Source organism: Ornithorhynchus anatinus, chromosome 1 (assembly GCF_004115215.2).
Source record: "Ornithorhynchus anatinus isolate Pmale09 chromosome 1, mOrnAna1.pri.v4, whole genome shotgun sequence".
Lineage (NCBI taxonomy): Eukaryota > Metazoa > Chordata > Mammalia > Monotremata > Ornithorhynchidae > Ornithorhynchus > Ornithorhynchus anatinus.
This window is the reverse complement of record NC_041728.1, coordinates 22,194,480-22,338,658: the sequence shown is the minus strand read 5'-3', so window position 1 is coordinate 22,338,658 and position 144,179 is coordinate 22,194,480. Positions and strand designations below refer to the sequence as shown.

General features: G+C 47.4%; 1 protein-coding gene and 1 non-coding gene across 5 annotated transcripts; both read left to right on the top strand.

Moving 5' to 3' along the window:
- The first annotated feature begins 8,054 nt into the window (after positions 1–8,054).
- Positions 8,055–8,192, top strand: LOC114816695. The gene has a single exon (XR_003764505.1). It is a non-coding gene; the product is annotated as a small nucleolar RNA SNORA7 (small nucleolar RNA).
- A 66,346-nt stretch (positions 8,193–74,538) lies between these two features.
- On the top strand, positions 74,539–137,366 carry ZNF366 (zinc finger protein 366). Of its 4 annotated transcripts, none has more exons than XM_029076115.2 (6): positions 74,539–74,737; positions 121,233–121,317; positions 122,686–124,004; positions 126,510–126,701; positions 134,715–134,889; positions 136,685–137,366. In XM_029076115.2, exons 1-6 carry the CDS (start codon positions 74,681–74,683, stop codon positions 137,218–137,220), a joined length of 2,364 nt encoding a protein of 787 aa, XP_028931948.1. In that variant the 5' UTR covers positions 74,539–74,680; the 3' UTR covers positions 137,221–137,366. The 4 variants fall into 4 exon arrangements, with proteins under 4 accessions (XP_028931948.1, XP_028931980.1, XP_028931971.1 ...); XM_029076138.2 differs by lacking the exon at positions 74,539–74,737 and adding an exon at positions 102,674–102,746; XM_029076122.2 differs by lacking the exon at positions 74,539–74,737 and adding an exon at positions 119,120–119,434.
- Positions 137,367–144,179: the final 6,813 nt, after the last annotated feature.

Genomic DNA, 144,179 nt, shown 5'->3' with positions numbered 1-144,179 from the left:
TGGAAGGTGAGACTTACACCCAGAGGAAGGTATCCGGGGAGTGAGTCCCAGAAGATCCTAAGCATGGGTGATCTCTGTTCAGCATGGCCTAGTGAATAGGACATGGAACTGGGAGTCAGTAGGACCTGGGTTCTAATCCCAGCTCTGGCATGTCTGGGCAAATCGCTTCACTTCTCTGGGCCCAAGTTACCTCATCTGTAAAATGAGGGTTAAGAATATGAGCCCTATGTGGGACAGGGATTGTGTCCAACCTGATTAGTTTGTATCTACCCCTGCGCTTACTACAGTGCCTGGCACATAATAAGTGCTCACCGAATACCATAAAAAAATACGGGAGAGTGATCTTCTCCCTCATGTAAACAATTAACCCCATTAAAGATCAATCAGTGATGGCAGTATCCCAAAGTTCCTGAGGATGCAAATTATTTTCATGGTATGGAGATCCCTTTGCTATTTTTACTATATTAGTTTCCTCTGTCTCTTGTCCCCTCGATGGTGGACCTGGAGGGCCAGGATTCCAAAATCTTCTTGCATTGGGATACCTCCATCAATTCTTGCCCCCAGGTTCTCAGCTCCTTGCTGTTGTGACTCTCCCACACACAAACATAGGCACCCTTCATTCCACCTGTCCAATCCCCTTTCTCCTTCTGGTCCTGAGTATGCATGGGCCATAGACAGCCCCAAGGGGTCCTCAATCAGTAGCTACAGCATTACTGCAAGTACAGGATTCTTCTTGGAGACTTGGGAACACTGAAGAAGTCCATGATATTATCCCTGTCCCCGAGATGCTTACAATCTAATAGGACATGATGGTAAATGTTTTGGGGGTATACTGAGCACCTAATTTGTGCAGGACACTGTACTAAGCACTTGGGAAAGTCCAATACAAAAGAGTTGGTTGACAAGTTGCCTGCCCGCAATGAGCAAAGAAAGGGAAAAGAATGGAAAATGAGAAAGAAAGATGGGAAAGATATGCTGACCCCAGAGGGAGGTTCCTTTCTATTATTACTATCACTGTATTTGTTAAGTGCTTACTATGTGTCAAACACTGGTCTAAGGAAAGTTTGGACACAGTTCCTGTCCTACAAAGGGCTCACAGTCTAAGTAGGAGGAAGTAGGATTGAATCCCCACTTTACAGGTGAAGAAACTGGGGCTCAGAGAAGTTAAAACACTTGCCCAAAGTCACAAAGTAGACATGTAATCGAGTTGGGAACCCAGGTCTTCTGTCTCTCGGGTCCATGCTCTTTTCACTAGGCTACTTTATATCGTAAGAGTTCAGGTCAGGAGAGTGATTGGGTAGGTGTGGAGGAAAAGGAGGGGTCCACCAGACTGTAAACTCTCTATGGGCAGGGAACATATCGGCTAATTCTGTTGTACTGTACTCTCCCAAGTGCTTAGGACAGTGCTCTGCAGGTAATAAGCACTCAATTTATACCATCGATTGATTAGGCAGGGAAATGTTTACTTGTCAATGGAGGCAGGGCAGTGCTCCTTAAATCCAATCTCCTTCCCCTCCAGCAGGGGGAGTCCTGTCCGTGGAACATACTAGGAGCGGACTTGTTAAGCCTGGGCTGGCCACAACGCCGGGGCAATTGTCTGGGGCAATTGGCGGACTCCTTTCCCTTCCTTTCCAACAACTCTGTGAGAGTGGGTTGAGGGGCAGTTGGGGGGAGTGTGTCCAGGGAGCGGTGTAAAAGTCCTCTAGCAGCCTGCAGCATCCTTACTATAAGTCCCAAAGTGCTTTCGGAACCAAAGCGAACAAGTATCGGGTAAGCTATGGGCTGTAGTAGGCTTGGCAGTCCAGTGTAAGCCCATCTCTAGACTGTAAACTCATTGTGGGCAGGGATTGTGTTTGTTTATTGTTATGTTGTACTTCCCCAAGCGCTTAGTACCATGCTTTGCACACAGTAAGCGTTCAATAAATATGATTGAATGAATAAATGAAAGTGTTTTCTGCGAGCAAGAGCAATTGCAGATTGGGGCCCAGCTGGCTGGCCCATTTAGCCACGATGAATCCAATCCTCAGACGGTTACTACATTTTTCAAAATTTCCCGGAACAGCCTCAAAAACCCAGGACTGCCCCGGCTATCTGGTGACCTGAGGGCAGCTGGGTAGGATTCCTTCCAGTTGGAGAATTGCTTGCTTGAAAGGAAGCTTCTCTCCACCTAATTTGAGAGCCACCTGAAAACAGAAACCTTTCGTAGGGAAGGAAAGTTATTCATGTTGCACCACTGATACTCCGGTTTAGGTCCTGGCAGAGGCCCAGAGGGGCTGGGCCCATAATCCCCAGCACTATACTTAGCCTCGCTGGGAGGCCAAGCCAGGGTCCCAAGGGGACCCTGGGGCTTAGGGGGTTCCAGGCTGTGGCACATCCCAAAGAGAAAGATTTCTTTCCTCAGGTCTGACCTTTTCTCAAGGGAGGAACTGTGGCCAAAAAAACCAAAAATTCCTCAAGAAAAGGCTCCACTTCTAAAACCACTTCCCGCTCCTTGAAAGGTTCCAGCTGAAGTGTCCAGACTTTCCTGCTTTAAAGAGCACTTGGCCAAGAGCCCCAGCCCAACCTCTTTGTCAGTCAATCAATAGCTTTGTTGGAATGCTTACTGGGTGCGGACACTATACTAAGCCCTTAGGAGAGTACAGAGGGGTCAGAAGTCTTGGCTCCTGCCCTCAAGGAGCTTACAATCTAGCAGGAGAGATTGACATGGAAATAAATGACCTAAAATAACACCTTTTGACTGAACAGAGTTAGTAGGCTGGATCCCTGCCTATTAGGAGCTTACATTCTATGGAGAAGCTTACAGTGATTTCAGGCACTGAGAAAACTGGGAGTTATTAGAGCTACTCATACTTCCAAACCTAAAAAAACCATAGATGTTTAGATTTACTACGAGTGATGGATGGAGTCATCCATCCCCTTGACTGGTTTGGAGCTGTCAGATGCTACATTTGGTTGTTTTAGAATCATGTACTGTGATTTCCCAAGCTTCCCAGGGACCCAGGGAGGGCAGGGGGATTGGCGGATCGATGGTGTCCCTGTGCAGCGGTAAAGACGAATTGAGCTGCGCTCTATAACGTTGTTATCCTCCTCTAGCGGGGCTCAACTTCAGGCAAGGAACCAAATGGAAATTCCACCAATTCTGCCCCTCCATCCTAGCCCAGACACCGTTCTAAGCCTTAAGGCTAAGGTGGCTCCGGGCTCTGATTCTGCCTTTGTAAACTGGGGAGAGGCCTAATTGAGGACGACTGGACGGGGGAATGCTAAGGCCACCAAGGGTAGCTCAGGAGAGGCTGCTGGGTGGGGGTGGGCATCCCTCCTCTAGGGGACCATTCCTGCTCTTGAAGGCGGCCTTATCTCCCAACCACTCCACCCTAGGTACAGCCAACTTGTGGTCTGGCTCAGCCTCAACCCACAGGGTAAGATCACAGCCCTTCACTCTCCCCAGCACTCCACTGCCAGAGAGTCTGGCCCATTTTGGTAAAACGCTCCTTTTCCCAGAATGCCCAGGACTGGGGCCATTTGGATAAGTGGGCATACTGGAACACCGTTTTATTTTTTTTAAATATTATGTGTCAGGCACTGTACTAAGCACTGGGGTAGCTACCAGCTAATCAGGTTGGACACAGTTTCTGTCCCTCATGGGGCTCACAGCCTTAATCCTCATGAATGAATGAATGAATTTTACAGATGAGGTCTCTGGAGCACAGAGAAGTGAAATGAATTGTCCATGGTCACAGAGCAGACAAGGGGTGGAAACTGGGTTAAAACCTAGGTCCTTCTGACTCCCAGGCCCATGCTCTATCCACCAGGCCACACTGCTTCTCATTAAAGATACATTTAAAACATCACTGTTAAGTACAAATTCACGTACCAAATTATTGGACTGGGAAATATTTGAGACAGGCTTCTGTCCCTGTCACCCTTGTTTCATTTGAGGAGGAGGCGGTCTCACTGCATGTTGACCTTGTGCTCACTCAGTAGAATGCAGCAGTCCCTCTAGCCATACCCACTCAATGCGAATACCATGCTATCACTGACACCTTATAGAACCGAGGATTTCTAGGCTATTTCCTGTAGGTTTAAAACCTCCTAAGCACAGAAATACAGTTCAACAAGCCCGGATCTCCTGGACAGGCTCAGGAGGGCTGGAACTTCCCCCACCCAGTTTCTTCCTGGCCTGCCAAGGCGGCCCAACTTCCACATAGCTGAAGGAGAGCCGGCAGGCTGCCATTGGTGCTGCTGCTGTTAGAAAGATGTGGGCCTGGGGGCAAGTGAGAGACCCCACTCCATGGCTGGCCCCCTGGCCCCCCTCCTCATTTCCCCACACTTCCCCACTTCCTCTTGCCCTGAACACATCACAGTGACTTGGTAGGAACACAGATAGCCAGTAAAATGGAAAAAGGAATAATCAGTGAGCTAGAATAGAAGAGGAAACCAGCAGAGACTCTCCCAAGCAGGGACCCCAGAGATCACTCCACCGACCGACGCTGTGAATATCAGGATCGTGGACTCACCAGTCACCAGTGACCAGTCATCGCCGTCACTGAAAGGGCTCCCAGCATTCGACCCGGGCACCTCCGGACAGCCGACAAGGATCCACCGGACATTGCTCCTGCTAGCCATTCAACCTATGAACACAACCAAGACATCGGCATCGTCAGATGACCTAGCCAGAAACACTACAGCCACTTTTACGACATCTCTGAAGGGACCTGGAAAAACTTGGACAAAATCCCGCTCAAATCTGAGGAGTCACCCAGGAATAATAATGTTGGTGTTTGTTAAGCGCTTACTATGTGCAGAGCACTGTTCTAAGCGCTGGAGTAGACACAGGGGAATCAGGTTGTCCCACGTGGGGCTCACAGTCTTAATCCCCATTTTACAGATGAGGCACAGAGAAGTTAAGTGACTTGCCCACAGTCACACAGCTGACAAGTGGCATAGCCGGCATTCGAACCCATGACCACTGACTCCAAAGCCCGTGCTCTTTCCACTGAGCCATGCTGCTTCTCATGAAGGATGTGTCCCTCCCCTGCCCCTCCCTTCTCCCACCCCGTCTCCCTCATACACACAGGTCCCATGCATTTGATAGCTGGCATAACTTAGGACTTGGTCTTAATTTATGGTAGAAACTATTGCCTCCCTCAGTAAAAATGAAATTCTAGAGCAAAACTAAGAACCTGGGTGAACTTGCATCAGAATGTAAACTCCTTGAGGGCACGGAACACGGCTTATGCTTCTGTGGCCCTCTCTCAAGTGACCAGTGCAGTACAGTGCAGCCAGTGGGCACTCAATCATTCCTATGTGACTGCCATGTATCATGTACGAGAAGAAGCAAGGCCTAGTGGATAGAGCATGGACCTGGGAGTCAGAAGGCCCTGGCTTCTAATCCTGGATCCACCATATGTCTGTTTTGTAACCTTGGGCAAGTCACTTAATTTTCTGGACCTCAGTTACCTCATCTGTAAAATGGGGATTAAGAGTGTTAGCTCCATGTGGGGTAGAGACTATGTCCAACCCGATTAACTTGCATCTACCCCAGCACTTAGAACAGTTCTTGGCATATAGTTAGACATTCCCTGGTCATCAGACTGATAGCTCCCGGTGAGCAAAGAACGTGACTATTAACGCTGTCGGACTGTACTCTCCCCAGCCCTACGTACAGTACTCTGCACGTGTACCATTCACTGATTGACTGATTGATCAATTAGGTTCCGCCTGAACAGTATTCCACTCTCTTCCTGACAGATCCTTCAGCCTGGCCTGATCAACTTCAGAATCCATATTGCTGCCCTGAGTTCCTGCTAGGAATTGTTCAATTTTCCTAAAGCTATGGGAAATTTCCCACAGAAGTGGGTTGAGAATAAGATAGAGGCCCATTCAAGGACTTCTGGTGCCTACCTGCAGCTCTGAGTTCCATCACCAGGGCCATTACGCAGTGACAGGATCAATTTATCTCCATTACTCTCTCTGGAGGGACAGGGATTGCCAGCCAGCTCACTCTGGCTGTCTCTCTTTATTACTGTATTGTACTTTCCAAGAGCTTAGAATAGTGCTCTGCGCAAAGTAAGCACTCAATAAATACAACTGAATGAATGAATGAATCGAAAGAGCACAGGCCTGGGAGTCAGGCGATCTGGGTTCTAGTTCCTACTCTACCACTTGTCTGTTGTGTGACCTTGGGCAAGGCACTTAATTACCCTGTGACACAGTTTCCTTACCTGTTAAATGGGGACAAAAATACCTGTTCTTCCTTCCTCATTGCCTGTGAACCCTATTTGGGGCAGTGACTGTGCCCAATCAGATTATTTTGTACCTAGCCCAGGGCTTAACATATAGTAAGTTTTGATACATACTATCATAATTATTATTATGGATTAAAGATGAAATGGGGTGAAGGTTCATAAAGCTCAGTGACACTTGCCCCCAGTGATATTCGGGCCCTTCCGTGGAAGAGGAGCAGGAAGCTGAGATGAAGCAGGATCCAGAAAAGACCTGTAACTCTTTCCTACTGCGTCCTCAGAGACACTTGGTGATTCGGACCAAGGAGGAACCCCCTGAAAAGTGGAACTTTGAGGGGCGGGAGGGATGCTGCCAGATTTGACTCTGCTGAGCCAATTTTCCTGAAATAATGGCAGGGGCACTCTGCTGGTGTTGAAAAGGACAGGGGCCAAGATGACCCAAGGTCACACAGCAGGCAAGTGGCACAGCCAGGATTAGAACCCAGATCCTCCGACTCCCAGGCTTGTGCTCTTTCCATTAGACCACGCTGCAGGCCCTCAATAAGTACTGTGGATCAACTACTGATGTGTTTGGAATCTTTCAAAGAAAAAAAAACTTTAGAGAAGCACTTACACACAAAATATTTTAAGGGAGGGAGACCCAGCCATTATTTAAATCTGAGTTTCTGGGGGAGGGCACATCTCTTGTAATAGGTCAGGATTGCTCTCTTCCCCCGGACTATGGATTCAGTATCATTTTATCGGATATTAGAAGAGGAGGAAGCTGGTCATTAAACACTTCCTGGGTATGGTCCTGGCCATGCCACCGCCACTGAAACATATTTCTGGGCCTTCTGCGCTTGTTTCCCATTGATACTGCTAAATGCATATGGTGTCATAAAGAGAGGGAAAGGGATAAAGGGCATTTAGAGGAACCTGAAACTGTACGGTGGGGGGATGAGAGGATTACAAGCAGACAGTGAGGCACCGAGGCAGGGCTGACTAAATTCTTCTAGAGCAATGGAGATGGAGTGTTACCAGAGGCAAGGAAGGGCAAATTCTGCAAGTATTTCTGAAATAAGAAATCATTTCTAAGCTACTTCCCAATTCAAATCATCCAGAGACTGGCAATTCTGAAATATGGCAGAGACCACCATAGCCCGTCCCTCCAGTCATCTTTGGGGGATTGGACAGCGGGCCCCCTAATGAACCGCTTCCTTCTAGATACTGGACTCGTGCTTTGGATTCTAAGTCTGACAGCAGCGGCGGCGGTAGGATTAGTGAGAATTCTTGGCCAGCTGCCCAGACCCAAAAACATAGGAAGGAAGAGCTGAGTCACAAAATAGAACAAAATCCCCCACGCCCTAAACCAATTTCGCCCCCTAGGGTTAGGGCAGCCCAGAGAGGTAGCTGAGTTATTGGACATGCGGTCAAAGATCGGATTTTCCATCTCTCGTTGGAGGAGGAAATCAGCTCAGTTGACACTGAAGTGATCCACACACTGTCTGCTCACTGACAGAAAAGAGGCTGGCTAGAGTGATATGCAATCCCATTCTGCCTAATAATCACACTCTGCCCAGGGGCCTAGGAGTCCCAAGACAGTTATTATGAAGGTGGAGAGAGAGCTCTCGGGACTGATGCGGAAAGATTAGGAGGCTCTAAGCAGAGCTGGGGTGACACTCCCAACTGCCAGTAGGGTCTCCATTTGATTCTTTAAGGGCTTCCAGATCAAGATGGGCCCACCAAAATTAACCTGTGCGGAGCTCGCTCCTTAAGGAGCAAGTAGACCCATGGAAGACAGGGTTCATTATTCCTCTGTTTTAGAATAGGCCTTCCCTCTCAGGGTCGCACCTGGAGAGTTTCCACTACTCTACAGTCTCAACTTACGGGAGGGAGAGTCAAGCGGAGGTATACCCATTCCATTCCTAGCTTGGGCAGTGGCTAGCGAGTGGAAGGTAATCTGCTACAGGTCAAAACTCACCTGTGGTGGGCAGCAGCAGCATGGGAGAGAGTCTAGGACCGGGACTCAAGTTTACTCCGTGGAAGGAAGCACTGGCAAAGTACTTCTGCATTTTTACCAAGAAAACTCTACGGATACTCTACCAGAATGATTGCAGATGGAGGTGGGACATTCTGGGAAAGATAATAATAATAATAATGTTGGTATTTGTTAAGTGCTTACTATGTGCAGAGCACTGTTCTAAGCACTGGGGTAGATACAGGGTAATCAGTTGTCCCACATGAGGCTCACAGTCTTTATCCCCATTTTACAGATGAGGTCACTGAGACACAGAGAGGTTAAGTGATTTGCCCACAGTCACACAGCTGACAAGTGGCAGAGTTGGGATTCAAACCCATGACCTCTGACTCCCAAGCCCGAGCTCTTTCCACTGAACCACGCTGCTTCTCTTATGTGTCCATGGCATCGCTCTGGATCGGAGACGACTCGGCGGCATAAGACAAGACAATAGGGTAGGCCAGCAGGTAGCGATGAGTGGAAAAGCGGTAATTTTCCCAACTTCCCTGGAGCAGGCTGGGCTTTTGGCGAGTGGAGAAAAGGAGCCAAGGATCTTCCTGCCAAGCTCCAGCCTCTGCCCTGCCTTTAGCCCTGTACATGGGTAATGAGGTTCCAAGCACCTGGATACAACTCCTGCCCAATTTAGCTTGGCAGTGAGGAAGCACAGACAGTGTAACGCCTCCCCTGCTGGGCTGCACATAGAGCAGGCAGCACCAATTCCTGGAAATGTCTGAACCACTCCAAAGAAACATTCGTTTTTTTAAGATTATGTGGCCTAGGGATCCGAAACCATCCCCAAAATTCACAGAAGTTCATCCACCTGAAGTTATGGATGCAAATTTCTATCTTGGACAGTCAGCAGAGCATGAGGTTAAATAATATGATGGGAGATGGTCCATCCAAATCACGGTCTTTTCTAGAGTAGAGAAGAGTAGATGGTTCTAAAATATGATGGGAGAAAGTCAATACAAATCACAATCATTTCTAGGGTAGTTTAAGATTGTTAAGTTTAAGGAGCACAACTTTGCTCCTAAAAGGAAAGATCAGAGGTGAAAATGAAGTCCCTTTGGGCTTTTAAACAACGGTATAAGTTTGATATAGCTGGATGCTTGATGTAGGATAAGTCATCTATTCACACATCACCTTAGTCCCAACCCTTAAGCACTTATGTCCACATTTTTATACTCGGTTGCCTCTCTTATTTGTAATTTATTTTAATGTCTGACTCCCCATTAGACTGTAAGCTTCTTGAAGACAGTGATCACATCTACTAACTGACCTGTACTCTCCAAAGCACTTAGTATAGTTCTCTACATAAATTAAGTACTCGATAAAGACCATTGATTGATTGATTGATGAGTCATCAGTGAAGTCTAGACTTTCCAAAGCACATTCCACATTCAAATAACAGCAAGAACCTCCGTAGTAACAGTGATGGACGTAAGCTTTAGGGGCAGTGAGAGATGGAGCGTCAGTATACTGTAGCCCTGGACCATGATCCATGGCCATATCTGCAAGACACCACCCTGACCCCTGGGCGACGGATGGACAGTAACATTGTTCCTGGTGACTGGGAAGTTGGAGGGTAGGGGTGTTCCTTGGGGAGAGTCCCACTGAGAGTTATCTTGGCCAGGTGGACATTCAGGAAGCAAAAGGATCCCCAATTTGAAATGCTCAGAAGCCACAACTGGGTCCAGTTTTTACAGCCTAATGGAAATAGCCTTGGGCTGTGAGTCTGGCGAGCTGGGCTTTAGTTCCGGCTGTGCTACTGTGGGCAAGTCACTAAACCTCTCTGGGCTTCATTTTCCACATCTGTAAAATGTGAATGACACTAACTCTCTTTCTTTCCTTCTTAAGCTGTGAGGACCATGTAGTATGGGGGACTGTCTGATTTGATGATTCCGTATCTACTCCAGCACCCACCAGAGTGCTTGGCATACATAAGTGCTTAATGAATACCACAATAATGTCAGAATGGCCAGGTAGAGCTGAGTGCCGTGACTGTTCAAGGGTGACCATTGGGGCTGTAGAAGGGAATAAGATTAGCAATAGCCTGGGGGTTCAGGGAGAAAAGCGGGGGCTTTGACCTGCTCCCTGGAAGCCAGGGTGACCCATAACCTGGGTGGAAATGTACACTTGGTCCTGGTGCAGTGTGGCCAGAACACTGCTGACCCTGGTGGAGTGTTACCCCAGGAATGTCGACAGTGGTGTAGAGTGCTCAGAGGACTATTGACCCTGGTGTACTATGCTCAGAGCACTGTTGGCTCTGGTGCAGTGATACCCAGGAATGTTGACCTGAAGTGCAGTGTTTCCAGAGCACTGTTGACCCTGGTGGAGTATAACCCGAGGAATGCTGATGCTGGTGCAGTGTGCCCAGAGAGCACTGTTGATCTTGGTGCCGTTCAAACCGTGGATGAGGTGGATGAGACGAGGCGGATGAGATGTGTCTACCAACCCTGTTATATTGTACTCTCCAAGCACTTAGTATAGTGCCTGCACATGGTGAGTGCCCAATAAATAGTAATAATAATGTTGGTATTTGTTAAGCACTTACTATGTGCAGAGCACTGTTCTAAGCGTTGGGGTAGATACAGAGTAATCAGGTTGTGCCACGTAAGGCTCACAGTCTTCATCCCCCATTTTACAGATGAGGTAACTGAGGCACAGAGAAGTGAAGTGACCTGCCCAAAGTCACACAGCTGATGAGTAGCAGAGCCGGGATTCGAACCCACGACCTCTGACTCCCAAGCCCGGGCTCTTTCCACTGAGCCATGCTGCACTGATTGACTGATTGGGACCTGCCAAATCATGACAAGTGGGTTACACGTGGAGCAAATGTTCACAGAACAGCACAGTTCCCTCTCCTAGGAACCCTGGGAAGTCCACTAGGTTAGAAAGAGTCCCATAATGCAAAGTTGGCATAGTTTAGTGGAAAGCTCACAGGCTTGGGAGTCAAAGGTCATGGTTTCTAATCCTGCCTCTGCTACTTGTCAGCTATGTGACTGTGGGCAAGTCACTTAACTTCTCCTTGCCTCGGTTATCTCATCTGTAAAACGGGGATTAAGACTGTGAGCCTCACGTAGGACAACCTGATTACCTGTATCTACCCCAGAGTTTAGAAGAGTGCTTGGCACATAGTAAGCATTTAACAAATACCATCATTATTAAGTCAGGAAAGGAGGAAGAAAATGGAGGAGGCTTCTCAGTCTGAAGTTCCTTGAGCACCCATCTCCACTGCCACCCTCTGTCCCCTCACTCCAGGCTGCTGCCCCTGGCCACCACCCCTATGCTTCCAAACCGAATGGACTCACTGGGTCTGCCTGCCTTTGCAGGAAAACGCCCGTTTTAGCAATCAATCAATGGTAGATACTAAGCACCTACTTTGTGCAGAGCACTGTACTTGGAATACACAACAGCAGCAAAGGATCTGCCCAGAGATCTTACAATCCTAGCCTGGGAAAGTTTTTAATAATAATGATGGTATTTGTTGAGTGCTTACTATGTGCCAATCACTGTATTAAGCACTAGGGTTCATAAAAAATTATCAGGTCAGACACAGCCCCTGTCCCATATGGAGGTCCTAGTCTAAATAGAAGGGAATAGGATTGTATCCCCATTTTTCAGATTGAAGAAACTGAAGCCCAAAGAAGAGAGGTGATTTACCTAAGGTCACCCAGCAGACAAGTGGTGGAGTGGGGATTAAAAATCAGGTCCTCTGACTCCCCAGTCTATGCTCTTTCCATTATACCATGCTGTTTCTCATAAGCTTTCAAAGTAGTTGAATCATCAGCTGGCTCAGTGCTAAGGCGGGAAGAACTCCAGCTCATGTCCCACTGGGGATAGCACATATCTTTCCCCTCATAATCAAAATAATAATGATAATCGTGGTACTTTTTAAACATTCATTATTTGCCAGGCACCATACTAAGCAGTAAGGTGGATACAAGCAAATTGGGTTGGACACAATCCCTGTCCCACATAGGGCTCACAGTCTTAATCCCCATTTGACAGATGGAGTAACTGAGGCCCAGAAAAGTGAAGCGACTTGCCCAAGGTCACACAAGAGACAAGTGGCAGAGGTGGAATTAGAACCCAGGTCATTCTGATAGGCCTCCGCTCTATAAATAATAATAATGGTATTTAATAATAATGGTATTTGTTAAGCTCTTACTATGTGCCAAGCACTGTTCTAAGCACTGGGGTAGATACAAGGAAATCAGGTTGTCCCATTTGGGGCTCACATTCTTAATCCCCATTTTACAGATGAGGGAACTGAAGCACAGAGAAGTGATATAACTTGCCCAAGGTCACACAGCAGACAAGTGGCGAAACTGGGATTAGAACCCACGTCCTCTGACTCCCAAGCCCATGCTCTTTCCACTAAGCCATGCTTCTTCTCTTGATCACTGGTGTCCGACCCCTCCTCATCCCCTAAGATCACAACTATGTTTTCACCAGTCCGTTGTACAAGAGATTCTCAGTGTGACATGCAGAGGGATACAACCTCATCAAAAGCCAGAGGGCAGTCGACTCACTGAGCGGATCTTCGATCTCTGAACATCATCAAGTGACAAGTGGTTTCTTTCACCAGAATCTGCTGGGGAGCCGTTAGACTTGAGTACAGCAGACAGGGGCTTTACCTTCAAGGCCCCACTAAGGTCACATCTCCCCCAAGAGATCTTCCTTGATAATAATGTTGGTATTTGTTTAGCGCTTACTATGTGCAGAACACTGTTCTAAGCACTGGGTAGATACAGGGTAATCAGGTTGTCCCAAGTGAGGCTCACAGTCTTAATCCCCATTTTATAGATGAGGTAACTGAGGCACAGAGAAGTTAAGTGACTTGCCCAGAGTCACACAGCTGACAAGTGGCAGAGTTGGACACCAGCTCCTCCTCAGAGAGGCAGCCCTCACCTTTCTGTGTAGTCTAGCCACTTGGATCAGGGAACTTTGGGCACCGATATTTGCCCCACCCTCAATTCCACAGCACTTCCAGTGCTTAGAACAACAGTGCTTGGCACATAGTAAGTGCTTAACAAATACCATCATTATTATTATTATGCAACTATCTGTTAATTATTTATCTATACTGATGTGTGTGTCCCCCTCTAGATTGTGAGCTCTCTGTGGGTTGGGAATGGATCTACCAAATCTGCTATATATTACTCTCCCAAGTGCTTAGTATAGTGCTTTGTGCCCAGGAAGTATCCAATAAATACAATTGATGATGATGATGATGATGATGGGCTCTCTAGCAGTTTCCATTCTAGAACTGAGGACACCCACATTCACAGAATAAAAAGTTCAAAATGAATACAACTTGAAGAGACAAGAACTGCATAGAAGAGGAATTAAATACATGGGGAATGTTTCCTTAGGATGGTACTATGGCTATCAGAACCCAAGAGTAGAGTTTCCTGAGGGCGGGGATCAAGTCTATCTCCCAAGTGCTTATGAAAGTGCTCCGCACACAGTAAAAAATGCCATTGATTGGTTGGTTGATTCTAGGTGAATAGGAGTATAGCCATTTGGTCAGGGAAGGCTTTTTGGAAGAGATAGAATTTCAGGAGGTGTTAGAAGGTTGACACACTTGACAGGAAGGGGATTCCAGATGAGTGGTTACCCACTGAACAGACAATCATAGGCAGGGCTTCCCCTTGACTCTATTTATTGCCATTGTTCTCGTCTGTCCGTCTCCCCCGATTAGACTGTAAGCCCGTCAAACGGCAGGGACTGTCTCTATCTGTTGCCGACTTGTTCATCCCAAGCGCTTAGTACAGTGCTCTGCACATAGTAAGCGCTCAATAAATACTATTGAATGACTAGGGTTGGGCCTACATTTTTCTGCTTCTGGGACACAATTTTCTCTCTGGAAGCCTCCTCTCTAACTCCCTCGCTTTTCCTTATGTTGTTGTCCATCATGGCGGGGCGGGGGGGGGGGGGGGGCAGTGGGTGAGATGACAATGGCAGCAGGAACCTGGGCACGGCCTTCTCCCCCACCAGTGGGCAACCTTCCTGTCTCATATGGTCACCTCCCCTCCTGGTTGTGATGTTGGGATGCCAAGGCTACCCACTCACCCTGTGGTTAATTCCCCACTTGCCACGCCTCTGCTCAGCTGTGTACAGGCTGAACCATATTCCCCCTGGCAGAAAAGTGCAATCTTCTGTTTGGAATTCTTATGTGGAGAACCATTTGTACTTTGAGCTAGAGAGGAAGCTTGGAAAGCAGGATTTTCCGAGACTCAGAACCGGGATCAAAGTGGGTGCAGTCGGCTGGGTTCAGTAAAGTGACTGAACTTTAGTACAGTACTAGCAATTTAAAAAACATTTGTTTGCATTAGCCCAGAAGAAGCAGTGCTTCCAATGGCGATTCCTGTGTGGATATCATTTGCTAAAGGTGACTCGTTATTGCCGTGACAGAATTACGAAAGCGAGTTGAGCAGGATTTTCAAAATGTCACCCAATCACATTCAGCCAGTTTCCTGAAAGTACTTCAAAAAGTGTTCTGAGTTTAATTACCACATCGGGACAAAATCTTGCAGAGTGGAACCTATCTCTTCTGCATTAAAATTGCTTCTGCCAGGTGAAATGAAACATCAAATGAGGAGGAGCAGAGATGAACCATTTTGGAAAAGCAGAAGCGGCGACCATTGTGAAGCCTAATTCAAAGCAGACCCACTTAATACCACATCATAGAACTTTGGGCATTGGGGCTCTTGAACACTCCGAGTGGTCGCTGGTCAGCAACTTCCCACCGCTCTCTGAAGGCGCCTCTCTGAAATCATTCCCAGGAGGCTCATCCCACAAGATCTCCTGCTGAACTTAGTTTAAAATTCGAAGTATATTCTTCTTTTCAGGATTAGCCCATCCCCGAGTCTCAGTTCCAAATCTTGAAAGAGAACTCCAAGTTCAATGGAGGACAATTCCAGAGAATGAATCTGAGACTTTAATTTTCAACTGCATCTCCCAGAATGCAAAATGCACAGCCAACACTTCAGCTTCCCTCACATCTCCTCCATGTGGATTTCAAGGTGAGCCCTGGACAGACATTTAGGACTTGGTAGGCCTTACAGTAAATCCAACTTATGTCAGTGTCCCCATGTCCAAGAAGCCATCAGGGAATGGGGCTGTCCTGTTGCTGGTCCAACCAATCAGTTGATTAATCAATGTTATTTATTGAACATTTACTGTGTGCAGAGCACTGTACTAAGCGCATGGGAAAGTACAATATAACCAAATTGGTAGACCCATTCCCTGCCCACCCAGTGGAAAGAGCACTGTTCTGGGAATCAGGAGGCCAGAGTTCTAGTCCTGGGTCTGCCCGTGGCTGGCTCACATGAGCAGTGACCATCCAGGTATTTGGCAATGGACTGCTTCTTGCCCTCCAACTGAGCTGGCATATTCTGTGCCCCAGAGTGAGCCCAGCAGGCAGGGGGATGAGAGAGAGCTCAAGTAGCACTTGTGCTCTAATTGATTCCTCCATGCACAGCCTTGGTTCTGGGGCTCTGAAGTGAGAAGCTCTTGATGGGAGAGCCCAGTCTCATCATCATCATCATCATCACCACCACGTCTCAGGGATAGAGTCTAAGTGCCTGTACAACTGCACTGTGGTTTGAACAACAGATAATTATAATAATAATAATAACGGCATTTGTTAAGCACTTACTAAGTGCAAAGCACTGTTCTAAACATTGGGGTAGATGCAAGGCAATCAGGGTATCCCACATAGGGCTCACAGACTTCATCCCCATTTTACAGATGAGGGAACTGAGGCCCAGAGAAGTTAAGTGACTTGCCCAAAGTCACACAGCAGACAAGTGGCGGAGTTGGGATTAGTACCCATGACCTCTGACTCCCAAGCCTGGGCTCTTTCCACTAAGCCACGCTGCTTCTCCTGGTCAGGTGCAGCCATTACCCTGATACATGCACCAACATTGTTTTGGAGAAAATGGGGCTTTTAAAAAGGATCTCTCGCATAGGCAAATTCTTCGACCCAGTCAAAATTGGTCCATTTGAAAATCTGACCCAGAAATTGTAAGATGACTAAATGGCTAAAGAGGAATGAATGACCTGAAGCCCCAAATGGGTTTTTCAAGGCACATTCAGATGAAGGCTGGGAAGGAGCAGCCTGAAAATAAATACCACTGATTGACTGGTTGAAATTCTGCCTCTGCTGACTTTTCCTCTTCTTTCTTGTCTCATCTTATTTGGGCTGGGATCTTTGCCCATTCTCCACCATACCAATGCAGTTACCGAGTTACTTTCTCTTCTAATAGATGGTTCATGGAAATGATCCGGGAGGTGGTTTCTTACTCTTAGGGGTAACCCTCTCAAATGTTTCTGTGCATTGTTTCAGTATAAATCTGTGGCTGTTAGAGTTGAGAAAAACAAAAACGGTGAGGAGGCTCGGTAGGAGGCTACAGAACGCTTTCCTCCACACTCAGCAGCCTGTCCTATCTCACCATTCTTTCAGCCTTTTGAAAAGTCATTCACAACTGAAGTAACCAGACAAAATGGCGGATACATGCCGGGCATTCAATTGAACACGTCCTGGATGCCATTCCCCTGATCCAAATGGGATTTGTTCTTATTTCTGCATCTTTCCAAATTCAATAAAGAAACATCTTACAAGAAGATGATAGCAACAGATGCACAAATAAAAGACTGTGACTTAAAATGGGATTCTGAATAATGTAATAGAAATGGGATCCGGAGATCCGGGGGCAGAGATGACAAGATTGAGCCAAGCAATTCAGGCTGCTGCTCTTTCCCGCTTGTTCTCCCGATTTCCAATTTGGCAGGACTTCCGGATTTGACAGACCACCAGATAGAGGGCTATCTCCTCCCCTCTCTTCGCCCTCCCCAGCCTCCCCAGCCCTTGAAGCTTTCATATTCTTTCATAATGCAACTCTGTGGTATTCAGGAAGAGATCTGACCATTTTGGCCAGAAAGGATGAGAGAAGCTTTAAAGTCCCTGAGGTTTGAAAGAGCCACTTTTAGAAATGTAATAATGGATTTAATTTTTTCGAGTGGATATGTTCGAGGAAAATTACTCAGGGAGCAGAGCTTATTAGAGGCCACAGGCAAATGTGGGAGAACCTTGACGTCACCCTCCCAGTGCGAATCTCAGAGAAAAACAAGCCTGTCCCTGGACAATTTCTCTCTTGCGCTGAGTTTGTTTCCTCCTTAGTCAGTGTGCAGTAGAAACAGTTTCTTTAAGCAACATTTGTTCGCCTCATGTGTCATGAAACTGGAGGCTGAGCAAATTCCACCCTCAGATTAATTGGCAGTGTGGACTACTGGAAAGAGCCCAGGACTGGGAGTCAGGAGAACTGGGTGACCTTGGGGCATCATTTTACCTCTCTGGGCTTCATTTTCCTCATCTGTAAAATGGAGAGTAAAAGAGAGTCCAGTATCTTCAAGTGTGAGTCCCGTGTGATCCTGGGCCAGGCCGATCCCATTCTCTCATTTCTACTCCTGCTCTGAGCACACAGTCTTACCTGGAAGAGCTGAGGAAGGAGGCCGCCTTACTGGCACTGCCCTTTTGAGTCAGGCCAATCGCCTCACCCACTTTGATCTGGGCCAGCCTATGCCAAACCCTCATTCCCAGTGTTGGTGACTGATCTCAGGGATGTAAGCTCCTTGTGGGCAGGGATTGTGTCTACCAATTCTGTTGTACTGAACTCTCCCAAGTACTTAGTACAGTACTCTGTGCACCATAAGCGGCCCAATAAATACCACTGCTGCTGCTGCTGCTGTTGATGATGATGATGTCCAGTCTCCGACTGGGAGGTCCTGTCTGGGCCCTGCCACCCCTCTTGTCTCAGAAGCCCCAGGTTCGCTCACCACGCCATTCTTGGGGAACGTCAGAAACGGCCACTAGTCATCGCTGGGCACGTCTTATTGGAGATTGGTTTCCCGAGCTCCATGGCATCCAGGCTGCTCTGTGGGGGCCGATCTGACTGGCTCAGCACCCAGGATTTCCATCAACCCAAATGACCAGTGGTGCCCCAGAACATCAAGTGACTGGGTACATCTTTCTGAGGAGAGCAGCAGCCCCGAGCCGTGCCTGGGGGTGGCCGTTCCCTGAAGCTGCTTTGTGGAGATGCCTGAATACAATGCTTCATCCTTGCCACATCTTGACCTTTCATTATCCATTTGCCCCTCCTCATTTGTAAGTTCAATTTGGGCAAGGAATGTGTCTGTTTATTGTTATATTATACTCTCCAAAATGCTAAGTACAGTGTTTTGCACGCAGTAAGTGCTCAAGAATGAATGAATGAATGAATGAATGAATGAATGAATGATTTCCCCATTGTCCTTCTTCCCTGGAAGGGGACCCTGCACCCTCTCTGAATGGAGCTGCTCTGGGTCCATTTCTCCTGCCCCGCTTTGGGGCAGGGTCTTGTGCCAGATGGTGGTCTCTTCTACTTGCTCCAATTTCCCTATGCTGTTCTCCCAGGTTAGGCAGCTGCCAAGCTGACCCCTTTTCGCCCTGTGATGATTTATTCTGTATCAAGTCTTGGTGCTGCTGGCTCATATGCATTCATATTAGCCTCTGAACAGTAAACTGCCTACCCAGAAACCTCCCTTTGCTTGGTGTCTTCCCTTCAATATAATTAATAATAAATCAGATATTTTAGGCAGCTTCTTATCCAAGTTTCCCTTCTGAAATGGCTGCATCACACACACACACACACACATATGCCCCACACTCCTATATGCAAACTCCCTCAACCCAACCCACCCCCACACACACCCACACGTGTACCTGTGAGCCTGCTTTCAGCTTCCAAAGCCTTCCTTTCTTATTCCCCCTCAGGGCCATGACCCTGATTTTCACATCCAATGGCCTGATTAATTATCATCATCAATACAATTCACTCACTATGCCCTTGGGCCCCCAGAATTCAAATGGATTCTCTCTCGATGACAGTAGTGGCATTTATCGGGCACCCACTGAACGCACTGCTTTGTATTAAGTGGTTGGGGTACCGGACTCCTTCCTTTCAGCCCCTCCTGGTCCCCAGTTCTCAGCATCCCTGGGGAGAACCCGGCAGGTCCCATCATCTCAGCAGGAGTGGGCCTTGTGATGGAGAGGCAGGAATATGGGGAGACAGAGAGCCGGACATGGCTCCGCAGACTCGGAAGTGACCGAATGCCCTTTGGTTCATGAGTTATGTGGGTGGCCCTCAGTGAAGTCGCAAGAGACACTGGGAGGAAATCCACCAAATCTGAAGTGAGGCCTCAGCGGGGTCCTATGACCCTCCCTCAGCTCTGTCCTCCAGGGCTCCTAAATACTGAGTTCTGAATGGCTTTCTAGCCAAAGCGCCGGTGGAAATATGTGACCTTGCAGAGTGGGATCTACAGCAGCAGGCATGGAATGAAGCCTGTGTGAGTGCACGGCCTCCCTGCCATCACAGACTTTTCTAGTTTCCCGTCCTGCCCACCTGCCTAGCCTGAGTGTCCACTTCCTATAATTCTACAGCCCGAGCCGATGACCTCAAAGCCCCCCAGGGGTCAGCAGACAGGAGCAGGGTCCGGGGGCTTCAGCCTCCAATTCATACACATGAGCCCTAGAACTACCGGGGAGCCTGTACCCTTATGTTGGGGGTGGTCACTTGTTCTTCCAGGGCCAACCCAAATAAAGACCCCCTTTGGAGGGAGTTGATGCATCCACTCACACTTCCCCGGCAGAAGGACTCATTGGAGACCCACTCTACCTGGCTAACGGGCTTGCCCTCCTGCTGCCTCTCCTCTTTATGCTGTGCCCTGCTGTTGTTTGGAACCTGGGACAGCCCTCAGCCGAGGCAGAGAAAAATTCATCACCTAACCCAGCTCCACCTGACGCTATCTGGAACACTGTAGGTTTGTGTGGCCTAACAGAATAACATCATATAGGGAGTCCATTCAAACCCCCAAACCTGGAGCATTTCTCCAGGACGGGGAAGGCGGAGAGGACCTTCTCACTTCCAAGCCACTGAGAATCCCTCCCAGGACCATGGTCGCCCATGCAGGTGTTTCTGACAGGGGAACACTTTCAAATAATTAGCATCACTAACTCTGAGCACTTGAGAGGCAGCATGGCCAAGTGGAAAGAGCACAGGTCTGGCAACCAGAGGGCCTGGGTTCTAATCCTAGTTCTGTCAATTGCTGTGTGACCTTGGACAAGATATTTAACTTTTTCATTCCTCAGTTTCCTCAATGTAAAATGGGGATTAAATCCTACTCCCTTTTACTTGAGATTGAGAGCCCCATGTGGGACAGGGACCGTGTCCAAAATTGTTAACTTGTATCTACCCCAGTTCACCGAACAGTGTTTGGCACACAGTAAACACATAATAATAATAATAATAATAATGAGCCTGAAGAATATAACTTCCTTGAGGACAGGGGACATGTCACTGCTCTAAGTTTGCACTTCCTTAACTGTTCAGTATCCAGTAGGTGTTCAAACTCCTCCTCATCCTCCTCTTCCTCCTTCTCCTTCTACTGTAGCTGTCAACCCCTCCTTTGATACCCTGAGGCGGCGGCTTCCCTTATGGACCCTCTGAAACCAGCCCTGGTTTTGAACCAGAGAGAAGAAGAAATGGGAGGAGCAGGGAAAAATCAAGAAATGGGAGCCGAATTTAAGCATTACCTGAGAATAAGTGGCACTGGCTAAGAGCTGTGGGCAAATCATTTGCAGATTTTGTAGCTTGGTTTTGCCCACTATTTCACCCACCTGGATATGGCCCTCGAGAAATTCCTGGGGGAGGCAGCTCCCAGCCTCATCTCCAGGTGAGCAGCTGTGTTCTGACAGAGTGGCTCATTCCTGGGGTTTTTGTGACCAACCATCAGCAGGCAGGATGACTGGTGCTGGGTATCTGGGGCTGCCAAGGTGCCCAGTGCCCACGGGTTCCCAGCAGCCGGGCTCTGCCAGGCACCAGCAGAGGCCTCAGGTGTTTGTCAGTCTCTGGCATGGTTTAACCCCCCTCCCTGGAGAGAGGCAGCTTGAACAACAAATCATTAGTTGGCTAATCGCTTGTTTCCCACTGCCTGCAGTGGTGGAGGTGGCATTCATTCAGATGTCCCTTTAACAAGTGAGCTTTTTTTTGTAGGAGGACAAAGGGAATGGAGTTTCCAAAACTCTAGTGTTCGGGGTTGGGGGAAGACACAGAAGGGGCTCAGTCAATGTCAACAGTCAACAGTAGGAGAGCAACAATGAGAGAAGGGAAAGCTAAAGCCCCTTATCATGGTGTTTCCCCTGCCTAGAACTCCCTCCCTATTTTAATCCACCAGTCCACACCTCTCCCCATCTTCAAAGACCTCCTGAAATCCTACCTCCTTAAAAAAAGCCTTCCCAAATTAATTGCCATCAGTCAATCAATCAATCCTACTTACTGAGTGCTTACTGTCTGCAGAGCATCATCAATGATATTTACTGAGCCCTTACTATGTGAACAGCACTGTAGTGTTTGGGAGAGTACACCACAACAGTAGATATGATCCCTTCCTGCAAGGAGCTTACAGTCTAGAGGGCAATGCAGATATTACTAGAAATAAATAATTTATGATATGTAATTGATAGATATCAGGTGAATGTAATTTAACAAAGGTAGTAGACACATTTCCTGCTCACAAGGAGCTTAAGGTCTAGAGGGTGATGCAGACATTAATAGAAATAAATAATTTATAATATGTAACTGATAGATATCGGGTGAATATAATATAGCAAAGGTGGTAAACACATTCCCTTCCCAAAGGGAGCTTACAGTCTAGAGGGAAACAATCACTGACAATCCAACAGTCACTCGTTACACTTAAATGCACTTATATTAATCCTCAGGACTTTTATTACACACACACACACACACACACACACAGAGGAATGTGCAATTACTTGGATATTAATTTCCCCTGCCTCTTGTTTATTTTAGTGTCTTCTTCTCCCTCTAGACTGTAGACTCCTCGAGGGCAGGAATTGGTTCTATTAACTCTACTGTACTCTCCCAAGCACTTACTACCGCACTCTGCCCAGAGTAGCACTCAAAAAATATTACTGCTGGATGAACTCAACCATTTATTTATCTATTTTGTCTTTATTCGACTCCCTGAACTCACTAGTGGTAAATCATTTCTGTCTGTGAGATCCTTCTATTAGACTATAAAATCCCTAAGCACAGGAACTGTGTCTTTTGCTTCTAGTAGGCTCTCCCAGGTGCTTAGAAATGTTTCCACCCAATTTTGCAAATAGCGAGAGATGGTCCAAGTGGTTCAATGCCAGACCATGGCTCTTCCCATCTTCAAAGGCCATCCAAAATTCCACCTCCTGTGGGAGGCCTTCCCTAGTTCATTTGTCTCCTCTGCAGTCAATTACTCCACCCTTGGCCTAAGCCCTTTGGTACAACCTGCACCTCAAGGCACTCACAACTACCCTCATGGCACTTCTGTTTATAAAGATTTACATGGGGTTCTATTTATGTAGTTACTTAACCACCCAAGGCATCTTTCCATTCTCTTTTACATGATTTCTGCATTATTTTGGTTCTGCCTCCTCTACTAGATTAATAGCTCTTTGAGGGCAGAGATAAGGCCTTCTAACTCTATTATATTCTCTTTTATTCTTCACACAGCTGGTGCACAGTTAATATGACTGATTGATGGATGGATGGATGGATGGATGGATGGATGGATGGATGGATGGATGGGATGGGGAGCCATAATTAGTGAGGGTTCTGGAAGATTTTCTGGACATCAGCAAGCCTGCATCCTTCCCAGTACTTTGAAGGGGCTTCTATGGTCCAGGGAAGAGGTAGGCCTCAGACCAGCTGCTGGGAATCACATTATAGGCTGAAGCTTCCCCACATAGAGCTGAAAAATCAACTTGGAGGGCTGTGGGGGCAAGAAATGAGCACTTAACAAATACCATTAAAAAAAAAGATGAGATTGCATCATGATCCTAGCCATTAAAACCAAGCTCATTCAGTGTGACTTCCAGGAGCTATAGACAATAACACCTTTCCATTCCATTCCCACGGATGGTACCCTGAACATTGCTTTGGTAACCTGGGAAGCTAAAACAGCTGGTGAGAGTCACTACAGGCTACATGAAAAAGGTAGTTTATTGGGTGCCAAAGAGACCAAAAGACTTCCAGAGTCTGTTAGTGATGTTTTAGCAAAGATGTGAGATCACTGCTTTGGTGGGGTGCTGGAGTGGAAGACCAGGAGGAAAGGGAGGGAGGGAGAGAGATATTTAAGTATGTGATCATTTATCAGATTAATCAGTTTAGCAGATTGGAAGAATAGTGCACTATGAATAATAATTTGTACTTAGATCGTGCTTCCCATGCAAAGACCTTGAGGAAGATTTCATGCATTAAGCTTAAGCTCTTGCTGGTTCCCTAATCATGTTGTTGGCTATCATTTTCAGGGCACACAATCAGTAGATTTTTCTGTTTTGAAATTGGAACAGAAACCCTTGGCTTGGACGGTCACTGATGAGTTCCCCAGTCACCCTCCATTTCCTTTTCAGCAAGTGTGAATGGCCTGGACCATGAGATGGGTTAGAAGAAAAATGCCATAAAGTAGAATGTGGTGTCGATTCTTTCTCTGTGGGGCTGCAGAGCTGTCAGGAGAGGTCCATCCCAAGATGGGAGAATTGCACTTTCTGGGAATCTATCACTTCCCTCAGGACTATTCCCTACAGCAGATATGTCTATATCCATAATTTATTTTAATGTCTGTCTCCCCCTCGAGATTGTAAATTCGTAGAGAACCGGGAATAAATTGACCAACTCTGTTATACTGTACTAACCTAAGTGCTTAGCAATAACTAAGCGCTTATTCTGTGCCAAGTACTAGTAATCAGGTCCCACATGGGGCTCACATTCTAAGTAATAATAATAATAATGGTATTTGTTAAGCTCTTACTATGTGCCAAGCACTGTTCTAAACACTGGGGTAGATACAAGGTAATCAGGTTGTCCCATGTGGGGCTCACAGTCTTAATCCCCATTTTACAGATGAGGTAACTGAAGCCTAGAGAAGTTAAGTCACTTGCCCCAAGACACATAGCTGATTAGTGACAAAGCCGGGATTAAAACCCATGACCTCTGACTCCCAAGCCCGTTCTCTTTCCACTATTAAATCCCTATTTTGTAGATGAGGGAACTGATGGCCAAAGGAAGCTAAGTAACTTGTCGAAGTTCTCTCAGCAGGTAAGTGCAGAACTGGGATTAGAACCCAGTTCTTCTGACTTCCAGGTCTGTGCTCTTTCCACTGGACCATGTTAATTCCCTTAGTACAGTGCTCTGCCTGCAGTAAGTACTCAATAAATATGATTAATTTGATTGACTACCTGAGAAATGGGCAAGTGTTAATATCAGGAGTGACCCATCCCCAGCAGGGACTTCTGCAAGACTGTCACGTCCTTGAGGACAGGGAGCACGTCTGTTAACTGTATCGTACTCTCCCAAGTGCTTAGTACAGTGCTGGGCACATAAAGGAAGCACTCAATAAATCCTCCTGCTGCTGATGATGGTGATGTTGGATGGGCCTCCAGAGCCAACTGTAATTTTCAGCCCACAGTGGCTCATGGCTCACTCACAGCCTTGTAGCACTTAAATATCAAGGCTTAGTCTTATGTACAAACAGGGCTAGAGCCAGTTTTTAGCTGATCTGGGAATCCTGCTCAGGTGCCCTGAGAGGGGATTTCTGCAGAGCCTGGCATGGTTCCAAAAACTGACAACAAAACTCCCTATTTTTCCCTCCTTCATTAGCAGGCCTCCAGGACCAAAGCCAATGAGTTTTCAGTCAGCACGACGGGGCCTGGTTTAAGAGTCGATTGCCCTCGACCACCTGTTCGGCCATGGGCTTGCAACGTCAATGGACTAATCAGTTGCTTCTCATGGATTGAGTTTCTGGAGCTAGAAATGAGATTTGTAAAAGCTAACACTCCATTCCGGGAGAGGCGCAGAGCTTCCCCCATGCAATCAGACATGGCCTCGGAGCAGGTAACTGATGAGCCAATTGAAGGCCTAATTGGCAATGGGGACTCCCTCAAGAGAGCAGTTCTAAAATAGTAAATTCACATTCTGAGAATGAAATTTGCATATTTGGAGTTTGGACTGCCCTTCACTGCTCTTTTCAAGAATTGGCTCCTAGAAGAAACTCTCCCTCACCTTCCCCTTCTTACCTCACCTCCCTTCTCTCCTTCTCCAGCCCACTCCGCTCCTCTGGTGCTAACCTTCTTATTGTGCCTTGTTCTCATCTGTTCCGCCATCAACCCCTGGCCCACGTCCTGCCTCTGGCCTGGAATGCCTTCCCTCCTCAAATCCTCCAAACAATCACACTTCCCCCCTTCAAAGCCCTATTGAAGGCTCACCTCCTCCAAGAGGCCTTCCCAGACTAAGCTCCCCTTTTTCTCAGCTCCCCCTCCCTTCCGCGTTGCCCCGACTTGCTCCCTTTGCTCTACCTCCCTCTCCCCACCCCATAGCACTTGTGGATATATGTATATATAATTCTATTTATTTATAGTTCCCTTCCTGGGCTTAAGTTGTCTCCTCTGTCAAAAGGGGGATTCAATACCTGTTCTCCCTCTGACTTAGATTGTGAGCCCCATGTGGGACAGAGACTGTGTCTGACCTGATTAATACAGTGCTTGGTACATAGTAAGTGTTTAAATACCATTACTATCATTATTATTATTTATTCATTCAATCGTATTTATTGAGTGCTTACTGTGTGCAGAGCACTGTACTAAGCTCTCGGAAAGTACAATTCAACAACAGAGACAATCCCTACCCAACAATGGGCTCACAGTCTAGACCCAGGCCTTTTCCACATAGGGACTTAAAATCTAAGAGGGAGGGAGGAAGGACAGGTATCTTATTTCCATTTTCCAGGTGATGAAACCAAGGCCCAAGTGACTTGACCCAGGTCACACATCAGGACAGCGGCCGACCTGGCGCTAGAACCCAGATTTCCTGACTCCTGATCCCACGTTCCTCCCAAACCAAAACTTTGGCTCTGCCCAGGCCCACTAGAGGAAAGGCCTTTGGGTTCCTGGCAGGTTCACAGCATGAAGCCTCACAGGGAGGAGGTTTTCTGGTGGTGGCTCTACACTGATAATGATTATAGTGGTGTTTGTTAAGAGTTTACTATGTGCTAAGCGCTGTACTGAGAGCTGTGGAAGATCCAAGCTAAACAGGGTAGACACAGTCTCCATCCCATACAGGGCTCCTGTCTAAATGAGAGGGAGACAAGGATGACGAAAGCTGTCAGAATGTTGACAAGAAAGAGGCTGATCTGTCTGCTGATCCAGCCCGTCTCTTGGGCTGTTCTTCTTGGGGTTTCCCTTTTTCATGTGATGGTTCTCACAATCCAAGTGCAGCACCGCTCAGATTTATGGCAAGCCCTGTGAAGTCTTTCTCCTACACTGAGAAATATTCTCAGCCAAGGAGAATATAACCACCTCTACCTGGAAACTATTTTTGAGTCCCTCTCTAGATTAAGCTCTCTCAGGCAGGACCGTGCCTACTTATTCTATTTTGCTCTCCCAAGCGCTTAGTACAGGTCTGCAATGGTTGGTGCTCAATAAATATAAATCAATGATCAACTGGGGGGAAATACTGAGGAATTTCATACAGTGATCGATCAGCTGACTGATGAAGCAGGCTAGAAAAGAAGAGTTCAAGATAGAGAAAAAGAGAAACAAAATTGAAACCTAATGGAATGGCGTAGTATGTTCATAAATTGCATTTCTTAGAGACCCTGAATCACCTCTGATTTAATTTTAGAGGCCCATGGCCCCTAGATTCTACTCCTGCAAGGGCTACTCAGTGGATACTCGCATAGCTAATGGAAACCAGGTTGGGGCTCTGAGAAGTACCAGCCCTAACTGAAAAGAAATTTCGAGCTTAGAGAGTTCTCCAGACAATCCACTGCAGTCAGGCAAAGCTAAATGCAATGCTGAAACCCAGTACTGAAATCCATTAGCCTATTTCGTTTCTGCCTTTGGAATCTGTCCAAATTGCCACTTCTACTGGCTCTCTGATGTTCACTGATTATGGAACTAATAATAATACTGATAATTGAAAATAACATAAGTACATTTGGCATTTGCTGTCAAAAGTCATCGTGAAATTGAAAAAAAAATCAAACCCATAATATAAGCCTTGTAAAGAAAACTGCCTTTGATGAACACTTTTACAATCAGAATAAACTAGATTCATGATAAAAAGTTCACAGGGGTTATAAAATGCATTACATTAATAAAATGAACTGAAGAAAAACACTCTACACTTTCCAGCTGAAATAAATTTCATAAGGACAGTCATTTTATTAATTACTCAATTCTGCCAGGCTCTTGCTGAAGTTAATTTTTTATCCCTGAACAAATACATGACAAGAACATGGTACTAACACTAATCTGTTATCATCAGTCAACTTCACCCGGAACTGCAAAAATGACTGTGTTCTGATGGAGTGGATTTTTCGGCAATATAATGATAACACTGCCCAGACTGTAATTTGAGGATTAGGGCTTTCGGCACTGAATGAACATTGTCCAGAGGCAGCGAACAGACACGGTAACTGCTTTCTGGCTTTGATTATAAGGCTATGTCATTTCTGGCTTTCTGTAAAATTTGCACTGTGGATGGAATTCTGGTTTTTCCATCTAGATGGAGCAGTCAGGTGAGAGAAAGCTAAAGTCTTCCATTTGCACATTGTTTTGTGCGTAGAGGATGAATCATTTACTTCCTGCTCTATCAAAAAACTGCTGGCTCCTTTGAAATCTAGAGAGTAAAGCCTTGGCACAAAATGAATATTGTAGAGATCACTAAAGTAAGCCCTAACCCACCAGACTGTAAGCTCTTTGAGGGCAGGGATCATAACTATCAACTCTATTGTACTTTCCCAAGTGGTTAGTCCAGTGCTTTGCACTCAGTAGGCTGTCTTCTCCTGTAGGCAGGGGATCTGTCTACTAACCCTATCATCCTCTCCTAAGTGCCCAGTACATTGCTCTGTACCAGGTAGGCACTCAAAAAATACTACTGATTGATTGCCGGGAGACACATGAGCTTTCTCCGGCCCTGACTCTGACTGCAGATAGAGGACTACCATGCCCCGTGGATTTCCCGACCTGGGGAACTGAGTTTGAATATGAGAGATGTGACAAGAACTTGTCACGGTACGTAGAGAAGCAGCATGGCTTAGTGGAAATACAGCACGGCCCTGGGAGTCAGAAGGTCCTAAGTTTCTGGTTCCACTACTTGTCTGCTGTGTGACCCTGGGCAAGTCACTTCAATTCCCTGTGCCTCAGTTACCTCATCTGGAAAATGGGGTTTGAGACTGTGAGCCCCACGTCCAATTCAATTTGCTTGTCATAATGATGGTATTTGTTAAACGCTTACTATGTGCCAAGCACTGTTCTAAGTGCTGGGGTAGATACAAGTTAATCAGGTTGCCCCATATGGGGCTCAGTCTTAATCCCCATTTTACAGATGAGGCCCAGAGAAGTTAAGTGACTTGCCCAAAGTCACACAGCTGATAAATGGCAAATCGGGGATTAGAACCCACAACCTCTGACTCCCAAGCCCGTGCTCTTTCCACTAAGCCACGCTGCTTTTTGTATCCACCCCAGTGCTTAGTTTAGTTCCTGGCACTCAGTAAGTGCTTAACAAATACGAGAATTGTCATTATTATTAATATGCACATGAGGGCAGGGAACAGGAGAGGCTCGAGACTCTCTGGATACAATGCTCAAGGCTGTTTTCTAATTTGTGGGCAAATCCTTTCATGCCTGCTGCTTGGTTCTCTTTCAGAGCTGGCCTGATTTTTGCCAAGCCATGCTACTGTGATAAGAGAAACAGCTGCCAAAAAGTTGCAGGGAGTCCTTCAGTGAGTCAACATCCTTCTAACAACAACTGAAAGCACCAACTTTTCCCTTCTCTTCCCTGATTCTAAATGGTTTCCAAGAAGCCCACTGGGATGGCTGCATGGATTTAAGTGAAAATTGAAGATCCGTAAAGGTGCAGCAGCCGATCACACTATTATGAAAAACAAGCATGAACGTTGCTTACAATAGAGTTTGTGACAGCTTTTGGAGGCTACAAGAGTAATACCAAACGATGGGGACATCTTGTTAAGTTGAGAAGCGGCGAGGTCTGGGAGTCAGAAGGACCTGGCTTCTAATCCCTACCTGACCACTTATCTGTGGTATGACCCTGGACAAGTCACTTGACTTGACTTCTCTGCACCTCAATTACCTCATCTGTAAATGGGGATTAAGGCTGGGAGACTCATCTGGGACATGGACTGTGTCCAACCAGTTTAGCTTGTATCTGCCCCAGCACTTAGTACAATGGGATTAAGACTGTGAGCCCCATGGGGACAACCTGATCACCTCGTATCATCCCCAGTGCTTAGAACAGTGCTTTGCACATAGTAAGCACTGAACAAATGCCATCATTACTATTATTACAATGTCTGGCACAGAGTTAACGCTTAACAAGTGCTACAAACACACAAATGACTGACCAAAGTAACTCTTAAATTTGTTGCTGGCAGGGAACAGTCTACCAACCCTGCTATATTGTACTCTCCCAAGCACTTAGTACAGTGCTCTAGATTCAGTAAATACCACTGATTAATTAATTGATTAGTGGGTGGGGTCCTCTGTGTCACAGACCTGGGTTCCTCCGTCCTCCCAGTTCTCGGGCAAAGGGGCAGGGAGTAAATGGAAGAGCGAACCAACTGCGCTAGGGAGTGAGGTTTTCCAGCTCTTCCTCAGAAGTCCTTTCTAATCAGCTGCTAATTATTTTAATGGACTCTCCATGAAGGGTGAAGTTCTCTTGGTGGTGGGGGAGGGAAGGCTTTCTATCTTGTGCACCCCCCAGCTAGCAATGGGATCCTTGCCAATAGAAGGTAAATTCACTCCTCCTAGTTCTGGGCTCAGCCTGCCCCTGAGGAAAGGAAAGAGTTCTCCTCCCTTACCTAGCCCCACACAGGGCAGCTAAGGAAGCGGCATGGTCTACTGAAAAGAGCATGGGTCTGGGACAACCTGATCACCCTGTATCCTTCCCAACACTTAGAACAGTGCTTTGCACATAGTAAGTGCTTAACGAATGCCATTATTATTATTATTATTATTAATCCTGTCTCTGCCACACATCTGCTGTGCGATGTTGGGCAAGTCACTTCACCTCTCTCTGGGCCTCAGTCCTTTCATCTGTAAAATGGGGGTCGAGACTGTGAGCCCCATGTCGGATAGGGACGGTGACCACACGATTACCTTGTATCTACCTCAGTGCTTCGAAGAGTGCTTGGCACAAAGTACCTAACTAATATCACAATGATTATCATTTATTCTTTTTATCTGTCCAGTTTTATACCAGGTAGTTTGGTTTCCAGCCGGCCTGCCCCTATCTGGGATCAATATTAGAAGTGGGGGCTTCTGTGTCCGGATTTTAGGTTATAAGCTAGAGTTCTAATGGACCTGAGAGGGGGGTGCATGGTGGCTCTGGAACAAGGTGGGGGTGATACTTTGGGGTTGGTCAATTGGGGGCTTCCACTAAATAGTCCCTGTGACATCATCACATTACGCTGGTGTAAACCAGACTAGGCTGTAAGCTCGCTGGCTAGACTGTGAGCTCGTCTTGGGCAGGGAATGTGTTTGATGTCATATTGTACTCTCCCAAGCGCTTAGTACAGTGCTTTGCACACAGTAAGCACTCAATAAATATTATTATTGCTGTTAGTAATAATAATAATAGAACCTCATATCTGGTGAGCACCCCAGCTGGGCAGCCCCCAAACACATTTTTAGATTGTGAGCTCCCTGAGGGACAGGGATCGAATCCAATTCCCACCTCTGGACTCTCAACCAGTGCTCAGAGTGCTTAGCAACCAGTAAGTGCTTAACACATACTTTTCCTACTTCATCCACTTCAGCCAGAAAGGAAAATGTGTAGTTAACTCGGTCGACAAAAGACCAGGAGTTCAACAGCACTTCACCGTAACTCCTAAATCGATATTTCTGGAGACGAGAAGTCACCTGTTTGAAAAGCCATTTTCCCTGGGAAGCAGTTCATCTGGAATCATACATCAGGGATGAATGACTGCCTTCCTCCCAACCACAAGAAAACTGGAGCTGGAAATCATCCCGTTGTTTCTTCCAAGGAGCAACTCGGAGAACCGGAAGCTCCTTGTGGTCAGGGAACGTGTCTATCAACTGTCATATTATACTCTCCCGAGCGCTTAGTACCGTGCTTCGCGCACAATAAGCACTGAATGTCATTGATTGATTTCACCGTAAGCCGTCGAGATGGGTCCACCCGGTCAGTTTGTACTGGTTAAGACTCTTTTCTGAATTAGAAAGGGGCTCTTCGGGATTAAATATATTTTCCAGTCATTTAGCCTACTCGGTCTCACAATACAAAATTAATGTTGCTGCTTGCTTGGCTGCTCACTGACAGAACTATATGCCAAACAAAATGTTGGTACCGTTGCTTACTTTTTCATCTTGTGATTGACCACAGAATGGCTCACTAAGGTAATGAATAGCCACGGTCTATGACTTTTGCAAAACAGGAAAATGACCAAGAAGGGTAGATTGGATCTGAGAGGATTGGGATTGTCACTGCAATTTATGATTCACAGGTAATATACCGATCATTTGCATACTAATTGCTAGGGGAGCAGCCAAATGACTTTAATTCAGCAATTAGTCTACAGTCTAAGCAGAAAGTCAGCAAATCCCTTCGAGTGCCAGGGAGAGATTTAGTGCTTTAGTGGAGAAAATGGGGTTTTGACGCAGAAATCTTTCAGAGCAGCTGGTGCCCCCTTCTGGCCCGCATTCAACATGGCTGGCTTGTGCGGTAGGATCATCCACATCAGCTGTTGAGAGAACAACCCTCCCTACTAATAATAGCAATCATAATAGTAATGATGATTATGGTATTGGTTAAGCACTTAATACGTGCCAGCCACTGTACTCAGTGCTGGGGAAGATACAAGCAAATCGGGTCGGACCCAGTCCCTGTCCCTCGTGGGGCTTACAGTCTTAATCCCCATTTTACAGATGAGGTAACGGAAGCCCAGAGAAGTGAAGCGACTTGCCCAAGGTCACCTAGCAGACAAGTGGCAGAGCTAGGATTAGAACCAACGACCTCTGACTCCCAGGTCCGTGCTCTATCCACCTGGCCATGCTGCTTCTCTGGGAAACCAACCCGTAGCGGGTTCAGCAGAGCGGTGTTGCCTAGTAGAAAGAGCACGGGCTTGGGAGGACCCGGGTTCTACTTAGAACAGTGCTTGGCACAAAGTAAGCGCTGAACAAATACCATCAGTATTATTATTATTATTACTCCCGGATCTGTCACGTGCCTACCATGTGACTTGGGGCAAGTCATTTAACTCTCTGGGCCTCAGTTTCCTCAACTGTAAAATGGGGATCCAATACCTGTTCTCCCTCCTATTTAGATTTTGAGTCTCATATGAGACAGGAACTATGACTGATCTGATTGTTTTGTGCCTACCCCCAGTGCTTAATACAATGCTTGGCCCATAGCAAGCACTTAATAAATACCACAATTATTAATTGCCCTGGATGGAGACTAGAAAAAACTACTTAGGGCACCAACCACACACTTAGTATTCATAATCTCATGTAGCCCTTTTGTGCCTACTCTTAAATGCTCACTCACTCACCTAGACATTCACTCTCCTTCTTCCTCTTACCTGTAAATGATTTTAGTGTTTCTCAGTCACTCACTCAGTGGTATTTATTGACTGCTCACTGTGTGCAGAGCACTACACTCAGGGAGAATACAACAGTTACAACAGAATACAACATGTTACCTGCCCACGAGGAGCTTCCAGTCTAGACCCAGATGAGTTAAATGAAGGTCTGAGGAGAGGTGCAAGGGATAGCCCATAACTAGTCACCTGCACAGTCTCTGGGAAGGGCCTCTTCTTGCAGAGACATTGAAAAAATATATATTTCCCTGTCCTAGAGATCTATTCCCAATTCATTTGTCTTCTGCCTGATTTCCTCCGTTCCTTAGCAAATAAAGTATGCACTCCTGGCCCGGTTTTCTCCCTTACCTCTCCTAGCTTTCCCATGAATCCAAACGATGGCTCAGGATCTGGTGGGGCTCTGCTTAGCTGGAATCTGGGGGCGAGGGGGCTATTTGCGCCTGAATGTTTGGTCACGCAAATTTCCATCTCACTAGCTCCTGGAGCCCCAGTCTCTTCCAAGGGGGAGCTGGGATGGAGAAGACTCAAGACAGAATTCAGGCAGACTCCTCTGAGGAGTTCAGCAAACCCTCTTCCTCACCTCAGGGAGTTCATTCCCTGCCTCGACCCTTGAGGGTACACATATAATCAATTGTACCAATAATTATTTATTCCAATTACACTCTGTAAAAGTTTTTATGTCTGTCTCCCCCAGTAGAGTTCGTGTTTCCCTTATTCTCAAGATTCTTCAGTAGTTACCTATCCACCTCCGCATCATGCAGAAACTCCTAACCACTGGCTTTAAAGCAGTCAATCACCTTGCTCCCTTGGCACGCTCACTTTGCTCCTCTAACACCAACCTACTAACTGTACCTCAGTTTTGTCTATCTTGACGCTGATCCCTTGCCCTTATCGTGCTTCTGATCTGGAACTCCCTCCCATTTCATATCCAACAAAACACTATTCTCCCCACCTTCAAAGTCTTACTGGAGTCACATCTCCTCCAAGAGGGCTTCCCCAACTAAGTCCTCATTTTCCTTACTCCCTCTCCCTTCTGCATCACCCTTACACTAGGATTTGTACTCTTTATTTGCCCCACTCTCAGCCCCTCAGCATTTGTATCCATATCTGTAATGTATGTTAGCGTCTGTTTCCCACTCTAGACACAGAGAACCTTGTGGGCAGGGAACATGTCTACCAGTCTGTTATATTGTACTTTCTCAACTGCTTAGTACAGTGCTCTGCACACAGTAAGTGCCTAATGAATATGATTGAATGATTGATTGATGGGTTGAGGAGGGAAAGGAGGAGGTTACTCTGAGCAGAGGTTGTGGGTTGAGGAGGGGAAGGAGGAGGTTACTTTGAGCAGAGATGGCCTGAGTAAAAGCCGTATCAGGTGGAGGGATAGAAACAAGAGGAATCTTAACCAGATGGAGTGCAGGGAAGAGGACAAGCAGGAGAAGAGGGAAAGGAATTGAAGGCTGGGAGACATGTGGCCTTGGGAAACAAGGATGAGGCTCTTGGCCCTAAGAACGGATGAAGCCATTCCAAAGAACCAGATGTTTTCCCTCCAGGTCTGTTAGGGGAAATGGAAATCGCCAAGAAAAAGTAGCCCCAGGCTCTGCAAAGTTTACTTCCTTCCCCGAGTAGATGGTCACCCTTTTCCCTTCCCAAGTTTTCACTGTGCTCCCAGTAGGCAACCCCAACAGGAGCAGGTGGGCAGGCAGGTGGGCAGGAGGGAGATGAGGTTAAGTGCCCCATGACCTTTCAGTGCTTTGGAATCAGTCAAGAGGCTGAGGAATCCATTCCAAGGACCCCCTCAGGGATGGCAGTGTTTATTAGAGAAGCAGCGTGGCGCAGTGGAAAGAGCACGGGCTTTGGAGTCAGGGCTCATGAGTTCGAATCCCAGCTCTGCCACTTGTCAGCTGTGTGACTGTGGGCAAGTCACTTAACTTCTCTGTGGCTCAGTTCCCTCATCTGTAAAATGGGGATTAAGACTGTGAGCCCCACGTGGGACAACCTGATTCCCCTGTGTCTACCCCAGCGCTTAGAACAGTGCTCTGCACATAGTAAGCGCTTAACAAATACCAACATTATTATTATTATTATTCAGCCAAATATGAACAATGGGCAGATTCCAACGGAGGAGAGCGGAATTCGGTATTCCTCCCTCTTTCCTCTTTTACACCCTCTCTTCTCAGTCCCTTTTCCTCAGCCTCCTTTCCTGACTTCCCCTCCCTTCCTCCCTCTTTCCTTTTCTTTCTCTTTCTCCTTTCCTCTCTCCCTGCCACACTGCCTGTTATTTTAATGAAGGGAACTCGGGGCATTGAAGCTGGCACTAGATGTGTTTACACTGGAGTTTGAGGAAAGCGGATACAGCAGGAGCCTGAAACAGGCAAGTAAAATCCTTTAAGCCCGGGGGTCCAAACCCCAGAGGGTCACGGGCACCTGATCCTCCTCAAGGGTTTGGAACATAAGGCAGCAGAGAATGTTGGGGCGGCAGTGCTCCTGAATGAGCTAAAAGAAGGACTAGTTGAGCTGGCAGTGGAAAGGCCCAGGGAGATCATGGAAGGTTTTAGGGCTGGTTGCCATGTCTGCAGAATGGCAATTGCCCTGAGGACACCTGGCACCGCAATATCTTTCCTCCTGTGGCTGGGAGAGGGAGAAAGTCTCCTTTCCTCCCACCCAAAGAAATAACACTCCCTACACTCCCCTGTCAGTTGGGGGTTCGGGCGGCCTCTCCTGGGTATCGCTCCACGGTGGAGAAGGGACTCTGACGGGAAAGCGATCTCCTTTCAGCGCTCTGGGCGTGACACTAATGGAATGCACGGGAATTCTGCGGGCGCCGCCCTAGAAGGGCCCGCAGTGGAGCCAAGTTCAGTCTTGGAAGCGGGCGTTCTGCAGGAGAAGATGAGTCATCCCCACCGTGACGGGCAGCGGGCCACCTGGAGCCCACCGGCAGGCCCGCGCCCCGCACAGTATATCATGCAGGAGACAGTCTGACCACCGAAGGTGTTTATTCATTCCTCGGAGGATTGATAGATTGATTTCTCCACCTTTTAGCCCTGATACAGCGAAAGAGCTCGGCTTCATTTCCAGTTCGGACAGGACTGGATGTGTGGTCCGTAGCCGGGGGACGATAGGGAGCTGGAGAGCAGTGTTCAGTGTATAGGAATCTTCCTGGTCCCATTGGAGATGGGTTCTCATTTATTATCACCAAGGTGACCAGTCCAGTTGGGGAGGAGGCAGAGGAACAGTAGAGCAGGTGCAACCCCAAGATCAGTATCTGACCTGCTTTTAGAGGACTCCAGGGTAGGTGACGCAGCAGGGACCTGTTCCAGTCAACCCATCAATCAATCGATAGTATTTATTGAGTGCCTACTCTGTGCCCAGCATTGCACAGTACTTGGAAGAGTACAACAGAATTAAGAGCTGTTTCAGTGTTATTAAACAACCCCCATCATTAGGGTGTTCTTTATCTCTTATCTCCCTTCCGCTACAACTTGTGCTCACAGCCTCATCCTGACTCCTCCCCAGTCCTCCACAGACACACCCTTCGGGTCCTTGAGGGGAGTTATGAGACTGGCCTTCTATCTTCTCTTACAGGGAAAAAGCCCTGCTCTTTTCACCTTTTCATCAGAGACCAATTTTCTAGTGACAGAGGGCATGGAGCTGGGATGAGTGAAGGGTTCCTGGGGGCCAAAAGGGCCTGGGAATGGGATTAGTGAGGGGTTTGGGGGGGCCAAAGGGTCTGGGGCTTGGATAGTGAGGGGTTTCTGAAGGTCAAGATGAGTGAGGGGTGTGGGCTCTGCTCCTGCTCACACATCTCCCTCGCTCACCAGTCGGGCTGGAGCTAAGCATTATTCCTGTTTCTCAGGTCGTCTTGACTGAATGACGAGAGGCTAAGAGATTCTAGCCTCTGAGGTCAGAGGTCAGAGACTTGGGGGACTCTGAAAACTCCTCACCTTCCTGTCAGGCAGCACATCAACTACCTGCTCACTATAGACAGGGGTGGGTCCCTGGATATCAGTAGCAGCTCAATCATAACATTTATATTTCTCCCCTCGGTTTTTCACAACTGTTTAGTGTTGAGCACATTGCAAAAGCCCAGTAGCTCATTAGAGGCAGGGAATGTGTCTACCTACTCTTTTATAATGCAGCCTTCCCAGTGCTTAGTACAATGCTCTGCACACAGTAAGTGCTCAATTAATATGATTGACTGCTTAATTAATTAAATCAATATATTAGTCCCTTACTGTCAGAGAGCCCAGTGTGCTTTAGGGAGCTTGGCTAATGGGTCTTCCCAGCATTCCTGAAAGATGGGGCCGGGGCCCCATTCCTCTTGCTCCTGGGATTTGTCAATAATTCAGGTTGGCATATTTCTCCATTAGACTGTAAATTCCACAAGGGCAGGAACTGTGTCCAACCTGCTTTTCTATTTTCTACCACAATGTTTAGTACTATGCTTGGCATATAGTAAGTTCTTATTATAATAATTATTATTATTGTTATTATAGACCTGTCTTTTGCTTGTAGTATCTCCTCAGCCTTTTTCTAGGAAGGAACTGTTGGGCTCAGGGTGACAAAATCTGAATTGCGTTTTGACACGGACCCATAAATGAGTGGAATTGGACGAGTCAAAACAAAACCAGAGAAGTAAACCTTGAAATAGAACCATGCAAGCCTTCACAATGCAGACTGAAGAGACGCCACGATGCCGGTGTTTGTGAAGGAGGGGAAGACTGGAAGAAATATGACAAACAGGTGAGAAAATCTTCTGGGCGGAGAGAGTTTTTGAACCTAGCCTGGGCTAGACTGTGCTAGGCCGGCTTTGGCTGAGACCGTACGGAAGGTGCTGAGGGAGGAACGGGGATCTCAGCCCCCTGAGGCCCCATCTCGGCAGGCACTCGGGCGGGAGGGATGGGGCTCTGCTGCTGCCTCTGCTTAGGCAGGGCTTGGTGACCTCCACTGGGACAGAGCGACTGTCCCGACATGGCTAGGGGCCCTGCACCTGGGTGGGAAAATCCCTTGGGGCCACAGTGAGCTGAGTTAGGCAGAGCAGCTCAAGGCACTTCTTTGGCTTCCACCATGGTGTTGTAGTGGATTAGCAGTGTGGACCAGTGAGTCAGTTAGCCATTGTATTTATGAAGTGCTTTCTAGGTGCCAAGCCCTGAGGTGGATGTGAGATACTCAGATCAGGCAGAGTCCCTGTCCCAGCCAAGGCTCCCAACCCAAGAGGGAAGGAGAGCAGGTATCTCATTCCCATTTTACTGAAGCCAAGAGAGGTTAAAATTATGTACATATCTGTAATTTATTTATATAAATGACCTTCTGTTTCCCCCTCTAGATTGTAAGCTCTTTGTGGGTAGGGAATGTATCTACCATCTCTGCTTTATTGTACTCTTCCAAGCACTTAGTATAGGGCTCTGCACACAGTATGCAGTGTGGCCTAGTGGGAAGAGCACAGGCATGTGTGTCAGAAGACCTGAATTCTAAACCCTGCTCTGCCACTTACCTGCTATGTGATTTTGGGCAAGTCACTTAACTTCTCTGTGCCCCACTCAGTTCCCTCATATTTAGACTGTGAGCCCATTGTTGGACAGGGATTGTCTCTATCTGTTGCTGAATTGTACATTCCAAGTGCTTAATACAGTGCTCTGCACATAGTAAGTGCTCAATAAATAAGATTGAATGAATGAATACACAAAATGGGGATTCATTACCTTTTCTCTTTCCTGTTTGGACTGTGAGCTCCATATAAGACCTGACCATCTGGAATCATTTAGTACAGTGCTTGGTATATGGTAATCGCTAAACAAATATTAATGATCATGATGATGACTGTGGTATTTGTTAAGCACTTACAAAGTGCCAGGGACTGTACTAAGCACTGGGGTGAATACAAGCAAATCAGGTTGGAAACAGTCCCTGTCCCATGAGGGGTTCACAGTCTTAATCCCCATTTTACAGATGAGATAACTGAGGCTCAGAGAAGTTAAGTGACTTGCCCACGGTCACACAGCAAGCAAGTGACAGAGTTGTGATTAGAACCCAGGTCCTTCTGACTCCCAGACCCATCCTCTATCCACTAGGCTATACTGCTTATATTATTATTATTATGCATTCAAAACATTTTATTGATTGATTATTAGACCACACAGTCTCCCAGGGCTGGGTCAGTCAGGACATCAGGGACCTGGGGTGTAGTCCGAGCTCACACTGGTCTGCTGATTGCCACAACAATGCGAGAGTTTGCACAGTTACTATGGAACATTTCCATCTCAGCCTCATTATATGCTGTCTTATCCACATGAATGACACTCACTGATATGCACTAGGGAAACGCGCTCCCACTCTGGACTCTTGGGTTTAATTTGCATTTTTGCCCCCAAAATAATAATTAAAAATGGCAATTCTGGATGGCCTCCGGCAAAAATAAGAAAGCATTATAACTTGCCATTTGAGCATAAACTGAAAAGATTGGATACCTTCATCCTGGAAAGGCTCCATGTATGTCAGGGACTGTGCCTGATCAATCAATCAGTGGTACTGATTGAGAGCTTACTGTATACAGAACACTCTGATAAGCATTTGGGCGATTATAACACAGTTGGAAGGCATGATTCCTGCCCACGAGGATCTTAAAATCAAGTGGGACACTGGAAGTATAATAGCAGTAAATGTATTGGGTACCCACTTGGTCCTTACGAAATATATCCCTGACCATGAAGATATTGTTAAAAAAGGCAACCATCACCCTGTTTCTCCAAGTACTCCCTTGCCACTGTTGGCAACACATTAACTGGGCTAAATGGACCAATGTTCTGATCCAGTAATAACACTGGTTTTGGTCTGTTGACACATCTTCACTTAGGTGGTTGGAAAATCAATTCATAGAATCATTTTTTTTCCTTTTCTAAATGGAGCAAAGTGATTTTGGGTTACAGCGAAAGGCTAGAGAAACGATAATATCAGAGATTTTGTTCATCTGAGAAAAGGCTTTGGCTAGCAGCATGATGCAGTCAGGGAGCATATGTGCAAAATGCTTTACAAGTAGCTTCATTAATCCTTAAATTCTCATCTCACTAGTGTAAGCATCTCCGTTGGAGGTTAGGGTTAGCCCCCTCTGCCAACTCAAGTAGTGGGCCTAATCCCACTATGGGTGAACCTGACAGCCCCAGGCAGCAGAGCTAATGGTATTTATTAAGCACTTACTGTGTGCAAAGAATTGAACTAAGTGCTGGGAAAGAATTCACAGGCAGTGAGGACAGTAGGAAGAGGGCAGCTGTCACATCGAAAGCTACTATTCACTTAAACCAATTGGAAAGGAAGGCTGGGTCACCTGGAGGGACTACCTTGGCCAACTCACTTAACTTGAGGGAAGCAGCATGGCCCAGTGGATAAAGCACAGGCCTGGGAGTCAGAGGACTTGGGTTCTAATCCCAGCTCTTCCACTTGTTTGCTATGGACCTTGGGCAAGTCACTTAACTTCTCTGTGGCTCAGTTACCTCATTTGTAAAATGGAAGCTAAGTCTATGAGCCTTATGTGGGACAGGGACCGTGTCTTACCCATTTTGCTTGTATCTTTCCCCAGCGCTTAATAGAATGCCCGACACATTGTAAGCGCTTAACAAATATCACAATTATTATTATTATTATCTCTGGGCTCAGTTTCCTCAACTGTAAAGAAAATAAAAGCAATGGGACTCATTACCCCTTCTCCCTCCTATTTAGATTGTGAGCCCCGGGGGAGACAGGGACTACCTGATTAACTTGTATCTACTTCAGCACTTAGAACAGTGCTTGACACATAGTAAGTGCTTAACAAATAGCCCTAAAAATAAATAAACTTCAATATTCCTTACTTTCCTCATTTGTAAATTGGGGATTAAATACCTGTTCTCCCTTCTACTTAAACTGTGAATCTCATGAGGAAGAGGGCCCCAATTAACTTCCACCTACCCCAGGGCTTGTCACGCAGTAAATGCTTAAAGAATGCTGTTATTATTAGCAGGGAATGTGCCTGTTTACTGTTGTACTGTACTGTCCCAAGCGCATAGTGAGAAGCAGCGTGGCGTGGCGTAGTGAATAGAGAATGGGCCCGGGAGTCAGTCATGGGTTCTGATCCCAGCTCCTCTACTTCTCTGCTGCGTGATCTTGGGCAAGTCATTTCACTTCTCTGGGCCTCGTCTGGAAAATGGGGACCCCATGTGGGACGGGGACCATGTCCAATCCGATCTGCTTGCATCCACCCCAGCGCTAAGTACAGTGCCTGGCACATAGTTAAGCACTTAAAATAAATCATTATTATTATTATTACAGTGCTTTGCACACTGTAAGTGCTCAATCAATACGACTGAATGAATGAAAGGATGGATGAATGAATGAATGGATGGATGGATGAATGAATGATTAGTGTGACTCGCCTTTTAGTGACCCCTACTGGCCAAATCAGGAGTAGCACCCATGAACTCCGTAAACACATTCTGCTCCTACAGCACCCCAAACTGTCACCCTGAGAGGTGGCTCCTGGCAAGAGAGATGAAGGAGATGGGGAGGCCGAGAAGCCCCCGTCCCCCACCCCAGACCCACGTCATTCCATTAACAGATCCCACCATTCCTCGAGCCAAAGGCTCTCCTTCATCAGCCTCCCCTGCTCCAGCACAGGAGGCTGATTAAGGCCTTTATCACACAGCTACCGTGTACTGAACTAAGGTGCCGGAGAAAAGGTTAAATAAAATCATTTGGTCACAGACGGGCAGACCCCAGGGAGTCTGAAAAATGAGAAACAAAATCCGTGAGTCTGGGTGCCGGCCTGGCACGACTGTAGTCTTCTTCCAGGCACGGGAGATGAGACGCGAAGGAAAGCGGGAAAAGCTTCAAGACCTGTTCAGGGTGGGGGATGGAGGGGATGGGGAGGGGAGGGAGAGGAGCCCAGAGAACATAACGGTCTGGACCGTGTGCTCCGGGGGAGGACAGGGAGCGCTTGGCTCTTGCGGCCCCATCGCCAGGAAGAAGAGAAAAATAACACAATGAGGGGTGTTTTTCCCTCCCTAGATCTGAGCGACAGAAGTGAGACAATCTGCTGCTTGCTCAGAAAGGGCATGAGGAAGGCGGGGCGAGGGGAGGGGGTTGGGAGGGGAGAACATCTGCTCCAAGAAACTGCTCGGAATAGGAGAGGAAAGAGAAAACGCCCAGACAGCCAGAGATGGCGGCCCAGGAGGGCCAAGGGGTGCGGGCCGGGACGACAAAGGCCACCTTTAAACTGCTCATTCTCCAAGTGGCTTCTTCTCCCTGTTTTCAAATATGCCCATGTTTCCCCTGTTCTAAAAAAACCCCTCCCTTGACCCCGTAGCTCCCTCCAGCTATCGCCCTACCTCTCTCCTATCATTCTTCTCCAAACTCCTTAAGAGATATCTACACCCACTGCTCCTCCAACTCTCTCCTCGACCTGCCTCCAATCTGGCTTCCACTCTTTCACTGCACAGAAACAGCCCTCTCCAAGGTCACCAATTATCCCCTTCTTATCCAATCCAATGGCCTCTACTCCATCCTAATCCTCCTCGACTCTTCAGCTGCCTCTACCATTGTTAACCACCCCTTTCTCCTGAAAACATTATCTAACCTTGGCTTCATTGATACTATCCTCTTTTGGTTCTCCTATCTCTCTGACCGCTACTTCTCAGTGTCTTTCATGGGTTCCCCCTCTGCTTCCCATGCCCTAACTGTGGGGGTTCCTCAAGGCTCCGTTCTGGGTCATTTTCTATTCCCTATCTACACCCACTCTCTTGGAGAAGTCATTCTCTCCCACGACTTCAACTACCATCACTATGCAGAAGATTCCCAAATCTACCACTTCAGCCCTTATCTTTCTCCTTCTCTGTAGGCTTATATTTCCTCCTGCCTTCAGGACATCTCTACTTGGAGGTCCCACCGACGCCTCCAATTTAACTTGTCCAAAATGGAACTCATCATATTCCCACCAAAACCCTGGCCTCCCCTGGACTTTCCCATCACTGTAGACAGCACTGCCACACTCTCTTTCTCACGAGCTAGTAACTTTAGGATTATCCTCAACTCATCTCTTTCATTTAACCCACGTATTCAGTAGATCTCCAAATCCTGCCAGTTCAACTTTCATGACAACGCTAAAACCCATCTTTTCCTCTCCATCCAAACTGCTCCCATGTTAATCTAAGCACTTATCCCACCCTGACTTAATTACTGTATCAGCCTCCTTGCTGACCGACCTCCTTGCCTCCACTTTCTCCCCACCTCAGTCCATATTTCAGTCTGCTGCACAGATCATTTTTCTACAGAATCATTCAGTCCGTGATTCTCCACTCCTCAAGAACCTCCAGTGTTTTTTTATGTTTTGTTTTTTAAAAAAATGGTATTTGTTAAGTGCTTACTGTGTACCAGACACTGAACTCATCACTAATCAGATTGGACATAGTCCCTGTCCCACATGGGGCTCCCGGTCTTAATTCCCATTCTACAGATGAGAGAACTGAGGCGCAGAGAAGTTAAGTGATTTGTCCAAGGTCACACAGCAGACGGGTGGCAGAGCTGGGATTAGAATCCAGGTCCTCTGACGCCCAGGCCCGTTCTCTAACCACCAGGCTGCGCTGTTGCCCATGCACAGCTGCATCAAGCAGAAACTCCTTAACATTGGCTTTAAAGCACTCACTCACCTTGCCCCCTTCTACCTTACCCCCGTGATTTCCTACTATGCCTCAGCCCACACACTTTGCTCCTCTAATCCCAACCTAGTCACCGTACCTCGATCTCGTCTATTTTGCCACCAACCCTTTGCCCACATCCTGCCTCTAGCCTGGAACTCCCTTAATGTTGGTATTTGTTAAGCGCTTACTATGTGCCGAGCACTGTTCTAAGCGCTGGGATAGACACAGGGGAATCAGGTTGTCCCACTGTTCTAAGCGCTGGGATAGACACAGGGGAATCTGGTTGTCCCACGTGGGGCTCACAGTCTTAATCCCCATTTTACAGATGAGGGAACTGAGGCACCGAGAAGTTAAGTGACTTGCCCAAAGTCACCCAGCTGACATTTCCTCTTCTTCCATTCCCTGCTGCCTCACCCTTCCACCCTTTATCCACCCTTCCCTCAGCCCCATTGCACTTAATTACACATCTGTAATTTATCTATATTAATGTCTGTTTCCCCCCATAGACTGTAAGCTTGTTGTGGGCAGGGAAAGTGCCTACCAAGTCTGTTATATTATAATCTCCCAAGCAGTTAGTATATGCTCTGCACACAATAAGTGCTCAATAAATATAACTGATTGATTAACTGTAGTACTTGTTCAGTGCTTACTATGTGGCAAGCATTGCTCTAAGTGCTGGGGTAAATACAAGTTAGGTCAGACATGGTCTCTGTCCCACAGGCGCTCACACTCTTAATCCCCATTTTACAGATGAGGTAACTGAGGCGCAGAGAAGTGAAGTGATTTGCCCAAGGTCACACAGCAGACACGTGGCAGAGCTGGTATTAGAACCCAGGTCCTTCTGACTCCCAGGCCCGTGCTCTACCCTCTAAGTCATGCTTCTTTTTCACCTGCCTAGTCTCTGGCCCATTCTGATGTCATTACTAGAGATTGCTGCCCACAGTGGACAGTGGTGAAGGAAGCTGCCCAGTTATTTGGATCCCCGTATTTCCCTTGAATTGCTCTAACGATAATTCAGGGGTTAGATTTTTTTCCATTGGTCCCTGTGAAAGCGTGGGATCGGGTTATCCAGAAGACCACCTTCCACCCCACATTACCCTGAGTACCATTGGAAGCTAGTGGTCTCCAATCTGATTACTCAGAAAAAATATTGGTCTTCGTGAACAATCATGCATCCAGACCTCAGTGAAGCCCAGAAACCAAGGGCTTTAATATTTTAATTATGGTTCTTTGTCTTTACTGGGTGCCACGTCCTGTGCTAAGCATTGGGGCATATACAGAATATTCCCATTGGACAGAGTTTCCTTCCATAAATACCTCTATTACTACTGCCCAGGGCTCTAGACTGTAAGTTCATTGTGTTCAGGAAATATTTCTATTATATTGTATTCTCCCAAGTGCTTAGTTCAGTGATCTGCACATAGTAAGTACTGACTGACTGACTCACAATCAAAGAAGCAGGGGTAACAGATGTCTTAATCCCATTGCACAGATGGGGAAATAGAGGCCCAGGGAGGGTAAGTGACTTGCCCAAAGTCCCTCAGCAGACTAGTGGTATCCCTGGGACTAGAACCTGGGTTTTATGATCCCCAGTCCCACACGCTTTCCACTAAGCCACGTGGCCTCCCTGGCCTCAAGGTAAAGAGCACTTAAAGCAAGCTTTGTCACTGCCCACAGGAAAAATAACCATTTCAGTTCTTGGACACACTGGGCCTGACGCCCACTGTTTGTAGGTTACAGAGTCCCCCGGCCCCCAAGCAGAATCCAGGCTGCTGGGAATTGGCCTTTTAAGAAGGCTCTCGTCCAGGGAAGGGGACAAGGGGAGCATTTGAGTCCAACTTCTAGATCTCCTGAATCCATCTGTTATTAGGGGCCAGTCTGGCACGGGAGTCATCTTTTTTTGTTGTTGCTTTGGGTTTTTTTGCTTGTTTTTTCTTTTTTTATGGTATTTTCTAAGTGCTTACTATGTGCCAGGCACTGTTATAAGCACTGGGGTAGATACAAATCAATCAGATTAGACACAGTCCATGTCCCACATGGGTTTCACAGTGTCTTAATCCCCAGTTTACAGATGAGGTAACTGAGGCCCAGAGAAGGGAAGGGACTTCCCCAAGGTCACAGAGAAGACAAGTGGCAGAGATGGGATTAGGACCCAGGTCCTTCTGATTCCTAGGCCTGTGCTCTGTCCATTAGACCACACTTTCAATATTGAACTTACTTAGATTTCTAAGATCTCTGATTAACATTTCACAGCAAAGGCTATATTAAGTAAATGAGGTCCCAGATAAATCTGAAATGATTGTGGGAAAGCCATCTACTAAATTAAGATACTGTCAGCTCCTGGGGCAAGATGAGAGGCAATGCTAATTAAGAAAAATAATCACCTTTGCTGCTGAGAGAGCAGGTAGGTGAAGCCATTCCTTGGATATAGGTTTGGAAAAGCAAAGCTTTCTGAGTTGGATTGCGGGAGGGGAAATTGTCAGTGCTCCATCCCGTTGTCTGAGGCACACAATGGTTTCTGTGAGACAGGGGCATGGATCAGGTGACCCCTTGAGATCCCTTCCTTCCTTAGTTGGGATACTACAGCTCTAAGGACACTCTAACAATCCCGTTGGGTTTAATGGGATCTGAAGTCGCTAGGGGATTTTCTATACTGATCTCTCTCAAAGGCAGGCCAGGAAGTTGTTTTTTTATTATTTTTTATTTTTATGGTAGTTGTTAAACACTTACTATATGCCAGCTACTGTACTAATGGCTGGAGTAATTACAAGATAACCAGATTGGACAAGTGGGGCTCACAGTCTTAATCTCCATTTTACAGATGAAGTAACTGAGGCTCAGAGAAGTTGAGTGACTTTCCCGAGGTTACCCAGCAGACAAGTGGCGGAGCTGGGATTGGAACCCAGGAGTTGACTACTATTTCAAGCCAATGCTGTCGGCACTGAGGGTGTATCCATGAGTGTGAGAGTCACTGACTGAGTAGCTCTTATTATTACTATATATAATAGTAATGATTATGGTATTTGTTAAGCATTTACTATGTGCCAAACACTATTCTAAGCACTGGGGTAGATACAAGGTAATCAGGTTGGATCCAGTCCCTGTCCCACATGGGCCTCACAGTCTTAATCCCCATATTACAGATGAAGGAACTGAGACCCCGAGGAGTGAAGTGACTTGTCCAAGGTCCCACGGCAGACGAGTGGCGGAGCTGGGAATTAGAACCCAGGTCCTTCTAACTCCCCGGCCTGTGCTCTTTCCACTAGGCCACACATTTTGTTCAAGAAAATGGCACATACTGACCCTAGACAAGAACCGTCTTTGGAACTGCTGAGGACACTGAACAGTCATTCATGAGTGAAGATCTCTTCGATCTTCATTTTAAAAGCAGAGCTAATTCTCAGTGACCTGCTCTCATGGGGGTAACTGGGATGAGGTCAGACCCAAAAAACTTAGTGGGGCTGGGGAATTCTGGTGGATGTCAATATTTGGGAAAAGCTAAGGCCTTCCCCCCAATACGGAAATGACAACTTAGGCATTCTTTGCCTCGTACCCCACAAGGCGAAGAATAAAATGCTGGAAGATTGAGAGGACAGTGAGGCTTACCCGCATCAGCTCCGATGACGCAGCCGACCATCCGACACGAGGGATAAGGCTTGTCCCCGACACCCCATAACTGAGCCGTGGTCATAGAGGGGATGAGCAGAGCTGGGGCTTCCTCTTCCGGATCCCAGCTTGGTTCCGACTCCTGAGGAAAGCGGGCAGAGCCATGAGAACCGAGGGAAACGCTGCAGGTCCGGTCAGCCGCCCCAGCCCTGCCGCGTGGAGTGCTGTGGGTCCCAAACCATCGCCTGGCCTACGTTTCCTCGGGCGATTGCCACCCAAGTTGCACACTAGGGGTCACATGGTGATAATCACTCACAGCCCCAGGACACATCTGTCTGCCTGACCTTGGGAAACCCCGAGGACTAACAACACAACAAATCGCACCTCAAACAGGACCTGTGGTGACCCTTTTTCAGATGTAAGAAATTTCGCTGTGGATTTCTGGGAGTCATTCCGGGTGAACTCTGGGAATTAATGTTATTTTCTTTCACTTTCAAAAAGGCTGAATTCTCACCCCTTAAGGGCAGCTTAGACACTTCTTTCTTTCTGGAGTCCTTCAACAGGCCTTCACCCCTCCAACTAAGTGGGGCTTTCCCTCACTATGGCAAGATTCCTGGACTTTAATGGCTTGGAACATCAGGACCTCAGCTTCGGTTCCCAATTCAGTCCCCTCCCTATGATATTATGTTCATCTGCACACTCCAAAAACTAGTCGTGATCAGAGTCTTTTGCCTTTGTTTCACTCTGCATAGAAGGAATTGCTGGAAACGGATCTGTCACCCAAAGTTATTCATTTTTTCTTCCAAAGGCAACAGTCATAGTTCTTCCGACCCAGAAGTCCTCACAGCAGCATGAATCACAGATTCCAAGATTGGGAAAGTCCTTGAGAGGTCATCTTGCAAAATTTTCCAGTCATTAGACTGTAAGGAAAATCCTCCGCAGCTGCAAAATACGCTTGGGGTCCCCCCGTTCTGACCAGAACGGGACAAGTGCACGGCCCTCCCCTCTACCTCTATCTCCATCTATCATTCATTAATTCAGTCCTATTTATTGAGCGCTTACTAATGATGATGATGATGATGTTGGTATTTGTTAAGCGCTTACTATGTGCCGAGCACTGTTCTAAGCGCTGGGGTAGATACAGGGGAATCAGGATGTCCCACGTGAGGCTCACAGTTAATCCCCTTTTACAGATGAGGTAACTGAGGCACAGAGAAGTGAAGTGACTTGCCCACAGTCACACAGCTGACAAGTGGCAGAGCTGAGATTCGAACTCATGACCCTCTGACTCCCAAGCCCATGCTCTTTGCACTGAGCCACGCTGCTTCTCTATGTGCAAAGCACTATCACTTGGGAGTCACTGGGCTGAGCAGATGCGAGTTTATGTCCAGAGCAAATACTTTCAGAATTCTCTCACAGACACACATACCCCTGAAAACAAAACAAAAAGGAAACAGGGAAGAGAACCAGAGCAGTGTGGTGTAGTGGATAGGGCACAGGCCTGGAAATCAGAGGACTTGGGTTCTAATCCCTGCTCCCTTACTTGTCTGCTGTGTGACCTTGGGCAAGTCACCTCACTTCTCTGTGCCTCAGTTACCTCATTTGTAAAATGGGGATTAAGACTGTGAATCCAGTGAGGGACAGGGACTGTGTATAACCTGATTAGCTTGTCTCTTCCTCAGTGCTTAGTAAAATGCCTGGCACATAGTAAGCGATTAACAAATACCTTAAAAAAATCCGCATTTCTCATTTAGTCCTGTTGCCTGAGTTAAATTGAGTGTTAATGTATGGAGCCTTTCTGGTTTATCTAGACCATCGCTGACCTCTCTCCACCACCCACACCCCTCACCCCGACCTTCTGTCAGACTACATAGTGCTGACATGGCAAATACAGGACATTCAATCTTGTTTATAATTGTGGTATTTAAATGCTTACTATGTGCCAAGTACTCTATTAATCATTGGGGTAGATACAAGATAATCGATTAAACTGTAAGCCCATCAATGAGCAGGGATTGTCTCTATCTGTTGCCGAATTGTACATTCCAAGTGCTTAGTACAGTGCTCTGCACATAGTAAGCGCTCAATAAATACTATAGAATGAATGAATGAAGATAATCAGGTCCTACATGAGGCTCACAGTCTAAATAGGAGGGAGAACAGACATTGAATCCCCATTTTGCAGAGGAGAGAACTGAGGCACAGGGAAGTTAAGTGACTTGCCCAAGATCCCAGAGCAGAAAAGTGGCAGAAATACCATTAGAACCCATGTTCTCTGAGTCCTAGACCTTCGCTCTTTCCACTAGGCCATGCTATTCTCCTAAGGGATTTGCAGTGTTAGTCACAGAGTTTGTGATCTATAAAATGCTATTGATTGAGAAGATCCCAGAGATTTGGAAATAATAATAACGTTGGTATTAGAGAACTTCAGAGATTCCAAACCTTTCTTTGTGTTCCCTTCTGAGATCTAACATTCTCTGAGATAGCTTAAATCCATCCCGCTGCACCGTCCATGTGTTTCTTCTGGTCCCTCCATTAGTGGAAATGGAGAAACACTGGCCCACAGTCTCCGAGGGCTAACCCTTCATACGCAGAAGCAGCATGGCCTAGTGGATACAGCTTGGCCCAGGGAGTGGGAAGGTTCTGGATTCTAAACCTGACTCTGCCACATACCTGCTGTGAGCTTGGGCAAGTCATTTAACCTTTCTAGGCTTCACTTACCTCCTCTGTAAAATGGAGATATGATACCTGTTCTCCTTCCATTTTAGACTGTGTTCCCCATGTCGGGTAGAAACTGTGTCCAATCTGATGATATTATACCTACCCCAATGTTTAGTAGAATGTTTTGCACATAGTGTTTAACAAATACCACTATTATTATCATTATCATTATTGTTATTACTATTATATTTGAAGGTCACCATCAAGTCAATGAGAAGCAGGGTAGCCTAGTGGATAAAGCATAGACCTGGGAGTCAGAAGGACCTGAGTTCTAATCCAGACTCTGCCACTTGTCTGCTATGTGATCTTGGGCAAGTCACTTCACTTCTCTGTGCCTCAGTTCCCTGATCTGTAAAATGGGGATTGAGACTGTGAGCCACACATGGGACAGGGACTGTGTCCAACCCAATTTGCTTGTATCCACCTCAGAGCTTAGTACAGTGCCTGACACATAGTAAATGCTTAGCAAATACCATAATAATAATAATTATTATTATTAATAATAAAGTTGGTGGACACGATCCCTGCCCACATGGAGCTTACAATTTACTGGGGGAGACAGGCAGGAAAGTAAATTAAAGACAGGGGTAATAGACTGTGGAAAGAGCACAGGCTCGAGAGTCAGAGGTCATGGGTTCTAATCCCAGCTCCACCACTTGTCAGCTGTGTGACTTTGGGCAACTTCTCTGTGCCTCAGTTACCTCATCTGTAAAATAGGAATTAAGACTGTGAGCCCCCGTGGGACAACCTGATCACCTTGCATCCCCCCAGTGTTTAGAATAGTGCTTTGCACATAGTAAGCACTTAACAAATGCCATCATTATTATTATTACATAAGAGCTGTGGGACTCAGGTGAGTATCAAAGTGCTTAAGCAATACCCAGTCCAGTGCAAAACCTCACTGGGTCTCCACCAGTGAGAGACGTACTGCTTCCCTCAAAATAACCCTTCCGTGCTACACGCTTTGGGGGGAGGGGAGATCTGAACACGGACAGGCAGACTCCTCCCTCATCTCCCTGTCGTTTTTGAGCTGCTAAGCAATCCCCAAACCACAGATATTGCCAAGATGCCATTTGAAGAAACGTTGCCAAGGAGTTATTTAGCTTGGAAAAGTGGCTGCTGCATATTTCATAGGCTTTTATCTTCGCTGTGAAGTCAGTCGATAACTCATTCCAACCGAACTGCAACAGTCCTGCTGACATTACCTAGATTTCAAATGCCTTAGTAGAAGCCAGTAGAATGTTGGGTCTATATTAACTGACCTCTCAGATAATCATCAAGATTGATGTAAAGAGGATTTAGATTATTTTCTTCCAATTTTATCTTATTGAGATAAGTGGAATTAAATACTCTGGAACCCTTTGAATAGCCCTCATGGATGACTGGGCCTTGAAAACGTGTTTTGATTTTTTTTAATGATATTTGTTAAGTGTTTACTATGTGCCAGGCACTTTAGTAAGCACTGTGGTAGATACAAGATAATCAGGTTGGCCACAGTCCATGTCCTACAACTGGACTCACAATCTTAATCCTCATTTTACAGATAACGTAACTGAAACACAGAGAAGTTAAGTGACTTGCCCAAGGTCACGCAGCAGACAAGTGGCAGAAGTAAGGCTTAGAAGGCAGATCTTTCTGACTCCCAGGCCCGTGCTCTATCCACTAGGTAACTCTAGGAATACTCTCTCCTGGCATTCCCCATCTGGGTCTGTGCCTTCTCAGAGCTTAGTTCTATTCTTCCCTTTGAGGCTGGGAAGGAGCCAGTAAAGGATTCTTCTTGGGGCAGAGAGAGGTACGGTAGCATATATGTCCACATTTTTTATATCTGTTACTTCTTCCTATTTGCAATTTACTGAGTGACTGTCTCTCCCGCTAGATTGCTAGTCCTTTGAGGGCAGGAATCCAGTTTACTAATTCTATTGTATTCTCCCATGCACTTCAGTTCACTGCTATGCACACAGTGAGTGCTCATTAAAGATTATTGATAGCCTCCATCCTTCCTTCTTCAATCAACCAATCAAATTTATGGTTTGCAGAACACTATAAGCGTTTGGGAGAGTAGAATATAACAGAGTTGATAGGCTGGTTCCCTGCCCACAACGCATTTACAGAGGGGGAGACAGAAATTCAAATCCACCATATCATAGCTCTCCATTGCCCCAAAACTCTTCTGAACATCTCCTCCAGGAGGACTTCTCTGATTATTTCCCACTCTCCCAGGTCATGTCATCCCAACCGCATTACTAACACCCTTAGCACTTAAGGAAGCATTTCTTTATTTATTTATTTGTTTTCCACACTTCTGTTTACTACCAGTTACATCTTATGGTTTTCTTCCTGCTCCCCCTACTAGTAAATAATTTGTCTGTCTGCCTGTCTCTCCCATTAGATTTTAAATTCCTCATGGGCAAGGACTCTGCCATCCATTTATATTGTTTTGCATACTTAGCACAATGGGCCCCATACAGCAGGTGTTCAATGAATATGCGGATGGATTGATTGCTAGAAAAGCATCTGCCCAGGGCTTGCTAACATTCAGGGTTGGTTTTTCAGTCTGTAAATTCGTTGTGGGCAGGGAATGTTTCTGTTATATTTTTGTGTTGTACTCCCAAGTGCTTAGTACAGCGCCCTGCACACAGTAAGTGTTCAATAAATATGATTGATTGAATGGTATTTGTTAAGCGCTTACTGTGTGGCAGACACCGGACTAAGTGCTGAGATAGATACAAGCTAATCAACTCAGACATAGTCCATATCCCACATGGGGCTCACACTCTTAATCCCCATTTTTACAGTTGAGGTAGCTGAGGCAAAGAGAGGTTAAGTGACTTGCCCAAGATTGTACAGCAAGCGATTGACAGAGCCAGGATTAAAACCCTGATCCTCTGACTCCCAGGCCCGGGCTCTTTTCACTAGGCCATACTGCTTGCCTTTTCTTCATCTTTACCAGACTCCCTCTGGCTCCCTCGCTTTTGGTTGTCCCCTTCCAGTTGAGCATTTAGAGCAGATGGCTCAGTGGAAAGAGCACGGGCTTAGGAGTCAGAGGTCATGGGTTCTAATCTAGGCTCCGACACCTGTCAGCTGTGTGACTTTGGGCATGTCACAACTTTTGGGTGCCTCAGTTACCTCATCTGTAGAATGGGGATTAAGACTGTGAGCCTCACGTGGGACAACCTGCTTACCCTGTATCTACCCCAGCACTTAGAACAGTGCTCAACACATAGTAAGTGCTTAACAAATACCAACATTATTATTATTATGTCCACCCACCGTCATCTCTACTGCTCTCATGACCTATCTGGCCAAGCTGTACTGAAGGGAGCCCAGTTTTGACACTACTGGTTTGACTTTGTTTCAGGACTCTCTTGTTTGGGATCCTGTCCTGTCACTTGATGCTGAGAACAACCCATAAGAGACATTGATGATACTGCTCAAGGAGGCTTGTGGGCATGGAGACTGGATTTCTACATCTAGTGTTCTCTCCCCAGGATTTAGTGCAATTGATTCACTGATTGACTGATTATTGGCATTTGTGGTGAGTCAAGGCTGCCTTGCAGCCATAGAATGGCTCAGAAAGCTCCGGAAATGGTCCATTTGGCCTTAAAAACCTGATACCAGTTTGCTGTCACCCCTCTACCTGGCGATCTTCCATAGTCTCTCCCTGCTCAGGGGCGAAGATGGGGAATGACAGGCTCTAATCAGGTTCTTCTCACTTTCTGATGCACAGGCCTTTCGGTATTCATGGATTTTTCCAGCTGCTTATGCTCACAGACATGATTTAATGAAAATCTTACACCTTCTGAAACTCTATCCAAGTAAATGTTTCATTTGAATCTCTGGGATCCAGAATTCAGCTGAGTGACGACAGGTCTTACCTGAGTAACTGTCCCTAGGATCAATCAATCAATCAATCAATCAATTGTGTTTATTGAGCATCTACTGTGGGCAGAACACTGTACATGCTTAGTGCTTAGGAGAGTTCATTAGAGTTGAAAAACACAATCTCTGCCCTCCAGGAGCATATAATTTTTCTTACTTTTGGCCAATAGCTCATTTTTAGAGTGAAAATGTCCTGACTGGTAAATAGGGCATTATCAGTTTCAGAGGACCCAGCAATGGTGTAAATATCTATGTTTCTGTTTCCAAGATTCTATGCCCAGGTTGAAAAGGAAGTTTTTGCTCCCGCTGGCTTTAATTCCTCTGACAGAACTGTCCTCCATGCTGTCTCCCTTCTCCGAATCTCAGGAGAGACTGAGCTGAAAGACTAAATGTCAGGTGGTCAGTTGCAGGAAACCAACGGTAGCGTTCTGCTCTGAGAAAGCCCAGTCTACCAGCTGCCTGTTCTGAGGTGCCCTGCAGGAAAATCCCATGGGGTTGGTTCAGCGGTGGTGCATTCAGCACCAAGAGAAGCAGTGTGGCCTAATGGAAAGAGCATGGACACTGCACAGTTTATCCATGGTTTGCTTTGAAATATTATCCCTAGAATTAAAATCTGCACTTGTCAAAATATGCAAAGTGCTTTCTGGGGAGCAGTAACCTAAAGGAAATAGCATTTTTTTCCCACACACCTGCTAATTTGAAAGCTTGAGTACTCCACCGCAGTTCTCACATGAACGAAAATTCTCCCTAATACCAGGAACCTAATCTGAAAGTCAGAAACCAGGTGCTGAAAGTATCCATAATTAATGCAGCTTCTCCAGGTTGAAGCAAAGATGATAATGCTGCCGCCATGATCCCTCTTTCAGGCTGTAGCTTTTCTGAAAAGCTCTGATCCCCCTTAGTCTCTTCTATTTCAGTATCGGCTTTTGTGTGGCCTGAACCAATCATCCCGCCTATACTCTCCCGAAATGCGGGAGATGAAATATTCCTCTAGGGCAACTGTACACAGAGGAATCATCTATTTTAGGGAGAGATCAAGCCTTGGGTTTGCATTCCATCAGCACACAAATCTTCACTTTGAAAGATAATTGAATGAACTAAAGACTTAAGCAGGAATGAATGCAGAGGGCCCCTGTAGCCTTCAGGGAGGATGGCTCAGAGTTGGCCTAAACGATTGTTTAATAATAATAATAATAATGTTGGTATTTGTTAAGCGCTTACTATGTGCCGAGCACTGTTCTAAGTGCTGGGGTAGACATAGGGGAATCAGGTTGTCCCACGTGGGGCTCACAGTCTTAATCCCCATTTTACAGATGAGGGAACTGAGGCACAGAGAAGTTAAGTGACTTGCCCACAGTCACACAGCTGACAAGTGGCAGAGCTGGGATTCGAACTCATGAGCCCTGACTCCAAAGCCCGTGCTCTTTCCACTGAGCCACGCTGCCCAGGGACCATTTATTCTCCGGGACCATTTATTCTCCGTGGAGCTAGGAATGGTGTCGGGAAAGGCAAGGTGTCAGCAGGCCAGCTGTGGGGGACTTACTGCCTCTTAGGAATTTTCTGACTGGAAAAAAGGCTGGCAGAGGGTTGGGCGAAAATGAAGAGCAAAAAGGGGGCCCACCAGAAGGAGAAGCCCTCCCTGGGATGCTGAGAGGCGTGTCAAACCAAAACGCTCTTCAAATTTGCCATGCTTCCCCCTCGCCTCTCAAACTGGAGGCCGAAAACCTAGAATCGGCTTAAAGCCCCGGAGGAGAGGAGCAGCATGCAAATCAAGGCGTGCAAGTTGCACTCCTCAAACCCTCTCTTGTCTCTTCACCCTCTAATTCTGGCTCCTGTATACCCAGACTGCTCCTGAGGAATCCCCCACATCGGGCCCCGCTCGGGGCTCCCAAGACCCTTCATCAACCGTGAGGGGACATCTCCCTTCAGCACGGCAGCATGTGTCTGCTGTGTGACCTTGGGCAAGTCACTTCATTTCTCTGTGCCTCAGTTACCACATCTGTCAAATGGGGATTAACACTGTGAGCCCCATGTGGAACAGGGACTATATCCAACCTGATTTGTTTGTATCTCAGTGCTTAGTACGGGCCTGGTACATAGTAAGTGTTTAACAAATACCACAGTTACCCTTTAGCAGTAGTAGGAGGTATTTATTGAGTGCCGACTGAGTGCAACGCACTGCCCTAACTGCTTAGGAAGTACCAAAGAAGACTTGGAAGCAAATACTTTGATGAAACATTTTCCCACTTTCTCCACTTCTCTGCCCCATGACTAGGACAGCCCTATTAGATCCTGTCATATGAAGCCTTCTGCCAATCTGCTTCACTGCTCTCTTACCCCTCCTAGACAGTCTCAGGACTTTCTCCATACCAATCAATCCTTCAGTAGACACTCAATAAAACCTAGTCACAGTGATAATGATAACGGTGGTATCTGCTAAGCACTTACTCTTTGCCAAGCACTGTGCTAAGCACTGGACTGACTGGTCGAGCTGGGACCTGGTGCCTTCATACTCAACCCTTGGGCCCCACCCACTGCACTCCACTGCTTCTGCCAGGAGCCTTCCACAGTCAATCAGTGGTATTTATTGAGTGCCTCCTGGGTGTAGAACACTGTACCAATCACTTGGGAGAGTATAAAAAAAACTGAGTCGATAGGTATGTTCCCCACCCAAAAGGACCTTTCAGTCTAGAGGTTCTGCAGCCTCCTGGGGCCTCTTACTAGCCAGGGGGCACATTCCTTCAGGGCCAGGGCCAGGTTTGGGGCAGGATGTGTAATAAATCAATCAATCAATCAATGGTATTTACTGAGTGCTTACTACGTGCTGTACTAAGCACTTGAAAGGGTACAACAAAGCAGCCCATTTTTCTATGGAGAGACACAGGCCAGACTCTTGCCACCCCCACAGATACTGGGGCTTGTGGCCATCTCCCTTTCACTTCCCAGGGGAGTGAGTGGTGGCTCTGGCTGGGTTGGCAGCAGAAGGGCCACCTTTCGCCGGCATTGTTAGTTTGACCCTCTTCCCTCCTCTGGGTTCCTCAGATAGCAGCACATCATCAATCCCTCCTCCTCCGACTTCCTCCAACATCTCCGCAGGGCTTGCTCAAAAGAGACGTGCCATTTGGGATGAACAAAACACGGAATTCTCCCCCTCAGCTAGGAGGGTCTTGGAGCCAGCAATTCTGGTCCAAAGCAGCATGCTTTGACTCCCCTTACAAAGCCCGATTGTTAGTGTGTGCATTGTAGCAAGATTAAAGTAGCATACTGGCCATTTCCAGGATGATTTACTTGGTGGATATGAATGGGGCCTTTTGTGTGAATCCCCAAGATCTCAATAAGCAAAGGGCAGTCCCCTGGTATTCTGGACCAAGTGTGACCAGTCACTGAGGGGAGAACTTTTAGACAGGATGAGGGAAAGACTCCGGTTTCCCTCAATCATGGGGACTTGGAAGCCACTCTGGTTCTCCCTCTGTTCCCATGCACCAGGCACCTGGGATGGGATAGAGAAGAAGGAACCATGTAGAGTCATTTGGAAGTGGGAGTCATTCTCTGCCATTGGCTGAACTGGGCAGAGAGACCTCCAATGCTCTGGCTCCAGGGCTGTGGGCACAAATACCCAACATCGGCAGGCAGAGGTCGAAGGGGGCACCTGACTGCCTGGGATTTTGTTATTGCTCAGTGCTATTGGAGAAGCAGCGTGGCTCAGTGGAAAGAGCACGGGCTTTGGAGTCAGGGCTCATGAGTTAGAATCCCAGCTCTGCCACTTGTCGGCTGTGTGACTGTGGGCAAGTCACTTAACTTCTCTGTGCCTCAGTTCCCTCATCTGTAAAATGGGGATTAAGACTGTGAGCCCCACGTGGGACAACCTGATTCCCCTATGTCTACCCCAGCGCTTAGAACAGTGCTCGGCACATAGTAAGCGCTTAACAAATACCAACATAAGTGTACAACAATCAGAACTCCTACTGAGAAAAATGTTATAAGCCTTTGATTTTGCCCTTTATTCTTTTAGTCTCTTTCCATCAACCCCTTTGAGGGACAGGGGAGAGAGAGAAAACGGATGGACAGACCCTCAAAAAAACAGACTGGTGCTCTACTCAGATTATGTGCCTAAAAGGGGGGAAAAGATGCTTTTGTGCAAGTCCGTTCTTGATGGGTAGGTGGGATGTTTCTGCTGACAACCAACCTGCTGACCACTTCTCCACTGCTACTTCCTAATGTTTGATTCATCCCAAGAAACCATATTGCTAGCTTGGGCAATCCAAAGCCATCTTTATTTGCCCAGAGTGGGACATTCCTTTTCCATCCATTCATCTATCCATCCATCTATCCACCCGTTCACCATCCAACCATCCATCCATCTATCCATCCATCCATCTATCCATCCATCCATCTATCCATCCATCCATCCATCTATCCATCCATCTGCCATTCATCCACCATCCACCCACAGTATTTATTGACTACTCTCTGCAAAGCCCTGTATTAAGCACTGAGGAGAGTACAGTTGAGTAAACAACATGGCCCCTCACCCTCAAGGAGCTTACAATTTAAAGGGAGAGACTGACAGAAACTTATCATTCACAATTTAATATACATTGAGAATACTGATAAGTGCTAAGGTTAGGTGAATAAACAGGTATTAAGGGCAGCTTTTGGGTGGATGCAACCTAGGGAAGTGAACCGTAATCAGGAATGGCCCCCTGAAGGAGGTGGGGTTTCAGGAAGGCTTTGAATATGGGGAGACTTGTGGACTGGCAGATTTGAAGGAGGAAGGAGATCTAGGCAGTGGGAGATCCAGGCTGGTGGAAAGGCATGGGAAAGGAGTCTGAAGCAGGAAAGTGAAGAATGATTACTGTCATTTTCAACACATATGTAGGCCTGACAGTTTGGAGTCCCTGAAAAATCCTTTTTCCTGTCTCACAGATGTGCAGCTCTGAGATCCAGCTACAAGGCCTCAATTCTTTCATCCATTTTCTCCACAATCTCTTTTATTAGAGCATCTACCGCCTCAGAACCTAACAACAGATTTATTCCCTTTGAGTCCGAGTCTGTTCCCAAAGGAGCAGGCAGCACTTTTAGGAAGCAGATACATTCACAAACTTTGAAATTGAAGTGCAAACTTGGGGTGCTGAATGTGCCCATGAGCTCTGACCCCTAGGCTCATTGTATGTAGCCAATCCAGCTTTGGTGGACCCCAGCCAGAAAGCTCCATAATGACCCAACTTGCTGATAGGCCTTCCCCATTAGAATGGAAATTCCTTGTGGGCAGGGAACTGTTTTGTGCTTCTGCTGTACTTTCTGAGGGTTCAGTACAGTGCACTGCATTCAGTAGAGGCCTGATTACTCTTCCTCCTCCTTTTCTTCCAGGTTATATCTGCCAGTCTCCTCTTATAGACTGTAAGCTCTTTGAAGGCAGAAACCCATGTCTGCATACAGTAGGAACTAGAGAAATATATATATATATATATGTTTCTCTATAATATAATATAGGTATACAGATAGATGATAGATGGATAGATAGATAAATGGATAGATCAATATATATGTATATAGATAGATGATAGATAGAAGGATAGAGAGATAAATGGATGATAGATAAATGGATAGATCAGTAGATAGATCGATCCATTGATTGACCAGTATATAGATAACTCCTTGCGAGCAGGGAATATGTCCATCAATTCCGTTATACTGTACTCTCTCCAGCACTTAGTCTAAAGTACTGCACATCGCACACAGTAAGCACTCAATAATTATGATTGACTGATTGATATATAAGCAGAAACTTAGGCCAAAGTCACAGACTCAGGGCAAGAGAGACTCAGCAGACATGTTGGTAAAGTAGCTGAGGACCCAACCTCAGGGACACTGAGGCCACATTGATCCCTCCAAGTTGCTGTCTCGTGCTGAAAATATTATCTGTTGGCTGACCCCATGACAAAATAATAACAACTGTGGTAGTAATTAAGTGCTGACTACATGCCAAACACTGTTCTAAACACTGGGGTAGATACAAGATAATTCTGTCCCACAAGGGGCTCACAGTCTAATAGGGAGGGAGAGCAGGTATTGAATCCCCATTTTCCAGATGAGGGAACTACGACACTGAGAAGTTGCATGAATTGCCCAAAGTAACCCAGCAAGCAAATAGCAAAAATCAGTTCTCTAGTAGAGTTGGGGATAAAGTCACTATCCAGGGGCTGCAGATCTCAAATGGTCGATTTGCATTTGCATCAGAAAAATCATTGGGCCTGGGATGGGGTGAATGAAGTGGGTGGGTGGGTTTTCCCCTTTCCAAAATCAGGCACTGGGATGGGGTGAATGAAGCAGTAGTAACTGGCCAAGCTCCAGTCCTTTGACATACTCTTCCCTCAAATTAAAGGGTTCAGATTTCTGTGACACACACAGGAAGGACCCCATATCCCGGTCTCCCTGGCTGTCTCTGATGCTGCCCCTTTAAGAGGCTCCATTCTTGGCTCCCTCCCTCCTTTCCTCTCTCCCTCTTCAGGGAGGGCAGAGCACTGGGCAACTTGGCTGGGTTCCATGGGTCAGGCCCAGGACTCCTCTCAACAGCTTCCAGGGCGTCTCAGCTGGCCTCACTGAGTCTCTCTGCATGGGAATTTCCCCCAAAATTCTTATGAGTCACGAGTGGGTGGGTTTTTCCCCTTTCCATATTTAAAGGAGGTCTCTTTCCCTAATGGGGTCTGGTTGGAGTTTCAGAGTCACTGAAACTCCCTGGAGAGCATTCAAAAAGGTGGGTTGCTCCCTTCCCTTTCTCCTCCTTCCTTCTGATCCTTCTTTCCCCTCCCTTCCCTTCCCCTTCCCTTCTCAGGGTCTTCCCTCTCCCATCCCCACCGCACCTCAACCCACGACTGGGGGTTATCTTACACCTCGTTATTTTGGGGGGTTTTATCTTACGTCTCTTTATTTTCCTGGCTAGGATTCTTTTCTCCCTCCTGGAGGCCTTTCATTTGCACTCTCTGCTGGAGTTCTGTAAGAGCATTGGATTCTCCTGCTGGCTTAGAGTTGCGGAAACAAAGACCCAGAGAGAAGTCTGCTTTGCAGGCCTCTGCCAGGAGTAAGAATCTGCACAGGAAACTGCTCTATCAATGTGTTCAACTCGTTTTTCCTGAGGTGGACAGGCCTCACAGTAAAGCTAGCTTTGGAAATACTCCAGCTGCTCAGTGACTTCTTAGCTCTTCCGGCGGGGCCAACACCCTGGGTCCAGGACCGCCCGGTTTGGTCCAACCGTGGATCACATAGGCCCCTCCAAGTCGCTTGGTGAAGCTACATCCCCCCAGCTCCTCCAGGGTCACATGAGAGCTTCAGCTACAAACCCTCCTCACCCCTGCCTGCTCCTTCCGGGCTCCCATCTGAACATGGGGCAGGGAGTGGGCCTTAATCTGGTTATTTAGCCAGCAGAGTCTGAAAGGGACAACCTACATAGTCTGGACTGTCTCCTCCTTCTCCTCTTCTACTTACCCATCTGTGCCCTCCTCCTGATCCCCATGTTGCCAGGCCAAGAGAACCTACGCATCTTCCAAAGCAGAGGTGCCAAGTTACCACTACGGGTGTGGGGTGGGAAAGCAGACAGGTGTTTTTGGCTTTTCTTTTGCAGGGGGATGTTGGAGTCTGAGAGGGTATGGGCTTTGAATAATTCATAGGGAGGAGAAGCACCATTTTGAGTCTTTCCAGCCCTGACTGCAACACTCAGATTTTGTCAGAGCCCCTGGAGTGAGACGGATTGGGAATCTGGCTGAGATAGCTGAATGAACCCCTGACATTTTAGAAGTGTTCCCTATACAGTCAGATTTGCATGAAAAGCAAACCAATGGAAAATGGCAGGCAGAATGAGGAAGCAATCAATCAATAAATCAATCAATTACTTGGTGGGGAGCATTGTATTACGTACTTGGTAGAAGGGAAAGCAGTGTGGCCTAGTAGAGAGGGCATGGGCCTGGGAGTCATAAGGACCTGAGTTCTAATGCTGGCTTCACTTCACTTCTCTGTGCCTCAGTTCCCTTATCTGTAAATTGGGGACTAAGACCGTGTGCCCTATGTGAGACAGGGACTGTCTCTAATCTGATTATCTCATATCTATCCCAGAGTTTAGAGTATCACTAAAATCCATCCTTTCCTCTCCATCCAAACTGCTACCACATTAATACAGTCACTTATCCTATCCCGCCTAGATTACTGCATCAGCCTCCTTGCTGACCTTCCAAACTCCTGTCTCTCCCCACTCCAATCCATACTTCACTCCCCTGCTCAGATCATCTATCTACAAAAACATTCAGGACGTCACCCACCCCTCCTCAGAAATCTCCAGTGGTCACCCATCTACCTTCATATCAAACAAAAACTCCTCCCCATTGGCTTTAAGGCACACCATCACCTTGTCCCCTTCTACCTCATCTCGCTTCTCCCCTTCTACAACCCAGCCCTCGGAACATCACTCCTCTAGGGCTAACCTTCTCATTGTGCCTCATTCTCGCCTGTCTTGCTGCCGACCCTACCCCACATCCTGCCTCTGGTCTGGCATGCCCTCCCTCCTCAAATCTGACAGACAATTATTCTCTCCTCACTTCAAAGCCTTATTGAAGGCACATCTCCTCCAAGAGGGCTTCCTAGACTAAGTCCCACTTTTCCTCATCTCCCACTCCCTTCTAGGTGGCCCTGACTTGCTCCCTTTGCTCTCCCTCTCCCCCAGCCCCACAGCACTTATGTATATATCTGTAATTTTATTTATTTGTATTGATGTCTGCCTCCCCAGCTCTAGACTGTTAGCTCATTGTGAGCAGGAACTGACATTACTATTGTTGTTTTGTACTTTCCCAAGTGCTTAGTACAGCGCTCTGCACACAATAAGTGCTTAATAAATAATACTGAATAAATGAATGAATGAATGAGTGAACGGTGCCTGGTACATAATAGGCACTTAAATACCAATTATTATTATTATCATCACAATACAGTTGGCAGGCACGATCTCTGATCTCAAGGAAGAATGTTGCATTTCTCTAGGACCCTCCCACTTGATTTTCACTGGGCCCACCCTGATTTCTTCTTGGCTTGGGATTCATTTCTGCGGTTGGCTCAGCAAATAGGTATGCTATGTCCTCTGCAAAATACAGTTGGTAAAGACAGGCAATTCGCCATTCCATAAAGCCCATGAAAGCTAGCGATGGCTACATTTACATATCTACGAGCCACATACAATCTGCCGTACCACTGAGTCCCTTTGGTTAAAGTTTGATATTCCTATGCTTTAATGTACTCATTAGCACCTGACAATCTGTGACTATCTTAAACCATCATGGTTTCGCACTTTAAATTTAGAGAGCGGTGAGGACGTAGTAGTTGCTGTCACAGACAAAGGAGATAATGATGACATTTCTACTGTTGTCTTTAAAACTGGATTTACCATCCCAATCTTCTAGGACATCTGGGATTATTTGAAAATGGAAAATGAAAATTGATTCAGGATTGTTTTTCTTTTTCTTAGTTGCCTGGTGTTGCTTTTTTAACCCTTACTTATTGATCAAGCAGTGGAATTTGTTGAATGCCTGGGTGCAAAACACTTCTAAGTGCTTAGGAGACTACAATAGTAGCAAGACACATTTTTGTGCCTGTGCTCAGGGAGCTTATGATTTAATCATTCAATCAAACGAATTCACTGAGCACTTAACTGTGTGCAGAGCAGTATACTAAGCACTTGGATGAGTATAATATAACAGAGTTGGTAGCCATAGTCTAGAGGGCAAGAGAGACATTAAAATAAATTAAGGATACGTTCATATGGGCTGTGGGGCTGAGGGTGGGGTGAATAAAGGATACATAACCAAGTGCAAAGGTGATGCAGAAGAGAGTGGGAGGGGAGGGCAAGACACAACTTTTCGGCGACTCCTTTACCTCGTCTGAAAAATGGGATTTCCTCCACCCTTCTAGTTATACTGTGAGCTCCATGTGGGATGTGATGACTTCATATCTACCTCAGTGCTTAGCACAGTGCTTGGCACATAGTAGGTGCTTAACAAATACCATTAAAAAAAGAGTGGGAGAAGAGGAAATGAGGGCTTATTTGGGAAAAGCCTCTTGGAGGAGATGTGCTTTTAAATAAGCACATTAATTAAATAATGGAGGAAGGGAGAGTGATCATCTCTTGGATATGGAAGGGGAAGACTGAAATGGAAGCATTAGAGGTCTCGAGGTGTGAGGAAACCTCATGAGTGTGAACAGAGCCTACCTCAGGGGCTAATTTGCTAGGCACTGTATTAAGCGGTGGGGTAGATATAAGGTAATTAGATTGGACACAGTCCATATCCCACATGGGGATAGCAGTCAATCACTATTTTACAGATGAAGGAACTGAGGCACAGAGCAGTTACATGACTTGCCCAAGGCCAGAGTGTAGACAAGTGGCAGAATTGGGATTAGAACCCAGGTCCTTCTGACTTCCAGGCCCATGCTCTATCCATTAGGCCATGCTGCTTAATACCACTTCACACCACCTCTCACCACTTCTCATCCAGAAGTCCCAAGATGCTTCGTGCATGGTACTCCAGGCCCCTGGGAGCCAGGCTGCCTAACTTAAGAGTCTGAGCCCAGAGCTTCCATTGAGGAAGCCAACCTGGAGACCAGGACCAGTCAAGGCTCAGCTTGGAGTCTGCTAGGCCCACCCGGAGCCAGCCCAAACCTGAGCCATCTGAGCAGCCCCATATCCAAACTCCGGATGACGCACCCAGGGGCTATGCCAGACCAAAAAGGAAGCTAAGGGCCAATCCCGTCCCCAAGACTTTGCCTCTAGGTTCAGGAAGCTGTTCACCCCTCTCATCTATGGCAATGTATCCAAAATACATTCTCTGTTGCCATGGAGCCTTTTTGAAATTAATGTAAGGACTTAACACTGGGGAAGCAGCATGGCTTAATGGAAAGAGCATGGGCCTGGGAGTCAGAGGCTCTGCCTCTTACCTGCTGTGTGACCTTGGGAAAGTAATTTCACTTCTCTGGGCCTCCTCATCTGTAAAATGGAGATTAAATACCTGTTCTCCCTCTTATTTAGACTGTGAGCCCTATGTGGGACAGGGACTATGTCAGACATGATTATCTACTTTCTACCCCACTGCTTGGTGCAGTGCTTGGCACATAGATAGTGCTTAACAAATATCACCATTATTGGACCAGTTGAAGAATTAACTTCAAAGCCCTTCTGAAATCGCATCTCCTCCAGGAGGCCTTCCCTGATTAGTTTCTGATCTCCCCACCTTATATCATCACTATGGACACTTCAGCACCTCTGTGCCACTTAACTACTTGGGTATTCACATCCTCTCTCCCTCTGTAGCACTGTTGTACATATATTTGCTCTCTATTCCTTCCTCCTACTTCTAATTTGTTTTATGTTCCATGTTCCAATCCCGGCTCTGCCACTTGACTGCTCTGGGACCTCGGGCAAATCACTTAACTTCTCTGTGCCTCAGTTACCTCATCAGTAAAATGGGGACTGTGATGTCAGCCCCATGAGGGACAGGGACTGTGTCCCCCCTGATTAGCTTATATCTGCCTCGGTGCTTAGTTCGATGGCTGCCACATAGTTCTTAACAAATACCATTAACAAAATTCTGTGTCCCCCACTAGACTGTAGGCTCCTTGAGGGCAGGGTTCATAACTACTAATTCTACTAATTAACTACTACAAGCATTGTGTTCAGGGCTCTGCCTACAGAAGGCCCTCCGAAAATACCTTTGATTTGATCTGACTTCAGGTTAATCAGGCCTATATTAGCCTGAAGAGAAACCCAACTTGCATCTTACCCCAGAGAAGGGTAGATCAATTCCACTCTGACTCCGACCGGGTCATTCCTCTAGGACCACCAAAATGCCTATTTATAGGAGTGGGGAGAAGAAGGAAGGGGCTCTATAACAAGCACTCTAGAAATACCACTGATTGATTGATTGATTGAATGATTGATTGATAGGGACCTAGTGGAAAGATCATGGGCTAGGAGTCAGTCTCAGCTCTCCCACTGGCCTGCTGTATGATAGGGAAGCAGCGTGGCTCAGTGGAAAGAGCATGGGTTTGGGAATCAGCAGTCATGGGTTCGAATCCCGGCTCTGCCACTTGTCAGCTGTGTGACCGTGGGCAAGTCACTTAACATCTCTGGGCCTCAGTGACCTCATTTGGAAAATGGGGATTAAGACTGTGAGCCTCATGTGGGACAACCTGATTACCTTGTATCTACCCCAGGGCTTAGAATAGTGCTCTGCATATAGTGCTTAACAAATACCTACATTATTATTATTATTATTATTATTACCTTGGGCAAGTCATCTCACCTCTGTGGGTCTGATACAGAGGGGTGAGTCCATCTAGAAATAAGGGAGAAGATGCCTGCTCTCCCCTCCTCTTAGCTGGTGAGCACCTTGTGGGACAGAGTCTATGCTTGATCAATCTGGTATCTACCTCAGAGTTTAGGACAGAGCTTGGCACTTAAGCATTTAATAAATACTATCGTTATCGTTTTTCGTAGAATTTGCAAGCTCCTCAAACAGCTCTGGGGGCTTCGAGAGATTCACAGCTCACCTAAGGGACACTCAGGCAACCACAACTTTGCCGGGTCCTGCCTTTAGGAGGTAAGGATAAAGTAGGAGTGAATCCAATTTTCTGGCCCCTCCCTTGATCCCGAGCAAGGCAGCTGCTTGGCATGAGCTTGACAGGAAGGGATTGGGAATGGGGGTTGGGGGGAAATGGTCCTTAAGGTGCTTAAAACCCTCAAAGTCCCACCTACCCCAGATCTTGCCTCCATGAGAAAGGAAGCTTGGTCTAGTGTAAAGAGCACAGACCTGGAAGCCAAGAGGAATTGGGTTCTAATCCTGGCTCCACCGATTGTCTGCTGCATGACCTTGGGCAAGTCACTTCATTTATCCATGTCTCAGTTACCTCATCTGTAAAATGGGAATTTAGACTGTGAGCCCCAAGTGTCACATGGATTGTGTACAAGCTTGAATCTACCAAAGTATTCAATACAGTACCTGGCACATAGTAAGTGCTTAATGAAAGCACTTTAAAAAAAAGTTTGTTGGACTGGAAAGAGAAAACAGAAAAATTATAATAGAGGTTTGATGCTTATCCCCAAATCAATCAATGAAAGATATTTATTGACTTTAACTGCGGGCATAGCACTGGATTAAGTCCTTAGGAGAGTAAAATACAGTAGAGCTGGTAGACCAGATCCCTGCCATCAAGGAGTTTACAGACTAGTGGAGAGTTACCATCTCACCTTTCCTTTAATAATGATAATAATAATAATAATAATAATAATAATAATTGTGGCATTTGTTAAGCGCCTACTATGTGCCAAGCACTGTTCTAAGTGCTGGGGAGGATACAAGGTGATCAGGTTGTCCCACGTGGGCTCACAGTCTTAATCCCCATTTTACAGATGGGGTAATTGAGGCACAGAGAAGTTAAGTGACTTGCCCAAAGTCACACAGCTGACAAGCGGCTGAACCGGGATTTGAACCCATGACTTCTGACTCCCAAGCCCGTGTTCTTTCCACAGAGCCACGCTGCTTCCTTTCACTAGTTAACATATGTAAAGTAGGCTTTGGACTTTGTTCAACACACAAGCCCTGGTTTGCCTATTTCCCAGGCTGGGAGGGCACTGTTGCAGTGGAAGACAGGGCCAGAGAGAGTGGCTCCATGCATCCTCTCAGGGTGCCCTGCTACTCTGATAGTCCAGGGACTACCGTGGAGCTTAGGGGACCAGGGAGTCCATTGCCCAGGGGCTGGTTGCCGGGTGACCAGTAGCCTGGTGACAGGCTTGGGTGATAGGGCTAGGTCCCCGACTGACCTGCTGAGGGCCAAAGAGCAGCTGGAGGTATCCAGTGGCCAGGCTCTCAGGGCAGTCTGAGCTTCTTCCTGGAACAGAGGGGTTCTTCCTGCCCTCCAGTTCCCAGCCAATGGCGTTCCCACCCTGCGTAAACAGCGGCAGCCTAAGTAAACTTGTATTTTCCAGAAAGAAACCTTTTAACTTTATCTTTCTGCTAGGAACAGAGGAAGCCTAGCAGGCCTCAGGGTTGTTCTTTCCCCCCTGCCCCCGCCCAGCACATTCTTCTCGAGCAGGGGCTCCGGGAGGCGCCGTCTGTTTACCGAGGGCGGCTTTGAACGACTGACTTCAGGAACGACCTGCCACCTGGGGGCTGCTGGGCTGCTCCGGGCCACCTTGGTGTGGATGGCCTTTCTCTGTGTGGACATCATCCTCTTCCGCACATTCCATTCCCTCCACGGAGGACTGGTGGAAGGCAGGGGCACCGCCCAAACCCAACGATGTCTGGTCTGCCTTCCCCAGATCCAACACTTGTCCCATCACAAGGATTTTAAAAATAGTCAACAGTTAGTCGATCATATTTTTTGAGCAGCTTACTGGGCGCAGAGCACGGTACTAAGTGCTTGGGAGAGTAATTATAACAATATAGACACATTCCCTGTCCACAATGAGTGGACATTAAAAGTAGACATAAATACTGGCCATCAGCAGCTTTTCCTGATTGAAGAGGGAAACAGGAGTAGTTCTAATAGTTACTGAGCACACCGGATGCCATACACTGTATTAAGCACTCAGGAAAGTACAACAGAAGCAAGATTGGTGCTTCCTGCCCACAGAGAGCTGATACTCTAACAAGAACACCCTGACCCTGAAATTACTGCCTTTGACTACTACTTCAGCCCTAACATCTGCTGGGTGCTCACCTAGGCATGGGTGCCCATCTGGGTGTCGGGGCACTCTTGGGGCATAGACGGTAACATGCCCACAGGCTGAGCACTGGGCAGCCCAGGAGGTCATGTTGCAGAAGGCCAGAGCCACGTGGTCAGGGGCCCTCACACTACCTAGCAGCAAGGCCTACTGTATAGAGCATGGTCGTGGGACTGCAGAGGGACCTGGGTTCTAATCCGTGCTCTGCCTCTCCTCTGCTGTGTGACCTTGGGCAAATCACTTCACTTCTCTGTGGCTCAGTTACCTCATCTCTAAAATGGGGATGAAGACTGTGAGCCCCATGTGGGACAGGGACTGTGTCCAACCTGATGATCTTGTATATACCCCAACATTCCAAATAGTGCTTGACACATAATAAATGCTTAATAAATACCATTATCATCACTGTTATTATTACTATTACTACTAGGGCTGCAGGGAGTCTCCTGATGCTCGGATCAGTCCTCTACCCCCACCGCCAACTGCCAACCAATCGGGGAATGAAGCCTGCCTTCTTGACATCTCAAATGGGAGATAAGTGGTGGTCTCGAGTAATCTCGACTGCCTCCAGCAATGGGGTCATTATGAACTCCCCTCCCAGGGGTATTAAGTCAATATGTTCATTTCCATCGATGAATTCACTGCTTTGTGTTGACCTGCCTTCTGGTGCTCAGAACAGTGCTTGGCACATAGTAAGCATTTAACAAATACCATCATTATTATTATTCCTTCTGTTTCGGTGTTGTCTTCCCCCTACTTAGATTTGGGACCAAAGGTCAACTCACTCTTTCTGCTTTTACCCTGATGCCCACAACATTTACCAAATGTTGGTTATAATAATTCAGTAATTTTTCCTTGACCGAGGGGCTGAGGTGCCCGATCAACCTCATGTGTAGGAAAATGGCCACTAGGGTTTACGCACTCTGACTGACATTGTGCTCACGTGCACAACCACTTCTTCTGACATCGCATCACGTTTGGTCCGCAGAGATGCGTATTGTTGGACAAACGTTCACTAGTGCTCTAACAACTTTCTGTCCAACACGGTTAGGGAAAACACATATGTGGATGTGTTTTGATGACAATTAAACAGATACCGTGTCTGGTCTAAAGAAACTTATTACCTAAGACAGAAATATGGGACTTATCACATAGACAATTGTGCTGAAGCTAGCAAATAAAAAAATGGTTTTAAACATCAATCACTCAATCAGTGGTATTTACTGGGTACTTACTGTGTCCCTAAGCTCTTGGGACAGTACAACACAACAGGCAGACATGGTCCCTTCCTGCAACAATCTACATTTAATATTCAGTAGAAGGTCTTTTCGGTTTACACCCCTACACAAACACACACGCACACACACGTTTTCTCCCTTTAATTTTCCTCCCTTTTCCTCCCCTAATTTGCCCCCTACCCCACCCTCAACCATTTTTCTCTCACAAGTGGGAGAGGTGGAAGGGAAGGGCCACAAGGTTGATGTGTTCCTTTTTGGATGTCTTCCTGCTGCTGCTTCAGTCGCTGCTCTGGCACATGAGAGCCACCACAAATATATCCTTATTTCACCCACACTGAGAAGCAGCATGCCCTACTGGATAGTGCATGGGCCTCTGAATCAGAAAGACCTGGGTTCTAATCCTGCCTCTGCCACTAGTCTGCAGTGTGACCACAGGGAAGTCACTTCACTTTTCTGTGCCTCAGTTTTCCCGTCTATAAAATGGGGATTAAGTCTGTGAGCCCCATGTAGGACAGGGACTGTGTCCAATCTGATATAGCTTGTATCTACCCCAGCATTTGGTACAGTGCCCAGCACATAGTAAGTGCTTAACAAATACCACCGCCACCAACAGAAATGCCATTACTCCGTTGTCATCACCATCTTCATTATCATAGTGACATTTACTAAGTGCTTACTATAGGCCAAGCACTGTACTAAGTGCTGGGGTAGATACAATCATCATCATCATCATCATCATCATCATCATGGTATTTTTTATGTGCTTAGTGTGTACCAGGCACTGTACTCAATGCTGGGGTAGATACAAGCTAATTGGGTTGGACAAAGTCCCTGTCCATGTGAGGCTCACAGTCTCGATCCCCATTTTATAGATGAGGTAACAGAGGCCCAGAGAAATGTAGTGACTTGCCCAAGGTCACACAGGACACAAGTGGCAGAGCTGGGATTAGAACCCATGACCTTCTGACTCCCAGGTCTCTGCTCTATCCACTCTGCCCTGCTGCTTTTTCAGATCAGACACGGTCCCTGTCTCACATAGAGTTCACAGTCTAAGAAGGGAGGGAGAATAAGTGTTAAATCCTCATTTTACAGATGAGGTAACTGAGAACTGGAAAGTTAAGTGACTTGACTAAACTCACAGTCAGGTCTTCTGACTTCCACGCTCTTGATCTTTCCACTAGGTTAGCTGCTTCCCAATCCTTAAGGGAGGAGCCACGGAAGCTTTCAAGGGCTTGATAAATTACACAAACCCGATGCCTAAGAAGGAGGTAGAAGCAAGACCCTTTGATCGTCAGGGACCCAAATGTTCATTTCCTTTGTTTCCACTCAAAATGTTTCCAATCCCAATCCCAAACCTTGAGGGGAGGAGTCCTGGAAGAGTTCATGGACTTGTTAAAATACACAAACCTAGTGCCAAGAGAAGGAGAGAGAAGCAAGTCCGGGACCGAAATGTTCATTTCCTTTGTTTCCAATCAAAATGGAAATTAGAGTCTCCCCTGGGCTAGATAGTAAACTCCCTGAGAGGACAGATCATGTCTGCTTATTCCATTGCATTCTCCCCAATGCAGAGTAGTAGTGCACAGGGTTGGTGCATAATAAATACTATTGATTAATCTTGAAAACGCTGGCAGACCCAGTTAGAGATTGTTCCTATGACATCCTCAGGGTGCCCATTCCTGGTTTTGCCTGCATTCAGACAGGAAGATAATTATCTGGAATGGAGGGGGAGATGTGAATGGACTTTCAGTGGACTCCATCAAGGCATGCTAATTCATACTCCACAGAGTTCCAGGATATCTCTAATAAAATAAATGCAGACAGGCCTAAGGCTGGATCCCGAAATCTCTTCTCTGGAAAGTGTTGACTGATTGTGAGAACATACGCTCAATGGGATGGGCCCTACACGCTGGCTTCCCAGAGGAGTGATCCTCAGGCGTCCAGGCTGGCCTCCCATGGCTCTTCAAAGGACCCAGAGCACCCCCACGGTGGCCTGTTTATCCGTGCCTAGGGCAGGACTCATCCAGGTCTTTTGTCTCTTTTCTCCTTCTTCCCACCTCCTTCCAACTGACTAATCCAGACCCCTTGTCTCTTGCCTTGACATGCTGCTCCCTTAGCTCTCTGGACCCCCCATGTCTCTTGGTTATTATCTTATGGCATTTGTTAAGCGCTTAGAATGTGCCAGACAGTGTTCTGAGCGCGGGGGTAGATGCAAGGTAATGAAATTGGACACAATCCAGGTCCCACAAGGGCCTCACAATCTTAATCCCCATTTTACAGATGAGGTAACTGAGGCACAGAGAAGTGACTTGTCCAAGGTCACACGGCAGACATGTGGCAGAGCTGGGATTAGACTCACAGGAGGCTGTCTAACCACTAGGCAGTGCTGCTTCATGAGCAACAGCCTCTGATTAAGAACTGCATCTCCACCCAATGCTGCTTTGGAAGCTAAAGTTTCAGCTCAATGTTACCCCACCCAGACAGTAACCCCCAAACTCCTGCCTTTCCTCCCCTCTTCACTTTCAATGGAAATGAGGTGGACTCGGGTCCTGATTTATTCCGTGGCCATGGACAAGGCTTAGGGTACCTCTGGGCCTCGGTTTCCTCATCTACAAAATGGGGACGATTCCACCTGCCTCACTGTATCCTACAAGCCTTCAAGGAGGCCTAGACAGGCTAGGGGCATTGGTTTATCCTCCCTCCTCCTCTGGAAGGAAAAATGCTCACTCATTTATTCATTCATTCAGTCGCCCTTATTGAGTGCTTACTGTGTGCAGAACACTGTACTAAGCACTTGGGAAAGTTTGGCACAACAATAAAAAAACACGTTCCCTACCCACAGTGAGCTTACAGTCTAGAGCGGGGAGACAGAATCAATACAAATAAATTACGGATATGTACATGAGTGCTTCAAGTCAATGGATTCTGTGCTAGTCCCAGAGACCCCAGGGGTTACCCTAAAAGGCAGTCAGACTCTGGGAATCCCAACCAAACCCTTTGGGTAATACAGAATGCAGCAAACTCAAGAGGGTCTTTATCCTAAGCAACTTTTCACTCAGTGTTTTCAGATGGAACTGCTTCCTTCCTACTCCTCTCCAACCCTCCTCCAATCTGCCACTACCAATTCTTCACAACCTCCCTAAGTAAAAAGGTAGTGCCCGCTGGGGCTGAGCCACCAGAGATGAATATTTCTAATAACAATAAAAATAATAATTGTGGTATGTACTAAGTGCTTACTACATCCCAAGATACGTACCTAAGGGGAGAGACAAGGTAATCGGGTCGGACCCGATCCCCATCCCCCATGGGGCTCACAGTCTAATGGGGAGGGAGAACAGTATTAAATCCTCCTTTTACAGATGAGGAACCTAAGGCCGAAAGCAGTTCAGTGATTTGCTCAAGGCCATGCAGCTGCTAAGAGAAGCAGCGTACCCTATTGGATGATAATAATAATAATAATGATGATGATGATGATGGCATTTGTTAAGCACTTACTATGTGCCAAGCACTGTTCTAAGCACTGGGGGAATACAAAGCAAACAGGTTGTCCCACGTGAGGCTCACAGTCTTAATCCCCACTTTACAGATGAGGTAACTAAGGCACAGAGAAGTTAAGTGACTTGCACAGCTGACAAGTGGAGGAGATGGGATTAGAAACCATGACCTCTGACTCCCAAGCCTGTGCTCTTTCCCCTGAGCCATGCTGGATAGAGCACAGGACTAGGAGTCAGAGGACCTGGGTCTAATCCTGACTCTGCAACTCATCTGCTGGATGACCATGGGCAAGTCATTTCACTCCTCTGTGCCTCAGTGAGTGACCTCATCTGTAAAACGGGGATTAAGACTGTGAGCCCCATATGGGACAGGGACTGTGTCCAACCTGATTAGCTTGTCTCTGCCCCAGAGCTTAAAATATTGCCTGACATATAGTAAGCACTTAAATACCATTATTATTATCACTATCATCAATATTTCTGCATGGGTCCTCAATCAATTAATCAACAGTTGTTATCGAGAGCCTGTGAGACAGGCAAGCAAAATCAGCACAGGTACGAGGAGGAAGAGAATGAGTAAGAGCTTAAAGAGTTGCGTATGTAACTTGGTATGTACAATTGTACTATGGGATGAGGTCATCCGTAGTTCCCAGTGCGAGATTCCAACATCCACATCATCATCACCATCATCAAATAAAGATTTTCAAAGCCTCCCTGGAAGCCCGGACCCACCCCTAACCCTGGACGACTGAACATCGTGACATCTACCTCCCCTCCCTTCCATCGCCAGGGGACTCCTTGCATGCAGTCAAAATGACCCCATCTGTTCCCCGTGGTCTGGGGGGTGCCTGCCAATCCAACAGTCAGCAGCATCTACTGCTACCCTGTGCAAAGCATTGTGCTACAGGCTCGGGAGAGGACAGTAGAAGCAGCAGGAGGTCAGTGGCGTTTGAGCCTCACCATGTGTCCGGGGAGGTGCCAGCTGCCTGCCTCGAGCCAGCGGTGCAGATCTGATTCTCAGCAATTCCTTTTGGGGTCCCCCCTCCCCCTCCCTCCAGCATTATGTTTAAGAGAAAATGAGATGTCTATCTGCTGTTTCCTTATTTTTTTTCAGGAAAGCAAAGGGTTGTTGACTTCCTCTCCCCTCCCTTCCTTCCTTCTTCCCGAAGGTACTCATCTGAGAAAAAGAGAACGAAGTAATTGTTCCTGTTCTCTTTCTTAAGTCATTCGAAACACTGTCCCTGCTAGATCTTTAAGTTCACTGCAATCTGTACCCAGGAGAGAAAGAGAGAGAGTGGGAGAGGGAGAGAGAGAAAGAAAAAGAGAGAGAGGGAAAGAAAGAATTGGATGAGAAAGCAGGTAAAGAGCGGGAGGCTACTGCAGCCATTCAGATCTCAGCACTTGGTAAGTTACTTGTAAAATCCATTTTTCTTCCATTTGTTATCGAACTAGAATGTCCCCTGAACTTCCTTACGGAGAGATGCTTTGACCGACGACACCCCTTCCTTAGTCAAAGAGTTCAAATAAGAATTTGAACTTATTTTTAATTTTGAAAAGAAACTGGTGTGGAGGAGCAGAGGGTTGGAAGCGATGGAAAGCGATATTGTTCTGTGAAAAGGCGGTGGACGGTATTAAATCTCCTGGAGTTTTGCACTGAGAAGTGGATGGGCTAACTGTCCTGTCACTGGGAATGGTCACTTGACTTCTTACCTCTCTCGGTGCTAAGGCTTGAGAGAAAGGCAGAAGTCTGATCGCCAACTGGGTGCCACAGTTTGTCCGATGGGGCTGGTTGGCATTTGCCTGGTGCCTTCCCTCCTCCCTTTCCAGCCCCCTCCTAGAAATGAGGAATAAGAGAAATGAGGGGAGTGGTACTCTGGTGACTGGGAGAACCTAGAATGGGATGGGGTGGGCACGGGTTGAGAGTGAGTGTGTAATTGTCCCCTAGCATGTGGACGCATGAGGGTGCACTACAAGCCAAGGGGCATTGTTTGTACAAATGACCTGGTTAACAGGATCCGAGTAGCGTGATCAAAAAGAAACATGCTGCTTACTCACTTAAAGCCGTTCTCCTCCGTGACTTGGAGTTTCCAAGCACCAAATATAATCTAGCCGACCAGTCCAGTTTAAAAACGCAGGCGGAAGACTTAAGGGCCAGGGGTTATTCAGAGTTTGAGTCCTCTTTGGGAAGATGTCGCCAAGAGATCTTGATGGGATGTAAAGAAGATGTGGTCCTCACCAAAGTTACTTGACATGATTATATGCTTTTGTGTACACTTATCAACCAGATGAAAAGCAAGCAAAGGTGCCTAGATCTATCTTGTCTATGCTAGTTTGGAGGGAAGTTGTTGACTGGCAAAATCAATCCATCAGTGGTATTTATTGAGGGCTTACTATGTGCAGAACACTATATTAAGCACTCAGGAGAGTACAGTACAAAAGAATTAGCAGACACATTCCCTGTCCATGATAAGCTTACAGTCTAGAGGACTGTAGAAGTCACTTTGATGCCAGTGAAAAAGCAATTTTACAATCCTTGGAGTTCATGTAGGCAGTCTAGGTCTGAAACAAAAGTCTCCTAAGTAATGATGAAATTTTAAAATAGGGCTGTGGGATTTCTGGTCTGCGTCTGTCCTAGAATTTATTTGGTTTCTTTTCCTTTTTTCTTCATTCCCTTCCGTGGAGACTTTTCTTAAGGGCTCAGTACAGTAAGCAATTGAAAGCGTCCTTAAGTTCGTGAACTCAGCCATGTAAGGTATTAACAAACTCTTTTTTTTCAACCTAAACTTGGGAGAGAATAAAAAGATGGACTCCCCTTGGAATTTAGGTTTTAACGGCACTTGTAAACAAAAGCCATGGGTGCGATCCTAACTTTGCTCCTTTCGGTTTCATTTCTCTCTGATTAAATAATGCTATTTGACAGATAAAATTAAGCTCAATTATGAAAATCCCCAAATGCAGAGACTTGGAAGATAAAAACTGTCAGTGTCAAACTTGAAGGGGTGATAAGTGAGGTCGCAAGGACCATAATAGTATCAGTGGCTCCACAGGATGGTAGGGTTAGACAGAAGAGGATCCTAATAAAACCAATAGTCCTGAAGCTCAACTTTGTCATCATTCTTGTTCCATGGCCCCTAATTAATGTGCCGGGCATGACTTTTGAGGGTTTTTTTGTTCTTTAAAATGGCATTTAAGTGCTTACTATGTGCCAGGCACTATACTAAGAACGGAGCTAGATGCAAGCTAATCTCTTATCCCACATGGGGCTCACAGTCTTAAACCCCATTTTACAGATGAGGTAACTGAGGCACAGAGAAGTGAAATGACTTGCCCCAGGTCACACAGCAGACAAGTTGAGAAACCGGGATTAGAACCTCCCAAGCCTGTGCTCTATCCACTAGGTCATGTTGCTTCTCTCTAAAGTTTCCCTATGTTAAATATTTTCATTTGATGCATGACACTCCTCGGGTGAGAATATCTGTCTTTGGAGTAAAAATTCCCTAGCAATCTATGGAGAAAATATAGCCAGAATTTGGATGTAGCCTGGCACCTGGTCCTCACCTATCTGCCCTACAATCTGAATGTCTCCAACTCTAAGGAATGGAAGTATTGGATAGCAGGGTGGAAGCTCTGGAAATGGAGAGGATTACTCTCCGATTCCAGACACTCCGTCCTGGAGTCGGGGCTCGAACTTTAGTCTGGAATCACTCAGGGTTGGACACAAGCTGGGAAGGATTAATTTACCTCTGTCAAATGGATCCTGAGGCAATCCCTATTACCACACATAAAATGTAGGCCAACAGTAAGAATGTGAAAACATCTGGGGCTTCTACCTAATATCAACGAAGGCTGGAATGTATATGAGATCTGATGCTATTATTTACCTATGAGACCTTTAATGCTTTTCATCATGTTAATACTTTACTAAGCTTTTTGAAATGTGCAGACGTACTTTCAAACTCAACTGGGGTCCACAATTATTGACTGGTCTGTTGGTGTGCAGATGTACTATACACTGCATATTGAACACAAAGGGGGAAGAGACTTTTGGTACTGAAAATCTTTGTGAGTGAGCGGCTGGAAGTTCACATTTCTAATGCTGATGCTCAAGGGTCATTTATATTTAGAAAATCTAGATTTATTCCCTCGGAAATAAACTGTGCCTGTGGTGTGGGGTGGAGATTAACCCTGGAGTAAAGGTTGCCTGAAAGTGAAATCTTTCAAGTTTGGAGAATGTGGCGAGAAACTGTTAAATTCTATTTCAGGATCTTGAGTCTCCCCCACTTAGTTCTCCCCTCATCCCCCTGCACAGTTCACTTCCCCATCCTCCCCAGATCTGAGTTTTTGGCAACCTTTCCTCTGGCTACATGGGGCTCAGTGCAGTTTTCTCTGAAGCCCTTCCACTCTGTTCTGACTCAGCCAGGGAGAGTAGTTGAAGAGGGACTTGGCCTCTCCCCCGAGGCCCCAAACATTCACTAACCCTCAGCCTCCAGCCACCTCGTTAAGGGGGAGAAGAAGAGATAGAGGGAGAAAGAGAGAGAGAAAGGAAGAGAGAGACAAAGAGAGAGAGAGATTTCAGACTTGAACTCTGACCTCATCCAATACCACATTCAGATAAGGGGAGGGAGGGAAAGGGGGTGTCCAGCTTCCGTTTTTCTCACCACCACTGTCAGTCATGTCGATTCATTTGTCAGGTTCGGTAAAAACCTCAACCTGGGCCTGACCCGCACCTGACCAGGTCCACTTTCATTTTCCTGGAAACCTTCAGCCGCCCTTTGGTTTGGATAGATCACCCTTCCACCACCACCCCTACCTCTCTCGGCACTTGTGCATGTCTGTCTGCTTCTGGGAACCTTCAGTTCAATGCCTTCTGATTTCACTGATGTCCCGTGGGGAGTCAGGCCCATCGCTTTGCAGGTGCATTGGTGTGCTCTTTGTTTGCGCTAGATCCTGGGAAATCTAAAGGAGGGAGTCTCTTTTTCTTTCAGCAAAATAGGTGCAAGGCAGGGAGTGACCTTTCACTGCATTTACACCACCTCCATTGGACCTTTAGGTGGGATGGGGGTGTGACCCCAAGGGGAAGGGCTGGCAGGTGGGGTGTGGGGCTAGAAAGAGGGGGTCTGAGAGAGAGAAGGAGGTCAGACTGAGAAGAAGAAAAGGAAAGATGGAGAAAGAAGAAAGAAGACAGGGATGGGATGAGGTGAAAAGAGAGAAGGCAGAGGGAAAAGAGTAGGGAGAGAGGTGATGGGGGGAAGGAGAGAGAGAGAGAGAGAGAGAGAGAGAAGTAGGCAGCTGAACAGGTTATTTTAGGGAGAGGTGAAAACAGCGGCAGCAGGGCCCAGAGAGGACACAGTTTAGCTGGGGCCCTTGCCAGCCTCATCACCATTGCCCACCTCCAGGCAGAGGTGAGGACTGCCCAGGGACTTGTTCTGGCTCAACAGAGCCTCCCTGGATTGGTTTTTGGCTGGGAGCCCCTTCCAGCTGTCAATCAACCCATAGTTCTTATGGAAGCATCTACTGTGGGTGCAGAGCACTGTACAAAGCACTTTGGAGAGTTCAAGGGCTAGTAGACATTTCCTGCCCTGAAAGAACTGGTACTCTAGGGCCAGAAATTCCCATGCCTGGCCCCAGGATGGGCTAAAATGGCTGCACTGCCCCTGGGCCAAGGAGGAGGTGGGTTAGCTAGTTGTCTGCTCTTTCTCCTCCTTCTCCTTCTCCTCCTCACCCTCTTCCTTCTCCTCTTCACCAGTGATGTGCAGGCTGTTGTGCCTCTCGAACCAGGTCTGGGGTCTGGGCCCTGTCTCCCTCGTTTAAAGTTGGATCCTACTGGGCCCTGGCCTAGGCCTTCCAGGCGGCAGGCCAGAATCCTTCAGGACATCCTGTCACATCAGCCCCCGCCCGTTGACAGGAGCGCTTGAGGAAACACACCCGGGTTACCCTGGCCAGCATGGTCTCTGCCGGGAGACACAAATTCCCTCCCCCATTCTTCAGCCAGCTAAGAAAAAAGCACTGCGTTTCACAATGCTGCCTTCCCAAGCCCTTGTTAAGGTTTTCTGCTGAGAAAAGATCAAGAGTTCTTCCTAAGGGATTTCATTTAGAAAAAGAGGACTTGTTCATCTATTTCCAGCCCCCCTTTGGCCCAGTTGTTCTCAATGTCTCCTTGCATGCTTTATAAGCACGCAGAGGAACGTAAATATATCACTGACCTGAAAGGAAGAAGCAAAGGGCTCTAAGGCATTTCCTTGCCAGCACTGTAGGAAAGGTAAATCCATTCTGTTCACTCACACCAAAATACCCTGTTAGCAAACCTTCTTGATACACTCCCTTCTGTGCCGCCCTTGCACTTTAATTTACACCCTTTATTCACCCCTCCCTCAGCCCCACAGCACTCATAACTCTAACCAAAATTTATTTATTTATATTCATGTCTTTCTCCTCCTCTAGACTGTAACCCTCTTGTGGGCAGGGAACGTGTCTATCAACTCTGATACACTGTATTCTCCCAAGCGCTTAGTACAGTGCTCGGCACACAGTAAGTGCTCAATAAATATGATTGATTGATACATACTCATTAACAGCACATGCATTAAAGCAATACAGACAGAATTGACTAAACTCTTAAGAGCACCCATTACACAAGGAGATTCTGAACAAATTGGCAGATGATAAAAAAAAGTTTAAGACTATTTGAAAGAGAAGGCCAGTAAAGAGTCTTCCTCCTGCTCACCTCTGGAGAACAGCAATAACTATCAGGAAAGTGGGAAAGAAGGGGGATCTCTAGGCTGCGAGCTCATTGTGGGCAGGGAATGGTTCTACCAACTCTGTTATACTGCATTCTTCCAAGTGCTTAGTACAGTGCTCTGCACACAGGTAAGTGCTCAATAAATACAAATGATTGATTGATTGACTGACTGACTGATTCCACAGTGGGCTGGAAACACTTTTGCTTATTTGCCAGGCTGATTTAGGGGAAGTTGCAGAGTGTACCCAGGGGAGCAGAGAACAGATTTGAAAGGGAAGGGATGTTGTTTGGGGATGAATTTACACATGCTGTGGGATGAATTTATTAGGGAAGCCCGATGCTCTGCTTTTTTTTTTAGTAGTATTTATTAAGCACTTACTATGTGCTAGGCACTGTACTAAGCACTTGGATAGATACCAGCGAATCAGTTTGGATTTGGACACAGTCCATGTCCCATGTGGGCCTCAGTTACAGATAAAATAACTGAGGCTCAGAGAAGTGAAGTAACTTCCCCAATGTCACACAGCAGACAAGTGGAGAAGCTGGGATTAGGACCCAGATCCTTCTGAGTCCCAGACCCCTGCTGTATCCACTAGACCACCCTGCTTCTCAAATGCAATTTGCTTCTTGAAAATTCTGCTGTGCCGAATCCCCCTTCCTTTGTTTAGTGAGACAAGCAAGACAGAGCTGAAATCTAAAATGAGCAAGAAAAGTCTCACGGCAACCTAACGACATTCCTGGCGAGTCTGAAGGGCTAAATATAAAAGTTAAGTACTGGAGTTGGGATCCAAGATGATAATTATGCATGACAATAAACACTGAAATCAGAGTGAATTCAGTCAGGGTTGAGATGCATACTGTCTGGGCAAACCTGACTTTCCATAGTCTTCCCTTCCTCACACCAGCGGAGGCCCCTCGCTCTGTCAGTCTCCGTTGACGTGCAAAGGCAATTAGAATCACCAACGTCCTTCGGCAGCAATTTGGGACTCCCGGTAATACTCTGTGCTTCCTGTGTCTGCTTCCTCTGCCCTTTGTCCTTTTCCTAGGCCAATTAGCGTTCGCCCCCATCCCAAGCCAAGAGCACTCTCCAGGATGGTGCTTCCAATGGGACACATCGGGTGATTGCCTCCCATTGGGGATTTCGTGACAGTAAACATGGGAGAGATGAGCTAGTACTGCCAGGTCTTTTAAGGCACGGGTTTATTTAAGAGTCAGACTACAATAATAAATGATAATGGCATTCATTAAGGGCTTACTATTGGTCAGGCACTGTACTAAGCTCTGGGGTAGAGAGAGGATAATCAGGTCAGACACAGTCCCTGTCCCACGTGAGACTCACTGTTCAGGGGTGGGAGAACAGGTGTTTTATCCCCATTCTACAGAGGAGGAAACTGAGGCATAGGGAAGTTAAGTGACTTGCATAAAGTCACCTGGCAGAGAAGTGGTGGAGCTCCCAGGTCTGTGCTCCTTCCACTAGGTCACACTGCTTCCCAAGGATCCCCCACTATATCCTTACTTAAAAAAAACCAAAAAACTGAAGCCAGGGAGGGATCAAGGAGCTACGATCTTCCATACCTTTGCCATTAAGAGGAGAATGTTCTCTGCTCTCTTGCATCATCATCCAGCAGATGTTTAAAACATTCCTAAGTGGTGAAGTCACACCTATTGGGAAAACATAAAGTCACTTACGAGGGTCATGAATTACTCCCTCTCCTTTCCACAGGACTCATGAAGGGACAACTTCTATCCTAGACCTCGAGTATTAGGTTTCACTCACCCACAGATGTCACTAGCATCTTCTGAAGGACATCCCCCTCTAGACCGTTAGTTCGTCATGGCCAGGGAATGTTTCTACCAACTCTGGTATTCTGTACTCTCCCAAGCACTTAGTAGAGTGCTCTGCATACAGTAAGCGCTGAATAAATACCATTGATGATGAACCTAACTCACTTGACTCAAGCTCTCCATATTTTTTTTCCCACTAATCTCCCATCTCCTCAACCTATTTCACTCTTTGCTGCATCCCCTATTCACTTCAGGCCTCACCACCTAAACACTTAAGTCCTCCCTTCCCCCAACCTCAGCACAGAGGTACAGATTTTTAAACTCTTTTGCATCCCCCTACCTGTAACTTATTTTAGTATCTGCCATCCCCTACATGTTAAATATTAAGCTCCTTGAGGGTAGAGATCATGCCCATCATTTCTAATGCAAGCGTTGCTCTGCACAGAGTAAGTGCTCAAGAAATACTAATTGATTTGGCTAAACTCACATAATAATAATAATAACTGAGGTATTTGTTAAGCACTTACTATGTGCCAGGCACTATAATAAGCACTGGGGTGGATACAAACAAATCGGTTTGGACACAGTCCCTGTCCCATGTGGGGTTCACCAGCTCAATCCCCATTTTACAGATGAGGAACCTGAGGCACAGAGAAGTAGAGTGACTTGCCCAAGGTCACACAGCAGACAAGTGGCAGAGCTGGGATTAGAACCCATGATCTTCTGACTCCCAGGCCCGTGATCTATCCACTACGCCATGCTGCTTCTCTGTCTGGATAGAAGAGAGGATAAAGAATGGGAAGATGGGGCTGGTGGACAGGGAGACAAAAACCAACCTAGAATTCATTAGCTCTTCCCTCTGTGAGCAGGACAGTGGTTCCTGGATGGGGGGCAGAGGGATTTTCTCTGCTCTGGCCCTGGCAGGGATGACGGAGGTGTTGGGGGTAGATGGAAGGGAGGAAGGAAGGAGGGGCTTCCTGCCACATATTAAGAGGGAGGTGGTCGGAGCTGGTTCCACCACCCAGAAGAGTGATTTCCCCACGCGTTCCCCCTGGCGCCGTGACAGTCTTTCAGAATGCCAACTTGACAGACACTGAGTTCTCACAGGATACAGGGGTCAAGCACCGGACACGCTGCACGCAGAGCTTTTCAACACCCTCCCTCCTGAGTTACTGGAGACCCTCGCTCCAGGGAGGGAGAGAGGAGAGGCTTATGAACCCTCAATAGAGAGCTAAAATCACCTTTCTAGGGACATAGAAATCCTTAAGAAGAAATAACCCCATTAAAGTATGTCAACAGCTAACTAAACCAAATGAACAACAGCCTCCTTTAGAAAAGCCAGACTACATTAGTGACCTAAGTAGCTTGGGTTGCATATCACCAAGTATCTTAAAGTGCCACTAGAAGTACCAAGTACTCAGCTGGCATTCTCTCAAGTTGCCACTATGGAACCAAGAACCAACTAGTGTTCTGTGAAATTTCCACTAGTAGCATCAATAGTACTAATAATGATGGTAATTGTTAAGCACTATGTGCCAAGCACTAGGGGAGAAACAAGATAATCAGTTGACACAGTCCCTGCCCCACATGGACTTCGCTGAGAGCTCACCTCCAAGAGGTCTTCCCAGACTTTGTTTCCCCCCTTTCCCTCTGCTCCTCCCCCTCTCCCTTACCCTCCCCTCAGCACTGTGCTCATTTGTATATATTTTTATTACCCTATTTATTTTGTTAATGAGGTGTACATCCCTTTGATTCTATTTATCTGATTAAGTTGTCTTGTTTTTGTCCATCTGTCTCCCCCGATTAGACTGTAAGCCTGTCAATGGGCAGGGATTGTCTCTATCTGTTGCTGAATTGTACATTCCAAGCACTTAGTACAGTGCTTTGCACGTAGTAAGCGCTCAATAAATACTATTGAATGAATAGGATTAAATCCCCATTTTACAGATGAGGAAACTGAGGCACAGGGAAGTTAAGTGAATTCCCCATGATCATACAGCAGGCTAATGGCAGAGCTGGGATTAGAACCCAGGTCAATCGGTCAATCTATCCATCATGTTTATTGAGCACTTACTGTATGCAGAGTACGGTATTAAGCACTTGGGAGAGTACATAATAATAAATAAACACATTCCCTGTCCACTATGAGCTTACAGTGTAGAGTACTGTATTAAGCGCTTGGGAAAGTACACCATAACAGAGTTGGTCCTGTCCTCTGACTCCCAGGCCCTTGTTCTTTCCATTAAGTCACGCTGCTTCCCTGCAGTAGTATTAGTAACTGTATTTATTCATATAAAGATGAAAAGTAGACATGGCCCCACAAGGGGCCTGTAGGGGTTTACAGTCTAAGAATAAGGAGGGGATGAAACAATAAAAGGCCCCTGGGTTGGATGAGCACGACCAATAGCTCATTCCACTACTGAAATGAAGCAGGGCCTCACCAGATCTCCAATCTGGGGATTCGTAGCACTTTTTCTTATGCCTAGTTCAGTGCACTCCTCGTCCATGACTGATTGGCCTGAACAATTGAACCCTTCACTTTTTTCTTAGACCCCCTTCTTCCTCCCTCACCTTCCTCTGATTACTATTCCAACCCCATCCCTAGCAGGCAGAGTGCACTACCTGTCTCTCAGCCCTGAGGCGCAGAGAAAAAAAATTACCAAGCTGATCCTGAACTCTTATCTGCTCGCTGCAGCCCTGCTTCTCCGTCCTGCCTGGGGGGCTTGGGGAACTTGGGAAGCAAGGGAAGAGATGGTATATTGGAGACCGCTGCTCAGCCCGACATACATCATTACCAAGTGTGAAATCCCACTTTGTGCTTGCTCTCAGCTGCACAGGCTCAAGGTGCTCTTACTCTCACCGCTTCCAGCTTCTCACTGCCTCCTCTGGTTTCCTTTAGCTCCTCTGCCAGCCAGGCAGTGGCTAGCCTGCACGACATCACTAAAATCTGTCCTTTTCTCCCCATCCAAATTGCTACTATGTTAATTGCTACCAGGTTAATCCAAGCATTTATCCTACCCGGCCTTAACTACTGTATCAGCTTCCTTGCTGATCTCCCTGCCTCTTCCCACTCCAAGCAATACTTCACTCTGCTGCCCAGGTCTTTTTTCTACAAAAATGTTCAGCCGATATTTTCCTACTCCTCCAGTGGTTGCCCATTCACCTCCACGTCAAACAAAAACTCCTTTAAAGCAGTCAGTCACCTTGCCCCAACCTACCTCACCTCCATACCTTCCTACTACAATTCAGCCCGCACACTTCTACTCATTGTATCTTGATCTCCTCTATCTCACGGTCCATCTCTCTACTCATTGTATCTTGATCTCCTCTATCTCACGGTCCATCTCTCGGTCCACTTCATGCCTCTGGCCTGGAATGTTCACCCTTTTCATATCCTACTGACAATTACTCTCCCCTCCTTCAAAGCCTTATTGAAGGCATATCTCCACGAGGCCTTCCCTGACTAAGCCCTCATTTCCTCTCTTCCCACTCTCTTCTTCATCACCCCTGACTTGCTCCCTTTATTCACCACCACCCGCCCTCTCCCCCCTTCCCTCCTCAGCACTTGAGTACATATCCGTAATTTATTTATTTATACTATCCGTCTCCCCCTCTAGACTGTAAGCTTGTGGTGGGCAGGGAATGTGCTGTTCTATTCTTGTATTGTACTCTTCCAAGTGTTTAGAACAGTGCTCCACATGCAATAAGTGCTCAACAAATACAACCAATTGATTGATTAATCGATATTACCATAGAAGACTGGGTTGGATGGCACACAAGCAAGGCAACCACTGGAGAGGGCAGTGGCGTGGGCAGTAGGCCAGTTAATTGATACTATTGACTGAGAATCTACTGTGTGCAGAGCGCTGTACTAGGTGCTCAGCAGAGGATCAGTCAACACAATCCCTGACCTCAAGGAGTTGACAATCTAGTGGGGGAGATGAACAGTAAAGTAAATTACGGCTAAGAAGAAGTAGCAGAGTACACAAGCCATGAACCCGAGTGCTCTTGACTCCCCTGAGCCCATCAGTGGGAGAGTGGCCTAGTGGCTACAGCACGGGCCTGGGAGTCAGAAGGACCTGGGTTCTAATCCCGGCTCTGCCACTTGTCTGCTGTGTGACCTGGGCAAGTCACTGAACTTCTCTGTGCCTCGGTTACCTCATCCGTAAAATGGGGATTCATTCATTCATTCATTCACTCATATTGATTGAGTGCTTACTTTGTGCAGAGCACTGTAGTAAGTGCTTGGGAAAGTACAATAGAGCAATAAAAAGAGACAATCCCTTCCCACAACAAGCTCACAGTCTGGAGGGGGTGGGGGGAATTTGAAATTGTGAGCCTTATGTGGGATAGGGACTATGTCCAACCTGATAAGCTGTATCTACCCCGGAGCCTGGAACAGGGGTTGACATACAGTAAGCAATTAAATAAATAATGTTGGTATTTGTTAAGCACTTACTATGTGCAGAGCACTGTTCTAAGCGCTGGGTTAGATACAGGGTAATCAGGTAGTCCCACGTGAAGCTCACAGTAGTAATCCCCATTTTACAGATGAGGTAACAGGCACAGAGAAGTTAAGTGACTTGCCCACAGTCACACAGCTGCCAAGTGGCAGAGCCGGGATTCGAACCTATGACCTCTGACTCCCAAGCCCAGGCTCTTTCCACTGATATCATTATTGTCATTATTATTTTGAGGTGGGGAGAAGGACTGTTTAGGTAAGGCCTTCTGGACAAGTTGGGATTTCAGGAGGGCTCTGAAAATGCAGATAACAGCATGGTGGCAATCAATCAGTCAACCAATGGTATTTACTGAGTGCTTACTGTGTGCAGAGTACTGTACTAAGTGCTTGGGAGACTGTAATACAATGAGATCCCAGCTCACAAGGATCTTACAGTCTACAGGACAGGAGCAGGGGTGGCAGAGGACTGGAATGCAATGGCTGTGGGGTGAGGGATGGGGTCAGGGTCCAAGCCCCTCCTCCCCTGCGCCGTTCAGAGGAGCATGCTAGGTTGGGGGGTTTGAGTTGACTTCTGTACGAGGCCATTATGCTGTGCCCCACGTTGGCCCCCAGGGAATGTAATGATGCCGGGAAGCTGAGAGGAAGCAGCACATCTTCCCCGCATTAAAGAGGCCAGAGGTCTGAAGCCGGGGTCAGTAAACATACCAGCTTCAGAAGGGTTGGTTGTTGGGCCTTGTGTTGGAGCGTCACCACCCAAGAGGAACAGAAGCCGGTGAACCCAGGCACCACTTCTGGGCTGTCCATGGCAGAGGGAAGCTGGGTGCTTTAAAAATGAGGCACCCGGCGGTGCCATATCCTTACCAGACGAGGGACAGACCAGCCGAAAACCAGACCATCTGATGCAGAACTGGACAACTGGCTAAACTAGCTGCACAGCACATTCTCTTTTTCCTCCTAACAGTAATTTATTTTGTGTCTTCTGCCCTCTTGGATTGGAACTCCAATCCAGCTTCCCCAGGCTGTACAGTGCACTGTACCATATCCTTGGAATAGGACAATATTACAGAATTGATAGAAATGTTCCTTGCCTACAGTGAGCTTACAGTCTAGAGGATTGCTCAGTTGATTAATGGAGACCAGTCCTGGAAACATGGGGTACAGAAAATGGAGATTGTTGCTTGGACCCTCTTGAGGCTGTGACTCTTCGATGGGGATGGGGAGGTCCAAAAGAAGAATTAAAAGTCCCTACACTCACTTCAGGTGACTCTCCTTGTTTGGGGGATGCCAAAGAGCCCTTAAGGAGAGGTCACTGGTCTGAGTTCTGCTCCTTATTTTACCACCGACTTGTTCTATGCTTCTGTTTAAATCAGCTTCAGACACCAGTAGTAGTTGTTAATGGTATTTGTTAAGTACTTACTATGTGCCAGGCAACATACTAAGTCCTAAGGAAAATACAAGATAATCAAGTTGGACACAATCCACGTCCCAAATGGGGCATACCTTCTTAATCCCCATTTTACAGATGAGGTAACTAAAACCCAGAGAAGTGAAGTGACTCGCCCTAGGTTACACAGCAGACAGAATGGTGGATCTGGGATTGGAACCCAGATCCCAGGGCCTTCTGACTTCCAGCTCCATCCACTAGGCCATGCTGTTTAGCTGTTAGTAGTAGTACTAATAATGTTTATTAAGTGCTAACTGTGTGCACAGCACCATACTGAGCAATGGGAAAGAATACACAGGTGAGAATAGGCAGATGAGAATTAGCTAGGGTCCTTGGCCCCGAAGAGGCTCATGATCTAAGATGGGTGCTTAGTGTTTCCACCTGTAAAATACAGATTTCAGATTGATCTGAAAACCAAGCCTAATTTGGCTCATCCCTATAAAAAAGTATTGGCTGAGAGTGTAAGGGGTGGAATTCTCAGGCCTAAAAGCCAAACACAATTGATTTGTTAGTGATAGATCTGGATTAATGTGACCAGGCATCCCACCCTGGATGGTCCTGATTTTTCCTTAGTCTGAAAGCAATTAGTCAATCAGTGCTATTTATCAACCAGAGGAAGTGAGTATTTAGCCAAGCCAAGCAGAGCTTTTACGTGACAGAAACTGCCAGGAATTTCACATGGGCTTGAAACGATCACTCTGGAGAGTGTGAAAAGTGGAGGCAGCAGTAAGAGAAGAGTCTACTCACATTAAAAGATACACATCCATGTTCCCCCAGCTTTCTGGGACAATTTCAAGGGGGTGGTCCCACTCAGATATATGCAGTTTAAATCTAAAGATCTCTCTTCCCCTTCATCCCACCTGGTTACTGGTTTACACAATTTGGAGCATCTTTGGTAGCACCTTAAAGTCCTCTCAAAGCATTTTCAAAATTCATCTGTTGATCAGTCAAGGCCTTCTATTCTAGCCTAATTTTCCTGTGCTCATCATCTAAAAAGTGACTCTTTGTTTAGACTGTGAGCCCATTACTGGGCAAGGATTGTCTCTATCTGTTGCTAAATTGTACATTCCAAGCACTTAGTACAGTGTTCTGCAAGAAGTAAGCGCTCAGTAAATACAATTGAATGAATGAATGAAAACCCTGAGTGGAGACATTTCTTCTTCCCAAAGTGAATCCAGAGCTTTTGGATGGTGACCAAGTGATGGAAGTTGCTGCACCAGAGGAGTGGGATGGGGAGGGGCACTTGGAAAGGGGATGGGAGTGAGGAGGGGGAGGCAGAATCAGAAGGAGAGGGAGAGGAGGAAGGAGGCCACATCCTAGAATCCGACCCAAGACAGGTAATGGAAAAAACCTTGAAGTGATTTCACTTCATTTTTCTATGTTGCCTTTTTCACTCATCTTTTTGCAGGAAGCACAGTCGCTGTCTCAGACAAAATATCTGACCTTGCCAAGAGTCAGCTCCAAAATATGAACCACGCTGTCAGTCTCCCCAGCAGGATGGGGAGAATTTGGGAAATGCTCAGACCAATCTAAACCCTGAGAATGATGAAATAAAACAGCTGTTGAAAATTAAGCTAAGTAAGCTCTCCACAGTTGTTTGTCAACATTTGGTGGAGCTGTGGAAATACTGTGAAAAAAGGAATCTCTCAGCCTGACCTGACCCTACAGTGGTGAAAGGAAAAGGCAGGTAGTAGCAGAGAAAGATTCTTAACGAAGAAAACATATACCCTTAGTTAGAAGAGAGGTGGAAATTCTGCGTTATGTCAGTTCCTTGGATTAAAAAATGGTCTACAAATCTTTTCCCACAGGTATGTAATCTGGCTCTATCAGATGGCCACTGTTGGCATAGTGGATAGAACACAGGCCTGGGAGTCAGAAAGTCATGGGTTCTAATCCCAGCTGTGCCCCTTGTCTGCTGTGTGGCCTTGGGCAAGCCATTTAACATCTCTGTGCCTCAGTTACCTCATTTGTAAAATGGGGATTAAGACTGTGAGCCCCATGTGGGACAGAGACTGTCCAACTCAATTTGCTTGTATCCACTCCAGTGCTTAGTACAGTGCCGGGGAAATAGTAAGCGCTTAACAAATACTATCATTATTATCATTATTTACAAAAAAAGTGTGGCTTCCTGGAAAGGGCATGGGGCCGGAAGCCAGGAAAACTGGGTTCAAGTCCCATAACTGCTACTGGGTGACCTCAGGGAAAATCACTTGACCTGATGATGATGAGGCACAATCTCTAACACACTAAGGAATCCTGATCCATTTCTTTGCACGTGGTACTGAATGCCAGTCCCCTAAAAAAATGATTTGGGTCCTCTTCAGATAGGGCCTGGGGGCTTCCAGAAAGAAGCTGAAGGCAAACCATCGGGGAGAAGGAGGTCTAAATGATTTTATTGCCTTTATCGCCTTTCCTTATCTCCAGAACAACCTACAAAACTAATCGGATGATAGGCAAAAGAGAAATGACTCAATATGCTCAATAACAAAGAGAATGGATTACATCTGTTAGATCCATGAGAGAGAAAAAGAAGAAAGATGAATTTAAAATTCCCTTATGAAACTCCCTCCCCCGTGCTTGTTGAGACAGATGGGAAAGTCTGCTTTAACCCAGAGAGGTGTTTGGTTAGCACTGCGAAGGCATTTAACCTCACACATCAAAACTCACCCCAATTTAGTTGTCTCTAGTGACATGAGATGGGTCGGGCCTTTCCCTCCTGCCACCCGTGGAAATGGGGTTAAAGGTCAAGGCGATGGGGCCAGAAGAAAAAGAGCAGAATGCACTGAGGTTCCTGTGGAAATCCAGTAAGCATGTGGAATTGGCTTTCCCAGGAAGATTTGCCTGCAGAATCTTGCAGTAAATTCAATGTGTAAGAATGAAGCATCATGACCTACTGGAAAGAGCACAGGCATGGAAGACAGAGGACTTGGTTTCTAATCCCAGCTGCACCTTTTGTCTGCTGTGTAACCTTGGGCAAGTCGCTTAACTTCTCTGGGCCTCAGTTACCCATTTGTAAAATGGGAATTTAGAGTGTGAGCCCTATGTTTGTCAGGGACTGTGTCCAATCTGGCTATCCTGTATCTACTCTAGCACTTAGTAGAAATTCTGGCACATAGCGTTTAACAAATACCATAAAAACAAACAAAAACCACCAAAATGTGGGTTTGAACACATTTTTGCCTGAGTGGGTCACGATAGATTATGAGAAGGAAATGTAAGGGATTTTAGAGGATTACAAACTATAGGTTGGTTGCCCAGGTAGGACTGAGAGGCAGGAGACTGAAGCTTTGATCCCACCTCGGTCACTGACCTCTTGTGTAAACTTGGGCAAGTCACTTAACCTCAATGTGCCTCCATTTCCTGATCTGTAAAATGGGGAAAAAATACCTGTCTCTCCTTACCTGTTAGATTGTGAGGTCTGTGGCACAGAGCCTGTGTCTACTTGATTATCTGGTACCCGTCCAATGCTCCAGAACATAGTAAGCACTTGGTAAATAGCATCATTAGTGAGTGCTTACTAAATACCATCATTATCATCTCAAAAAGAGTTCAATAGCCTCAACTTCTTCTTGAAATGCAATGGAAGTCTATTTGCTAATGACCACAGAGAAGAGCTTTATCTTTTTCAAGTATATTTTTTGCTATATTTTTTTGTGGAGAAAAAAAAGAATATTTAATTTTTGACACCAACAAATGGCAGGACTTTTTGCATTTTATGGAAAACTTGGCACCCAGAATATATTAAATTGAGTTTCTTTTCCCATACGTGCTGCTTAGATATAAAAGTGTAAATTTAAGGCTGGGTTTGTTTAAATGTCAGCCATTTTCTGAAATGATTTTTCTAAATATAAAGATTCATGAAAAATAAATGAAAATACCATTTGGGGAAAAATCTAACCAGAAATCCCCATACTTCTGAAAAATGGGAGGATACAGGCCAGGGGTCATAATGGATCCCGGACTGAGCGGTAATGAAGCGCTTTCTTTCAGAGCTGTATAAAAATGGGTAGAATGCTCAGGGATCACAGAATCCTATCATTTGGGAATGAAAAGAGATGAGAAAGTTAAGAGGACATCTCATCCAGCCTGCTGTCTTCAAGTAGAGCCTTATCTATACCTAGGCAGATGAGAATTTTCCCTGTATTTCAAGGCCCCAGAAAAGATCTCCCCATTTCCCTTGCTAGCTCATTCCAATGTTTAAAGACCCTAATTGTCCAGATATTTCTTCCTTCTATCAATCAGAAATAGAATGTTATGGGTGGATGAAGCGGAAGGTTAGGATTGGATGACAAGAAGACAGACAGCGAGGGCCCTTGGGAAGTTGGAGTTCCCTGCTAGATTGGAAGATCCTCCTTGGAGTCAATCAGTCAACCAATCAGTCATTCATATTTATTGAATGCTAGCTATTTGCAGAGCACTGTACTAAGTGCTTGGGAGAGTTTGATTCAACAGAGTTAGCCGGACCCATTCCCTGACAACCATGAGCTTACAGTCATGTCTTCCTAACTGTGCACTCTCCCAAGTGCCTAGTACAAAGCTTTGCAGTAGTAGCAGCAGCAGTAATAATAATTGTGGTATCTGTAAAGCACTTACTATGTGCCAGGCACTGTACTGAGCGCTGGGGTGGATACAAGCAAATCGGTTAGATGCAGTCCCTGTCCCATGTGGGGCTCACAGTCTCAATCCCCATTTTACAAATGAGGTAACTGAAAGCCCGGTGAAGTGAAGTAACTTGCCCCAGGTCACACGGCAGACAAGAGCCGGAATTAGAACCCATGACCTTCTGACTCCCAGGCCAATGCTCTATCCACTATATCATGCTCCTTTTATTATTGAGCACCCACTTGATACAGTGTGCTGTACTAGATGGTAGGGAAGTACAGAATTATAAAGGGACATACCCTGCCCAAAGGGAGCTTACACTCTAATGGGGAAAACAAACAAAATATTTACAATTGCAATGGTCAAAATAAATAAATGGATTGATCAGGAAACACTATCAATTGGTTGACGGGAGATGGATCATCTTTTCTTGATGGCTTGTGGTGAGGGGCTGGGGGCAAATAATAGGGCACTTCCTGGACCCAAGCTGTGGGGACCCCAGCATCTGAACTCCTCCCTCTCTCTCCAGGTTTGTGGGTGCCTTGGTATTTACCTGCTTCATTAACTTCTCAAAGCTTCTCCTACAGTTGATTCATTCATTCAATAGTATATATAATAATAATAATAATAATGTTGGTATTTGTTAAGCGCTTACAATGTGCCAAGCACTGTTCTAAGCACTGGGGTAGATACAAGGTAATCAGGTTGTCCCATGTGGGGCTCGTAGTCTTAATCCCCATTTTACAGATGAGGTAACTAAGGCCCAGAGAAGTTAAGCAGCTTGCCCAAGGTCACACAGCAGACAAGTGGTGGATTTATTGAGCACGTACTGCGTGCGGATCACTGTTCTAACCCCTTGGGAAAGTACATGACAACAATAAACAGTGACATTCCCTGTCCATAGCAAGCTCACCTACTAGAGTCGTGGAGATTGACATCAAAACAAATAAATAAATTTACAGATATGTACATAAGTGCTTTAGGAGCTGGGACGGGGGAAGAGCAGAGGGAGCAAGTCAGGGTGATGCAGAAGAGAGTGGGAGATGAGGAAAAGTGGGACTTAGTCTGGGAGGGCCCATTGGAAAAGATGTGCCTTCAGTAAGGCTTTGAAGCCGGGGAGAGTGGTTATTTTCCATAGAGAATAAGCTCATTATGGGCAGGGACCGTGTTGTAGCGTACTCTCCCAAGTGCTTAGTTCAGTGCTCTGAACATAGCAAGCACTCAATAATTATCACCGATTGATCAATTGATCCCACCCCACTTTGCCCGATCTTTAATGACTTGAAACCCGTTTTGCCCTTCCAACATTTAGGCAATGCAAACCACCAGCCCCAGCGACTAAGAGCAGGGAGCAATTCAGAACTCCCCGCTTAGACTGTAAGCTCACTGTGGGCAGGGAATATAGCTGTTGATTGTTGTATTCATTCATTCAATAGTATTTATTGAGCACTTACTATGTGCAGAGCACTATACTAAGCGCTTGGAACGTACTTGTTCTCTCCCAAGCACTTAGAACAGTGCTCTGCACACAGTAAGCACTCAGTAACTATGATCGAATGAATATAATTGAATGAATTGTTTCGGAGGAGTGGGGAAAGCCACATTCCGACTGCTGGCCCCTCGTGAAGACTCTTTTTCAGCCTGTGTCTTGATTTCTGTTCATTTCCCTACCGACTGTTGGTTGGCCTTGCTTTACAATCTCTCATTGTACCAGAATAGCATCCGGAGTGCTAAGACATTTACCGATCTCAGGGGATTTACAGATGGCTTTCCTTCCCTGAATATCCCATATGCTCTTGCCTCCCCAGAAAATCTTGAACGAAGATATTCATAGGCTGGATGATCATGTCTTCTTGAATATGCATAACAATGGAGAGTCTCAAGCCTATGATCTTGCTTTTTCTCCTAATCAATACTATTTACTGAGTGCCTACTGTGTGCAGAGAACTATCTTAAGTGCTTAATAGAGGAAAATTGAATTAATAATAATAATAATTATGATATTTGCTAAGCGCTTACTATGTGCCAAGCACTGTTCTAAGCACTGGGGTAGATACAAGGTAATCAGGTTGTCCAACGTGGGGCTCACAGTCTTAATCCCCATTTTACAGATGAAGTAACTGAGGCACAGAGAAGCCAAGTGTCTTGCCCAAAATCACACAGCAGAAAAGTGGAGCTGGGATTAGAAACCACATCCTATGACTCCCAATCCCGTGCTCTTTCCACTAAGCCATGCTGCTTCTAAATTAATAATCACGATCCCTACTCTCAGGGAGCTTCCAATCTAGGCACAGTTTCCTAATAAGAAACTCTCGGCCAGGAGCATTTTCTGAATTTTGTGTTTACTCCCTAGAGTAATCTAGTGCCTGCTGCCCACAAGATGTGTACAGCCTACGGGGGTAGTTTACAGTCTAGAGTCTTTCATGCCCATTCCCAGCACTTGTGTATATATCTATATTCAATTGAACATTCATTTTGCTTTATACTGATTTGCTTAGGAATATTTTTCTGTTTACTTCACTGGAGTGTAAGCTCCTTGTGAATCCAGAACACGTCTTGTGCTTCTGTTGTCCTATCCTAGTGCTCAGTATAGCAAACCACCTTCTCTAGGTGCTCAGTAAATGCCATTACTACCACTAGTTTGCATCCTTTTGTCGTCTTCTCGGGCTAAAATTATTTTCCTATAATTTAAGCTCCATGATAGCAGGGTTTGTGTCTACCAACTCTATTGTACTGTACTAACCCAGGAGCTCTGCCCACAGGATAACGCTCAATAAATACCATTGATTGATTAGTGGAAATAATCAATACATAAGCTCCAAAGCCCCTCTCAGGGTCGCCCTTGGAGAGTTTCCAGTAGTCTACCAGTCTCAGCTACGGAAGGGAGAATCAAGCAGAGGCCTACCCATTCCATTCCTAGTTTGGGCAGTGGCTAGCAAGCGAAAGGCAATCTGTTACAAGTCAAAACTCGCCCACAATAGGCACCAGCGGCACGGGAGACAGTCTAGGGCAGAGACTTGAGTTTACTGCACAGAAGGCGGCAATGGTAAACCACTTCCGTATTTTTACCAAGAAAACTCTATGGATACACTACCAGAACGATTGCAGATGGAGAGCGGGGAGTTCTGGGAGAGTTGTGTCCGTGGTGTCGCTCTGGGTCGAAAACAACTCGACGGCATAAGACAAGCCCCAAAGGAGACCGAAGTGTTGAACTCCGAGCGTATCTGTGAACAAGTTTATGTATTAGGGCCAGGCTTACAGTCGGGTTTCTAAGGAAGTAATTTCAATTCTTCAAACCAACGAGATCAATCAAAAATCAGTCTCCTTCCCTTACAGAGAGCCGAGTGTCAAGACGATTGTTTTAGGACAAAGCCCATTGTGAAGGCTTGGCCCTTTCCTCTAGTGAAAGTTTCGAGGTATCTCCGGCATTATGTTGCTTTGCCATCAGTGACTTTCAAATCTGTTCAGACAACATTTCCTTGTGTTTCAGAGAAATTTAAACCGAAGGGAAAGGCACAGAGGTGGGAGGGATGTAATTACTAAGCAAAATCTCCCTCAGATATTATTATCTTTTAGTATTCCAGGGGTGGGATGCTTCGAACCAGAGGAGAAATCAAGAAGATAAGCAGATTAGAGGGAACAAAGTCAACCCTGGAGTAGTAAAAGGACCTTAGCAGGAAGCCCTCACTTTCACAGACGAATCTGAACAAAACCACAGTGCTTGATGACCTGGGCTCATGTCACACTAGTAAACAGTGAGGGAGATTTGCATTTAATCAGGATGTCAAGTTGAAGTTAAGGTCAAACTGGTTGAAAGGAAAGAAATAGCAAATTAAATAGAGCCCCTGCCCCCACATACACCCACACTCCCGCAAAATTCTACTTGTATATTTGCCAGCTCAATTTGGGGAACCGTGAATCAATGAAGAGTATTCACTGAGCACCAACTGCACACAGAGCACTGCAAGTAAGTGCTCTGTACTGGGAGAGTACAGTGACCGTAGAAGAGCCGAAGGCATCGGGGCAGGAGCCTCTTTGGTAGACCTTAAGTCTATGCAGGGCCATTTTTCTCTTTTCAAAGGCAGGATTAAGGGCTCATGCCTGCCCATCCCCCTACCAGGCCACCTCTGATGCCACTTCTTGCCCCCTCCTACCTCACCTCAATACTCTTCCACTACAACCCAGCCCACACACTTCACTCCCCTAATGCCAACCTTCTCACTCTATTTCGACCTCATCTATCTCACCGCTGACCACTCGCCCACATCCTGCCTCTGACCTGGAGCTCCCTCCCTCTTCATATCTGACAGACCATTACTCTCCCCCTCTTCAAAGCCTTATCTAAGGTACATCTCCTCCAAGAGGCCTTCCCTGACTCAGCCCTCTTTTCCTCTTCCTGCATTGCTCCGACTTTATTCATTCCCCCAGTTCCAGCCCCACAGCACTTATGTACGTACCTGTAACTTATTTATTTATAATTAATGTCTGACTCCCCCTCTAGACTGTAAGCACAATGTGGGCAGGGAATGTGTTTGGTTACTGTTATACTGTACTCTCCCAAGCGCTTAGTACAGTGCTCTGCATACGGTAAGTGCTCAATAAATACGATTGACTGTCTGACCTTGTGTTTATTATTCCTGTTTGATTGTTCTGGGATCCCAAACTCAAGCTGCTGCTAAATCTCTTACTAAAACCTGGATAAGTTGAGAGTCAGCATAGCCTAGTAGAAAGAGCACAGTCCTAGGAGTCAGAGGATTTGGGTTCTAATCCCAGCTCTGGAAATTGTTTCCTGTGTGCCCTTGGGTACATCATTAACTTCTCTGTGCCTCAGTTTCTTCAACTGTAAAATGGGGATTCAATACCTGATCTTGCTCCTATTTAGACTGGGAGCCCTATATGGGACAGGGACTGTGTCTGACCTAATTAACACTTACCTATCCCAGGGTTTGGTACACTCTTTAACACATAGTAAGCAGTTTACAAATACTGTTTTAAAAAAATCAATTCAGGATGAAATTTAAAAAGGGGCATTTTTAAATAGTGAGTGAAAATGATTTAGTGTAAAATTCACTGGACTAAACTTCATCAAGGCACTTCGCCTCTTTGGGTCTTGGTTTCCTAAACTGCAAAATGGGGATAAGATGCCTGCTCTCCCTATTTCTCAGAATGTGAGCCCTGTGTGGAACAGAGACTGTGTCTGATCTTCTGATCTTATTATATCTATTCCTTTAGTACTTAGAACAGTGCTTTGTCACCTATTCCACACTTAATAAATACTATTAATGATAATAATAATAATAGTATTTAAGTGCTTTCTATGTGCCAAGCGCTGTTCTAAACACTGGGGTAGATACAAGGTAATCAGCTTGTCTCATGTGGGGCTCACAGTCAAGCCCGTTGTTGGGCAGGGATTGGCTCTATCTGTTGCCTAATTGTACCTTCCAAACGCTTAGTACAGTGCTCTGCACATAGTAAGTGCTCAATAAATACTATTGAATGAATGAATATTGAGACCCAGAGTAGTTAAGTGACTTGCTCCAAGTCATACAGCTGGCAAGTGGCGGATCCGGTTTAGAACCCATGACCTCTGACTTCCAAGCACATGCTCTTTCCACTAAGCCACTCTGCTTTGAGCACCTACTAGGTCTTGGGCACTCAGAAAGTACAAAATAACAAAGTGACATCTTGACAAGCAAGGGAGAACTGTGTTCTGGCTGATGTTGGGAGGGAGGTAGTTCCAAGCCCAGTGTTGGGTGGAAGGGGCAGTGTGATGGAGAGGGTGGAGGAGGGAGAGTCAAGAATGAGCTGCAGCTAGAAGGTTGTCTTGGGAGGAGCAAAGACAGAGAGTTGAGGGGAGAGTGGGAGAAGAGAGCAAAAGATAAAGTGGGGCCAGAAGTTGGACAGCCTTGAAATAGATTTTGAGGATTTTTTGGTCTGATGTGAAGAGAAGGAGGGAGCCAGTGGAGGGGGTTGAGGAGAGGAGAGAGGTGGTCCTAGCAATGACAATTCAGTAATGCGATCCTGGCAGCAGTGGGTAGTGTAGATTAGACAGGGGGTGTGGTTGGAAGCTGGGAGACCACTGAGGAGCCAATAGTTTAGCCAGAGCAAGACCATTGCTTTTTCCAGGGTGGCTAGGAATGCTGGGAACAGAATTAGTAAATGTGATCTCTGCCCTCAAAGAGTTTACAATTTAATGATTCATTTTTAGTGGCTGGTTCTCCAGTATCCCTAGCAGGGAACGTATCTACCAACTCTGTTAAACTGTACTCTCCCGAGCACTTAGGACAGTGTTCTGTACACAGTAAGCATTCAATAAATACCATTGATTGAGTCCTTTATCACAATTGAGTTGTTCATTAGGAAAACCATTCATTTCCATGACAGAAATTTGGCTGTGAGGTAAAAATAAATAAATAAATATATCTTCCCCCCCTCCACTTTCACCAAATCAGTTGAGTTGGAAGTTCTCCAATCATATTTTATCTCAGCAGAAAAAGAAGTGGTAAAGTTTTGTTGGAACTAAATATCAAAAAGACCAGCTGCTTCTTCCTAAATGTATGTGATAAATATTCCAAAGGTGTGAAATGCCAATCAAAGCACAACGGAAGATAGTTTTGATAATTGTTTGTTGCTGCAAAGACGAATGCAGAACCAACCTTGTGACAAATTACATGGAAAACCATTAAGAGAGCTGCCAAAACATCAGTTCCACTTTGCAGCAGAGATGTTGAGGGGAAACGCTTCTCACTGGAAAGAAGAAGTTTTATCCTGCAGCCTAATCAGCACATCAAGGTAATTTCCCAGGGAGAAGTGAAAAAACAGCCCAACCTTTCAGCAGCACAGTGTTCAGGCAGGGGAGAGAGCCTGCTCCTCTCCACTTCCTGCTTTTCAATCACTCCAGATCAGTCAAGAGTTTATGTGCTTCCAATTATAATTCAGTGAGCAACCCGAGTCAGAGAAGGTGAGACCCGGAGGGATGGCTGTGGGGTGGGACTAAGTGGATGAAGAGGAAAGAAGGGGATAAACGTAATCCTTGCCACCCACACATCCTAAGACCTCCTGTTTTGGGGAACTTCACATTCACTAGGGAAGTAGCGTGGCCCAGTAGAAAGAGCCTGGGGTTGGGAGTCAGGAGAATGGGGCCCCAATCCCTGTTCCACTACTTGCCTGCTGTGTGATTTGGGGCATGATGCCTCAGTTTCCTCATCTGTAAAACGGGGATCCGACAGTGCTCTGCACATAGTAAGTGCTCAATAAATACTATTGAATGAATGAATGAATGATTTCTGTTTTCTGTCCCTCCTAAATGGGAGGCCCATGGCAGCCAGGGAGTGTGTCCAAGCCCGTTGTTGGGTAGGGATTATCTCTATGTGCTGCCAAATTGTACTTTCCAAGTGCTTAGTACAGTGCTCTGCACGCAGTAAACACTCAATAAATACGACTGAATGAATGAGTCATGTCTACCTAAGCATTTAGCCCAGTGCTGGGAATGTAGTGAATGATTAATAAATTCCATCATCATTATTATTCATTCCACTGATTCAGTGTGCTGATTGAGCAGCTACCATGGGCAGAGCCCTGCCCTAGGAGCTTGGGAGAATACAATAAAAGTAGAAGATATGGCTCCTGCCCTCGAAGAGTTTCCAATCTAATGGAGGAATCTGACAGTGATAAATTTTATACCTAAAGGCATGGGCAGGAGGAACAAATCCAGGCGCAGCTACTCAGTCATACTTTGTCCCCAACAATATTCTTCTAGCTCACCCAGAGCTGAAAAAAAAGGTGCAACCCTGATGTGTTGGTTAACTGGTGGGGCACTCCCGGCCAACTCACTTCACTTCTTGGGGCTTGCTTCCTCCATCTTGGGAGACACGAACGGGGTACCATCGCTACTCTCCTATTACAACCCAGCCCGTCCACTTCTGTCCTCTAATGTCAACCTTCTCACTATACCTCCATCTCATCTATCGCGCTGTCGACCTCTTGCCCACGTCCTGCCTCTGGCCTGGAACGCTCTCCCTCCTCATATCCGACAGATAATTATTCCCCCCCACACACACACCTTCAAAGCTTTAGTGAAGGCACATCTCCTCCAAGAAGCCTTCACAGACTATGCCCTCTTTTCCTTTTCCCCCCTATCTTCTGCATTGCCCTGCCTTGCTCCCTTTATTCATCACCCCCCACCCCCAGCCCCACAGCACTATGTACATATCTGTAATTTATTTACTTATATTAATGTCTGTCTCCCTGTCTAGACTGTAAGCTCGTTGTGGGTAGTGTGTCTGTTATACCATTGCATTGTACTCTCCCTAGTGCTTAGTACAGTGTTCTGAACACAGTAAACACTCAATAAATATGACTGGCTGACTGGCCCATGTGGTCCTGAGTCCCCTAGAGCCTGGAATGAGCCACTTGATCTCTGCAGCAGGTACCATTATTGCTTCCTGGGGGACTCAGGTGATGGAGATTTCATTCTTTTCTCTTCTGACAAGCCGGAGGTGCAGTTGAGTATCAAACTTCAGAATGAGATGGAAGAGTGTCTTGGGAGCAATAGGGCAAGTACTCAGGAAGCTCCTCATAGGCAGGGACCAAGTCTACCAACTCCCTCAAATGCTTCGTACAGCACTCTGAATACAGTAAGTTAGATAAATACCACTGAATGATTGATTGATTGAGCTGAAATATTCATGATCATTTCCCACCGGTTCCCTTGACGCCAGCTCAGAGCACATTGACTCAGTCCTGAGATGAAGGAACTCAGGAGCCTGAGACTCAGTATCCTCACAGCTGTGGATACTGAGTCTCAGGCTTCAATGAGGGAAGCTGCTGAGTGACCTCCTTCACAGTTCCCGAAGTTCCCAAAGTCCTGTCCAAGCCACAGTGTGGTGTGGTGTGGTGTCTGGTGAAGACACAACCAGGAGAGGGGCTCTGGGGAGGAATCTGTTGGAGGTGGCTGGGTGGAAAGAGGAAGCCCCATCTTGATTATCTTCAGGAGAGGGGAGAGGGTAGAGGTGGCTCTAGAGAGGGAAAAGCAGAGCTGGCGACTTATTATTTTTCTTTTTAAGATATCTGTTAGGTGCTTACTATGTGCCAGGCACTGTGCTAAGCACTGGGGTGGATACAAGTTGATCAGGTTGAACACAGTCCATGTCCCACAGGGGGCTCACAAGCTTAATCTCCATTTTACAGACGAGGTAAGTGAGTCACTGAGAAGTGAAGTGACTTGTACAAGGTAACACAGCTGACGAGTGACGGAGCCGGGATCAGCACCCAGGTCCTTCTGACTCCCGGGCCCATGCTCTATCCACTAGGCTCCTCTGCTTTTCAGGGGATTCTCAGGGGATGACAAGCCATTGGGCATTGTAAGCCTGCTTGGCATGTGAAGGGGCCAAAAGTTTGGCTTTAATTGGGCTGCCATAAGGGTCTGGTCAGTCAGGGCCAATGGTCCAATTCCATCCCCTGTGGGACCCTGCCCCCTGGCAAGCAGGGCATTGGAAGAGGGAAGGAGAAAAGTGGGAGGAGTCTTGGTTCTGAATCATCCTCTCCCCTCCCAGATGCCCTTGCTCTACCCAGTCAATCAACAAACATTTGTTGAGTGCCTATTGTCCTGAGCGCTTGGGTGGCCTAGCGGGGGCCTGTCTTTGGTAGAACTGCATCCTAATCCTGGCTCCACCACTTGTGTGACCTTGGGCAAGTCACTTCACTTCTCTGTGACTTCTCTATGCCTCAGTTTCCTCATCTGGAAAACAGGGATAAGATACCTGTTTTCCCTCTTACTGAGACTGAGCTCTGTTGAGAGTGGGACTGCAACTCATCTGATGGCATTTTATCTATCCCAGCCCTTAGCACAGTGCTTAGCACATAGTAAGCACTTAACACATCCCACAAATATTATCATTACAATAGACCTAATAGGCCCAATCCTTGCCCTTAAGCATCTTACAATCTAGCCAGAGAGACAGACACTAAAATAATTGACTGATAAGAGCGAGAAGACCTCTCTCGGGGTCGCACCTGGAGAGTTTCCAGTCCTCTACAAGGCTTGATTCTGGGAGGGAGAATCAAGCAGAGGCAGATCCATTCCATTCCTGACTTGGGCAGTGGCTAGCAAGTGTAGGACAATCTGCTACAAGTCAAAACTCACCCACGCTGGGCAGCCGCGGCATAAGAGAGAGGCGAGGGCGGAGACTCAAGTTTGCTGTGCAGAAGGAGGCAATGGTAAACCACTTCTGTATTTTTACAAGAAAACTCTATGGACACACTACTAGAACAATTGCTGATGGAGGTGGGGCGCTCTGGGAGAGATGTGTCCATGGCGTCGCAGTGGGTCGGAGACGACTCGACGGCGTAAGACAAGAGCGAGAAGGAAAATGGATCTGTGGTGAGTGAATGTTTAGGTAGTGGGTTATGTTGGCTGATTATGTCACTGAGAAACAGCTTGGCCAAGTGGAAAGAGCACAGGCCTGGGAGTCAGAGGCCCTGGGTTCTAATCCCAGTTCCACTACTTACCTAAGTGACCTTGGGCAAGTCACTTAACTTCTCTGTACCTCTGTTCCCCCACATCTGCCAAGTGGGGACTCGATACCTGTTCTCCCTCCTATTTGGACTATGAGTCTCATGTGAGACCTGATTATTTCGTATCTACCTCAGTGCTTAGTAGAGTGCTTGGCACAGAGTGAGTGCTTAACAAATACCACAGTTATTATGGTATGGAAGTGCTACAGGTAGATGTGAGCCCATGACGGCATGGTTGGCACAAAGTGCTGGAGTTGGGGTTGGGGGATCGAGCTGGGGCACTGGAGACATTAACAACTGTCGGGAGCCCTGCTCCATAGGAAGCTGTCTGCAGTCTTTCCAATAGGGGTGACGGGGGGGGGGGGGGGGCACTCTGTGAGCGGAAGAGGAGACAGAGGGGGAGTTAAGTTACGGAAGAACTTCCGCTCCAAACCCCAGACTGGCCTGATGGGCCGCACGCCAGGCTAATTGCTATGGACCTGCACCTCTCCTAGGGATGCCCCTGCCCTTTGGTCATCCCCCTACCAAGAGAAACTGTGTAGCCTAGCAGAAAGAGCACAGACCTGGGAGTGAGAGACCTGGGTTCTAATCCTGGCTCCACCACTTGCCTGTTGTGTGACCTGGGGCAAGTCATTTAACTTCTCTGGGACTCAGTTTTCTCATCTGTAAAATGCAGATTTAATACTTTTTCTTTGTCCCACTTAGACTGTGAGCCCCATGTGGGACAGGGACTGTGCCGACTTGATTCTATTGTATCTACCTCAGCTCTCAGTAAAGTATTTGGCACGTAGTAAGTGGTTAACAAATACTACAATTGCTTTTATATCATTTTTATTATTACTAATTATTCCACTCTCGTAGAGAGGAAAGGGACTTCTAAAATTGGAGTCCTTGGGGATACACAGTGTCCTCAGGCTACCCCATCCCCCGCAGCTCGACCTGCTGCTGCACAGAGCAGACATAATAATAATAATAATATTGATGGCATTTACTAAGCACTTATTATGTGTCAAATACTGTTCTATGTACTGGGGTAGTACAAGTTAATCAGACTGGACACTGTTCCTGTCTCACATTGGGCTCACACTCTTAATTCCCATTTTTCACAGATGAAGAAACTGAGGCACAGAGAAGTTAAGTGACTTGCCCAAGGTCAGCAGATATGTGGCAAAATCGGGATTAGAACCCATGGTCTTCTGATCTTTGCCCTCTCTTCCATTCATGTGAACCACCTGACCTGGAATTGGGGAGTAGAAAGGAACAATTGGGAAAACAATCCATCCATCCATCAATCAATAGTATTGACTGAGTGCTTACTGTGTGGAGAGTACAATGTAACAGAATTGATAGACTCATTCCTTACCCAAAAGGAGCTTACAGTCTACAGGAGGAAATAGACATTAAAATAAATTACATATACGTATATAACGGCTGCAGGGCTGAGGGTGGGGTGAATATCAAGGGTTTAATGGGCACACATCCAAGTACAAGGCTGATGTATTAGGCACTGGCAGTGAGAGAGACAAGAATGAGGTACAGTGAATCGGTGGGCCTTAAAGGAATGAAGTGTGCGGACTGGAATTTAGTAGGAAAACAGAGAGGTAAGATAGGAGAGGGAAAGCTGATTGGGTCCTTTAAAGCCGATGTAAGGAATTTCTCTGGCATGTGGAGGTGGATGGGCAACCACTGAAGGTTCTCGAGGGCTGGGAAGACACAGACTGAATGTTTTTATAGACAAATCATCTGGGCAGCAGAGCGAAGTATGAACTGGAGTGGGGAGAGACAGGAGGCAGGGAAGTCAGCAGGAGGCTGATGCAGTAGTCAAGGCTTGGATCATCATGATAGCAGTTTGGATGGAGAGGAAAAGGCAGATTTTAGTGAACACTGAACTGACAGGATTTGGTGACAGACTGAATATGTGCATTGAAGGAGAGGGATTAACTGTAGATAATACTATGATTACAGGCTTGTGCAACAGGGAGGATGGTGCTGTCCACAATGATGGGAAAGTCCAGGGCAAGACAGGGGTTGGGTGGGAAGATGAAGAAATAGAGAAAAGGAAAAGGAGAGCGTTCTGGAGTGGGCTCAAATAGCCCAAATGGGGCCAGGAACTAATAATTAATAATAATTGTAGTATTTGCTAAGTGCTTCCTATGTTCCAGGCACTGTTCTAAGCACTAGAGTGGATACAAGGAAATTGTATTGGACACGGTCCCTGTCCCACATGGAGCTCATGATCTTAATCTCCATTTACAGATGAGGGAACTGAGGCACAGAAAAGTGAAGTAACTTACCTAAAGTCACCAAGCAGATATATGGCAGAGTTGGGATTAGAACCCAGGTTCTTCTGACTCCCAGGCTTGTGCTCTATCCACTACACCATGCTGCTTCCCCTGATTTCCAGCTGGAGGAAATCCAGCTCAGAACCCACTGCTCAGAACCCACTGCTCAGGATCTGAACTCGGCACAACCGAGTACTTACTCTGTCAGTAATGCTAACTGACCATCTACAGGGATAGGGCACTGAACGAGTTTCCCAATCCTTTCCCTCCCTCAAGGAGCTCACTAAGGGGAAGCCGAGATAGAAGCTCCACAGGTGCCACAAAGGAAATTATAATTACTATAATTACAATAATTAAGGTATTTGTTAGGCACTTACTAGGTGCCAAGCCCTGTAGTAAGGTAGTCAGGTCGAACACAGTCCCCATCCAAATGGGGCTCACAGTCTAAGTCTAAGTAGAATGGAGTAGGCTTAATCCTCATTTTACAGGTGGAGGCAACGAGGTGCAGAGAGGTTGTGTGAAGGTCCCAGAGGTGTTCACAAGGGTAAGCAGAGATGGATACCTCACAGGAACTTTGTGAACATCATCCAGGAGGATGAAAGGTCAGTGGCCATTATGGTGGTCTGAGTGGCCTAACACTCCCTGGGATTTTCCAACTGGGGTCAAAAAGCCCCCGAATGGTGGCTTTCTGGCCAGTGACCTGCGTGATGCCTCCCTCTTCCCAGTCCTCATCCCCTCTAAATTCTTGTTCAGAGTAACAAATGGCCCTTCCCATGGGCCCTCACCTAACAAACATCGGTTCCTGCCCTCACCTCTCTGGGATTCAAATTTTGGGGAGAAAAGGTTGAGCTCGGAAATGGTTTTTCTCCTTTTACTCACCTGGATAAGGCCAAGGAACAGAATTTGTAATCTAAAGGACAAAACATTAAATAAGCTTCTCAAACTCCATGGGCGAAGACTGATACATAATGATACTCCAAGTGCTAAATTCTCTCCAGACCCCCGCCCGAGCACTTACTTACCTATCTTCTCTCCTCTACAGACTTCCTCCTAGATGTTTTTATGTTGTTGTTTATGGTATTTGTTTAGCCCTTCCTATGCACCAGGTATTCTACTAAATGCTGGGATAGATAAAAGTTAATTATCTTGGACAAAGTCCTTGTCCCGCATAGGGTTCCCAGCCTTAATCCCCATTTTACAGATGAGATAAATGAGGTAGAGAAAAGTGAATTGACTTGCCCCCCGACCCTCAAGCCAGCAGATGAGTGGAAGAGTTGGGATTAGAACTCAGGTCCTTCTGAATCCCAGGCCCAAGCTCTATCCACTAGTTCATGCTGCTTCTTTCTTTAGTGTCAGTCTCCCCAGCTACACTGCAGGCTCCTCGAGGGCAGGACTGATGTCAACTCATTCTATTGTACTCTCCCAAGGACCTCAGAGAGTGCTCCACACACAATCAGCTCCTAATAAATACTACTGATTGATTGATACAAATCTAGAATCCACAGTGTGGCTGAGAACTGATGGAAAAATGTGGAAACCGCTCAGGCCTCAGGGGAACTGCAGTCCAGAAATGAAAACGATGTCGGGGGAATTAAAATGAGATGGCAGCTCCTTCGGAAGTGAGAGATTGCTCGTTCCAAGCTGCTCACAAACCACTGGGGCAAAGGTGAATTCAGTGACCTCTGAAGTGAGAATGCTAAGTGGAAGAAATGAGAGGTGTGCAGAAAGACAAATTATGAATTACGGCAAACTTGCCTGTTGCTTTGGATGTCCTTTTTGAACTCCACAGCTTTACATAGAGAAAAAAGGATTGCAACGCTTCCAACTCACAAGTCCTGAGAGCACTTCACTGGTACAGAAAAGTAATTAAAATGACAGAAACGTAATTATCGAAGGTACTTTTCTCCACTGCTCCGTTCATCGTTACTCTGAGGATGAAGTCCCAGAAAGTCATGTAATGGGACCGGCTTGCCGCTCTATAAAGGTCCCACTTATTCCCTTAGCTCAACTCTGCCCAAGCACATTCTATCTCCTGACCAACCTAAGGCCCTGGGCCATAAAGACTCTTCAGATCCCCCCAGAGCTAGGGTCTTAGCCCAGAGCCCAAACCACGTGGTGGCTCCGTGCTGCAGCAAAACTAGGGACAAAAGCAAAACTAGGGACAAAACAATCCATCAACCTACTGGTCCACGGATTCTATTCATTCATTCATTCAATTCATTCAATCGTATTTACTGAGCACTTACTGTGTGCATAGCACGGTACTAAGCGCTTGGAATGTACAATTAGGCAACAGAGCGAGACGATCCCTGCCCAACAGTGGGCTCACAGTCTAAAAGGGGGAGACAGAAAGCAAAACAAAACAAGTAGACAGGCATCAATACCATCAAAATAGAAATAGGCATTCTACTGAGCTCCTTTGGGTGCAGCACACTTTACTAAGTTTTTGAGAGAATAGGAAAGAAATACTCTCAGTTCTCCAGTGTTTTATTTGTGCTTGAAGCCTCTCCCCTTTGCCGGTTGCCAAACCAACCGTCTCCTAGGTGGGGTGCTTGTTCAAGGAGGGTTTTAAATAACGGGTGTCCTCTCTGTCAGGGGTGAGGGCTGGGAACATGGCAGCCCTCTGCCCCAAAACCTATAATTTTCCTTCAAATAATGCTAATGATAATTGTGTTATGGTATAAAGAGTTTACTATGTGCCGAACACTGTTCTAAGTACAAGAGTAGATAAAAGATAAGCATGTCAGACACAACCCCTGTCCTAAAAAGCACTCACAGTCTAAGCAGGAAGGGAGAACAGGTTTTCTCCCCATTTTACAGATGAAGAAACTGAGGCACAAGGAAGTGAAGTGATTTGTACAAGTTCCCAGAGCAGGCAAGTGGTGGAGCAGGGATTAGAACCCAGGTCCTTCGACTCCCAGTCCCGGGCTCTTTCCACTAGGCCGCACATCTTCAAAGCTTTGTAGAGGTGCTGGGGCTCAAGCTCAGATGCCCGGGCTTCTGCCCAGCCCCACCCAGCTCAGGCCCTGCCAAGCTCGTATTCACTCAGGGCAAAATGTGGGTGTGTATGGCCAGAACCAAGGGTTGGACATCATCCCCTGGAGATGGAAAATTATATTCCGAGGGCTAGGGAAATCCACCATAAGATACCGCATACTAACTCTTCGTGGAGCTCCCTGTGGCCAAGCCACTCACCTTCAGCCCAAATCAGGAGGTGATGGCACTATTTACTCCCCAGATGGAGATGCTATACAAATTTGTATATTTAAAGTGGAAGATCATTCTGCTTTGAAAGTCAGATCCAACCAAGTGCATTTGAGTGTTCTGCGGGTCTTAAGACATGGACTGGGCAACTTTTTGGTCTTTCACATCTGGGGACAAGGTTGTGTTGTGGAGGGGGGAAGAAGAGCATCAATCCGAGAAGGTAGAAGACGGAAGATCTCAGAATTAGAAATGTTCTGGTACAGTTGAAACTCTCAACTGAGAAGGCCCCCTACCATTAGTGATCTCCGACCCTCGAACTGAACAGGTTTTGATGTCAAAGATCATGCCATCACTAGTGTTCCCAGAGAGCCTGTTTAAAGTCATTCCAGAGTAACACAGAGAGTCCCAAGTCCAGAAGGGCCCCCCTAAACTGTAAAGTGGCTCTCCTCCCCACAGCGATGGAGGCAGATAAGTCATCAGCCTGACCTCAGCCAAGTTCAGTATCCAGCCAGGGGCCATCTGGCCTCGTTCAGGTTCCTGCCGGCCAAATAGAAGGGTCCACATTGTGTATCTGCACCCAGTCATCTTCAGCTAGTGCCCAGGGCTGACCTACCTCTGGACATTGGCACTGAGTTCAGCTGGGAGTGTCTCTGGGCCATTCCCAGGTGGTTGGGTAATCATTTTCCCCGGTGACTCCTTTCCCGTGGCTCCGGACACTCTTCCCCTGCTGGATACTGGGCATGGCTGAGATCAGGCTGATGACTTACCATAATCAATCAATCGATCAATCATATTTATTGAGCACTTACTATGTGTATTTAGGGCAGACAGAGAGAATACAATATAACAGAGTTGGTAGACATGTTCCCTGCCCACAACGAGCTCACAGTCTAAAAGGGGAGAAAGACGATAAACAAATTAAGATATGTACATAAGTGCTGTGAGGCTGGGAGATGCAGAAGGGAGTGGGGAAAGAGGAAATGAGGGCTTAGACAGGGAAGGCCTCTTGCAGGAGATTGGCCTTCAATAAGGCCTTGAAGGTGGGGAGAGTCATTGTCTGTTGGATATGTATAGGGAGGGTATTCCCAGGCCAGAGGCAGGACCTGGGCAAGGGGTCAGGGGCGAGATAGATGAGATCAGTGTGCAGTGAATAGGTTGGCATTAGAGGAGTGAAGAGCGTGGGCTGAGTTTTAGTAGGAGAGTTGTGAGGTGAGGTAGGAGGGGGCAAGATGATAGAGTGCTTTAAAGGTGAGGATGAAGAGTTTCTGTTTGATGTGAAGGTGATGGGCCACCACTTGAGGTTCTTGAGGTGTGGGGAAACAAAATACTGAACATTTTTGATGTCAAATGAGCCAGGAAGCAGAGTGAAGTATGGTCTGGAGTGGAGACAGGCCGGAAACAGGGAGATCAGTACGGAGGTTGATACAGAAATCAGGGAGGGATAGGACTTGTAGACTATGAGCTCGTTGTGGGCAGGGAATGTGTTTGATGTTTTTAATGTACTCTCCCAAGAGCTTAATATAGTGCTTTACACACAGTAAGTGCTCAGTAAATACAATTATTATTAGTAGTAGTAATAATAATTAGTAAAAAGTACTTGTATTAAAGTGGTAGCAGTTTGGATGGAGAGGAAAAGTGGATTTTAGCAATGTTGCGAAGGTCGAACTAACAAGATTAAGTGATAGATTAAATATGTGGGTTGAATGAGAAAGAAGAGTCAAAGATAAAACCAAGGTTACAGGCTTGGGAGACAGGAAGGATGCTGGTGCTGTCTATAATGACGGGAAAGTCACGGGGTGGACAGGTGTTGGGTGCGAAGATAAGGAGTTCTGTTTTGAACATGTTAAATTTGAGGTGATGACAGGACTTCCAAGTAGAGAGGTCTTGAAGTTATGAGGAAATGTGAGGCTGCAGAAAGGGATGAGAGATCAGGGCTGGAGATGTAGATTTGGGAAATCATATGCATAGAGGAGGTCACTGAAGCCATGTGAGCGAATGATTTTTTCAAGGGAGTGAGTGTAGATGGAAAATAGAATGGGACCCAGAACTGAACCTTGAAGGATGCCCACAGTTAGGGAGTGGGAGGCAGAGGGGGAGTCCACGAAAGAGACTGAGAATGAGCGACCGGAGAGATAGGAGGAGAATCAGGAGAGGACATTGACAGTGAAGTCCAGGTTGGATAATGTTTCCAGGAGAAGGGAGTGGTGAACAGTGTGGAAGGCAGCTGAGAGGTCGAGGAGGACTAGCGTGGAGTAGAGGCCGCTGGATCTGGCAAGAAGGAGATCATTTGCGACCTTTGAGAGGGCAGTGTCTGTGGAGTGAAGAGGTTGGAAGTCAGACAAGAGGGGGTCAAGGACAGAATTGGAGGAGAGGAACATGAGACAGTGAATATAGATGACTCACTCAAGGAGTTTAGAGAGGAATGGTGGGGGGAGATGGGGTGATAGCTAAGGGGAGTTGTGGGGTCAAGGGAGGGGTTATTTTAGAACAGAGGAGACATGAGTATATTTGAAAGCAGTGGGGAAGAAGACATTGGAAGGTAAACAGTTGAAAATGGCAGTTGAGAGAGAAGAAGGGAAGGGGCAAGTGCTTTGATAAGGTACAAAGGGATAGGTTTGGATTACATGCACCGCTGCAGGGAGGGGAGCCACTTAACAGTCTGGAGAGCTCCCTATGGGTTCAGGACTCCAGCATTACCCCGGAATGGAACCTGACTTTAAATAGGCTCTCCAGAAATACTAGTTGTTGGCGTGATCTCTGACATCAAAACCTGCTCAGTTCGAATGTTTCAGATCACTGCTGTTAGGGAGCCCTGTCTGAGGGTTTCAACTACCTCAGAATATTTCTAATTCTGAGATTTTCCATTTTCCTACTTTCTCTGATAATGCCCCCTTTCCCCCCTCCACAACACAACCCTCATCCCCAGAGCAGAGCAACCAGAGGGTGAGCCGTTTTGTCAGTGGAAAGACCCCAAAAATGAATATGACACTCACAGTAGATTTGTGGGGAAAAGGGGTGAGCTTACTTTGAGACAGTCATTCATTCATTCATTCATTCAATAGTATTTATTGAGCGCTTACTATGTGCAGAGCACTGTACTAAGCACTTGGGATGAACAGGTCGGCAACAGATAGAGACAGTCCCTGCCGTTTGACGGGCTTACAGTCTAATCGGGGGAGACGGACAGACAAGAACAATGGCACTAAACAGCGTCAAGGGGAAGAACATCTCGTAAAAAACAATGGCAACTAAATAGAATCAAGGCGATGTACAATTCATTAACAAAATAAATAGGGTAACGAAAATATATACAGTTGAGTGGACGAGTACAGTGCTGTGGGGATGGGAAGGGAGAGGTGGAGGAGCAGAGGGAAAAGGGGAAAATGAGGCTTTAGCTGCGGAGAGGTAAAGGGGGGATGGCAGAGGGAGTAGAGGGGGAAGAGGAGCTCAGTCTGGGAAGGCCTCTTGGAGGAGGTGATTTTTAAGTAAGGTTTTGAAGAGGGAAAGAGAATCAGTTTGGCGGAGGTGAGGAGGGAGGGCGTTCCAGGACCGCGGGAGGACGTTACCCAGGGGTCGACGGCGGGATAGGCGAGACCGAGGGACGGTGAGGAGGTGGGCGGCAGAGGAGCGGAGCGTGCAGGGTGGGCGGTAGAAAGAGAGAAGGGAGAATTACCTGGCTCCTTCCTGGGTAAACAGGGTAAAGAAATAGGGGAATGAGGAAGCCATTCATCTCAATGCCCCTGAAGGGAGGGTTGGGTGAGGTGAAGCCAGTGAGAGGCCCTGTTCTCTCCTTTAGCTTGCCTCTTGGATGGGAGGAAGGCACTGGACTGTAATTCCCTAGAAGGTCTCAATCAACCAATCGATCGATAGTGTTTACCGAACACCTACTGATGATCTCAAAGCACAGTTCTAAGACCTTGGAGGAGTACAATGAAAGTAAACCACAGGGTTCCTAATAATAATAATAATAACTGTGGCATTTATTGTGTTTGCTATTTGCCCGGCTCTAAGCACTGGGGGTTGATATAAGACAATCAGGTTGGAAATGGACCCTGTCCCCCCACAGGGCTCCCAGTCTAAGTAGGAGGGAGAACAGGTATTGAACTCTTATTTTACAGATAAAGAAACTGAGGCACAGAGACATTAAATGATTTACCCAAGATCAACCAGCAGGTCTGTTGCAAAGTTGGGATTAAGACCACTGGCTCTCAAACTCCCAGACCTGTGCTCTTTCTGCGAGGTCACGCTATGAGGAGGAAATACTCAAATGGGGGAGATTGACCGACAAAAGATTACTTACAGATACTGCAAGAGGAGGAAGAACAAGGATCTAACAGAAAGGCATACAAATATATCAGCTAACTCATCGGATACAGAAATAAAGATATACCTGTGGACATAAGGGCTGAGGGTAGGGATAAAATACCAAAATATTAAGGGCCATTTAGGTTGGTGCAGGTGGGGTGCTGTGAATGATTCAGGGGAGACTTCCTGGAGGAGGCGGGACTCTAGGAGACACTCAATCAATCCCACTGATAATGATGAGAGGACGCTGGTGACTCAATCAATTGGATCAGGACATTCAGGATTATCGAGGAAAGGAAGCAACCCAGTGTGGCTCAATGGAAAAAGCACAGGCTAAGGAGTCAGGGGTTTTGGGTTCTAATCCTGACTCCGCCACCCAGCAGCTGTGTGACTTTGGGCAAGTCACTTAACTTCTCGGTGCCTCACTTACCTCATCTGTAAAATGGGGATTAAGACTGTGAGCCTCATGTGGGAGAACCTGATTACCCTGCATCTACCCCAGCACTTAGAACAGTGCTTGCCACATAGTAAGCAGTTAACAACTACCAACATTATTATTATTATTATTAACCCCACAAGGTCAATGTTGACAAGATGGATGAGACTCTATTGTAGGGGAAGCCAGAGAGCCATCGGTGGAAGAGCGGAGAGACACCTGCTTGAGCAGGATTTATTTTTAATGTGCTTTTTTCCAGTCCTAGTTAAATAATAATATTAATAACACTAATAGTACTTAAGCACTTACTATTTGCCAAATACTGTACTAAGCCCTGGGGGTAGATCCAAGATATTCAGTCTAGAAGTAGTCCCTGTCCCACAAAAGGCTCAGTCTATGAGGAAGAGAGAATAGGTGTTTCATGCCCATTTTACAGATGAAGAAACTGTGGCCCAGAGAAGTTAAGTGACTTGCCCAAGGTCACCCAGCAGGCAAGTGAAAGAGCCAGAATTAGAACCCAGGTCCTCTGACTCCCAGGCTCATGCTTTTTCTACTAGGTCATGCTGTTTCCCACCTTTATTACTCTCTTTTTTCATGAGGGGACTTCATCTGATCTAGGTGCTCTTCATGTACTGGATACCCCAGATATGTGGAAAGATACAGTTCTCTACCCTCCAAAGATAAGATGCACCCCCAAATGTGGCAGTCCCCAGCCCTCCCCATCTTCAAAGCCCTCCTAGATCCACCCCCGCTCCAAGAAAGCTTCCCCAATGTATCCCCACCCCTTTGCATTATAGCAACTCAACAGCCATCATGAGTATGTGTGTGTGTGTGTGTTTCCAATTTACATCCAATTCTCTAATCTGATTTATTCTGACATTTCTTTCTGGCATATTTATTCTATTCCTTAAATCTGTTCCTACTGCTTTCACTGTTTGAAAAGATTTTCTTGTCTATCTCCCCTCTTTAGATTACAAATTCCTTGTTGACAAGGAAGGTGTCTTTCTCCTCCATTGTACTTTCTCAAGTGCTAGAGCACTGCGCTGGACTCAATAAGTGCTCAGTAATAATTCCATTACTATTCTTCCTCCTCCTCCTGCCCACTAGGCATAGGCCAGGTCCACCGCCACACAGACAGAATACATGTTTTGTGTGTGCTTGTGGGCACTGGTGTCACTGAGTACCAAATTACCGAATCGTGTAACTTTCCCTTTGGAGGGGGTCCTGCAATTTCACAGCCAGGGAAGAGGCACATAGTGATGTGCTGGGTGAATGTCTGATTAAAGAGCATGTACAAAATGCTGTCTCCATCCCAGGTTGTCCTACTTCTGCAACGTTGTCTCTCCAAGGATTTGTTGAGAAAACTTCCCCTTTATTAACTGTCCTTGATGATGATAGGACTGAAACTAACTACAGCCTCTGATCCTGTTCTACAAGTTTCACAGATTCCTTTGAACAGGCAGGACCTGCCGTTCCGACATCCACGACGGAAGGGAAGAGGCTTTCACTTAGCTCAAGGATTTGAATCTGAGACAGAGAGGCATAGTTTTAGGTAAAACAAAAAACACCACCACCCAAACCTGTGGAATAAGGAACAATTTCAATTTTCTCAAGATTTTTACCTATGATTTTCAACTATGAATTGCATTTTGATTTTTGATTTTTTTTAAATATATGTTATGAAGTGCCAAAACACTGGGCTGAGCATTGGGGTAGAAACAAGATGTTCACACGGGACACAATCCCCGCCCCATACAAGACTCACAATCGACATAGATACTTCTCCCTGTTTTACAGGTAAAGGAACAGGCCAATAGAGTTTTAAGTGACTTTTCCAAGGTCACACAGCAGATTGGTGGTAGAGCTGGGATTAGAACTCAGGCCTCCTGACTCCCAGTCTCAAACTCTTTCCACTAGGTTGGATGAACTGACCTTTCAATCTACCTATGGTCATCGGCTTCTTAGGTCTCCTCCAGGGATGCTCACCCGTACTTCCAGCACTCTTGTTGAAACTGTTCCAAGTCTTATAACGGAAAATGGGAAAGGGCAAGGCCACCTAATCAACCCAGATTCCACTGAGCCCTGCGGCAGGCAGCTTCCTCTTTCCCAAACCGAGAAGTGACACCTTGGTCTCTAACCACACGCTGCACGCTGCCCCTTCAGTTTCTCTTTCCTCTGGGTTCCAACTGCATTATTACCTTCACCCCCTGCCCTCCTCTGTTTCAGGTTTTGCAGCTTTTTCACACTCTTTTGGTAGCAGAGTCCCACTGGGAAAGAGTGACCCCCCCCAAACCACCCCAACCTTGGATCCCTGGTGGAAGGGAGGGAGCAAGAATTTCAGGGGCTCCTCCCATCTAAAGAAAGGGCCTTCTCTGCCTTTCGCTTTACAGGTGGTCCAACAGACACCAGAAGACTCAAGGACTGAGGAATCGGTTCATTCCTTGGGTCCCAGAGATAGCACTGATAAACAACTCTTTCTGACTCACTATGGCTTTTCTAAGAGCATTTTCCAGTATGGCCTCAGATTTGAATGGGAATGACAAAGCACTACTTCACCTAGGGAGCAATTACCTTTTGGTGCAGTGGGTGAGTTCCTACTTAAGGCACACAATGTTTTCTTCTGGACATAGTGTGAATTTACAACTTGGCCAGCTCCCAAATATATATAATTAGCCCCCAAACTCTAAACAGCCACTAGTCCCATAAATAGTCTGGGATACCTCCAGTTTGGGGATTAGGGAACAGGAGCCAGGCAGCTCAGTGACCCTGTGGGACAAGCCGGTTCGGTTTCCTGGGGAAGAGGAAATTGCCAGTTCCCAGATGATGGGTCTGCTGAGTGAGTTGCTGCTCTAGACCTGGTGGAAAGCACTGCAGTATTAGAACACTGTCTTTCTCAGCCCAGTCTCCATCAATCAATCGAACAGTCAATCAATCGATGGTATTTATGGAGCAGATCACCATACAAAGAGCTTGAAAGAGTTTACCAGGCCTGCTGCTCACCCCAAATCCCCCCGCAGTAACCATCTGCCCTATCCCTGCCCTGATGCAGTCTTACACCCCTCCAGAATGTCTTTGCTCCCCCAAAGGAGAGAGAGGAGGTTCTTAAGAGTGAGATCTGACAGAAAGGGTCCTTCGGGGACTCCCCAGAGAGAATGCAGTGCTGCTGCGAGGTGAGCCACCAGCAAAGCTGGACCTCTCTGCCTTCAAAGGCTGAGCCCCAGACCCCTGCCCTGGCTCCACTGGGCCAGCCAGAGGGGAGTCGGGGGCCGCTGCTTGGAAGTGAGGAGACTGCAGACAAACTGAAGGTCGATGACCTTACACACAATTCAGAGCTGTCACTGCCACTGTCGATTTTTCTGTTAGCCGACAAGGTGCTGCACTCAACAATGCCCACCAGCCACGGAGGCTATTCTTAGCTATCTGTGGCATCGGCTGACCTGCCGTGACCCTGACTGTTCAACCAAAAATGGGAAAAAAACAAAAAGATTTTGGAGATTATTTTTATAAAGCTCCAAAAACTCTTTCAGTTTTGGTTTTGTGCAGTTTGACAGAAAGAATGTCAGATTTCTTGAGCTCTCTGTGTTGCTCTGGGAGGGTAGAAAAATCCAGGGTTGGGAAGGTGTTCCACCTCAGATCGTGTTGTTGTCTTTCCGCCTCAGGGAGGCTAACGGATGTCCAGACCCTTTGCTCTCACTGAGGGTCTGAACCCACATTGCTGGGGAGCGGTAACCGTAAGATCTAATGACCAGGAAAAACTACTCAGCATCCACCTATGGTGATGGAGGGCCAGAATGGGGGTGGAAAGGGAGGGGAGGGGCACCACTGATGGCAGGGGAGGAGACCGGTTGAGCTATACACAACATCGTGTGTGTTACCTTGGGCATGCAGCAAAACGTGATGGCATCCCCTTTTCCACTTCGTGGAAGTTTGCCCATTTAGTGTGACCCGAGAGCACTCTGACACGGAGACTCCTGAACTCCTCACTTGCTCTAGAGTCTCCACGGACCCTCCAGTACACATGAACTCTGCACCGCATCTGAGCCACAGAACTTGGCTGCAGAAACCACAGTGGAGGGAGGCTCAGAGTTGAAAATAAAGAACTGAACATTAAAGCACCCTGTGCTGCTGAATCAACAGTAAAGATGAGGGCATTTATTATAGTTGTACTGTCTGGTGAGCACTGGGGTAGATAAAAGATTTTGAGATTGGACACATTCCTTGTCCCCAACAGGGCTCACAATCCCTCTCTCATCCCCATTTTACAGAGGATGAAACTGAGACGAAGTAGGTCATGTGACTTTCCAGCGTCATGTAGTAATAATAATAATGTTGGTATTTGTTAAGCGCTTACTATGTGCAGAGCACTGTTCTAAGCGCTAGGGTAGATACAGGGTAATCAAGTTGTCCTACGTGAGGCTCAGTCTTAATAGCCATTCTACAGGTGAGGTAACTGAGGCACAGAGAAGTTAAGTGACTTGCCCATAGTCACACAGCTGCCAAGTGGCAGATCCGGGATTCGAACCCATGACCTCTGACTCCCAAACCTGGGCTCTTTCCTCTGAGCCACGCTGCTTCTCTGATTATGTGTGCAATCAGCAAGGCCAAGCGAGCTGAGGAGTGGTGAGAGGAGTCTCTCTTTGATGCAGAGGTCAGTCATTGTATTTACTGAGCGCTTACTTTTTGCAGGGCATTGTACTAAGCACTTGGGTGGATGAGCAACCCCTGGAGGTTCTTGAGAGGAGAGAGAGCTTGGACCGGACATCCCTGGTCTGTGCCATGTGGTGTTGAGCAAGTCATTTCACCTCTCTAGGCCTTAGCTTCCTCCTCCATAAATTGGGGATCGGCTCCCATGGCTACGTCCTGGAGCTCCATGTTGTTGGTGTTTGTTAAGCGCTTACTATGTGCCGAGCACTGTTCTAAGCACTGGGGTAGATGCAGGGTAATCAGGTTGTCCCACATGAGGCTCAGAGTCTTAATCCCCATTTTACAGGGGAGGTAGCTGAGGCACCGAGAAGTTAAGTAGACCTCCTGCCTCCCAGGTGCATGCTCTTTACTGTGTGCAGAGCACTGTACTAGGTGCTTGGGAAAGTGTATTAGAGTTGATAAGCATGATCCCTGCCCACAGGCAACATATAGTCTACTGGGGGGAGTCAGACGTTAGAATCGATTCCTTCAAGTTATACGGTCTCCCTGTCCGTATAGTGGCACTGTATAATAATAAGTATAGCAGCACTGGGGTGAATACAAAACCCAGACTGATGTAAAAATCAGATGACTTGCCACTCCAGTCAGAACAGGGGAACACTTTCCGGGTCAGGGTCTTGCCATCGGGGTGACAGCAGCCAGGAGGGGATGGGAGATGGTTCCTCTCACTAAAAGAGGGATTACAGATTTTCCACGTTTCGCGTCCTTGGCTGGAAGGAAGAATTTCCTAAGTAAAACATTTGAAAGCTTTCTGTTTTCAGTGCTGTTTAGATAATACACCTTTAAGGCGGATAGGAAGTGCCTGCAGAGGCAGCAGGAAGTAGCTCAAGGGAGCAGGAGAGAGACGGTTGTTCCTAGTTTAATCAAACAAATAAGCTGTTTGTTGTTTTAGGAAAGGGGCAATGGCTGTTTGATCATCAGTGAAGGCAGCACACTCTTGTTCTCATCCCCTTCTTCATCTGTTTTCTCATTGCTTGCCTTTGTCCTTTTGCCAGTGGGGAGACATCACACTGACTGGTGCTTGTAAGACCCCGAAGTTTAGAGGTGCCAGACCATTTACCAGGGTTTATACTGAACGGTCCGGCTTTCAGCCGGCCGGACCCCCATCCGGTCCTCCCTGGAGTGGGGTGTTGGCAGAGGGGTGTCTGAGGCCCTTGAGTGCCGTCAGTGGTCACCTAGGTCCGGTGGTGGCCGCAGTCCGAGGGTCTGGGCTGGCAATCGCTTTGCCGGGGGTTCACCAGGTGATCTCTCTGAGAGTTTTCAATCCAATTTACTCTCTCACTGTTCAGCCACCAACGTGCTTGGGGTTCCCCTGGGAACCCACCCAGAGAGAGAGCCCAAAGAAGATGCTCCAGAAGAAGCCGCTTTGCCACTTCACAGCTCGGCATTCGACGTCATCTCCGCCAATGGGCCCTTGGGGATCCCCTCTCAACCACACCCGATTAGGCCACAGAGACACACTTTTGCCTCTGGTCAGAAGCGGCCTGTCTGGACGGAGGTTTTCCGAGAGTGCTTCTCTATCACCTGGTCTGCACGTGTCCACACTTCCCATCTGCGTTCGAGGGTGGAGCTCTCAGTAAAACCTTGCATCAGAAGGCGGCCTGGCCCATGGAAGGAGCACAGGTCTGGAAATCAGGGGACCCGAGTTCTAATCCCAGCTCTGCCACTGATCTGCTGGGTGACCTTCAGCAAGTCACTTAGCCTCTCTGGGCTGCTGTTTCCCCAGCTGTACAATGGAGTTAAGAATCTTGCTCTTCTTGCCTTTTAGACTGTAAGCCCTGTATGGAACACGGACAGTGTCTGATCTGATTATCTTGTACCTACCCCAGAGCTTAGCTCCTAGTAAACTCTTCATAAATATAATTATTATCATGATCATTATTATTATTCACTGAACCTGTTACAGGGGCTGAGGCAGAGAAATAATAATAAAATAATAATTATGGTATTGGTTAAGCGCATACAATGTGCCAGGCACTGTACTACATTCTGGGGTGGATACAGACAAATCGGGTTGGACACAGTCCCTTGACCCATGTGGAGGGCAAAGTCTCAATCCCCATTTTAGAGATGAGGTAATGGAGGCACAGAAAAGTTAAGTGACTTGCCTAAGGTCACACAACAGACAAGTGGTGGAGCCAGGATTAGAACCCATGACCTTCTGACTCCCAAGTCCACGTTTCTATCCACTTGGCTATGCTGCATCTCTAAGACCTGGCCCTTGTGTATTAACTCTCTCATGGGCTGATGGCACCGACCAAAGCCATTGTGCAGAATCAGCATCATATACAGGTCCGGAACTACTCAAGAAATAAGGAGAATCAATCAATGGTATATACTGCACGCTTACTATGTGCAGAGCACTGTACTAAAGACTTGGGAGAGTACGATACAGAAGAATTAGCAGACACGTTCCCTGCCCATAACGAGTTTACAGGCTAGAGGGATGAGCTTACAGTCTAGAGAAGCTAACCGACAGAGAGTGAAAAGCCAAAAGTTCACCGACTTCCATTCTAGGCCCACTATTTTGATAGCTGGTGGGGAGAAGGAGCAGGAGGAGGAGAAAAAGGAAGAGGAGGGAAAAGGAGGAAGGATGGGATCTAACAGGAAATGGGGAAAAAGGAAGAGAGGATGGCGGCTGCTTTCCTTCTGACACCATGATCCCATGACAGAAAGCCTCATCGGATGACGATAAAGGAGGAGTCCTGGGAGGGGAGGAGAGGATTAGAAGGACAGGAAATAGATTACATTCACAACATTGAAAGTGAAAATTGACAGAGCAAATCGGATGCCTTTCTGTCAGACTACCACACTGCGAGCTCGGGACAGAGAACTAGTTTAAGGGAAACAAATGACTCAGCTCAGTACAGGGCTCTGCACACAGTAAGCACTCAATAAATAAGGTTGATCGATCGATTGACCGATCTTGACGTGGATGGTCATTTCATGGTTTGGATGTCACAAAGGGCAACCATCCCACCATTCCTCCGAGCAACCCCCTCCACCCTTGGGCACGGAATGCTGAGATGGAATGCTGAGCTAGGGGTGCCACTGGCCAGATGCGGAAATGGCCTGGCTCTTGGCTCTCCATGCTCTCTTATTAATTAAAGATTTGATGGCAAGCTCCTTGAGGTCAGCCTGTTCCACTCTCCCAAGTGTTGACCTCAGCACTGAGCACTGAGAAGACGCTCATCAGATGCCATTGATGACGACGGTGATGATGAAACAGTGATGTGCCGTCATTGTAGCCCAGACTGATAGGAGCCAATTGACCGATCCTCCTCGTTTAGCCAGAGGGTCTACGGGGGCACTTAGCTAAAAGGCATGTGAGATTAGAACTTTATTAATTTATTTTTTTTGGCCACAGTTTAATCATTCTTTTCTGTGTGCCCCTCTCACCCCAACATCATATGTTTGATAGATGAGTGTGCCAGGGCCAGACAACTGGTCAAGGATCAGAGGGAAGATTCAGATTCAAAGCTCTGGAATTTTGGAGCCTGATCAAGGTAAGTAATGGTCTTGCTCCAGGATTCCCTGCCTCCCTGGCCCCACCTCCAACAAGCTCTAGGGAGAAGGCCGGGGGATCCACAGTCAGCTCCAAAGATGAATGGAACCACTATCTTCCCCACTTTCTTCTCCCCTGCCTTTGTGGTTCACAGCCAGGGCAAGACTTCTCACTCTGCCTCCATCTTGCCTATCTCGCCATCGACCCCTAGCCAACATCCTGCCTCCCTCTTCAAATCTGACAGACAATTACTCTCCCCCCTTCAAAGCCTTACTGAAGGCACATCTCCTCCAAGAGGCCTTCGCACACGAAGCCCCTCTTTCCTCTTCTCCCACTCCCTTCCGCATCACCCTGACTTGCTCCCTTTGTTCTTCCCCCATCCCAGCCCCACAGCACTTATGTACAAATCTGTATTGATGTCTGTCTCACCCCATCTGGACTGTAAACTCGTTCTGGGCTGGGAATGTGTGATTTATTGTTGTACTGTACTGTCCCAAGTGCTTAGTACAGTGTTCTGCCTGCGGTAAGTGTTCAATAAATGCAAGTGAATGAATGAACAAAAGCCTGATCTAGGTCTTTCTCACCCTGGACTGCCTTTAGTCTTTAGAGTGTCCATCACAGTGTTTGGCACAGGCAGATGCCACTGTGCCATCCAAAGTTCAGGCTTTGTCAAAGCTACACAAAATTGGGCTTGTATCTGCCAGGCTGGGCAACCCAACTAGAGGTGGGCCAGGGAGTCAGAAGGACCTGGGTTCTAATCCTCACTCCGCCACTTGCTTGCTGTGGGAACTTGGGCAAGTCACTTAACTTTTCTGGGCCTCTGTTTTCTCATTTGTAAAATAGGGTCTAAGTACCCATTCTTCCTGCCTCTTAGACCAGGAACCCAATGTGGGACAAGGTCTGTACCCTGATTATCCTGTATCTACCCCAGCGTTTAGTCCAGTGTTTGGCACATAATAGGTGCCTAACGAAGACAATTACTGTTAGCATTATTAGTAGTATTATTATTGGGGGGAGAGGATGAATGGTGCCTCAGGAGGTTTTCTAGCTTGAGACATTTGATTCGCCACCTTCAGCCCCTTAGGCATGTGGGGTTAGACTCTGCACTTGCCCAATAAACACTATCCGCTGAACCCGAATGGCCATCTTGGCAGCCAGGTGAAGACTGGCTGCTAAGGAATGCCCTCGGGACTCCCGCCCTGGGCTTGGGGATCCTTCTGGCCTTCATTCAGCCCTTCTGTAGCATGACACGTTATTCTACTCCCGAATGACGAGACGGTTGGGAGGACAGGGGGACGCAGCTTGGGGCTGGCCCTGCCTAGAGGGGCCGTGAGCGCAGCCCGGAATGAGTCTCTCCCTCTCTCTGAAGGGAAACTGCCCACGATGCAGGAGGAAATCCAAATGATCAAAGAAGAGGTGTGCTTCGACACGAGCACGAGGCCACCGCCGCCCGCCTTTCCTCCCGGCCTGCCGCCGGGGAGTCCCAGGATGAAGCCCCCACCGAGGGAGCCCTTCCCGGAACCCTTGGGAGCCCCCTTCTCCCAGTTCCGGTACGATGCTCCGCCGGGGGACCCTGGCGGGTCCCGGAAACGGAAGAGCGTGCCCAGCAAGATGCTTTCCGGAGGTCCAGCGGCCGAGGCCCCGCCTGCCCAACCACGAGGCCCCAGCCCGCCCCCACTGCGCCCGCCGCCCGCCCCGGCCTTCCTGGCCCCGCCGCCCCCGCCCCTGCCCCCCAAACACCCCTCCCAGATGATCGACCTGTGTAACGTCGGCTTCCAGTTCTATCGCACCCTGGAGCGCTTCGGGGGCCAGCCGGTCAAACGGGAGCCGGTCCAGCCCAGGGCCCCGTGGCCCCCGGGGCCCCCGGCTCCCTTCCTGCAGGCCCTCCCCTTCCCCTATTACCCCAAAGTCCCCCGCGGCCTGGTGCTCCCCTTCCTGGTGCCTCCGCCGAGCCGCCCCGCGGGCCGGCCGCCACAGCCGCCGCCCCAGGGCCCAGCGCGACCGGGGCCTCCACGGGCAGGGGCCGAGGGCGGGCCCAAGGTGGAGAGGGTGGACGTCAACGTCCAGATCGACGACAGCTACTACGTGGACGTGGGCGGCGAGCAGAAGCGCTGGCAGTGCCCCATGTGCGATAAGTCCTACACCTCCAAGTACAACCTGGTGACCCACATTCTAGGCCACAGCGGGGTCAAGCCCCACGCCTGCGCCCGCTGCGGCAAGCTCTTCAAGCAGCTCAGCCACCTGCACACGCACCTGCTGACCCACCAGGGCACGCGACCCCACAAGTGCCAGGTCTGCCTCAAAGCCTTCACGCAGACCAGCCACCTCAAGAGGCACATGATGCAGCACAGCGACATCAAGCCGCACAGCTGCCGCGTCTGCGGCCGCGGCTTCGCCTACCCCAGCGAGCTCCGGGCCCACGAGGCCAAGCACGAGGCCGGGCGCTGCCACGTGTGCGTCGAGTGCGGGCTGGACTTCCCCACGCTGGCCCAGCTCAAGCGGCACCTGACCTCGCACCGCGGGCCCGTCCAGTATCGCTGCAGCGAGTGCCCCAAGGCCTTCCAGTACCCCAGCCAGCTGCAGAACCACATGATGAAGCACAAGGACATCCGCCCGCACATCTGCTCCGAGTGCGGCATGGAGTTCGTCCAGCCGCACCACCTCAAGCAGCACTCCCTCACTCACAAGGTACGACTGGCGGGGGAGCCGGCAGCAGAACCGCAAGAAGGGAGGGGAGGGCGGGGAGAAGGCAGCAGAGCCGGAAGAAAAGAAGGCAACGGAGATGGAGAGCGTGAGAGGAGAGGGGACTGGGGCCAGATGGAGAGGGGGCAGAGGGCAGTGGAGCCAGGAAGGGTGGGAAGGGAGAGGGCAGCCGTGGAGCTGCGGGACCAGTTCTCGACTGTCGCCTAAGGAAGGTCGGGTGGGCAGAGGACCTCCAGTCAGTCAGTCGGCCAGTCAATCGCATTTATTGAGTGTTTACTGTAGGCAGAGCACTCTACTAAGCACTTGGGAGAGTACAATATAACGATAGACATATTCTCTGCCCACAACGAGGCAGCTCTGGGCGGACCTAGCGGTCCCCAGCTGCCTCTGGCCCCAGGGGGGCGAGGGAAGAGGGCTTCCGCCTCCCCAGAGAAGGTGACGGGCCTTCTGCCGGGCCTGGCAGAGAGAGCAGAGAGCAGAGAAAGCAGACAGCTGGCCTTGGGCCACTTAACTCTCTGGCCCTCGGTTTTCTCATCAGTAAGATGGGAGCAGGTGAGCTCTGTGGGGGCCAGGGATCGTGTCTGATGATACTAGCAACAGGGGTTGGTACACAGAGAAGCAGCATGGCCTAGTGGATAGAGCACAGGCCTGGAGTCAGAAGAACCTGGCTAATTCTAACTCTGGCTCCGCCACATGTCTGCTGTGTGACCTTGGGCAAGTCAATTCACTTCCCTGGGACTCAGTTACCTCACCTTTAAAATGGGGGTTAAGACTGTGAGCCCCATGTAGGATAGGGATTGTGCAACTTGATTTCCCTGTATTTACCCCAGTGCTTAATACAGTGCCCCGCACACAGTAAGTCCTTAAAAAATACCACAAGTATTATTATTAGTAGTAGTAGTAGTAATTAAAACAACAATATTATTACAAAGTAAGCCCCGAGCTGGGCTTTATCAATCCAGAGCCAAGTGTGGATGGAGGAGAGGGAGAGGGTGGGAGAGGGAGGAAAGAGAGACAGGGAGGGAATGAAGGGGAGAGGGAAGAGAGAGGGAGGGAAGAAGTCATGGAGAAAACAGAGAGGGAAGAGGGAGAAGAGAGAAGGAGGGGTGAAGGGCGAGAGAGCGGGGGAGAGGGAAGGGAAATGGATGGGAGAGGCAGGGGAGAGATGGAGGGCGAGAGGGAGGGGGAAGGGAACAGAGAAGGGAGAGAAAAGGGGGAAGGGAGAGGGAAGGGAGAACAGAGGGAGAACAGAGGGAGGAGAGGTTCAGTCTGGGGTCTGGAGCCTGGGGCCAGGGCTGACTAGGGCCACAAAATGCTGTAGGGAGTGGTATTCATCAATCTCATTAAAGACTTTTATCAATCTGTCGATTAAGAGCATTTACTGAGCATCTAGTCTGTGCAGAGCACTGTACTAAGTGCTTAGGAGAGGACAAGAGTACACACAGGATCTTACAAGGAGACAGACAGAAACAAATCATTTACAAATAGAAGGAAGAAATGCTCAAACTGCAGAGCGCGTAACCTGTATTTACAGAGCGCAATGAGAAGTAGCAAGTGTCACAGTGCTGAGAGGGTAGTAGGGAGGAAGATCATTTCTGAGGATGCTCCATTCTCAAAAATCTGCAAATTTCAAAGTGATGCAGAATCACCTACCCTGACCCTCCTGAAAAATGTCCTTAGAAGAGGTCAGTTTATCAATTGAGAATTGTCTAATTATCAACATTCTGGTATCCCAGATGAGCTTGGCTCATGGTGTTGGAAAGAAATCCAGTTTCCCTTTTCTGAAAATGGTGTTTCAATCAATCAGTGGTATTTACTGAGTGCTTACTGCGTGCAGAGCACTAGACTAAACACTTGGAAGAGTACCACGGAACAGAATTGGGAGCTATGTTCCCTGTCCACAGTGAGTTCACAGCCTGTTTCCCCCTCAATTGGATAAAAGGGAGGAGTGTGTTCTGCCACCCCTCCCCTAAGGGAGCCCTCCCATCAGTGGGTTCTAGTGGAACCAGCACGGGTCTGAGAGTTGGGGACCCGGCTTCTAATCCCGCTTTCACCACTTGCCTGCTATGGCGCTCAGGCAAGTCACTTCACTTCTCTGGGCCTCAGTTCCCTCATCTGTAAAATGGGGATTCGCTGACTGTTCTCTCTCCCCCTCAGACCGTGAGCCCCATCAGGGGCAGGGACTACATCCGATCCAATCACGTTGTCTCAATCGATCAATGGTATTTATTGGGTGCTTTCAAAGCAAAGCTAAGCGCTTGTGAGAATTCAACACAACAATCCAACAGGCACATTCACTGCCGGCAAGCTTACACCCCAGCTCTTACATCACAGAGTAAGCCTTTAACAAATACCACAGTTAATATTAATTAGAAAAGGCCCCGGCAAGTGACGAAGAGTTTCGTCATTGAGGTTTTCCTGGTTGTTCTTGGCTAAAAGAGAGACTGAGGGTCTTGACCCCTCCGTCTCCTCCCTCTTTCCTCCCCGCAGGGTGTGAAGGAGCACAAATGTGGGATCTGTGGCCGGGAGTTCACCCTGCTCGCCAATATGAAGAGACACGTCCTGATCCACACCAATATCCGAGCCTACCAGTGCCACCTCTGCTTCAAGAGCTTCGTGCAGAAGCAGACCCTGAAGGCCCACATGATCGTTCATTCGGACGTCAAGCCTTTCAAGTGCAAGGTGAGCGGCCTGGGTGCCCTCCCAGCTCCCACCGGGCAGGCTAGGCCCCACGCACTGGGCGGGGTGCTTTGGGAGGGCAGGGGCCTGGGAGGGGGGACGGTCAGGTGACCTGGCCCTAATCGATCCATCGATCCATCATATTTATTGAACGTTTACTGTGAGGAGAGCACCAAACCAAGCCTTCGGGAGAGTACGATAGAACAGAGTCAGTAGACACGATCCCCGCCCACAACGGGAATGTGTCTGTTTACTGTTATATCTCACTCTCCCGAGCGCTTAGTTGCAGTGCTCTGCACCCGGTAAATACAACTGAATGAACAACGAGCTGACAGTCTAGAGGGGAAGACAGAGTCTAGTCAAAGTAGGGTGTTCAGGGTTAAGGGGGAGAATCAATCAATCCATCCATAGTCCTTATTGAGTGCTTATTGGGTGCAGAACACTGCACTGACCACTTGGGATAGTACAAGAGAGTTAGGTGCGATTCCTGCCATCGAAGAGCTGTCAGTCTCGAGAGGGAGACAGGGAGGGAAAAATAGGAGTAACAGAGTGAAATGAGGGAAAGGGGCAAGAATGGAATGCTGAGAGGAGAAGCGAATTGGGATCACCGTTTACTTCTTCCTCTGCTTCCACCCCGCATCGCTGGCATAGCGCTGAGCCAGATGGCTCAGTTCGCTTGTTTGCCCACGGTTAGCCCTAACCTTTCCAATGAAAGGAAAGCTCCAGGCCCACAGGGTTGAAGTTTGGTGTTGGGGGTCTTCCCCCTCCTGGCTCCCTCCCCAGACTCCTCTTCCCTCCCTCCTCCCCTCCATGACCTCTCCCGTCAGCAGGCACAGTTCAGCGCACACTTCATTTTCAGGCTCTGGATCACGTTCCAGGGAACGCAGCTGGAGAGGTAGAGCCCTTTGGTTTGCGGCTGCCCGGCTTAAATTGGGCTCTTTGTCAGCTCAGTGCCAACAACAAGAATTCGGTGGGAGAAAAGGAGGAAGGGAGAGTAGTAAGAGTTGACTGTGTTTGCACCCTCTGACCAAGGAGTGATCCTGCAGGTATAATTACCAACAGAAGTGGCAGGAGGAAGAGGAAAATGAGGTGGTCTGAATTGTTTTCCAGGGTTCCTTTCCTTAAGTGCATTTTCCTGGAAGGCCAGGGCCCTTCTTTATAACTATGTAAATTGTCTTTGAAGGACCCTAGTAAGTATAATTTCAACCTTGAAAACAGGACTACAAGGGGCAGGCCCTGACTTCCACCCCAGCAGAAGCCAAGTTTGCAAGAATTGGGGTGGGGAGACTGGCGCCATTAGCTTCACCCTCTTGTCTGACCCAAATTTAACCCAGAACTGCTCACTGAAGGGACAACTATCTATGTTTCAATCATTTGATTTCCAGGCTTCCAGTTTCCATTGAGAGTGTGGAAAGGGGAATGCAGCAAGGGCAGGGATTGTGTCTACCAGCTCTGTTGTGTTGTCGGCTCTCGAGTGTTTAGTACAGTGTTCTGCACACAGTAAGCACTCAGTAAATACTAATGATCGGTTGACTGAGGAAAGGGGGGAATCCAATAAACCAAGGATTGGGTAAACCAACAGCCACAGAGAATAAAGAGTCAGCTGCAAATGAAGTCCAGGGTGATGGGCTCCAGCCCCCGCCCTATGTGCCCCCCATGCCTCTCAAGAATAAGAGGGGGAACAATTGCTCCTGCAGCAGGGGGATGTCACCTAGAAAGTTCATCCAGGTATATATCCTCTCTTGGCATGAGCCTGACTTCCCTGCTTGAGACTTGGGCCCTAGCAAGAGCTCATAAACCACAGTCCTTGCTGCACATAAGTCCGGAAGCTGTCCCAGTCCTGCTGGACTGTTTCAGTCCCAGTTTGCTCTGCTAAAGGTCGCGTACTTAAAATAAAAAGACTGGACATAAAGACGTCCAGGATGTCTTCCTGCCAGGTGGTGGATTGATTACCTGAGAACCAGAACGATTGCCCAGAACCAAGCTGGATAACCGACCTCACTACCACAGTCCTATTGCAGGAAGGGAAGAGGAGAGCCAGACAGGAGGGTCCCGGTGAGCTGGAGGGCAGAAGAGAAGGGGTTAAATGTGAAGAGAGACAGTTAGTTGGCCTGGTCTCTGACCCTGAAAGGCATCCCCAAGGGGTCGGGAGACCACCCTGACGAGGAGCTGACTTGCATGGCTGAGCCAGGGTCCTGAGAGAAGCCAATTCATCCAGCGGGGCCCTGTCGCCTAAGCAAAATTAATTCACCTCAAGAGGAAACTGAGAATCCACTGGTCATGAATTCCATACCCCCTGCCTCTGGGCGGGCCTGCTCTTAGGCCACCCCAGAAAATCAGCTGCCTGTGCTTAGCTAAGACAAGTCCACAATCTCGCTTAGTGTCACGTCACCAAGTCTTTTCCTTCAGGAAGTTCTTGCTTCAGTCTAACCTAAATCCCTTCTGCTGCAGCTCCAGACCATTCCCTCCACAGGGGAAACATCTGGTCAGGGAGCCATTTGTTCCCCATGGGACCACTCGCGAACAATGGGATGGAAAGTTATGGATGGGAAAGAGCTGCGAGGCGGTCACTCTTGTTGTTTCCGCAAAAGGGTTCCTGGCTCCTCTGGTCCTTTGGCCCCCGGCTCCGGCTCTGGGGTCCCAGTCCCCCGGTGCCGGCCGACCGGTCACCGAGCGAGGGGCCTGGGCCCGTGATCTGGCCTTCCGGGGCCTGGAATGGGCTCCCTAGAACCGGGCCAGCCCAGCAGGAGCTGCAGCTGCCTTCCCAATAGCAGAGCGCCAGCTGCAGCCATGGAGTGACCCGTCCAGGAAAGGGGGCCATCCAGAGTTTCCGGGACACGGCCTCCTCTGAGATGGGCAAAGCCGGGAGCTGCCGAAGCCATGAGTCATGGGTCATCTGCGGCCCGGCGAGGTCCGGCACGGACCTGCCAGGGCCGGGTCTGCTCCTGGGGGCGTGCAACGTCAGTCCAGGGTGCGGCCGGGCGGGCGGGGGTGTTGGTAGCCTCGCGCCCGGATCCCCGGGGGCGGTGTGGACTGGTCAGGCTGCCCCAGCGGACGGCCAGGGGGTTAAAGCGGTGACCAGATAGCCGCCTTCTGGCAGCCAGCGCCTCCTGAACAGAAGGAAGGATATAGCTGGAGGAACGGCTGGCTGAACAATGCTTCCCGAGTCCCAGGGGGCCCGCCTGCAAATAGATTCCATCTTGCTTTCTCTTGTACTTTTCAAAGCTTCCTGTTTTCTCACGGTCGTTTTGGACAGTTTACAGTCCCTCTCTGTCCCTCCCTCCCTCTCTCCCCCTCAGAGGAAAGGAACACCCTTTTTATTAAAAAAAAAAAAAGGAAAGAAAAGAATGCGAGGGAAGGAGAGTATGGCACTGGCCTCTCCTCCCCACCCTGCAGGGTGCAGTTCTCCTTGCCCTTTTTCTCCTAGCCAAGAAGACTGGGGGCTGGCTTCTTTGAGGAATCTCCGCCTCACCCGGGCACGCTGGAGCTGGTATTAATTAAGTGATTACCACTTTCTGGGTGCCGGGATAGATCCGAACTGATCCTCCTTAACGGTCCCTGTCCCCCACTGTATTCACAGTCTACGAGGGAGGGAGAACTGGTATCTCAGTCCCCTTTTCCAGAGAGGAAACAGAGTCCCAAAGAACTTGCTCAGGGGCCCACAGCGGCAGCAATCTGGGTCCTCCGACTCTTTCCACTAGGCCCCGCTGCCTCCTTTCCCCTTTCCGTATCCCCTACGCTTCCAAATTATCCCTCACACCCCTCCTCCCTCCACGGCAGCCGTTCCAAAATCTTACAGAGGTTGTTGGGTGCCGTCAGCAGCCACCTGAGATGGAATAAAATCCGGGATACAAGGGGCCGGGGCTCCCTTAGCCCTGGACAGAGCACTGTGTCCCAAATCTGTATGACCAGCCCAGGCCCACGGAGATGAGTAATTCTGGGGGTGTAGGGAGATAGGTTCCCTCAATGCGATTGGCCCCAGGAGAGTGTCTCGCCATCAGTGCCCCTCCCTCATTCCCAATTTTGTCAGAAGATTCTCATTATTATTATTATATTATCATTATAATAACTATGGTATCTGTTGAGCACTTATGTGCTATAGACACATAATATGCTACGTGCTGGGATGGATACAAGCAAATCCAGCTGGACACAGTCTCAATCCCCATTTTACAGATGAGGTAACTGATGGACAGAGAAGTGAAGTGACCTTGCCCAAGGTCACACAGCAGACAAGTGGTGGAGCTGGGATTAGAACTTGGGCCCGTCTGACTCCCAGACCCCTGCTCCGTCCAAGAGGCTATGCTGCATTCCAAGGGCCGGGGCCAAATGACCCTAATGTAGGGAGAAGATGAACATGGAGATGAATGTCTGAGAGAGCGAAACCCCAAGGTGCCAAAAGATGTTGAATAGTACTAGCTGAGTGCCTTCTGAGTGCAATGTGCTGTACTAAGCACCTGGAAGAGTACAACAGAAGCAAATCACCCATTCCCTGCCCACAGGGATCAACATTCTAGTTTGGGCTAGTACAGTGCTCTGCACAAAGTAAGCCCTCAATAAATACTATTGAATGAATGAATGAATGAATGAATAGAGCCCAGACCTTAGAGTCAGAGGCCGTGGGTTCTAATCCCAGCTCCGCCACTGGTCTGCTATGCGAACTTGGGCAAAGCGCCTCACTGTTCTGTGCTTCAGTTCCTTCATCTGTAAAATGGGGATTAAATCATACCTCTTCCTACTTAGGCTGTGAGCCCTACGTGGAACAGGGACTGTGTCCAACCTGATTATCTCATATCCATCCCAGCACTTAGAACAGTGCTTGGCACATAGCAAGCACTTAACTAGTACCATTACTATTATTCCCTGATTATCTTGTACCTACCCCAGGATTGATAGACAGTCAGCACTGAATTTACACCATCCATCTTAATGACAGAGTTGAGTTCGGCGGATCTGGGCTCAAGGAACTCTGTTCCTCTTGGATGCTAGAAGAAGCCAGAGCAGATCACTTCCCTGGGAGGGTAGATTTTCATTCTTCTCCCTAATCCTTTGACCTTTGTTCCCAAAAGAGCATAAGCTCCTCTTGGGTTGGGACTATGTTTTGTGCATCTGTGGCCCTTTCCTAACCGCTCAGTATAATACATCGCACCCTGAAGGTACCCAATAAATATCACCTCTGCTACTTTATTCACCTTGGGTTTCTGGCCTCAGAAAAGCATGGCCATGATTTCTGAGTCACTTCAATAACTATTTTTCAATTGATATACCTGTAGATCAATTAATTGTATTTATTGAATGCTTACTGTGTGCAGACCAGTCAGACAATTGTATTGAACACTTATTGTGTATAGAACACTGTACTGAGACCTTGGGAGAGTACAATATAAGAATATAACAGACACATTCCCTGCCCACGATGAGCTAACCGTGTAAAGAGGGAGGCAGACATTAATATAAATAAATAAAATTACAGATATGTAAATAAGCCCCGTGGGGTTGGGACAGGAGAAGAATAAAGGGAGCAAGTCAAGGCAGTGTGGAAGGGAGTGAAAGAAGAGGAAAAGAGGGCTTAGTCAGGGAAGACCTCTTGAAGGAGATGTGCCTTCAATAAGGCTTTGAAGGTGGGGAGAGTAACTGTCTGTGGGATACGAAGGAAGGGCATTCCAGACGAGAAGCAGGATGTGGGGGAGAGATAGGTGAGATCAAAGTACAGTGAGAAGTTTGGCATTAGAGGAGGAAGTGTGAGGGCTAGGTTATCATAGGAGAGTAGGAGAATAATAATAATAATAATGTTGGTATTTGTTAAGCGCTTACTATGTGCAGAGCACTGTTCTAAGCGCTGGGGTAGATACAGGGTAATCAGGTTGTCCCATGTGAGGCTCACAGTTAATCCCCATTTTACAGATGAGGGAACTGAGGCACAGAGATGTTAAGTGACTTGCCCAAGGTCACAAAGCTGACAGGTGGCAGACCCGGGATTCGAACCCATGACCTCTGACTCCCAAGCCCGGGCTCTTTCCACTGCGCCATGTACTAATTGCATGGAAGAATATACTATAAACAAATTGGTAGCCATTATCCCTGCTAAAAGGAACTTGCAGTGTAGCTGCTCTGCTGAACCTGCTGAACGCCTGGCAGGTGTTCAGAATGGGACCCAGTCCTGGGGAGGGCAAAAAACCACCTGCTACTGGCCAAACACAGTGGTGGGGCCAACTAACCCTGTTCAGAGCCCAGCCTCGGGCACCAGGATTCCAATTCTAGTTCAGATGAAGACCTCCCTCTGGCCACTAGATTGGAAGCTTTCCGAGGGCTGGCAGGATCCAGAATGAAAACCACTAGAGCTTATTGCTTTTGGTTACTGTAGAGCTGTTGCAACTGAAGCAGGACTGATGGGGGGCCGGGGGTGAGGAGTGTTGGGAAAGGGCACCTTCACGGCAGCCGCTTGGGTCACCTTGATTTTAGGCAAATCTGAACTGTAATGGAGAAGTTGGGCTATGGAAAAGCCTCAATTCATCTCTCCCATTCAATGCACATAATCTGTCCCCAGATCCTGTCAGTTATACCTTAACATCGCTAAAATCAGCTCTTTCTGCTTCCAAACTACTATTATGCTGATCCACTTAACCTATCCCACCTCGACTACTGTGTCAGCCTCCTCGCTGGCCTCCCTGCCTCCTGTCTCTCCCTGCTCTAATCCATACTTCACTCTGCTTCCCGGATCATTTTTCTAAATAAACATGAAGTCTGCATCCCTTATTCATTCATTCCATCACATTTATTGAGTACTTACTGTGTGCAGAGCACTGTACTAAGTGCTTGGGAGAGAGTACACAACAGCAATAAGCAGATGCATTCCCAGCTCACAACGAGCTTACAGTCTTGAGAGGGGGAGATGAGCTGCTGTGCTAGGGAGGGGGCGATGGGGACTCCAAGGGACCTTCCAGTCCTCAAGAACCTCCAGTGGCTTCTCATCCACATCTTCATCAGACGGAAACTACTCTCCCACTGGCTTTAAATCCCTCAATCAGTTCACCCCCTCTTACCTTACCTTGCTGATTTCCTACTACAGCCCAGTTGGCACCCTTCACTCCTCTAATGCTAGCTTCCCCACCATACTCCACTTAGGGAGAAGTAGAGCCAGCTCTCTTCAGAATGGATCCAGGGGAGGTAGAGTGGCAGAACAGTGCTTCGCACATAGTAAGTGCTTAACAAATACCATTATTTATATTATTACTATAATGTCAGTGGCAAGTAGTTCAGTTGAAGGAGCATGAGGCCGGGAGTCAGGAGACCTGGGTTCTAATCCCAGCTCTGCCACTGGTCTTGGGTGAAATGGGGACCAGGTCTGATCTGATTATTTTGCACTTAATCTAGTGCGAGGCATAGTTCTTGGCCCATAATAAACACTTAATATATACCATAATTAATAAATTAATAAGGGTCTTCACTAGCTCCTGATCATTATCATGAGTTTGAGCAACCCTAAACACACAGACACCCACGAACCAATACGCCCAACTTCCGCCTCCAAAAGTTCTCCGAATTCCACCTCGGAACAAAATCTCCCCTCTCTGGCCCCGCCCGCACTCTGCTGTGAATCTTGCCACTTTGACATAGTTTAAAGTGACAAGATTCAACAAATCAAAGTCATTCAGGTGACGACCCTCACCTCAAATTGGGCTGGTGTTGTGTTTCCCTTTCTTGACCTTCCCTGGGCAAAGGGCGCACTTTGTGCACCACAAGCACTTGGGCGCACACACACACACACACACCCAAACTCACCTCCCATGGCATATACCTTTAAACTCTACCATTTCTCCCTCTACCTGTACTTTATTTTAGTGTCCGTCTCCCCTACTAGATTGCAAGTTCTTTAAGGGCAGGGACGGTGTCTACTGACTCAGTTGTATTCTCCCGAGGGTTCAGTGGTGCAGCGCTCCCCCACAGTAGGCCCTGCAGAAATCTGATGGATGGTTGATCAAGACACCGTGTTTTCCCTGTTTGTGTCTCTGGCAGTTGTGCGGGAAGGAGTTCAACAGGATGCACAACCTCATGGGCCACATGCACCTGCACTCGGACAGCAAACCATTCAAGTGCCTCTACTGCCCAAGCAAATTCACCCTCAAGGGTAACCTGACACGCCATATGAAGGTCAAGCATGGTGTCCTGGACAGAGGGTTTCATTCTCCAGGTGAGATCACCGTACCCCACAGCGGGAGGATGACAGATTCCCCAAGGGCCCGCAACCATTTTCTACATGGCTTTCTCCATGCCCCAAGTAAGGAGTTATCCAGTCCACTCCAGACTGTAAGCTTGCTGTGGGAAGGGAACGTGACTACCGACTCTGTAGTGTTTTACTCTCCCTAGCATTTTGTACAGTGCTCTGCACATAATAAGTGATCAGTAAATGCCATCAATCGATTGACTGGGGGGAGGAGGTCCAAAGCTCAAGCAACTTGAGCCAGTGATGAGAGAAATAGGAAAAAAAAAAAGTCTGGTAAAGCTGTATCAGGCTGGATGAGTCCCAAGACCCTGGGTGACTGTGGGAGAGGCAGGATGATGGAGTCTCCCAACAGGAAATACGGAGGAGCGTCAGGCCCGAGGATCCATGCGGAGAAATCGATTATAGTGCCCGCGGCTCACACGGTGCCACTCACACCTCCCTTCCTCTCCAGGCGTGCTCCCGCTCGGGCATGGAGTGCCATGAATGAGGCGGGCAGGGGTACAGCCGCTTTTCACACCTTTACTCGCTTTGGCGAGCTAGAGCCGGAACTAGAACTCGGGTCTTCCGATTCCCAGAGAGGTGTTCTTTCCACTGGCCCCACAGGAGGGCTGGCAGGATCTAGGCTGATGATGGTTCGATTAGGCTTGACTAGGAGGGGTGGGCATGGAGAGGGAGCCCAAACAGAAGTTCAGGGTGGGAGGTTTGGGCAGCTGCAGCTGCAGCTGCCAAGTGGACTCAGGGAAAAGGACCCTAGTTTTGGGATGGGCCAACCGACCCCCAAGAAGGCCTGCAAATCCTGACTGCTCTCAGTCCTGTGTCGTGAGTGCCAAGAGCGGTTGGAGCCCGTGGGGTGACCCATAGCGCAGACAATCCCTCTCCCTTTCCAACAAGCCACTTCCTCCGGCACTACACAGTGGCAGAGGCAGGAGGCCCACTTCTCTGGGAAAAATCGGATGAGCTCACCCTCACTCCTCTCAAATCTCCCAGCTCTCCTCTGAGGCCAGCCAACCTCACAAATATGACTTCCTCTGTACTGTGGACCTGAGTTATTACCGGGTCACAGAGCTCCTGTCCTTGGGCTCGCTCGGCCTGTGGGGAAAGGAAAACGTCCATCACTACTCTCCCCACGTGTTATTCAGCAGGGCCCGGGAGCTTGAACAGGTGATCATAGAGGGAGCCATGCAGGCCACTTCCAAGTAAATGTGGACTGCCCCTCTATTGATAATAATAATGATGATGAGAGCATTTGTAAAGCACTTACTATATTTCAGGCACTGTACTATGTGCTGGGGTATCTGCTTTGTGATCTTGGGCAAGTCATTTCACTTCCTCTGTGCCTCAGTTGCCTCCTATAAAATGGGAATTAAGACTGTGAGCCCCATGTGCGACGTGGACCGTGTCCAATCTGATTATCTCGTATCTACCCCAGCACTTAGAACAATGCCTGGCACAGAGTAAGCACTTAACGAACACCAAAATTCAAAACAAAACAGTACCTCTGCTAGATTCCCCAGAGGGGCAATTTGCCTTAAGAAGGTTTTGCCTATTTTAATGATGTTATAGGTTAGCCTGCGTTGGCGATTCCCCAATCCGTGGACAGAATCACCCAAATCAGAACCCGACTGATGGGGAGATCTTGGCTGAGCATGAGCAAGAGACCCTATGGCACTAAGGGTCCTCGGGCACCGGAGGCCCCCGTCCCCCACTCAGTCCACCTCCCTCGGAAAGCACCCGGATCTGAACTCTGTGTTGGCTGTTGCAGGTCTTGGAAGGGGAAGAGGGGCCCCGACCCAGAACGCAGGAGCCCTGAGGAGCTTGGAGCAAGAGGAGCCCTTCGACCTCTCCCAGAAAACCCGCACCAAGGGGGCCACGTTTCATTCCGATGGAGAGAGCATCAAGGGCAGCTCATGCCCCGAGGAGGATGAGGACCACTGCTCCGAGAGCGAGCGGTACAGTCCCGGCCCGTTGGTTCAGGACCACCACCACCTCTTCTCCAGGCGGCGCGGCCCGTTGAGGAAAGGCGCGAGGCGAGCTCGCCGAGATGCTTCCTCCCTTCAGGAGAGGGAGCAGGGGCTGAGCCACGACTTTGAGCAGAAAGAGAAAGAGAGTCAGAGGGCTGAGGGGAGCCAGGAGAGAAACTGTGCCCACAAAGACGACTGTCTGGGCTTCAGACCGTTTCCAGACCCCAGACTTGGCCACTCTCTGTCTGATTACCTGTACTTCAAGCACAGGAACGAGAGTCTGAAAGAATTGCTGGAGAGGAAAATAGAAAAACAAGCTGTGCTTCTGGGCCTCTAAACGAACAGTTTTCATATCTCAACTGGAAAATAAGAACTAGGAGAATCAGATTCTGCTTTCAGCACAAGTTGTCGTTTGCTAGAGACTGGGAGTTTGTAAGAAGGCCTTCAAGATGAACCCAATAAACAATTAAAGACAAAAATTAAGGTAAAGTGAATGCCCTTCCATTTCTCCATTGGCTCATTACTGCCAATGTTGGCCTAATTCTGGGAGAAAAACCTCTTTGCTTTCTTCCATTATTATTCAAACATCCTAAACTGTATACGTTCCCCTGGCTATATAATTGTAAGCTGACTCTGAAGGGGTTACAGAAGCTTTATTTCTATCTTTCTGGACACAGACGCCCCCTCCACACTCTCCTCCCCACCCCGTCCAAAAGCACTAGCTTTTGAGGCATGTGCTTGCTAATGGAAATTTAACAGCAGCGAGCTGGTGGAGGTCTCATGAGGGTGGCGGGGTGATTTTTCAACTAGAGCAGAATATCACTAGGGACCTTATTATGATGATGATGGTGTTTGTTACTACTCTGTGTTAAGCACTGTTCTAAGTTCTGGGGTAGATACAATAGGGTCAGATTTGGTCCCTGTTCCACATAGAGCTCGCAATCTAAATATGAGAGAGAACAGACATTGAATCCCCATTTTACAGATGAGGAAACTGAGGCCCAGAGATGCCAAGTGAGTCGTCCAAGGTGACATAAGGCCTGGAAATGAGGGAGATGAGTTTCCGCAAGGCCTCTGTGTGCTGAAAGTTTCAGTTTGAGAGCCAGCAAGCCTCTCCAGAGGGAAAGTGTCGACCAACTCTGGTGTACTGTCCTCACCCAAGCATTTAGTACAGTGCTTCGCATGCAGTAAGTGCTCAATAAATATCATTGACTGATTGATGCTGCTATTCCTACCACATGCCGCTCTGGAGGCCTCCCATGTTGGTTTCCAAACTTTCCAGCCCAAGCCTCATCCAGGAGTCCAAACCGAGTTCACCTGCAGCATTCTCCAAAGTCTCTCCCACCACCGACGGAGCTGAAAGAAAGACCTTGCTGGCTGCATCTGTGGCACTGGCAGGTAGAAGCCTGCTAAATTGATCTCTTCTAGTAGGAGTCCAAGCCGGGGCAGTGCTTCTCTTCCTGAGGAGCAGCGAGGCCTACTGGGAGTTAGAAGCCCTGGGTTCTAGTCCTGGCTCTGTCCACCTGGCTCCTGGGTGACTCTGCACAAATCATTTAACTTTTCTGGGCCTCAGTTTTCTCAACTGTAAAATGGGGGCTGTGAGTCTCTTAGCCTTGGAGTCCCATGTGAGAAAGGGACGGTGTCCATTCTGATTATCTGGTATGTCCAACTTGATTATCTAGTATTGACCCCAGCGCTGGGCATACAGTAAGTGCTTAATAAATACCACTGGTATAGTTATTAAGGCCTGGTGTGAAAAGACAATTGTGCCTTGAAATCCAAACTCCGGCTTGTCTTTGGTCATTAGCACTTGGGAAGAAGAATTAACATTATGGCTTTTAGAAGCCTTTACTATGTGTCAAAGCACTGTATTGAGCAACTGGGGTAGATACACAATCATCAAATCAGACTCAGTCCTCTTTCCACATGGGGCTGGCAACCCAAGAGGTAGGGAAAGCAGGACATAATCTCTTTAATAGATGAGGAAACTGAGGTTCAGCAAGGAGAAGTAACCTGCCCAAGGTCCCAAAGCAGGCCTGTGGCAGAGCCCAAATTAGAACTAAGATCTCTTGATTCCCAGAAGCCCGAGGATTGCACACATGCTCTCAGCAGGCCCGGGACTCTCCCCTTGGTGCAGATTCCATGACTCCAAGTGGGGAAATGAGACGCTCCCAGAGAGAGGTCCAAGAGGTCCCCCAGGGCTCCGGGACCAGCTTGGCCCAGGAGTTGGCAAGGGAAGAGTGAATGTTGGAGGGAGGGAGGGAGGGTGGTAAATTTTCCTCTTTCCATCCAGTCTAGGACTCATGGCCTTTGGGCGCCAACTGTACCTTGGGGGCAGGGGGAAGGATCAGCAGACCAGCGACACACTGCCTTTGTTAGAAAAAGTCATTGTTTTATAGGCTCCTGATATCTTCCTTCCATGCTCAGTTGTCAATCAATCAGTCAGTGGTATTTGTGGAGCATTTACATTGTGCAGAGCATCATACTAAGCATTCTACGATACAGTTGACAGACCCAATCCTTGCCCTTAAAGCTCTTTCAAGTCCAACAGGGGAGAATGAGAGACTTTAGTTCTATTTAGTATTTCTATTGCCACAGCACTTGACATTCTTCTTCTCCATTTTGTCCCCATAACACCCCTGAGAGGGGTATGTGAGAAGGGGGCAGGTATTATTATCCCCATATTACAGGTGGAGAAACTGAGGCATGCAGCGATTAAGACTTGCCCAAGGTCACACAGCAAGTGGCAAGTAGGGACTGCGACACGGGTCCTCCACATTTAGTCTTTTGCTTTTGCCACTACACCACACTGCCTTCCCTCAATGGGACTGAACATCCTAAACCCGAACACTTGTTCTTCTTCGCTTGCCTCCCAAGGCCTAACTGGAAAGCTCCATGATATCATAGGCTCGTCCAGAGCTAAAAGAAATCTGTGTAAAATGGGAATAAAATTCCTGTTCTCCCTTTCGCTCAGATGGGATCCCTGGATGCAACAGGGACTGTGTCTGATAGGGTCATCTTCCCCAGAACTTAGCCTATGTTTCGCACTTAACATATACCCTAATTCTTCTTATGAGGTGGTGGTGATGGGTTCAAGATCTTGGCTGATCCTGAGCTTGGGATTCTTGGGAGACATCCTCCTGATTTATCAGGGGACGATGGGAATGGAACGGGTTCAACAGAAGAGCAGTCAACAGAGGTGCTCCCTGGTTCCATGAAACTTTCTGTTTGTCTCCAACATCTAAACTCTGGTCCATTGTGCCGGAAGCCGCCTGCCACGGGTCAGAATTCTCCACCCTCAGTTCTCACAGATCCTGCCCCACCGCCCTACCGCTCTCGGGGTTTGAGCAATAGACCACAGGCCTGGGGCCCGGATTCTTGGGGAACTTCGATAACCACCACTCGGAAACGAGACCCAAAAGTGGCCCAGGTCCAGAAACTTTCAGGCAGAGCTGACCCGGGCCTGACCACAGATGTCTGCCTATTGCAGCCTCTACAGGGCCGGAGGGCTCAAGGAGTTCCTTCCCTACTTAGAGGAAGGGTGGAGGATGAAGCCTTAGGAGACTGGGCTTGTTCTGATCCACTACCTCTTGTTGGCACAGTCGAAGACATTTTTCGGTGTGGGAGGTGTGGGCGGGGAGGAGCATTCAGCTTCTATTCCCAGCTTCATTTTATTCAGCCTTACAAGATACAGGTGTCGGGTAATTTTGCGTATCTTGGGATTCGTCAAGTCTTGGGAACATCAAGGGTTTCCACATTTGGGACCCCAGGAGGGTCATCCTTTCCGTTGGCTCACTCCTTCCTCAGTTTGTCAGGCAGGCTAGAACTCATCCAATCCCAGGAGCGCCAGTCAGGGGCCTAGCCCTGGTTATGCAGCTAAAGGTGGATTTTGAGGGATGGGTTGGGGAGCCAAGACTCCTCAAGGCTGCTTCCACCTCTGCCCCCCACCTGCTGCCCAAGCTCTGGTTCACAGAGGCTGAGGTTGCCTCAGGTCTCTGGTGGCCCCCTGAGTAGAGGAGGGTGGGCCTAAAACTGTTCTTTGGTGAAACCAGCATCAGTAGCTCTGCAGTGGGAGATTCACCACTCATCTGTCCAAGCGTCAGCCAGGCCACAGAAGGGCACGGAGGGCCAGGCCACAGGAGGCCACTGAGGGCTAGGCTGAAGGAAGCCACAGACAGCCAGGCTGCAAGAGATGGCAGAGGACCGGGACAAGGGAGACCAATGCCGGAACTGGCTAAAGACAGTGAGGGAATGAACCAGGGGAGCTGAGATGAAACAACAAACAACAAAAAACAAAGAGCTGTGATGAAAGGTGCTTTCTCTGTAATCCAAGATCCCGAGTTTCCCGGCCACTGCTGACTGGGCTTCAGGCCCCACGGGCTGCAATATTCTGAAATCCGGTCACTCGTTCACATGACCCCTTCCCTCCCTCCCACCCCTGCTCCGTCTTCAACCTCAGTTCATCAATACCAACTTGCTAGGTCTCTGATCAATTCACCACCTTCGCTTAAAGTGGCCACTCAATTCCCCTTGAATAACCTGATTCCCTACTGGTCCTGAATATTTAGTCCTTCAAAATGGGACAGGCACTCAGGTGTAGCCGATATATATGCACACATATATGTGTATGAACATATATACATATTTGTGTGTATACACACCCATGTATGAAAAAAGTGCAACAGTTGTACTCTATTTATTAAGCCAAGAAAATATTTAATAAAATATTAACATGGTGTTGTGGAAGATAAACTGTGTCTGCTTAGCTGGAACAAAATGTAATAGAGCTAACGTTTTATATTAACATATTTGGAAATTCTCTCACTGAGCGTTCTTTTCACACAGAAGCCTAGTTTGCTGAGGGGAAAAACTAAGGCTCCAAGAGTGTAGCAGTCTGAGTTGGGAATATTCAGCTTTCGGCTTCGTTGCAAAAGCAGGTTACCTGAAAATGACATGTAGGCTGTATTTTGTTTATCTGAGCAAATAAAGACATCCTGAGAAGGCTGGTGTAGTCATTGAAAAGGAACTCCTCTGCCTGCAGCTCTCTGCACAGACTAGTCCAAAACCATCCCTTTCTCTCCCTAGGGGGCTTGAGTGTCAATGAAAGATGGGCTTTTGGCCCTGAGAGCCAAGAAGGGGTCAATGTGTGGAGGAGTCGGGGGTGGAGAGGTTCAGCCACTTGGGCTACAAGAAGCTGTGCTCCCTGCCCAGATGTTGATTGGCCACAGCCCCCAAGAGTGGCAGAAATGTAAAAACACAGAGGGGCTCGGTGGGGGTGGGAGGTGGCAGCTGGAAATGTTCCATGAGGTATCGGCAATATCGGCAAATTTTAGAAAAACAATTACGGGAAAGGGGTGAATCTCACTTAGACTGTGAACCCCATGTGGGACCCGATTGTCTTGTATCTACCCCAGTGCTTGGTCTGGTGCTTGGCACATGGTAAGTGTTTAACAAATACCAAAATAATAATCATGGTTATCATCATCATTATTATTATTATTATCATTTTTAACTCCACCGCCTACTGGAAGATAAAGGGCCCTGGCTATGGGGGGCCGGAGGTGGGGTTGTCACCAGGTCTGTCAGTGAAAGGTGTGGACCTTTGGTAGTTCCAAGACCTTGTGGGAGCAACACAGCTCTATAACCTACCTCCCAACAGGCCTGCGAATGGGTGTGGTCCTTGGGCTGAGAACCCAAAAGAGGAGCCTACTCCGAAAGGGAAGACAACTCCACTGGAGGGCAGAATCTTCATCCCTTCAGTTCCAGGAACTGTGCGGCTAAAGGCCAGCTTTCCTTCCCACCCTTTTCCCTCTCTCTATCACCTCAGTCTTTTCCCAAAATTAGCAACTTTCTGACTGCCAACCCACATCCTCTGGAGCCTATCTCCCTCCCTCCCACCCACCCGGAAGAGGCCAGGTTGGCTTGGACAGATGCAACCAACCAACCCAATTCCTCGGGCTACTGCCTTGGACACTACACAGGTGTGACACGATGAGCACGCCAGGACCCTGTTCAAAGCCTGTGGTCCATTAGACTCAATTAACAGAACTTGTTGAACGCCTGTTCTGAGCAGATCACTGTACTATGGGTTTAGGAGAGCTCAAGAAGTATAGGAGACATGATCCTTGCCCATAATTTAAATGGGGAAACGGATTCATGGCAATTTATAGCTAGGAGGAAGAAGTGTCAAAACTTAGACACAAACCCTTTTCCCCCTCCCTCTTATCTGTAAATTTAGTGTCCATCTTCCTGCTAGATTGAGGGCTTCCCGAGGGCAGGGATCGTGTCTGCTGCTACTGTACTTTCCAAGTGATTAGTGCAGAGCTCTTCACATCTGTCAATCAATCTGTTGATTGGTTGAAATAGAGTGGGTTAATTGATAAGTGCAAAAGTGCAACAGGTTGTGAGTGCAATTTGCTATAAAGAGTGTAAGCGGCAGAGACCTGGACCTGGCTCAGCTCCCAATTCAAAGATGGTAGCGGTAACAATGAGACAAACTCTCTGATATTGCAACTCTCCCTTCTTCTTAGGCCAACAGCCCCTGCATGCCGCCTTCCCACCCCAAACACCCGATCCCCTTCCAGTGAGTAACCAGTCTGTCCCTTTGAAGCACAAGGGATTTCTTTCATGCTCCAGAGAAGAGCCAAAGTTCACGTGCACTGGCAAGCCAGTTCCGCACGTGGACAAAGACATGCCCTTCTGGGGGTCGGGGAGTGGCCAGCTCCCGTCCCAGGCGCCTCAGTATCAGGGACTCTCACCGCTTCCTCTCCACTAGAGGAAACAATATATTTGGAAAAAAAAAATAGCGATAGCTGGCCCTTTTCATGATTTTCCTTTTAATTTTTGTTGAAAATGGGGCCGCGTTCTCTTGATCCTTCAAACAAATCAAGGGGAAGTGGATGTGAACAAGTTTCTCTGAGTATCCCCCAGGGGACTGCTATGTTTGGAGCGTGATGTGGGAAAACACTGGGCACATCCATGGCTTTGTGAGGCTGCACCAGCGCGATCTGCAGCAGGAAGTGGGGCGTGAACATGACCTTATGTAAGAGAAAGTGATGGAGTCACAGCCTTTGAACGCAAGGATTTTGCTTGCTCCCTGCCTTCATCAGGCGATAAAAGAGTTGGGAGAGTACACTCTGATCTGGAACCAAACAAGATTTTCGGCCAGCATCCTTGCTGGCTGGAAATACCCAAGGCCCGGCCCCTGGGAAGGGTGGTGGGGAGAGGACTGGGCCACTGAGAACAGGACACTAAAGATAAGGTATTTTGTCTATTAACAATCAATCGATAGAATTT

Excerpts from the sequence above, each read along its gene's own strand:
- ZNF366 (XM_029076115.2), top strand. The coding sequence starts at position 74,681 with ATGAGAAAGCAGGTAAAGAGCGGGAGGCTACTGCAGCCATTCAGATCT. Across the intron at positions 74,738-121,232 it reads CATTCAGATCTCAGCACTTG|ATGAGTGTGCCAGGGCCAGA; the intron begins GTAAGTTACTTG and ends TATGTTTGATAG. Across the intron at positions 126,702-134,714 it reads TCAAGCCTTTCAAGTGCAAG|TTGTGCGGGAAGGAGTTCAA; the intron begins GTGAGCGGCCTG and ends TGTCTCTGGCAG.